The sequence below is a fragment of the Lolium perenne genome, chromosome 4, assembly GCF_019359855.2.
Source record: "Lolium perenne isolate Kyuss_39 chromosome 4, Kyuss_2.0, whole genome shotgun sequence".
NCBI lineage: Eukaryota > Viridiplantae > Streptophyta > Magnoliopsida > Poales > Poaceae > Lolium > Lolium perenne.
The window spans coordinates 288,421,281-288,565,459 of NC_067247.2; the positions used below are offsets into that span (position 1 = coordinate 288,421,281).

Genomic DNA, 144,179 nt, shown 5'->3' on the forward strand with positions numbered 1-144,179 from the left:
ACGAGGCAGAGCAATCGGAGGCTGCTGACGCAGAGGTTGCCTCTGCGGTAGTGGCCGTCGCAGCGGGTGAGGCTTCACCAGGCACCCAGGCCGCTCACAGCCTCTTCTCGTCTGGTTCTTCGGCCTCGGTCGAAACGGGCGTCCTGGCCATCAAGGAGAAGGTGGATAGCAACGCCGTTGCTCCAGCGGAACATCCGCACGGCGTTGCTGGTGACCATGGTGTCCTAGACCCGGTGCTGGACGCGGACCTCATCGCCGCAGCCATCGACCCCTTCAACGATCTCGGCCCAAACGTTCTTTTCGACGAGAATGTCGACGGTGATGGCGAGGAGGTACTGCGCTTTTACTGAAACTGTCTCGATCCTATTTGTTTCATTTACTATTGATATGGTTTGCCCGAGTTCTTGATTGATTTGATCTCCTACCTTGTTCTTGTAGACGTAATTGATTCTAGGATCCGTACGGTCGGATACTAGTTTACTTTCGCCTATTCTGCCATGTAGTTGTTTTAATTAGTCATATAATTAATTTATGGGTTCATACTTGTTGGACTTGCAATTGTTGTGGCTTATGTTAGTTCAAAGGGTTTTCTCGTGATTTAGTATGATTTGTTCTACCATTTACTTATTCTACAGATATTTGATTTTTAGGGTTTCTAAGGTTTGTTTATGATAGTGTAGTTTTTATTCGATCTATCATTAAACACCTGATTATGTACTTAATAATTCATAGGAGGATTCTGATGATATGGCGACGACAAGGAGCGCAGGGACCAAAAGAGCCGATACGTTCTGAAGCGGCTGAGGAGTGGTGAAATTCGTTTCTGCAGGCGCGGGGAGCTATTTTGCCCATTCTGTGGGAGAGTCATTCAGAAGGACATCCGCATCATGATCCATCATGCGTTGGGCGTAGGCCTAAATGTATCGAGGAAGCGCCGCCCTGCAACCAAGGCCAAACACGCAGCATATGGCCTCTTCCTCCAGAACTATGTCTTCCCTCGTATGTTCCCGGTCAACGCCCCTGCTGCTGGCCCTCCTGCTTCTGGTCCTGTTTAATGTTTATATGTGTAATCTTATTCCCCTTTGGATCTCAGTATTAAACTCTACTAGTACAATGTACGCGCTTTGCACGTGATGGTCTTGTAGTACGCTTTTGATTGTGATGTAGTACTTTTTTTTGAACTATTACTTGATGATATAGATGTATCTAGATACAATCATTTTAGCATCAAGTAATATGGATCGGAGGGAGTAAATTATACATGGTATCTAGTGCATGAAGCTTGACAGATTAATCTTTCTGGCTAGATCGCCTATACAAAGTTCCGTAGGCACATGCATGCCATATACGATAGTGTACATCCAGTAAATAAGTCTAAAACAATATTCATAAAAAAATATTACATTGGGGATGAGAGTCAATTGGGGCATCTATAGCACACAAAATCTTAGATAGTACACTTGTCACTTGACTCGTCTGCGAGCAAAACAAGTTTCAATTAAAGAAGAGAAAAGAAGAGGAAATTGTGGGCGAGGTCGAACAACTTTTTATGTGTTAAGCTGAGGCCTCGTTAACCTGATTTCGGCTTAGGCCTACCAGCTCATCACACCCACAAAGACAATCTCCTCGTGCGAGCCACTATCAGCAAAATTAACAAAATTATGACACAAGTTTAAGACCGAACTGAATTTAGAAGCACTGGGAAATAATGACCAACGTACTGTTCCGGAAGTCATATACTCCTAAACTATAGGAACCGCCATGGCCGTGCTTCGAGGTTTTTCTTTCGTGCAGTGTCACTAGAGTTTAATCTCATCGGCATTGTGAAACTTCAGTCACACTGCACGATACACTTTTAACAAGAAAAATGTGTTTTGCGCAGTGTTCCCAAGCATCACAACACCGATGGGGTAGAGTTGATGACTTCGTGGCGTAGTTCCATCCCTGGTCGTCTATGGATATCTGCATAGAATAAGTGACTTAGTGAGCTTTGCAATCAATATATATATATATATATATATATATATATATATATATATATATATATATATATATATATATATATATATATATATATATATAGAAAAAACACACATGTTCGACAGAAGGGGCGCACATCGCATGGATTCATACCTTGAGTCGACGCTGGGTCGCAGAATGGTGGCCGCACCTCAAGGACGCCGACGACGTCTCCACCAAAGTTGATCGGTGTCTGCTACTCGGCTGGCGGTGTGTCGCACCATGCATGTGGAAGATCTAGCGGAAGAGGAGAGGCCGATGACACCGCCGACGCCTCAACCTCGGTCGCACCGGCCTGCTGCTCCGCACCGAGATGCACCACGTGCAAGATTTAGCGGAAGGCGGGTTGCTTGCTCTCTCGCTTAGAGGATAGAGATGGAAGGAGGGCAAACGAGATAGGCGAATACGACCAGACTTGCTGGCAGAGGTGTTCTATATATAGAATAGGACTACTGCCGTGATAAAAGTTTAATTTTGGCTCCCTCCATATTTTAGTCCACATATCAGTGTCCCCATGTCAGGTTGCGGAGCATCAAACAAATCCGGCTCCGTCGAAAACGTAGGTATAATCTATCTAGCTTTCTAACATTTGTAATATTTTTGAATATGAATATAATGATATCCTATGGGAGATGCTCCAGGAGATTCATACTCTATCTAGTTTCCGATCATTTGAAATATTTTTTGAATACGAATATAATGATATAACTTTTGTATGGAGGGAGTAGACCCTTGGAAGTTCAGCCGTCTATTCCAATTCGTGATCTACGCTGACCTGTCCACTGAAATAGTGGCTTGTGTGAAGAGATGGTTGCTAGAGTATACATAGAGGATAAATACTTGGGTTGACACATACGACTTACATGTAGGTCTAGCCGAGTTGGTCCCATGTGTAATGCTCCAAAATGTGTCGAACGTTCCTCCACTGAACATCTGAAATGGAGACATTATTGTTTTTTTATAAAAAAATGCAGAGAGAGAGGCGGGGGTGCGGCTCGCCTGCTGTTTGGGGGAAGTCCCTCTTTGGGTGAAGCGGGAGACATGCATAAGCTTTTAAGGTGATGTTGACTATGGACCTGATGGCTTTGTCAGTGCAGGTTTCCACATGATAGAGTCTCGGCTTGTTCACGCAGGAAGCAAAGTCGTGAAAGGTCTGTAGCAGTCTTGTCTAAGTACAACTCTAACAACCGCTCTGCACCCCCGAGTGCAGAATATAAAATTCAAGCCCCTTCCGCACATTCGAAGTGCTGTTGGGAGGCGGCAGACTTGCATCGGTAGCACTTCGATTTTGTTAGATACGGTACTTACTTACTGCACATGTAAGAAAACTACTATACGTACGTACCTGCAAAAAAAAATACTATCCCCATTGCCATTTTTCCCTAAGTTCGCCCATGTGAATATTTCTATATTTCTCTGAATTATTTTTTATTCATTGAATTTCTACCATTTATATGATTTAATTCAAACACATTATTATCTTTTTCGACAAAAAAGCACATTATTATCTAGTATGTTTATAGCATTAGCGTATGAACTCTCGCAGGTTTGAAAATATTTCCACCATTAGATAAACGTCTTTCCTTTTTGTAAGGGTATATTGCCCCTATGTGTGGTTTTGGTAATTAATGACAACCCCTATGGACTAATGTTTTCATTGAGTTTATATGAAGGAATATTCCATAGGTACTACTTGTATTCCATGTGTTGGATTCAAGTATGGATGCCATGAAGATAAAGATACACCTTGTGTATTGGCATCAAGATCATCGATTTGAAGATATATATGTGATATAATCAAGAAGAAGAAATGAAGATGGAGTTCTTATGTGGAACTCAATATTAGCCATGCTCTATCTTATGTGATAAGCATTGAATGATCAAGATCTTGAGAGCTTGATTCCAAGTGAAGAATTCTTTATACACCTCAAGATATTATGATAAAGTATGAGAAGATACAAGGTTGAGTTGGGCAAGTTCAAGATGAGCATCTCAAGTGGATCACATGCTTGAAGCTTGCCGTCCATTTGGTGATAATGGACATGTGAAGTTGTGCATCAATGGAGCTTTCCCATCATGGTGTATGGGGGAGCATTTGTGAGTCTTCACTTAGCAACGATGATCAAGTGAGGCATTCCGGCTTGAGTGGAGCTTGAAGAGTTATCATCAAGATCAAGCGGGATGCGCAAGACAAAGGTATGTCCTTGATAGGTTTTCCTTTTACCGGTCTCAAGGTGGTTGATGGGAGACCGGATTATAGGATAGATAGCCGCACTATTAAGAGGGGCTTTCGGTTGGGTAACTTGATCACATCATCTTAGGGAGCTCAATCCTTTGCATACTTTGCATATCCCTATTTTTTCTTGGTGTTCCTCTATGTGAGGTTCTTGAGCTTGTTGCTAGCTTTACAACAAGCCCAAGTTCATCGAAAACGGAGTTCGTATGACTCTTCTATGGCATTTTCAAGGTTGGGTGATTTTACCGATTATTCATGATATAAGGTTCTACCTTTTATATTCATGATAAAATCCCCTCCTACAGATTCTTGTGTTTTCACTTTCTATAGGATAGCATTTGTTGTTATCTTTCAAACAAAATTGGTTTCATTCAATTCGGGGCTCGGGAGCATTTGTTATAAAAGAAAAAGGGAAAAGACTTTAAAGAAAAAAAAGGGGGCCCGAGAAATCCGGCCTGCAGCCCGACCGACCGGGCCTGCCACCGGCCTGCTCGGTTTATGCCGGCTGATGGGCCTATGGCAACCGGACCATGTACTGTAAGCATCCGGCCAGGGTCGGGCCCAGGTCCCGGCGGCTGCCGGCCTGCTCGGCGTGCGGCCCAGACCGACCGGCCTCCCTGCCGGCTTGGGCCTTCTCTCCCTGGCGCTGCCCGCTCGCCCCGCTGACCGGCCTGCCGGCACATGGCCCGGCTAACCGGTCGCCCTGCTGGGCCGCTTGGCCTATTCGGTGCCAGGTCCGGCTCAGCCGGCCTGCACGCCGACCCGTCCGGCTCCTGGTCCGGTCGGCCGGCTGGGCCGAATTTTATGCCCGTTTTCTGAACAGTTTTGCTGGACTTTTCCCCCAACGGTTATTTTTCCCCTTTAGCTATAAATAGCCTTCTTCTACCTTGAGCTGAAGTAGTTCTTCCCCTTCCTTCACCTCCATTGTTGCTATTCGAAGAACTACCTTCCCCTCTTGATTCCTCCCATGATTCTTGCCCATTCTTGAGGATTTGAGAGAGGAGATCTAGATTTACAATCCCCACCAATCAATTTCTCCTCTAAGTGAGGGGAAACCTTTGGATCTAGATCTTGGAGTCTTTTGTTGACTTTCCCCATTGTTCTTCCTCTCCAATCTCATCCTAGCATTTGTTGCTTGGGTGACATTTGAGAGTGAAGGACTTGAACACCTCTAGTGTTCTTGCTTTGCATCATTGCATAGTGTTGAGCTCTCCACCACGATTAGTTCGAGTGAGAGACCGTGAGCTTGTTACTCTTGGAGGGAGACCTCCTAGTTGGCTTGGTTGGTGTCCCAGTGATCTCTTCGCGGAAGATTGTGAAGGGGCCCGGGCTTCTCCTTCGTGGAGCTTGTGTAGTGGTTGTGGAGCTTGCCATCTCTGGAGTGGAGGAAAAGCTAACCATAAGGAAAGGGCCATTATCCTTCGTGGGTGTGGCTCGGAGAATAGGGCGAGCCTTCTTGGCGTTGGGGAATCCTTTGTGGGACCCCCACTCCTCCAAACATGATGTACCTTCTCGCAAAGGAAGGGAACACGGGAATACATCCTCGTCTCCGCGTGCCTAGGTTATTTCTATACCCGGGCTCTCTTTCCTTGTGATAGCCATCGTGCTTGAAGTACATATATCTTGCTATCACTTGTGCTACATATATCTTGTGCCTATCTTGCCTAGCTCTAGTTATTATTGTTACACTTAGTTGAGCTTAGCATATTTAGGGTTTGTGCTTTTAATCCAAACGTTAGTTTAATTCTGCATTCTTACAAGACAAATCCGTAAGAGTTTTTAATTGCCTATTCACCCCCCTCTAGGCGACATCTCAATCTTTCACTTTTTCCGAGTTTCGATGAGGGGCAACCACTAGGAAGAATAGATTAGGAGTAGCCGAGAAGCAGCTCCGTAGCCGCATCATAATATCTCACCACAGAGCGTCCCATATTGTCTCGTCGAATCAATGGCCGTGGCAGAATTTATGATCAAAGATACGTTCTACTTTTTCTGTACAATAAATATACGCGACCGACGGAGAGAGAGAGAGGAAGACCATATGTCCGGTCGCGTCCGTATGCAATGGACGTGCGGGTTTTTCAAGAGAGATTATCACGTGGAGAGACAATTGCATTGGGAAGATGCAAATGAACATCTCTCCTCTTTAATTTTTGCACCTCCAATGAGCTAATTGCATGTAGAAAATGAAGATAACATGTGCTCAATATAAGGATTTGATTTCCGTGCGATGAGAGAGAATCAGTTTTTGCTAATTTAAAGTGCTTTGGATTCATAGAATTACTACACCCTTTTATAGATAAAGTTTGAGGACAAACGTCCACCTATTTGAGGACAGAGGGAGTAGAGTAAAGTGATTTTGTTCACACTTTTTTGCGGTGGACTCGACTGTGAAAGAAGCGAGAGCCTGCCAGCGGGGAAAATGGCACATGCAGGGGTCCAGGTCTCCATGATGAAACCACGACTTTGATCTTAACGAGCTGCCGCCTGAGCATGTGCAGTCGCCCATGGAGCAGCCTTTGCTTTCATATTCGCAACGACTGGAGGCTGCTCAAACCCGCCGCTTTGAGCAAAAATATCTCTTGGCCAAAACCGTAGCTAGCCCTGTCAGAAATTCTCAAAAAATATCATAGAAAAATTTGTTTTTGCCACACAAGTTTTTGCCAATTTTTCTTTAGCAGTTAATTTTTTTGACATGTTGCCTTTATCCCATTTCCCTCCGTTATGGGTCTGTCAAAGGCAAGAAAAAGAAAACAAAAAAGGGTGAAATCAAAAAAGATTTTGATGTTTTCATTTTGTTGAGAGAAGTCCAATTTACCCCCCTAAACTTGTCTCAAAGTTTAGCTTACAACCCTGAACTTTACTTTGGTTCAACTTTCAACCCTGAATTCTAAAAAATGGTTCAGAATCACCCCTTGCATTGTCTTAAGCCGGGTTTTCTTGTCACCTAATGTATTGTATTAGTAAAATACTGCGTACATGGATTCTATGTCTATAACTCTTCACCTTCAAATCTATGCTTCATCTTCAACTCTTCACCCGCCGGAATAAAAATGTCTCCCCCGCGACTAGGTGCGCTGCGTGGTGGTTTCCCCATGCTGGCAGAAGGCTGGGCACGACATGTGATGTGTATAGAGCAGACGTCGGGTGTTATTGTCATATGGAGGCACCCCTCTGTGCTCGCCATGGCCTCGTTCCAGGGAGGAAGACGATCATGATGAGGCATGAGGTGATCATGCGATATGGATAGAGAGAGAGGAAGTACATGTACCGTGTATGATGTATGTTGATGAGTTGGCACAATATATAGGGAGAAAAACCGGTTCAAAACTTGTCGAAAAGGGTAGAAGGTTCAACTCCGAATGGTTTATAGAATTCAGGGTTGAAGATTGAACCAAAGTAAAGTTAAGGGTTGTAATCTAAACTTTGATACGAGTTTAGGGGGGTAAATTCAACTTCTCTCTTTTGTTTTTGCCCCACCACATAGGGAAAATCAACAACACAAAAAGACTACAATGGTGTTTCAGCAGAGAAAATTGCACAAAACACACAACCAAGATCAGTTTTGCGGGTAGTACCAGTTTGTTGCTTAGAGCATATCCAATAACGTTGCTATAAGCAATCCAAAATTTTGGAGAGAATTGCAGATTCCACCATATTTCGCTCTATGTGTCGCACAAAACACCACTTGGCCAGATTTTTTGCTGTTTCCAACACGTATAGCTCTAATCTATTGCGATTTCCACCACTTAGTCATCTAATCAACCAATAATTAGCCTAGTTGATGGCAAAACAGTAGTTGGACATCCCATGTCGTGCAAGAATAAATGTACAAAAGAGTTAAAATCTATATATATATATATATATAGATCTCTAGTCGTGTGTCACAAACGACATCCGACAAGAATAGACTCTTCACATTCAAATGGTATAGTTCAAAGTTCCAACTATCATCGCGTGAGCCGTCTCGAATATTCCAGAACCAGGAGTCTAGGACACAAACTAAATACAACTAGATGAACGCGTTGGGTCCCGATACATCTGACAAGTGTATTAGGTGTGTTGGGGACACAAGAGACTTCTTGCTTTGTGGTTGCACGGTTGCTTGAGAGGGATATCTTTGACCTCTTCCTCCCTGAGTTCGATAAACCTTGGGTGATCCACTTAAGGGAAACTTGCTGCTGTTCTACAAACCTCTGCTCTTGGAGGCCCAACACTGTCTACAAGAATAGAAGCACTCGTAGACATCAAGCACTTTTCTGGCGCCGTTGCCGGGGAGGAAAGGTAAAAGGCACTCACACTCCGGTCCCAGGTAACTAAGTTATTTTCTGGTGTCGTTGTAAGTACTCGAAGCTATTTCCTTTAGATCCTGCAATTGCATCTTTTTGTTTCTTGTTTTACACTAGTTTGGCATAATGGAAAGCAACATGGAGCTTTTTATTCTTTTTCCTGAGTTAAGACATGGATGGTTTGATGCGAAAATTAAAAAACCCATGGAACATATTAGTATGAACAGTTTGAATACCATTGTTGCTAATGATATGGAAAATTTTAAGCTTGGGGAAGCTGGTTTTGATGAGCATGATATTTTTAGTCCCCCAAGCATTGAGGAGAAAATTTTCTTTGATGATACTTTGCTTCCTATTTATGATGATTATAATGATAGTGGTCTTTTGGTGCCACCTACTATGGAGAGTAAATTTTATTATGATGATACTATACCTCCTACACTTGATGAGAATAATAATGATAGCTACTTTGTTGAATTTGCTCCCACTACAATTAATAAGAATGGCTATGCTTATATGGAGAGTAATAATTTTATGCATGGGACTCATGATAAGAATGCTTTATGTGATAGTTATATTGTTGAGTTTGCTCATGTTGCTACTGAAAGTTATTATGAGAGAGGAAAATATGGTTGTAGAAATTTTCATGTTACTAAAATGCCTCTCTATGTGCTGAAATTTTTGAAGCTACACTTGTTCTATCTTCCTATGCTTGTTACTTTTTTCTTCATGAACTTGTTTATTTACAAAACTCCTATGCATAGGAAGCATGTTAGACTTAAATTTGTTTTGAATTTGCCTCTTGATGCTCTCTTTTGCTTCAACTACTATTTCTTGCGAGTGCATCATTAAAACTGCTGAGCCCATCTTAATGGATATAAAGAAAGAACTTCTTGGGAGATAACCCATGTGTTTATTTTGCTACAGTACTTTTATTTTTTATTTGTGTCTTGAAAGTTGTTACTACTGTAGCAACCTCCCCTTATCTTATTTTTATTGCATTGTTGTGCCAAGTAAAGTCTTTGATAGAAAGGTTGATACTAGATTTGGATTACTGCGCAGAAACAGATTTCTTGCTGTCACGAATCTGGGCCTAATTCTCTGTAGGTAACTCAGAAAATTCTGCCAATTTACGTGAATGATCCTCAGATATGTACGCAACTTTCATTCAATTTGAGCATTTTCATTTGAGCAAGTCTGGTGCCTCTTAGAAATTCGTCTTTATGGACTGTTCTGTTTTGACAGATTCTGCCTTTTATTTCGCATTGCTTCTTTTACTATGTTGGATGGATTTCTTTGTTCCATTGACTTCCAGTAGCTTTGTGCAATGTCCAGAAGTGTTAAGAATGATTATGTCACCTCTGAACATGTGAATTTTGATTATGCACTAACCCTCTAATGAGTTTGTTTTGAGTTTGGTGTGGAGGAAGTTTTCAAGGGTCAAGAGAGGAAGATGATATACTATGATCAAGGAGAGTGAAAGATCTAAGCTTGGGGATGCCCCGGTGGTTCATCCCTGCATATTTCAAGAAGACTCAAGCATTTAAGCTTGGGGATGCCCAAGGCATCCCCTTCTTCATCGACAAATTATCAGGTTCCTCCCTTGAAACTATATTTTTATTCGGCCACATCTTATGTAATTTACTTGGAGCGTCTGTTTGTTTTTGTTTTTGTTTGAATAAATGCTTGTGTAGGAGAGAGACACGCTCCGCTGGTTCGTATGAACACATGTGTTCTTAGATTTTAATTTTCATGGCGAAGGTTGAAACTGCTTCGTTAATCGTTATATGGTTGGAAACGGGAAATGCTACATGTGGTAAATGTGTTATCACCAGAAGTTGACCAAGTCAGAGGTGGGCCGCGATCAAGATGGACTTGAAGATTATATATGGAAGAAATACGTGAATCGGCCTTATATGCAAAGTTTGGGCTAGTTTGCCCTTGTATCTGTAACATAGTAGATTACGTGTCGGTTAGTTAGAGTTTGTCTCGTGCACGGTGGGGATTATTCCCACGTTAGAAAGTCCCCTGGACTATAAATATGTATCTAGGGTTTATGAAATAAACAACAACCAACGTTCAACCACAAATCAATCTCGGCGCATCGCCAACTCCTTCGTCTCGAGGGTTTCTACCGGTAAGCATCATGCTGCCTAGATCGCATCTTGCGATCTAGGCAGCACAAGCCTATCTCGTTGTTCATGCGTTGCTCGTGCTGAAGCCTTTTTGATGGCGAGCAACGTAGTTATCTTAGATGTGTTAGGGTTAGCATTGTTCTTCGTATCATATGCTGTCGTAGTGCAACCCTTGCATATCTAGCCGCCCTTACACCTATCTTAGGTGTAGGGGCGGCACCCCGCTTGATCATTATTTAGTAGATCCTATCCGTTACGGTTGCTCCTTGTTCTTCAAGGATTAGTTTAATATCTGCAATAGTTAGGCCTTACAAAGGGTCGGAGGATCCAGCGGCGCGTAGGGTGTCGTTTGCTAGTCCTAGACAGGATGTTCCGGGGATCAACCTCATGTTGGTTTTTAGGCCTTGTCTAGGATCGGCTTACGATCACCGTGCGTGGCCGCGAGGCCCAATCGTGAGTAGGATGATCCGATTATGCGGTGAAAACCCTAAATCATCGTAGATCGTTTTAGCTTCATCTTGATCAAGCAGGACCACCATATATTCGTGCACCTCGTACGAATCATGGGTGGATCGGCTCCTTGAGCCGATTCACAGGATAACCTGAGAGCCGATCGAGGCTCGTATTTAATGTTTACGTGTATGCCATGCAGGAAACTAAGCGAGGCATCTCCATCACCTTCCTGACCAGGTATAGGTCAGGTGGCACGCCCTTGCATCAGCATCGGACGTGCGTACCAGAGGCTTTGCGGGCCGTCGCTCGGAGGGACCAGGGCCAGCCGCAGCCCTAAGTTGTTCCCGGCTCTACTGTGTTGCCCGTCGCTGCCCGCCGGTGGGTTTTGACTGCAACACATTCTGGCACGCCCGGTGGGACAAGCTTCGACATCAACCACATCGCCATCTACATCTGAGATGGCGGACGGCACTCCAGTCACGTACGAGGATCTGACCGACGAGCTCAAGAAGAAGTATCACGAGGTCAAAGCAATCCTCGAAGCCGACCTCATCGGCTCTTTTCACAGAACCCATTCACATGGCATCAGGTGGAAGGGGTTCTCGTCTGATGGTGCGCTCGATGGGATAGACCTCTCTGCCCCGTCGGAAGAACGCACCAGGTCCCTACGTCAGGAGATCAACTACATGGTGGCTCACTCGCTGCACCGCCACTCTGAGAACCTGGTGAACACTTTGGAGCGTGTTGCTCTCCGGGTGATCCAGGAGATCATGAGGCACCAGTACTCTCCGTCAGGACCAGCTCTCGGGACACACCAAGGAGAGATGCCACTCCAGTCCCGTCCACCGCTGCCATTTGCGTTGGCAGCACCAGAAGTGCCGAATTCATCGGCATTCGTCGTCTACAAGATCGGTGGTGACCCTAGTGACTGCCAATTCTTGCATGAGGCGCCTAAGGAGGTCCCTCACGGGTACATGTGCACATACGTGCCAGATTGTGGTAACTGGGCGCTCACAAACCAGGCCGCGACAGCAGGGACTTCCGGGAAAGTAGGAGGAACGTCAGCAACAGATCTTGAGAAGCAGACGTGGCTAACTAAATATGCCACCCCGACGAACCTCCAGAGCTCAGCTCCTGCAGTTGGCTCAGAGCTGGAAAAGCAAGCATGGCTGGCTAAGTACGCCACCCCGGCGAATCTTCAAAATTCGACTCCTGCAGCCAGCACCGCGGACCAGATCAGTACGATCCTGAGGGACCAGTTCGGCATGGTGCCGAAAAGGAGGACAATCGGCTATTCCAAGCCGTACCCCGATGATTACGAGTTGGTCCCACTACCACCCAATTATCGGCTCCCTGACTTCTCCAAGTTCAGTGGAGCAGATGGTTCCAGCTCCATCGAGCATGTGAGCCGATATTTGGCACAGCTAGGAACGGCCTCAGCATCGGATCCACTACGCGTGAGGTTCTTCGCACAGTCCCTCACGGGATCGGCTTTCGGGTGGTACACTTCGTTGCCACCAGACTCGATCCGGACTTGGAAGCAGTTGGAAGAACAGTTCCACATGCAGTTTCACTCAGAAGCTTCCGAGTCTGGCCTTGCCGATCTAGCACAGATACGTCAGAAGCGCGGAGAAACTGTGGCAGAATACATCCAGCGCTTCAGAAATCTGAGGAACCGATGTTATTCGGCTCGTGTGACTGAAAAAGAAGCAGTCGAGTTGGCAGTGGTGGGCCTTGCCTCACAAATCAAGGACATGGCCTCCCAAGCAGACTATCCTTCACTGGCGCACATGGTTCAGAAACTGTCAGCATATGAACAGCGCCACCCGGACCTGTACCAGGACAAATTCAAGCGTGCAGTAGTCCTGGTCGAGGCAGATGAAGACGAAGGCTCTGCGGGAGATCAAGAGGTAGCAGTGGCTGAATGGACTCGGGGGGCAACCCCCGTGTCCTGCAAATGGGTTAAGCCACCAGGTCCGCCCAGAGGGTTTGATTTTGACGTGACCAAAACCGAGCAAATCTTCGACCTCCTGCTCAAGGAGAAGCAGTTGAAGATACCCGAAGGTCTCAAATTCCCCACATACGGGTGAGCTGAACGGAAAGCCATACTGCAAATGGCATAACTCGCTCTCCCATGCCACCAACGACTGCAGGGTGTGGCGTCAGCAGATCCAAATGGCGATAGAACAAGGACGTCTGATTTTCAACCAGTACGCCATGAAGGTCGACACCCACCCCTTCCCCGCCGTTAACATGGTGGAGTGCACTTACCCTGAAGGTTGCCAGCCAGGATCCTCGTTCAGTATCAACATGGTAGGACCTGGGCACCACTCTGGCAAGGATGGAGACGAGGGCAGCTGCTCTCGTAGCAAGGACACAGAGGAGGCCGCTCCACGCGATCGGCTCCGTCACGATGGCAAGCGCTACGTCACAGAGGGAGAAGTGAAGAACATAAGATATCAGCGACCCCTCTCTGATCACCTCCTCAACAAGTATGTGAGTCAGTATGACCAACGCCGACGATCCAGCGATGATGATGAAAGAGATCGTCTGGCTAGAGAAGCCAGAAGACATCGTCGGCATGATCGCGATGAGGAGGAGTACGAGCGCCGTGCCAAAGAAAAATCAAGGGAGCAAGGCGACGAAGATAGGCATTGGGACTGCCCCTTCTTCAGACACTGCTGGGATTCAGGAATGAGCCGATTGCCTACGATCGGCAATTGCCCAGAATGCAACTAGAAGAAGAAGGAGGCAGCCAACGTGTCCGTGTTCAAACGTCTAGGGCCTCTCCCACCACAAAGCAAACGCGCTGAGTCCCCTCGGCTGGAAGATCTCGAGGATTCAGAAGACGAGGGAGAAGAAGAAGAAGACAGGTACCACCGTCCAAGGTGGTGCCCTGATGGACTCAGCCGTTCCCAAAAGCGTAGGGTTCAGCGATTGCGCGGCTTGGAGGAAGCCGAAAGGTTATACCTGCACACGCTAAGAAAGGCACGGCCTGATCTGGCCGCGAAAATTCAGCGAACCCTGGATGAAGAGGGTCGACCACGGAAAATGGAGTGGCGCCCCAAGCAAAGGAAAGCCGAGGATGATACATCGGCTGGCACAAACATGGTGCTCATCCTTCCAATGAAGTTTAGTGCTCCAGGATTAAACGATGCACTCAAGGTGGACGACAGCGAGCGCATCGACATGATAAAGGATGAGGTTGGGCTGGTCTTATCCACCGGCCTGACCGTGTAGCGAGAACAAACCGATGAGCAAACGTGGAGAGGCCGATCCTTGGGATCGGCCCCAAGGATCTATGAAGGAACATTACAGAACCTTCATTGAGCGCTTCGATCAATATGGAGGCCGATTCCAGCAATCGGCCAAAATTATCTTCACCACATGTTCTGCTTATATGCAACGTCGATCTACTGGGCAGTGGTTTACGTCGGCTGATGAGTCAGGGAAAATCAACATTGGTCCTACCAAAGCCGACGTGCAAATACGGTGCCTTGGCTAGACTACAGAGCCGATATCTTCAGTTACCTGACAAATTCGGCTCGGGGGGCACCTAGTTAGATGAACATGTGTGCAGTGTACAGTGATGAACATGTGTGCAGTGTACAGTGAACATTGGGGGCTGATTAGAAAAATCGGCCAGTAAAAAAAAATATTTATATACTCACGGCCGATGCACAGACATCGACTTTAGAATAAAAAGCCGATGCATGGCCATCGATTCAAGAGGTACAGCTGATATAAGCAGAAACCCGATGGAGCAGTTGTTGAGTTACAAGGAGAGGCTCTACTGGATGAATTCCTTCTCAAGACCTCCAACTCCTTCTGCAAGACTTCAAGTTCAGCAGTGCCAGTGTAAGCATGCAGATCAGGTTAAGGGTGAGTCCAACAAAGGGAGCATACCTATCCTAGAAGCATGAGCACAGCCGATAACGAATCAAGCGGCTATGGCATTTTTGCCTGGCATGGATTAAGGTGGCGGCTTGGTCGATGTCACTTTCAGAGGTTGTTGCGTCCAGAGTCTTGGAGGGTATCAGAAATTCAAAACATCCTCACCGGAAGTTGCATCAGTCTGCCAAAGATGAGGAGCCGAGCTGATCAGCAAGGCGCAAGGGATTGAACTAGGAGGAGTCGGAAAGCCATTATGTTAAGGCTTCTTGAGTTCAAGGTACGAATTTACTGATCTTTCCGAACCCTTTCGGTGCGTCGTTTCTTTGGGCGTAAGCTTCCCTGCCACATTTTGATGGGAGCTGGAGAGGCTCGGGGGACAGCTCGCCCTGAAAAATCTTTGCTCTGGAGAGCCGATTTTATTGGAATCGGCTGGTTCTGCACTATGACTTGGAGGCCGATGGTAACACATTTGGCTGATTCGTCATTATTCTCGCCTTGGATGAGGCTTGGGGGGCAACTCGCCCAAAAAGTTCTTGGCCCTGGAGAGCCAATTTGGTTGGAATCGGCTGGCTCTACATCGCAATTGTCCTGAAGAGTGGTGCTTTTGTTATAGAGTTATCAGTTTCAGCATCCAAGCTGATTCAGCGACAGTTCCAGGGTTCTCTTAAAGACGCCTGCTCAAGACCAAATCGCAGGCCTGCTGCGATCGGCTGTGCCAAATGCTGTCGTCATCGGCCTGTCTCGCAGATTATCATGAGAGACCGATGCGATTGCCATCAATCATTGAGCATTGATTAGGCTAACAGTCGACAAAGTCAGATGAGGAAAAGTCGGCTAAATCAGCATAGAGGACATCGGCAAAATCAAAGGAAGTTTTCATTAATAATAAGATTTCTTACAAAGAGAAGCCGATTGTTCAACAACAGGGAACAGATTACTACTGCTAACCCTATGCTAGTAGATCCCTACTCTAAGGGCTGTTGCTGTCTTCGCCGTCGCTGGGGTAGCTGCCGTCATTGCTGCTGTCGACGAGTTCCTCATTGCTGCTACTATGACCTTCAGCAGAGGCTTCTTCCTCGTCATCCTCATCGTCCTCGTCTGACCAAGCCCAGCCCCGGATGCGTTTTGGCGGCGGTTCGTCGGAGGAGGTGTCGTCCTCCTGTTCCTTCTTCATGTCGGAAGGGATGTCTTCGTCTTCGTCATCCTCTTCTTCTTCTTTGGTAACGGAGGTGAATTTACCCCGGAAGGGAGGGTCGTCGTCGTCGCTCTCCGCCTCCAGTGCTCCGTCAACCAGGTACCGGGGGTCATCTTCCCCGTCGGTTAGGGGCATGGCCCCATCTGACCAGACGAGGTCCTCGCCCTCTGGCACGAAATCGAAGTCCCATTCCTGCTTGTCCCAATGCTTGGGAGCGCGCCGGTTGTACGCCTCCATCTGGTCGTGCTCTGGAATCGACTCGCTTGAGGAAGAGGATTGGAGAGAAACGGAAGAGGAGGAAGAGGACGACATGGCTATGGAAGGAGAGGGTTTTTTGGCTGGCGGCTAGTCTGGAGCAGAGGGATGAAGAGGTGAACTGTTCGATGCTGTAAATAAAGGGGGATGGAATAGAGATTTATTGCTCGAGCAGTTTCCGAGGAGGTGGAGCCAAAGTTGTCAAATCGTGCAGAGAAGTTGAGAAGGCAGATCATCATGATGAAGAATACTGCGACGGTTCTGCTCTACCACGACATGACCCTTCGAAGGAAAAGCATAGTGGTTTTGAAATTATCATTACCAAAACCAGGGGGGCATGTGTTATCACCAGAAGTTGACCAAGTCAGAGGTGGGCCGCGATCAAGATGAACTTGAAGATTATATACGGAAGAAATACGTGAATCGGCCTTATATGCAAAGTTTGGGCTAGTTTGCCCTTGTATCTGTAACATAGTAGATTACGTGTCGGTTAGTTAGAGTTTGTCTCGTGCACGGTGGGGATTATTCCCACGTTAGAAAGTCCCCTGGACTATAAATATGTATCTAGGGTTTATGAAATAAACAACAACCAACGTTCAACCACAAATCAATCTCGGCGCATCGCCAACTCCTTCGTCTCGAGGGTTTCTACCGGTAAGCATCATGCTGCCTAGATCGCATCTTGCGATCTAGGCAGCACAAGCCTATCTCGTTGTTCATGCGTTGCTCGTGCTGAAGCCTTTTTGATGGCGAGCAACGTAGTTATCTTAGATGTGTTAGGGTTAGCATTGTTCTTCGTATCATATGCTGTCGTAGTGCAACCCTTGCATATCTAGCCGCCCTTACACCTATCTTAGGTGTAGGGGCGGCACCCCGCTTGATCATTATTTAGTAGATCCGATCCGTTACGGTTGCTCCTTGTTCTTCAAGGATTAGTTTAATATCTGCAATAGTTAGGCCTTACAAAGGGTTGGAGGATCCAGCGGCGCGTAGGGTGTCGTTTGCTAGTCCTAGACAGGATGTTCCGGGGATCAACCTCGTGTTGGTTTTTAGGCCTTGTCTAGGATCGGCTTACGATCACCGTGCGTGGCCGCGAGGCCCAATCGTGAGTAGGATGATCCGATTATGCGGTGAAAACCCTAAATCGTCGTAGATCGTTTTAGCTTCATCTTGATCAAGCAGGACCACCATATATTCGTGCACCTCGTACGAATCATGGGTGGATCGGCTCCTTGAGCCGATTCACAGGATAACCTGAGAGCCGATCGAGGCTCGTATTTAATGTTTACGTGTATGCCATGCAGGAAACTAAGCGAGGCATCTCCATCACCTTCCTGACCAGGTATAGGTCAGGTGGCACGCCCTTGCATCAGCATCGGACGTGCGTACCAGAGGCTTTGCGGGCAGTCGCTCGGAGGGACCAGGGCCAGCCGCAGCCCTAAGTTGTTCCCGGCTCTACTGTGTTGCCCGTCGGTGGGTTTTGACCGCAACAAAATGGTAGAATGTTTTGAATAATTTTATACTTGGCAATTGTTATAGATCATGTTTAAGCTCTTGCATCATATACTTTGCACCTATTAGTGAAGAAATACATAGAGCTTGTTGAAATTTGGTTTGCATGATTGGTCTCTCTAAAGTCTAGATATATTCTAGTAAGAGTTTGAGCAAAAAGGATGACAGTGTAGAGTCTTATTATGCTTGCAATATGTTTTTATGTGAGTTTTGCTGTACCGGTTCATACTTGTGTTTGCTTCAAATAACCTTGCTAGCCTAAGCCTTGTATTGAGAAGGATTACTTCTTGTGCATCCAAATCCTTGAGCCAATAACTATGCCATTTGTGTCCACCATACCTACCTACTACATGGTATTTCTCCGCCATTCCAAAGTAAATTGCTTGAGTGCTACCTTTAAATTTCTATCCTTAGTCTTTGCAATATATAGCTCATGGGACAAATAGCCTAAAAACTATTGTGGTATTGAATATGTACTTATGTATCTTATTTCTTATAAGTTGCTTGTTGTGCGATAACCATGTTCCTGGGGACGCCATCAATTACACTTTGTTGAATATCATGTGAGTTGCTATGCATGTCCGTCTTGTCTGAAGTAAGGGCGATTTACCATGAGTTGAATGGTTTGAGCATGCATATTGTTAGAGAAGAACATTGGGCCGCTAACTAAAGCCATGATCCATGGTGGAAGTTTCAGTTTTGGACAACAATCCTCAATCTCTTATGAGAATATTATTTGTTGTTGAATGCTTATGCATTAAAGAGGAGTCCATTATCTGTTGTCTATGTTGTCCCGGTATGGATGTCTAAGTTGAGAATAATCAAAAGCGAGAAATCCAATGCGAGCTTTCTCCTTAGACCTTTGTACAGGCGGCATAGAGGTACCCCTTTGTGATACTTGGTTAAAACATATGTACTGCAGTGATAATCCAGGTAATCCGAGCTAATTAGGACAAGGTGCGAGCACTATTGGTAATCTATGCATGAGGCTTGCAACTTGTAGGATATAATTTACATAACACATATGCTTTATTACTACTGTTGACAAAATTGTTTCTTGTTTTCAAAATAAAAGCTCTAGCACAAATATAGCAATCAATGCTTCCCTCTTCGAAGGGCCTTTCTTCTACTTTTATGTTGAGTCAGTTTACCCACTTCCTTCCATCTTAGAAGCAAACACTTGTGTTAACTGTGCATTGATTCTTACATACTTGCATATTTGCATTCATCATATTACTTTGCGTTGACAACTATCCATGAGATATACATGTTACAAGTTGAAAGCAACCGCTGAAACTTAATCTTCATTTGTGTTGCTTCAATGCCTTTACTATGAATTTATTGCTTTATGAGTTAACTCTTATGCAAGACTTATTGATGCTTGTCTTGAAAGTACTATTCATGAAAAGTCTTTGCTATATGATTCAGTTATTTAATCATTGTCTTTATCATTGCTTTGAATCACTTCATCTCATATGCTTTACAATAGTATGATTAAGATCATGTTGGTAGCATGTCACTTCAGAAATTATCTTTGTTATCGTTTACCTACTCGGGACGAGTAGGAACTAAGCTTGGGGATGCTGATACGTCTCCGACGTATCGATAATTTCTTATGTTCCATGCTTGTTTTATGACAATACCTACATGTTTTGTTCACACTTTATGATGATTTTATGTGTTTTCCGGAACTAACCTATTGACGAGATGCCGAAGTGCCAGTTCCTGTTTTCTGCTGTTTTTGGTTTCAGAAATCCTAGTAAGGAAATATTCTCGGAATTGGACGAAATCAACGCCCAGAGTCTTAGAATTGGACGAAGCTTCCAGAACACCCGAGAGCCGCCAGAGGGGAGCCCTGGTGGCCCCACACACCAGGCTGGCGCGGCCAGGGTGTGGGCCGCGCCGCCCTACTGTGTGGTGGCTCCGTACCCCCTCCGACTCCGCCTCTTCGCCTATATAAAGGTCCCTGACCTAAAACTTCGAGACGGAAAAGCCACGGTACGAGAAACCTTCCAGAGCCGCCGCCATCGCGAAGCCAAGATCTGCGGGATAGGAGTCTCTGTTCCGGCACGCCGCCGGGACGGGGAAGTGCCCCCGGAAGGCTTCTCCATCGACACCGCTGCCATCTTCATCACCGCTGCTGTCTCCCATGAGGAGGTAGTAGTTCTCCATCGAGGCTAAGGGCTGTACCGGTAGCTATGTGGTTAATCTCTCTCCCTATGTACTACAATACAATAATCTCATGAGCTGCCCTACATGATTGAGATTCATATGATGATGCTTGTAATCTAGATGTCATTATGCTAGTCAAGTGGATTTTACTTATGTGATCTCCGGAGACTCCTTGTCCCACGTGTGTAAAGGTGACAGTGTGTACACCGTGTGGGTCTCTTAGGCTATATTTCACAGAATACTTATTCACTGTTATGAATAGCATAGTGAAGTGCTTATTTATATCCCTTTATGATTGCAATGTGTTTTGTATCACTATTCATCTATGTGCTACTCTAGTGATGTTATTAAAGTACTCTATTCCTCCTGCACGGTGTAATGGTGACAGTGTGTGCATCGTGTAGTACTTGGCGTAGGTTATGATTGTGATCTCTTGTAGATTATGAAGTTAACTATTGCTATGATAGTATTGATGTGATCTATGCCTCCTTCATAGTGTGATGGTGACAGTGTGCATGCTATGTTAGTACTTGGTTTAGTTGTGTTGATCTATCGTGCACTCTAAGGTTATTTAAACATGAATATCGAATATTGTGGAGCTTGTTAACTCCGGCATTGAGGGTTCATGTAATCCTACACAATTAGTGGTGTTCATAATCCAACAAGAGAGTGTAGAGTATAGCATTTATCTATTTATTCTGTTATGTGATCAATGTTGAGAGTGTCCACTAGTGAAAGTATAATCCCTAGGCCTTGTTCCCAAATATTGCAATCATCGCTGCTTGTTTACTGTTCTACTGCATCTGTACTGCCTGCAATATTACCACCATCAACCACACGCCAGTTGTAGCATCAAGCTATTTCCTGGTGCCGTTACTACTGCTCATATTCATTCATACCACTTGTATTTCACTATCTCTTCGCCGAATTAGTGCACCTATACATCTGACAAGTGTATTAGGTGTGTTGGGGACACATGAGACTTCTTGCTTTGTGGTTGCAGGGTTGCTTGAGAGGGATATCTTTGACCTCTTCCTCCCTGAGTTCGATAAACCTTGGGTGATCCACTTAAGGGAAACTTGTTGCTGTTCTACAAACCTCTGCTCTTGGAGGCCCAACACTGTCTACAAGAATAGAAGCACCCGTAGACATCACGCATCAACAACAACGCCTACGTCATCGACATACCAACGTCCAAGTACTTGGTGAGCAACACATTCAATGTGTCCGACCTCTCACCATACCATGAAGATGAAGAGACCATAGAGTCGAGGACGAGTCTTTCCCAAGGGGGGGAGATGATGTAGCCCTACCTAAGGTCGACACTACATCAAGACCGACAAGCCCTCCTCGTGGCCCAATGACACGAGCTCGATCCCAAGCCATACACCAGGAGGTGAATTCGCTCCTTTCCACGTATACATTTGATACCTCTTTGGAACTTCCGGCCAGATGCCTTCCAGATGCCTTCTAGTGCCCAGGAAAAAGCATCCAGCCGGAACTTCCGCCTCGAGGGACCGGAACTTCCGGCCACCGGAACTTCCGCCCTAGTTCCGAAATTGCACCAAAACAACACTGGATAGTGCCGCAAGGAAATCGAACATTTCCGGACCTAGGCCGGAAGTTGGCCGGAACTTCCGGCCCGACCGTAACTTCCGGCCCTCCGGACCGGAACTTCGCCCAGATGCCGCCAAGATGCTGTCTACAGGGAATCCTGCCGGAACTTCCGCACAAGACGACCGGAACTTCCACCCGACCAGAACTTCCGCCCCCTGAGGCCGGAACTTCCCCTGCAAGCGTTTCAGCACCAAAACTGGCCGATTCAGCATGTAACTTACCCCTTCGCCCCATCCACTATAAATAGCCTTGTTGGCTCAGATTTGAGATTAGACTTGATGTGAAATTAAACCCGAGCTTTGCTCACCCTTGTGGGAACCCTACCTAGATCTTGGATCTTGTACCCACCCGGGCTCCTTATCGACTCGTGAAGATCTCTTTGGTGACTTCTACCGTTTGTTGATCTTTTGCTTGCACTTCTACCTATTTGGTCTTTTGCTTGCACTTCTATCAACCTTCCGATCTTTTCGCCCTTCTAGATCTCTCGGGATTCGATTCGTCGATCTCTTTGCGGGACTTCTACCGGAAGGTCTTTTCTTGCAACCTCTATCGAGTTGGTGGTTCGGGCCAACGAGGGAAAACCGATTTGTGTGTGTGTGTGTTGTATCCCCACGATTCCCCTCCGCGTTCTTCGTGTTCATAGCGTTCCTCCACCTCCCCCACGAATTCCACCCAAATCCGTGAAGATCGGGCACATCCTTGGGCTTAGCCCTCATCAGCTCTCCTTCCTCTTCTCGTTGGTGTCGGTCTCATCGGGGGCGTACCTTGTCAGAGTGAGGAATCTGTCGCGGTATTCCACCACCGACATCCTTCCTTGCTTGAGTTCTCGGAACTCGTCTCTCATCTTCTCGATCAGTCCTTGGGGTACATGGTATTTGCTGGACTTGAGTTTAAAGTCTTCCCAAGTCATCATCTGTCCCGCATTCATTGCACGGGCACTTGTCCACCAGGATCTGGCAGGTCCTGACAGGTAGTGGGTGGCAAACAGTACTTTTCGACGAGGGATGACGGCGATCGCGGCAACAGATGGGCACATGCATGACGGCGGAGACGGCCGGCGCGCCGACGGCAGATCCCTCCTGAGAGGAAGATCAACCCTACCCCCACCAGCTCATTCATGCGTCGGCTCGCGCTAAGGTTTCCGACGAGGGAGGAGTACAACGTCTCCTCATGACGATCGCGGCAAAACAAGGCACATGCACGACGATCGGTGATTTTTAGACGGATTAGATCTTAACTGCTCACGTGATTTCCTTTTTTTCAAACATGACATACATATACCGTATCCATACATACAGGTATACACGGGCTCGATATGGGTTCGGGCAGGCCCAACGCTGTAAAAACACTCAATATGACCCCTCAACTTCACTTAGGGGGGAGCACCGGAGCAACCCTCTCCCTGTAAAATGGGGAAGTCTCCAGCGGTCTCATGGTCCTCAGCCACTTCTCGCGGCGATGGTTCGAATTCGATCGTATTCATATATCTCCAATTGTCCACGTACCTGATACTATGGTTAGTGATCCTCATCTCCCACGCTATCTCGATTATAGAGGCTGGACTTTGCGGAAATTCAATTTGGCTCCCGGGTGCATATGCTCCCTCTACCAAAAAAATCATATTTTAAAATGTCGAAAATTTGTTTACATGTACATATTCATAATATATGTTCATTCGTTAAGTTTCACGAAAAACCAATATTTTTTGTGGTCTATGTAAAAAAGAGAAAACTTATCTTGTGAAGCATTATTTTTAGCACTGAGTTTTATTTTTTTACACACGTCACATGACAAGTCGATTTTTTATGAAACAACTTTGTAAGCGCGTAGCACGAGAAGATGTACATGCCAATTTTTTGTTTCAATTTTTTAAAATTTAAAATATATGTAAAATTGCATTTCAAAATAGAGGAAGCATATGCTCTCATGTTTCAAAACACCACTCCCCTGAACCTTTTCACTAATTTATCAGTTTATGATCTATAGTTATACATGGGAGCAAAGGGCTCTGCCATCAGGCAGATAGCAAAAGGAAACAATCATCCGATCTCAGCAAGGGAAGTACAGTAAGAATATATTTCCTTTATTTGTTATTTTCTCTCTCTTCTCTCATCCTCTTTTAATTAAGGCTCAGTGTCAAGTTTATATGGCGTTGACAGGTATTGGTAGCCGCAGGTCAGATGCCGTAGTAGTACATGTTACTTTTATTATTAGACTTCAGCATAAGCATGTAAGCATATAGATTGTTTTTTCCTTGCCTATTTGCTTTGCTAATGTATATCATTTTTAAATGCGCACGTAATCTATTTGCTCAATTTCCTAGGGGCAAACATATTTATTTTTTGACTCCTTCCTACAACAAAACATTAGTTTCTAGAAAAAATCTCTGAACTTAAATGATTTTTGCAGCCGCTAAGGAAGCTCTTTTTTTCTATTATAATAATATAATATAGAAAGTTACCAAATTGTTGGTATAAGTTATTATATGGCAGAGATTTGCGTGTCAACCTACAGGATTCTATAATTGTTTAGTCATTTTCCCCTTCAGTTTCTATGGGATTCTATAACTATCGAGAGTTTAGTCATTTTATCCTTCAGAGTCTATGGGATATCAAGTAAGAAGTGGATTGTCGCTTGAGTTTTAGCGCAAGCTGTCTCAACCATGGCAATGGTAAGTGCACTTTCGATACATATCTTCTAGGCCTTGGGAGTGAATTGGGGATTATGATGGCCTGGGCCGAACCCTAACCCGCCGCGTCCCTCTTCCCGCCCCTCCCGGGCGACGGCGGAGGCTCCTCCTCCCCCCGCACCCCACAGCCACCCGTCGCCCTCAGCCGCTGCCGGCCGCGGCCCCGACCTTGGCGCTGGCCTCGACCCTGGCCCCCGTGCCTCGGCCCCGGTCATGGCCCCGGTCCTGGCCTGGCTATGGCGGTGGTGGCGGCACCCCCTCCGTCGAATCGACGAGGGGGAGAAGAGGGTTTCCGCGGCGGCGTTCCATGGGAGGTGATGTAGCGCTGGTGGAGGAAGCCGGGCGGCACGGCTACTTGGCCGGAGCCTGAGGCTCTCCGTCGGTAGCCTTGGAGGATTCGGTGGAGCGGTGGCGGCCTCCGCCCCCGATAACGGTTCGTCGGCGGTACGCATGATCCGCGTCGTTGTCCTCTTCCTTGGTGATCCGGCAGGAGGGATTGGCGGCGTGGGGGTTGCTGATCTTGCTTTGTTTTTGGTGGCGGTCCTCGGGTTTCTCGCATGCGAGGATGAACATCTTCCGGAGGTTAGTTTGCTTTGATCTGGCTGGAGAGATGAGTTCCGGAAAGCTCCGCTGGCGAATGGAACATTGCATCTTTTGCCTGCATTTTGCTGGATCGGGTGGTATTCGGTCGCGCGCACCCATGTTTTTATTCCGACCGTTTGGTTCCAGAGGGAGCGGCGCGAAGCTCTATTCTGTGTTGACATCAAGTGACTTTTTGGTCCATGGTGAAGTCAGAAGAAGGAATATCATGAATGTCGGATTGGTGGACTGGCTAAAGGAGGTTCGAGTCTCCGTGATGCTGAGGGATCTGCAGCAGTTGTATGCATGTGGGGGTGGCAGCACAGGAGAAGTTCAGAGTCTTACCTCTCAGGGTGAAAACCCAAGGTCTGACCTTAACTGGTTGTGTATGGCAATGTTCTTGCTGGAGCATTGTTTTGAGAGTAGGGACTATCTTCAGGGTGAAAACCTAAAACCTTTGGTCGGACGACGACGGCGCTGGTGCACTGTTCCCTTCTTGGAGGCATCGTTTTCGGAAAATATGTACTTCAGGTGTTGTCATGGTGGTGGTTGTATTGATGTTGCTAGGTCTAGAATGCTGTAGCGGGACTTTTATTTCTTAGTTTTCTTTACTTTTTTTTGGCTGAGTGCATCCGTACTACCATTAGGGTGGGACTTTTTTGCAGAGGCTGGGTGTAATTGGTATCTTTTGATATTAATATATTCTCTTTATCTAAAAAATGATGCTTGTTAAAACACAGGAATGTATTTCTAAGTTGTATTAGCTCATGTATGCTTTCCTCGCACGATTAGCTTCTGATATTATCTGATATTATAAGTGTACTTTTTTACTCGCATTTTACCAAGTTCAGTTGTAAGTCGTAATTCATCGAAACATCTTCCTAATTTTTTTTGGATGTTGGATTTTTTTCTACATTATATCGACTCCTAGAGGAGGAAAGAGAAGCTAGGTATGATTTGTTGACATGGATATTTTCGCAACTTCAAACCCTGAAACCTGCTTAACTAATTTCTAACACACCAACTATACTTTTTTTTTAGTTTAGTTTAGCTTGCGAGTAAATAATCAATCTGGAGCAATCTGATACCAAATTGGTAGACGCTAGGGTTCTACCAGGTATAGGGTGGAGGTTGTATGGGTGGAAGGGAGGGTGGAGAGGCTAGAAGCGCGGACGTCGGTGACTCGGCGTCGTGGCCGCGCGTGAGGAGGAAGGCCACGGTGCGCTGGAGGCGGCAGCTAGGGTTTAGGGATCCCGTTTATTTATTGTTATAAAACGAAGGGGTACATATGTTTATAGGGAAATACATTTGTACACCCAAGAACGTGATGGAGGAGAAGGGGGTGAGAGAAGAAATGGAGGACGTACAAGAACGTGATGTACCTGCGCGCCGGCGACACGGTGGGGAGGACATGAGTTGGAGTAGCTGCACCACCGAGCAGCCACGCCAGGCAGGTGGTGCAAATCGCGTAAGGTGGGGCGCGGAGAAAAATATCTGGATTTTCACCAGCGACGAGAAGGTGATTCCGGCTGGAGGAACTAGAGAAGAAAGGGCACGACGATTCCGGTGTCTCTCGGTTCTAGATGGGGCGAGAAATCTGCGCTCGTCCGCGGGTCATGCGGAGGAAAGGAAGGGGAATAAAAAGTGATGTGACAGATTAAATGGGCTGCAACAGAATGGGTGAGAGAAAATGTTGAGCCGGTCCTAGCCAGCGAGAATCTCTAGAAAACAATCAACGGCACATGATGCACCCACACCCATGGTTGGGTGTACAAAATCCACTCTCTTTTGTGTAGGTCACACATAATAGTATTTTTCCGTGAAAACACACACGAGTAAGTATCAACATAATATTTACACGTAAAAAAATACTTCACATTTTTTAGAAACTTTTAAAATACATTTTTTAAATTTTTCGTAAATGGGTACGCGTGCACCCCAGGTTCCATTCACCATTTCCACAAATAAAACCCGCACATCTACGCGGTCGCGTACGCACCAAATTCCAAAACATTCTCATGGCAGAAGAAAAGTCCAAGATTCTAGAAGAACATCCGCCGATATTTCAAAAACTCCGGTCAGAATCGTAGATTCGTCCTGCACTCGCTTGGCCACCGTCTCACCGAGCCGCCAACCCCAAAGCGGAAACCCGGCTCAGCCATTCATCCTGGCTCCGGTCGCCGGTCGGAGACCAGCCGTCGCCTTCCGCCGCCACGCCGTTCACCCAAACCGTCGAGCCACTCGCCTCCGCCCCGCCCCGCCCACCATAAAAGCTCACCCTCGGCCCCCGCTCTCCCTCCTCCGACCACCCAGCACCCGCGCCGGCGAGCCGCGATGGGTGTCCCGTCGATCGACTGGGAGGCGGAGAGCTACCCCGCGCACGCCGACTTCGCGGTCCTCCCCTTCTTCGTCGCCTTCTTCCTCGCCGTCCGCTTCCTCCTCGACCGCTTCGTCTTCGAGGTCGTCACACGTACTGTACACGATTTCCCCCGCGCCGCTCAGTTTCGAATCATTTGTTTGTTGTCGTACGCCTCCATTTGTTACTAGGGAATACAGTAGTTTGTGAAGGCAATAGGGGTGCTTCGTGCCCACTGTTTGCTACAATTATCTGCTAGTGTCGTCATGATTAACAGAGGTCTGACAGAGTGAGGATGTTTAGCCATCACAGCACAATGTTAATGGCTGTGGTTATCCCTAGCTATTTTAGTTGGTACTGGTACATTTGGGAGAAAAACCCAAGTTAAGGATGAAGGGCCATAATGGGATTCATCAGTTTCTGCACCTACTCATTGCTGCACCCGAGTACCTGACCACTATTAGTCGTTCAAACAAATCTGAAGAACATATTGCTTGTGAATTAGTATTCGGCACCTTCCATTACAACTTACTCCCTTTCCATGAAACACTACGAGCTAGTCATATTTGAAGAAACCCGATAGCTAACTGTCAACCTGCATTCTGTCTACAGCGTCTAGGCAAGCGTATGATTTTTGGGAAGGGGGATGCAAAAAAGCTTGGTTCCGAGACATCAGCAGGGAGGGTAAAGATCAGAAAATTCAAGGAATCGGCTTGGAAAGGCGTTTATTTCCTCTCCGCGGAATTACTGGCATTGAGTGTGACGTACAACGAGCCATGGTTCACCAACACAATGAACTTCTGGGTTGGACCGGGAGATCAGATTTGGCCAGATCAAAGAATGAAGTAATATACACTTCTGATTCCCATGTTCATTAATATACTTCTTTTTCCCGGGTTCCTACTTACCAATTAATTCATGTCTTTTCTCCAGGTTTAAACTAAAGGCGGTTTACATGTATGGTGCCGGCTTTTATATGTACTCAATAATCGCCCTTCTGTTTTGGGAAACAAGGCGTTCTGACTTTGGTCTTTCGATGACTCATCATGTAGCATCTGTTTTTCTCATTGTAATGTCTTACATATTCAGGTATTCTAGGCTTTTGCTATCTGGATTTTTCTCAGGCTGGTTTAATTTAATTAAATTCTAGTGTTTTCTTCTACTTTGCCATCATCACACATACACTATTTAGCTTATCTGCTTCTTGTCATCTTTCAAGTGATGAGAGTGAGACTTGCTAGGGTGCAATAGCAAATGCGTGTGGATAGTAGTGTTTGGCTATTTGGCTATCTGCGCACTCATGTATACCTGCATAAGTTCATATTTGAAATGGAGATGGAAGGTAGATCCCTGTCGGTCTGTAATACATAGATATCAAGTTCAGACTCCACAATACATACTGTGTTTACATGTGGGTATTCTTTCTATTGGTTCATATATTAGTTAGCCTTGCCTGTACTACTGTTCTGTTACATTCCTCCCTAGGCCTAGGGGGAGTTTACCTTCCAGCATTGATTGAACCAATAGTTAGAACAGGGTGGAACAACTTTTCTTCTTCTAGAAGGGAAGGGAAGTATGCTGGATATAGTGATAGACAGAATGAAAGAAATATCTACGAATGTTGACTATTGTATCTTTGGTATTTTTTCTTGGTAAAGAACATTGTAGGTAATTTACTATGTTTCTGCCAGATTGGATTGTCATCTTATACCCAGCTGATGGCTGATAGCAAGTGCATAAGAATTAGACGTTTATTTTCCTTTTGTATGCTTCTGTGCTACTCGCAGTTGTTAGAACACCTTTTTCTTCGACAGTCCAAATTAATTTAATTTCCTTAAACAGATTTGCACGCGTGGGTTCAGTTGTCCTTGCCATTCATGATGCAAGTGATGTGTTCCTGGAGGTGGGAAAAATTTCCAAGTACAGTGGCCGCCAGGTGGTTGCTGATGTATCATTTCTTCTTTTCGTCATTTCTTGGGTAATCCTTCGCCTGATATATTTTCCATTCTGGGTTCTCCGGAGCACAAGGTACACAGGGTAACTTTGTTCATACATGTGATTTATAGTTTAAGGAACTCTAGAATGTCACTGAAATCTGTGGATTTCTTCTAAAAAAATTCAGCTATGAAGTTATTCTGGTTTTGGACAAGGAGGATCATAAATTTGATGGGCCCATATACTACTATGTTTTCAACTGCCTTCTCTTCTCCCTCCTTGTTCTGCACATATATTGGTGGGTTTTAATGTGTCGAATGCTTATGAGGCAAGTTCAGTCTAGAGGGCATGTTGGGGATGACATCAGATCAGGTATGTTCCTCTTTTCTTGATTGTTATAATATGAAGTGCCTTGCAGTAATTCTTGGTTATTTGAATACAGCATCGCTTCAGCCTTGGCCTTGTAGACACGTGTATTTAGGGTCATTTTGCTATATGACTCAGATTGGCTTCTGTATCATGATGTTCACTATTTCCCCCTTTTGTTAGATTCGGAATCTGAAGAGGAACATGCGGATTAATATTTTTCAAGAACATAACATGAGGATTGATCGAACCACGTAGATTCTGAAGATCAAGAGGAGCATGATGATTATCTGAACTGTTTCTGTTTTATCTGCTTCCTTATGTCATAGATCTGATATATTAGCATGCTGTGCCATCTGTCTGAATCATTGATCTGTCATGTTTGTCCTTCTCCGGGTAAAATTCACAGATAGATGTCATGAGAGCATTTTGCATTTGTGTAAACTTAGGGCAAACTGTATACTATCCTTATTAAAAAAAAAGTGTATAGTGTCACATTGATACAATATGTGACGGAAAGCACGACCTGTGTACACCGGCGGACCGTGGCTGCCACTCAAGGAGGGGCCGGTTGGGGTAGACTGGCCCGAACTGAGCCACTGGGCCAATAATAGTTCACAAATTAATATTTAATGGTTCTGATGGCTAAAAAAAAACCTTGCTAATATTGTTTTTCAGTTTGGAAAGACCGGGCCATGGCCTGGTTTGGTGCCCAAGAGGGTCTGCTTGTGTACATATCTGCCTGTATCCCCATTCAAACTTCAAATATATGCAATGTTTCTAATCAGTTTACTTGAGATAGCAGAGCAGTTTATTGAAATTTATGTGCCTTTCTTAAAGCAAGAATCCATGCACTTTTACCAAACATAGGAATGGAGCATAGTGCAAATACACTCCTTTCTCAAAGATAGATTTTGTAATCTTTACTGCACTGGTCAAGAAATCGCCGATAGTGGTAATTATTTTCCCATAAGTGTGTAGCCATGTTTTAGTGTATGTATCTGTTAATGGTAAGCCTTGATGTTTGTTGTTTAATGTCCTCATAGATGATAGATCACTGGTTAGTGGGACTGTGGGACCATGTTGTTCAAAATCCGGTATGTTACTATTCTCCATTTTTTTCCAACACAAAGTAGAGTTGTTATCTTCATGTGTACATGCTACTAACAGTAGAAGTCCCAATCTTTGTTTGTACTGTCGTGAGTTACTGAAACTATTCGTTAGAAAATTTCCTTTATGCCACACTTCACAATTATGTTGGACTACACACGGTTCGTCATCAAATGGTCTCAGAGCAAGTTATAATTATTTAAATCTTCCAAGTAAAGTTACAGGACAAACTGCAGTACTATGATAACCAAACCGCAGTACACAATAGTTAATGATACATAAGAGATTATGGGCCCTGCACTGAACCATATTACTGAGCCCATCATAGTGTCTGTCAACACAATTTTCTCATCTCATTGCATCAGATTTCAGAACCATAGAACAGTAGCATGACCACTATCTGGTAGGGCTGGTATTGTCAACATCTGGTCTAGTTCATGCTCTATATCTGATCTTTTAGCGAAGCGACCCTTGATCCGTGGTCGTGCTTCTGCATATGCTTTCCTTGTTGCATATCTTATGGTCTTCTGGAACGTCCTCGCCTGCTTCTTCTCCTTGTACCTGAGGACCCTGGCATCTCTATCCATTGAGCTGAAATGCACTGGCATCTGAAGTGAATGGCCCGCGAGTTCCATGGCTTCACTGGTTCTTTGGATGTTAGTATTTGAAACATCTGGTCTGGTGTTGTCTGGTACTATACCAACCTCCATTGACGAGAAAGGTATCTGAGACAGAATTAGGAAATGGTCAGTGAAATATGTCAATAATAGGGGAAGTGCCGACTTTAAGCACCTGCAATAATATGAAACTGAAACCCTAACCCCCAAAACTGTTAAACCTGAACATATATGTGGTAAATGAGTTTGAGATCCGCATGTAACGAGCAGTTCAAAGTTTAGATGCAGAGGAACAGATAGGCTAAGTTCTGTAGGAGTTATCTATGCATTTATATTTTAAAGTTGCTCCTTGCACTATATAAGGACAGAGAGAATAAAGAGGTGAAGTGGAAACATGCTGGTAGCCAGCTCCTTTTTGATGCAGTATGTGGGAAGAGAATTAAAACAAAATATCAGTCTAAAAGCCCTGATGCAGAAACATTGAAGAAACAGAGAAAAGAGGAAAAGAAGGCAATGGGCTGCATCTTGCATCCGAAGTGATGCGGTCAGTAATTGATTTAGTCAGTCTGTTTGATATATTGTTTTAATGTAAGAATGGACTAGCCCTAGCTTGAAGTGGTTCTAACTAAAAAGATAAATAGATCGCTGCATGGTAGTTTAAACAAAGTAATAGATTAACTCACGCCGTTGCTGATGGAAGCTGTGTAGGTACTAGTCCCAGCAGTCATGGAGGCATCCTGCTCTGCCCCAATCATTCCATAACTACTCTCTGGCTGCTCACTTGCAATGACAACTTGTGAAGGTACTGCAAACTGACACACCTCATTCTCTCTGTACATGTTCTGCACATCCTGTTCTTGCAGTCTGTATTCCTCACCTGGTCCTGGGTTGCAACTGAACTTGTCATAATACATGTCGTATCCAAAAAGGTTGAAGTATTGATCTATGTTGTTGGTACAATTGTTGTCATCAGAATCTCTTTCCAGCAGGAGCCAAGAGTCCACCTCCTCTCCCTCTTCCTTGTCACCGTAGACAGTGGTAGCAGCTTCCGCCTCTGCGAAAACAGAGGCTGCTGGAATGGCAACGGCTGGGAGTGGCAGCACAGGCACTCGTTGGTGTCTCTGAGCAATTGGGTTAGCAGAGTGCACCTGTGCATCACAGGTGGTACACAGTGCTGCAGAATCTGCGTGGCATTCAAGCACTGCGGCTGCACTCTCACAGGATACACAGACATGCACACGCTCATGGGACGATGCCAAACGATTAGCAGAATGAACCTGTGTGTCACATGATGCGCAGAGATATGCAGCATCAGCATGGCAGTATACTGCGCTTGGTGCTGCATGACATCCATCGCATGGCCTGGTCCATGGATAACTTCTCCTTTTGGCTTCCTGCTCGAAAAGGTCACAATTGAAATCACAATTCATTAACATATAAACCTTGCAACTCGTAGGTGGAGAGGTCCTAGTGAAGATTGTGGCTAGTATCTAGTGTGTCTATTCATCTGCGTATGCATCTCCTCCTGTTCTTCTGTCTCTTATGGCGTTTGTTCTTCTATTTGAACTTAATTGGGAGTGAGTGGGTGGGAGCAGTCAGTGTTGGAATTTCAGTGTGCAGTACTAATAGGAGGGTGGCAGCGGCATCCAGTGAATGAGAAGTGGCGTACTGGCGTCATTCGAGGGGGCGAGGAATGCTGCATGTGTATCTTGTGGTTGTCTGTGGATATTTGTGTTATGCTGGTCAATCCTCAAATGCTACATCATTTTTTTGATAAGCATTTGCTGCAATTTGTCACACCCATTATTTTTTTAAGAATAAAAGGCTTGGGTAACTGAATTAGTGTTAATACATTTATAAAAACCCATTATTTGGAGACTTATTAATTTTTACACATTATGTTGAAGTTGAGTTATGTTCCCATTAGTTTATAAACCCAAAGATAAGAAGAATTAGAAGGTACTTCGTATAAGAAAAGCAAACAAAGTGTGGAAGATGCTCCTTGGTCTCTTTCTGCATATCTTTTGCAAAAGAGAAATGAAGGAAGGGTCTACCGGATTCCAAAGTTTGAGGTTTTGGGCCATTCGTTGGCACATCCTTTAGATGTTCTACCTTTTGGAACCTTAGCAAGAGGAAGGAAGTGGAGATACATGAGAAAGGTTTTAAAGCACCCTGCCATGTCACTAGATAGTTTCTTTAGGACTGTATATATCTGCAAATATCTTAAGGTGATGTTCAGTGCAGGAAATGAATTTACTGGCATCTTTTACATTTTCTTAGATGGTGTTATTCATATGAATTTGGTTTTCAAATCTCTATCTGATCTCTTTCATGACTAAGCTATCTGTTATTTAAAATCCTGTTAACTTGCGCTACTGCAACGCTAGCCTTAAAATGACTGTTTTTTGTAGGTCGAAGTCTTGGAATAAATTGGCTGAGAGACTACCTATGATTCATAGTTTGATGTTGGGTGGTCGATACAGTTTAACTTTACAAATAGGGTCTTGTTGATTGTGGGACACTAATACTATGTTTCTATTTTGAGATAGGGTGGCCAAGGTGGGTATTTGCATAATCCCTTCATCATTGAGTAAATAACTATCTTGGGCGTTGTAGCTAAAAAGTCTGTCTACCTGAAGTTCTGATTTCTAAACAAAGCTCAAGTCTGCCGACAAACTTATATGGGACATACTGGAGAAGCTTACAGATTTATACTGTTCATTTATACGAACTATGCTTTTCACATACAGTTGTTAGTACTGTGATAATCTTTACCTATATGTAGTCCGTATGAATTCAGCTAAAAGAAACCAGTAACATTATTTTTCTGAATGACATAACTTTGAACTAATATATGTTTACCATAACCGTGCCTTCAGTGATATTGTAACTTGTAAGTCTATTCTCTATTTGCAATTTAGTGTATGAAAGAATATTATCAAGTTCTATTGTCTGTATAGATATATAGTTAGATGATTCTAGATGTATGATATGTGAAGTGTCATATGATGAACACTCTACTGAGTGTCCTTTTCTCCCCCAAATGCTTTTGCTGGATTGGAATTGGATTACAACGTGCGATGTGATGATGTGGCTCGCTCCTCTGCTTTGTGTTGCACCCACTTGTTTATAAGATTATATCAGGGTGATCTGACCCATTATCTACCCTTTGACAGGGGTTCTCTTAGCCTCTTCCGCTCATATTACCTCACTTATGTGGGTGTGAATGACATGGCTGCCAAGGATACATCACTGCAGAACATGTCCGAACCATGACTATGAATTTTATGATAGGTGTCAATAAGTTTAATGCATGTCCTTACAAAATAATATTTAGTACCATGCTACCTTTGAACAGATTTAGTTCCTTAGTTTTGGCCATAGGCAATACTGGACACAATCCCCAGTAATTTCAAGATGACATCCAGTTACAGCCCTTTTTCTGAGGCATACCTCGGCATCCTTGATGGTGGTGGCGACAACATCAGGGTCATGGAGGACTGCACGCCATCAACTTTGACGATACCTACCTTGATTCCCTCATAAGAGGTGAGCGCCTCTTGAACTTCGACCAGGAGATGTGGTTTCACAGATTCTAGCTTCCACATTCTGTGGTGGAGACTGATAAGATCACCGACCCTGCTGGTGGAACATAGTATGTGGTTGTTTTGTGCTTGTTCTTCTGTTTAGCCTGCTGTAGTTGATGCAGATATTTTTTTCCTTTTTGACGGAACTTTTACAGATCTTTGTCACCGAATTATGATGTTAGGTTGCATGGAGACAGCAGTTCACATAACATCTTCATTGCTCTCTCTCGAAAGATTTTCTATGTTCGACATATCAAATTGAAGTAAGTTGACAAGTGTTTTGGAGCTCTGTATCAATGTGAAGGCAATATGATGTTGGCAGTCAGGTCGTTGCAATCCAACAGCAACAGTTTTTACAAAATTAAAACCAATGAAAGTAGAGTAAAGAAAGTGGTAGGGGAAAAGAACCAAAACTTGCAGCTACAAAACTATTGCACCGTCACCTTTATTGTACAAACAGTTTACATAATCTGTTAATGTAATATACCAGCCCAGGTAGCTAGGTTGTGAACTTTTCTGATCTTTGTACAGTTAAAGTTAATCTGGGACCTGCTCCACTTCCTGACAGACTGCATCAGCAGATGCTAACTTCATTGTGTTATTTGCCATTTTATGCAGGTTCGTTTCTTCTGTACAGGTCCTTCTGGAAACAACTGACGATGTTTCTTGCCTTTCATGGCCTATCATGGTGTCATCTTGGTCCAGAGAGCTCAACTGCCTGTACCAGCAATGACGAATCGTCCGTCAGGTCGGAGTAGCAGCGCCCGAAGGTGAACTCGGGCACCTTGAAATTTTGTGAGTCGCTACGTTGCGATGCCTCCCACCGCTCTGCGAGCCCATCGCCTTCGAGCATCCTGACCACCTCTGACATCTTAGGCCTGTGACCCGGGAGATACTGGGTGCACAACAGCGCCACCTGCACCATCTCCTCTAGCTCAATGCGGTCGTTAACTGCTCCCAAGTCCCTTATCAACAAGCACGTTGAGATTCTTCTCCTGATGCATCTTTTTCACCTGCAGAAGCCAATGCCACATTAAGTCCCCAGGTAGGATAAGATCATATGCCTCAAATGATGCTCTTCCATTTGAGAATGAAAATGAGCTTACCCAGTCCAGCATGGCTCCCTTCTGATTTGTTGCCTTTCCAAATTCAAGTGCAGTCTGTCCAGTGATCAGCTCGAGCAACAGGATCCCGAAGCCGAAGACGTCGGTTTTCTCAGATGACTGGCCCGTGGAGAGGTACTCTGGGGCAATGTGGCCTACAGTGCCCCTCACGGCTGTGGTGACATGCGAGTCACGGTGGTCTAGAAGCTTAGCAAGCCCAAAATCTCCGACAATTGCTTCACAGAAGTCATCGAGCAATATGTTCGCTGCCTTTACATCCCTGTGGATGATCTTGGGGTCACAATGCTCGTGCAGGTATAGTAGGCCTCTAGCTGCCCCGAGTGCTATCCCCTTCCTGGTGATCCAGTTCAGTGGTGGCTTCCCTGTAATTGTTTATGTGAGAACAAAGTTAATATTTGGTCAAATGGGATTCATAAAGACCTCCCCAGAAGAGAATAAATATAAATGTGAGAATCAAATGCAGATATTTCTGTATTAATTTATTTGAGTTGAAGTTAGGAAACATAAATGTGAGAATCGATAGTCAAAGTGATGCGGCCTAAGGCGACGTGGGTTGCCCGATCTCACGAATTGACCGAGGGAAAGGCGGGGGAGAGGAAGAACACGAAGAACACGGCGATGAACACGATGAACACACGCAAACACACACCAACCCGATACAATTCCGGTTTACTCCCGATAGCCCGAATCACTATCCCGATAGAATCTCTCAAGGGAGAGACACGCGGTAGAATCCCCGAGAGGAAGATCGGTATACGATCGGTGGAATCACACAAGTGAGAGACCGGTGGTAGAATCACAAGTGTGAGAGACTAATCATATAAGGAGTGCCTTGATACAATAGATATGATAATCTAAGGAGGGGGTTTCCCTAATCCCAAAGGGATGGTGGAGGCATGAGCCAAATTCTAGTTCATCTACTCTACCCTAATGAAGGGGGAGGTGGGAGCCTATATATAGGGAGCCACTAAGGAGGGGTAGTTTAGGGAAACAAAAGGGTACATGGGCCTTGGCCCGAATTGACTTGTGGCATGCGTCTTCTCTCCTAGGCGACCTCGGACGCTCTTCTTCCTTCTTCTCTTCCATGCCTCCGTGACCTCGGCCTTGAGTGTGGTTCTTGACGTTGACGCACATGATGAAGCGAAGACCGTAGGTAGGTCTTCGTGAATGTGTAGAGGAGGTAGATGCCACCAACGCTTGAATGTTCCTTCACTTGTCGAGAGCCCTATCAATAGCACAAGAAAAGCGAAGGAGCAATCAAAGCGTAGCCAAAGTTCATTGGATTTAGCAAGAGAGCGCAAGTAGAAGGAGGTCACCTTAGCAAGATGTCGGTGTGCTCTCATTGAAAGATCTTGTGTAGTCGAAGTGTGCGAGCGAAACCATTCATTGGAGCTCACTTGTATCATGCTCTCAAGAGCTCTTTTTGTCAACTCGTGCTCAATCGAGGTTGACATTGGAGTTTGGGTACCTACACACATGTTAGACAACAAGAACAACGTGTGTGCATGGTATATGAACACATCATCCATCATGATGGTCCATTTCTTTTGCACATCACCATTAGCGTTAAGCAAAGCATTATAATAGATATGGTGAATATGCGGGTTAAACACATGAACATTCTCATCATGGATATAGGTAACGTCTCCAAAATTTGAGAGAGCTATGGGGGCAATCTCATTTACAAGCATATTAACACTATTGCAAGCCAAGCATTGGAAAGAGAAATTGTTCATCATTTTGGTTGCATTAATGGGAGAATATTGCAAGCATGTAGCACAAAACATGTTCAACATTTGATCATTATTGTCGATAAACCTAGGGAAAGAGCAATTGTTCGGCAAGGTTGTCACAACACAAGCATCATTATCAACATTGCAAGCAATACATGGGAAAGAGAAATTTTTCGACATATTGCAAGCAATAGGATAGAAATCGAAACACTCATAGCATGGCATGGTCATGTTATCACAAGCAATCAAGTCCACATGATCAACAATGTTGGTATCAAGCAAAGCATCACATGGGAAAATGAAAGAAGCATATGACATAGCATTTGTATCATCAAGATCATGCATGCACTCATCAATCTTCATGTGCACTAGTGGGATCATGGCATCATCAACACCCATATATGTACCTTTGTATTCCCGCTCATATGAGGTAGGTGTTGTGGAAGTGGTAGGCTCGATGTGGCCTCCATGTTCATCTTCAAGAAACAAGCATGGTGTGATATCATCATCTTCATGCACCATGTACATCTTCTCCATGATCGGCGTCTCGTCATCCATGGTACCTAATGAGACACAAGAGAACACACTAGAGGTAGAGGGTAAGTTGTTAGAACTTGAAATGGCCTCACATGACCTATCAACTACCACTCTCATCTCACTCGGTGTATCACTCATGTCCTCAAAGTGGTGTCTCTCGAGCTCACATATAGTGGAGTCGCTCATCTCACATATAGTGGAGTCGCTCATCTCACATATAGTGAAGTCCCTCATCTCCATGGCAATGGCGTTGTCGATGTCCGAGCAACCTAGCAAAGAGGAAGACAACACAAGCGGGGTAGAGGTTAAGTTGTTAGAAATCGAAACATCCTCACTCGACTCATGGTGTGTATCACTCTTGCTCTCAAGGTGTTTGAAGTAGGATATGCACTCGGCTTTGTCTTGGAGGGTCATTTTGGCCTCTCGAGCATCTAGCTCGGCGAAGTATGCTCTCATCTCGGCTTGCTCTTGAGGGGTCATCATGTATATATCTCACTAGGAAGGTGTATATGTATGTGGTGGAAGGAAAGCTACACAAGTATCTCACCTATCAAGAAAGTATCGGAAAATGGTTCAAGTCAAGAGCAAAGTCGAAATGTATCGGGGTTACTCACACACACACTCAAAGCACACGCAAAAGGCTAAGAAACACTATATGTGGTGGGTAAGGGGTGGATAGCAAACGAAAAAGATCAACGGAAAAGTCTATTGTCAAATGTGGGTAAGATCCAAAGTCAAATGTCAAAAGTGGTGATCTATGTCAAGGAAACACGGAAACACACACAAAGGAGAACAATGGGGTTAGCGCGACCAAGGAAGTGAGCAAGTGACAAAGATGGTCCTACGAAGACTATAAGCTCGGTGTCACGCCAACACAAGAGAGACGGTAGCTCGGTTGCATAAGAGGGAAGCAACAAGATTTGCACAAATGCCACTCTTCTCTTTTCTCTCTTAGTGCGCACAAACTTTGCACTTCTCGGTATCGGTGGACACACACTCTTTTCTATATTTCTCTTTTTTTCACTTTTTTTTTCTATGCTTAGAAGCTTTTTTTTCCTCTATGTATATGTCACACTTTTCTTGTTTTGTGTATCTTTCTCACCGAGCTTGCTTCGGAGCTTTGCTCAACACAACGCACACACACCCTCTCACGGTCGTGACACTTGTGCAATGCTTCGCAACGCTCAGAAAGCCACTCTCAATGGGATAGGTACACAAAGAAAGAAACGGGGCTACAAGGGGTAAGGGGTGCAAGTTATACCTAGATGAAAAGGTTAGGCGGTGTCAAGCACACGAACTTGAGATGACGAAGGGGTGTTGATGATGGTGGCGACGTTGCGCCGGAATCCGGGGTGCCAACGGTGTCGTCGCGGTATTGATGTAGGCGCGGAAGCGGAATAGACAACCGATGCACTCCAAATCGGAAACCAAGCAAATTAAGCCAATGCCCGAAAAGTTGGGTCAAAACGAGCGGTCAAAAGTTGGGCTCCAAAAATCGTCAAAAAGTAGAGATGGAATATGTGGAGTATTTGGGGGATGCTGTTAAAATTTGGAGTCAAACGGGCTCCGGAAAGTTGTCAAAATTTGGGGCAAAAAGTGAAGTCAAAATTGGATGAAAATTGGGTCAAAACTGGGAAATCCGGTCATGGGTCCGGTTTGACCGGGTCTGGGGCCGGACCATCCGGTTGCCGCTCGGTTGACGCCCGGTCCGAGGTGATTTTTCCCGGTTTGGATCCGGTTGGAGGCAATTTTTCCGGTTGCCCCCCAGTTTGAGGCGAGCTGGTGCGCGGTCAGCAGGGGAGAGCAGCGATGGCAAGCGGCGGCTCGGTGGGGCGGCCGGGAGCAGGGAGCGGCCAAGGTGAGCGATGCGGGGGCGCGAGGCAAGGCCGGATGCTGCTGGGCGGGCGCGCGTGGGGTGGAGCTCGAGCTGCTGGTGGCTGCCCGTGATTTGCCTGGGAGATTGGCGCGCGCGCGAGATGTGCAGCAGGCAGCGGGCGTGGTGGTTTTGGTCGGCCGGCGTGCGGTGATGGGCGCCGCGCGTGCGCTGTACGTGGTGGCCGGCGGCTTTGACTGGTGGTATGCGACAGGGTGCGAGCGGAATCTGGCTGGTGGTGCCTGATGCGCGGCGGCGCTGTGGGGCTCGTGCGGCCAGAAGCAGAGGCGTAGGCGCGTGCGTGGAGTCTGGCAGCGGAAGGTGGCGAGTAGGGGCGGAGCGGGCGCGGCGGTGGTTGAGCGAGGCCAGGACGCGGGCTCGGTCGTTGCGGGGTCGTGCGCCCGTGGCTGGTGCGGAGGGAGCGGGCGTGGGCCTGCTGCGGTGGAGGAAGCCGCTTGCTGGGCCAAGCGGAGCAAGCGCGGAGGCGTGGCCGGCGGCTGGGCGTGCTTGGCGAGGTGGGCGTGGCGGCCAAGGCGGGCGGAGGCGAGCAGCGCAGAGGCGAGGTGGATGGGGATCGAGCCCAGCGGAAGGAGAAGGACATCGTGCAGCGCGGGCGTATCGAGCGGAGGGAGTTGCTGCCCACGATGAACTGTTCGTCCGGCCACGAAGAACAGTGACGAAAACTGAACCAAAATCTTCAAATTACGGCCAAAATTGATGGAATTCGAAGGGGAAAAGATGGGGAAGTGTAGATCAACCACTATAACATCAGATCTGTGGATCAAAACCACAAAAAACGCAACAAATCCGGAGATCAATTTTCGAGCTATTTTTTTTGGGGGCAATTTTTTGAGAAAATTTTTGGGCGAAATTGGAGAGATTCGAGGGTCAAATTCGTGGCAACCTTTGCTCTGATACCATATGATGCGGCCTAAGGCGACGTGGGTTGCCCGATCTCACGAATTGACCGAGGGAAAGGCGGGGGAGAGGAAGAACACGAAGAACACGGCGATGAACACGATGAACACACGCAAACACACACCAACCCGATACAATTCCGGTTTACTCCCGATAGCCCGAACCACTATCCCGATAGAATCTCTCAAGGGAGAGACACGCGGTAGAATCTCCGAGAGGAAGATCGGAATACGATCGGTGGAATCACACAAGTGAGAGACCGGTGGTAGAATCACAAGTGTGAGAGACTAATCATATAAGGAGTGCCTTGATACAATAGATATGATAATCTAAGGAGGGGGTTTCCCTAATCCCAAAGGGATGGTGGAGGCATGAGCCAAATTCTAGTTCATCTACTCTACCCTAATGAAGGGGGAGGTGGGAGCCTATATATAGGGAGTCACTAAGGAGGGGTAGTTTAGGGAAACAAAGGGGTACATGGGCCTTGGCCCGAATTGACTTGTGGCATGCGTCTTCTCTCCTAGGCGACCTCGGACGCTCTTCTTCCTTCCTCTCTTCCATGCCTCCGTGACCTCGATCTTGAGTGTGGTTCTTGACGTTGACGCACATGATGAAGCGAAGACCGTAGGTCGGGCTACATCACAAAGTTTCAAACAAGCATTGCCAGTTAATACTAAAAAAAAGGAAGTTATGACCAACTTATATCTGACGAACATTCGCTATGCCGTTGCTTTTCTGATATTTTTTTAATAACAAAATCATTCTGAAATCTTGATGTGTTTTACCTTTCAGGAGTGATGCAACACTTCCATTTGACATGCACGGATAGACCAGTAGCCTCTCGGTGGCAGTCATGCAGAACCCACAAAGCCTTAGGAGATTCCGGTGCACCGCCAAGCTGATCATCTCGACTTCAGTCTGAAACTGCAACTCCCCGCCAGCGGCATTTCCATCTTTCAGCCTCTTCACAGCTACTATAGTTCCATCTGGGAGCTTCCCCTAATAAACATTTCCAAAACCGCCTTTTCCTACTAAGTTCTTGCTGCTGAAGTTCTCTGTTGCAGCCTGGAGCTCTCTGAACTGAAACCTCTTCAGGTTTTCAAGATTGACATTCTCTATGTGTTGGTTTGCAAATAAACCAACGCACTCAGTAAATGATTCTATCTAGTTCCACAAGCATTCTCACCGTTATAAAGCTCGACGAGTTAGCCTTTTATGTTACTTACCATCAACATCGAAAAGAATCTGCCGATTTTTCCTATGCCTCCACCAGAACAGCAATCCCGTAACAAGGAAGAGGACGCTGATGCAGCCTATTGTAGAACTGTTGCGGTCAAAACCCACCGGCGGGCAGCGACGGGCAACACAGTAGAGCCGGGAACAACTTAGGGCTGCGGCTGGCCCTGGTCCCTCCGAGCGACGGCCCGCAAAGCCTCTGGTACACACGTCCGATGCTGATGCAAGGGCGTGCCACCTGACCTATACCTGGTCAGGAAGGTGATGGAGATGCCTCGCTTAGTTTCCTGCATGGCATACACGTAAACATTAAATACGAGCCTCGATCGGCTCTCAGGTTATCCTGTGAATCGGCTCAAGGAGCCGATCCACCCATGATTCGTACGAGGTGCACGAATATATGGTGGTCCTGCTTGATCAAGATAAAGCTAATACGATCTACGACGATTTAGGGTTTTCACCGCATAATCGGATCATCCTACTCACGATTGGGCCTCGCGGCCACGCACGGTGATCGTAAGCCGATCCTAGATAGGGCCTAAAAACCAACACGAGGTTGATCCCCGGAACATCCTATCTAGGACTAGCAAACGACACCCTACGTGCCGCTGGATCCTCCAACCCTTTGTAAGGCCTAACTATTGCAGATATTAAACTAATCCTTGAAGAACAAGGAGCAACCGTAACGGATCGGATCTACTAAATAATGATCAAGCGGGGTGCCGCCCCTACACCTAAGATAGGTGTAAGGGCGGCTAGACATGCAAGGGTCGCACTACGATAGCATGTTATACGAAGAACTATGCTAACCCTAACACATCTATGATAACTACGTTGCTCGCCATCAAAAAGGCTTCAGTACGAGCAACGCATGAACAACATGAAGCTTATGCTGCCTAGATCGCAAGAGGCAGCATGATGCTTACCGGTAGAAACCCTCGAGACGAAGGAGTTGGCGATGCGCCGAGATTGATTTGTTGGTTGAACGTTGGTTGTTGTTTATTCCATAAACCCTAGATACATATTTATAGTCCAGCGGACTTTCTAACGTGGGAACAATCCCCACCGTGCACGAGACAAACTCTATCTAAACGACACGTATCCTACTATATTACAGATACACGGGCCAACTAGCCCAAACTTTGCGTAACAGGCCGATTCATGTATTTCTTTTATGTATTTTCTTTAAGCCCATCTTGATCGCGGCCCACCTCTGACTTGGTCAAATTCTGGTGATAACACATGCCCCCCTGGTTTTGGAATTGATAATTCCAAAATCACTCTGTTTTTCTTCGTCGGGTCATGTCATGGCAGAGCAGAACCGTCGCAGCATTCTTCATCATGATGCCCTGTCTTCTCAACTATTCCGCGTGATTTGATCGTTGTCTTTGGGCACCGCCTCCTCGGAAACTGCTGTGGCCTTGAATTTCTACTATAGCCCCTTTATTTAACCGCTCTGAGCAGTTTGCCACTTCATCACCTTGCTCTGTTCTGGCCATCGGCACCCAAAAAAACCCCAATCTCTCATAGCCAGGTCTTCCTCTTCTTCCTCTTCCACCTCGTCGATCTTCTCTGACTCCTCCTCATCCCGCGAGCCGACGCCGGAGTGGGGCTCGTTGGCGGCGCACGACATTCTCGCCCCAACGACGTGGGACAAGGAGGAACACGATTCCTCCATCTGGTCTGAAGATGACAAATCTCTGACCGATGGAGAGGGCGACCTTCAATTCCTCGTCGACGGGGAAGAGGAGGCGGAGAGCGAGGACGACCGCTTCTCCTGGGACGATTTCACCTCCTCCGAGGAGGAGGCGGAGGAGGACGACGATGACGACGACTCCCTCGAAGGTTACCCACCAGCGAAGCGCCTCCGCACCTGGTGGGACGACGACAGCGATGACGACGATGAGGAAGATGAAGCTCCCGTAGAAGGCTACGGAAGCTCTGATGAGGAGCCTCTCAGCAGCTGCGCCGGAGGCAGCGACGACGAGGGCAGCAACGGCCCCTAGATTAGGGATCAGTAGTAGTAGTTGGCTTTTGCCCTCTTCTTCCCTGAGCAATCGGCTCTTTCTTTGTAAGAAATCCCCTTATTAATGAAGAAAATATCCTTCAATTAATTTCGCTTCTTTGTCAACCTTGACGATCGTTGAATGGGGCTGTCGTACAGAGAGCCGATAGCAGAACATCGGCTCGCACTGCGATCTGAGGCCAAACTGTTGCCTAAACACGCAGTCCAACAAGCCTCAATAGGCCTAATTCTCGTCCAAACCATCAGATTGAACTCCTCAGCAACCACCAGGAGATTCGTCTCACACATCATGATTTCTGGTCTGAACCGATTCCGTTAACTTGCTAATTTGAGCTTATTCCTCTAGAGTCGATATCAGCGTATCGGCTTTGTTATTCTGAAGTCGATGCCCGTGCATCGGCTGTATTTGCATACTGTTATCTCCATACGTTTTCTCAAGTCGATGCCTGCGCATCGGCTGTGATTTTTTTTTTACTGGCCGATTTTAAATCGGCCCTCACATCTTACTGCCCGTCATCCCACATGCTTGGGAAATACTTCTTGAGGTGTTGACCATTGACAGCTACTGGGAACTTCTCGCCGTCCAACTCTTCCAACAAGTATGCATTGCCCTTCAAGGCCTGGACAACTTTATACGGACCGTGCCAATTAGGAGACCATTTGCCATATGCCTTGTCCCTGGTTCCTAATGGCAACACAGCTTCCCATACTAGATCACCAACTTGAAACTCCTTTGGTCTAACCTTTTTATTGTAGGCACGAGCCACCCTGGCTTTGTTCTCCTTAATCTTCTCCAACGACCAAAGCCTAAGCTCTGTTGCGTCCTCAATAGTGTCACTCATCAAGGCTGCATATTCTTCAGCTGTCAGATCATTCTGAAACGTGACACGTCTTGATCCAGCCGTAATTTCCCAAGGCAATACGGCTTCCTGTCCATAGACAAGCTGATACGGCGAAGTCTTTATAGCTCCATGGCACGACATGCGGTAAGCCCATAACGCTTCTGACAACTTCTCATGCCAATCCCTAGGGTTCTCGTCAATTTTCCTCTTGATCAGCTTGATTAGACTCTGATTGGACGCTTCAGCTTGCCCATTAGCTTGAGCATAGTACGGAGATGATCGGATCAGTTTAATCCCCATGTCATCGCAGAACTTCCTGAACTCTTTAGAAACAAAGACCGAACCTCCATCGGTCGTGATAGTTTGGGGAATCCCGAACCTATGAATGACGTGTTCTTTCACAAATTTGATCACATCTTCTGATTTCACCTTTTTCATAGGGACGGCTTCCACCCACTTGGTGAAGTAATCTGTGATAACCAAAATCCATTCATGTTTTTTGCTCGACGCCGGATGGATTTTGCCGATCATATCCATGCCCCACCCCCGAAACGGCCAAGGCTTGATGATAGGGTTCATCGCTGATGCTGGTACCATCTGAATCTTCCCGAACATCTGGCACGCTTGGCACCCCTTGTAATAATTAAAGCAATCTTCAAGCATGGTGGGCCAATAAAACCCTGATCGCCTGATTAACCACTTCATCTTATGAGCCTACTGATGAGTTCCACAGGCGCCTTCATGCACCTCATGTAAGAGCCGATTAGACTCAGTTGGCCCCAGGCACTTGAGTAGTAACCCTTCCAACGTCCTGTAGAACATATCTTCTCCTATGAGGACATACTTCATGGCTTTGTACCTTATCCGTTTAGGTGCCCCCCGAGCCGAATCTTTTAAATAATTGAAGATTTCGGCTCTCCAATCATCCTGTTCCAGGAATTGTACCTGAACCTCCGACCCGTCAGATATATCTATATAGCCTGACGCCATTTGTGCGAGATTGTTGGCCTCGGTATTTTGGGATCTTGGGACCCAATTAAAGTTGATGTACCGAAACTGTGTCATCAACTCACGGCATTCCACCCAATATGGGAAAAGCGATTCACTTTCGCACTTATATTCATCCGTGAGCTGGTTAATCACCAACTTGGAGTCTCCAAAAAGCTCTACCGCTTCTGCTCCGGCTTCCAGTAGCAACTCCATCCCCTTACGTATTGCCTCATATTCTGCTATGTTGTTGGTGCAAGGGGTAGATAATCTGATGGAGAAGGAGTATTCTGCCCCCCGAGGCGACACGAGCAGAATGCCGATGCCACAACCATCGTCACAAACCGATCCATCGAAGAACATAGCCCATGCACGTATAGATAGTGCTGCTATATTGGTACTGATCCGTTCAGCGATAAGATCGGCCAACGCTTGTCCCTTGACTGCTTTCGCAGGCTGATACCGGAGATCGAACTCTGACAACGCAAACATCCACTTACCAAGTCGGCCTTTCAAAACAGGGGCCGACAACAATGTGCTTGACAACATCTGACTTGCATATGACGATGATCTCTGCCGTCAAAAGGATGTGATGAAGCTTGGTGCAGGTAAAGAACAGGCAGAGGCAAAGTTTTTCGACCTCAGGATATCTTGTCTCCGCGTCCAGCATCCTTCTGCTGAGGTAGAAACGACCTTTTCAACGCCCTCGTAGAGTTGCACCACTACCGAAGCGATGGATGTGTCAGCTACTGACAAGTAGATGTAGAACGGCCTGTCTTGCTGGGGCGGAACTAGCACAGGCGGCGTCATCAGATACCGCTTAATCTCATCAAACGCCTGTTGCTGTTCTGCCCCCCCAGTGAAACTCGTCATCAGATTTAGTCTTCACCAGCGCCATGAACGGCTCGATTCGCCCTGACAGATTAGAGATGAATCGTCGGACAAAATTGATCTTGCCGATGAGACGTTGGAGCTCCTTCTTCGTGGTTGGCGGCTGCATGGTACGCACCGCCTCCTGACTTTTCAGGCCGATCTCAATTCCCCGTTCATGAACCAGAAAACCTAGGAATTGACCAGCCGTCACGCCAAAAGCACACTTCTTCGGATTCATTCTCAGTCCGAATTTCCGAGTTCGGTCTAGGACGCGCCGTAAATCATCCAAGTGTCCCCCCATGGAGACAGATTTGACTACCACGTCGTCGATATAGATCTCCACCAACTTACCGATCAGATCATGAAATATATAATTCATGGCTCGTTGGTACGTTGCACCAGCATTCTTCAACCCAAAGGTCATGACCACATATTCAAACAAACCTACTGCTCCTGGTACTCTGAATGCGGTCTTGTGTATATCTTCCGGAGCCATGAAGATCTGGTTATAGCCGGCGTTGCCATCCATGAAGCTCAACACCTTGTGGCCAGCAGCAGCATTTATCAACGTTTCTCCCACCGGCATCGGATATTCGTCCTTTGGAGTGGCTCTATTGAGATCTCGGAAATCGATGGCCACACGCCACCGGCCGTCCTTCTTCTCTACAGGAACGATACTGGAGATCCACTCAGCATACCTGCATGGCCTGATGAACCCGGCGGCCAACATCTTCTCGATCTCTTTCTTGACTTCTTCCAGAATTTCGGCCCTCATCTGACGTGCTCGTTGTTGGAACGACCGAAATCCTTTCTTAAGGGGGAGCCGGTGTTCAATGATGCTCTTGTCCAACCCAGGCATCTCCGTGTAATCCCATGCAAAGCAATCTGGGTATTCCTTCAACAGAGCTATCATCTGTCCCCTGAGCTGTGGATCTAACTTCTTGCTGATAAAAGTCAGTCGCGGCTTATCCCCAGGACCAATGTCGACTTCCTCTAGCTCATCAGCCGATGTAAACCCATACCCTAGCTTTCCGTCACCTGTGAGGTCGACGCCACATACTGGGAGAGCAGGTGGTATGGATAATACGGGCCGATCGCTAGAATCGGCTTCCATCTTGATCATCACCAGGATCTTTTGGCAGTGTCGGGGCCGATCGCGTGGAGCAGCTTCTTCCTTATCTTCGCTATGAGAGCAGCTGCCCTCGTCTCCACCCTCATCAGGGCGGTGCCCCAGTTCTACCATGTTGATGTTGAACGAGTATCTTGGCTGGCACCTCCTGGGGTAAGTGTCTTCAACCGTGTCAGCGGCGCATGACGGTGGATTAGGCACTTCTGGTGCCGCCAATGCGAATGACGACGGTGGACGGGGCTGAAGTGGCACTTCTCCTTGGTAGGTCCCGAGAGCTGGTCCTAATAGAAAGTGCTGATGCTTCATGACCTCCTGGATCATCCGAAAAGCAACATGCTCCAAAGTATTCACCAGGCTCTCAGAATGGCGATGCAGCGAGTGAGTCACCATGCAGCTAATCTCCTGGCGCAGGGACCTGGTACGTTCTTCTGACGGGACGGATAGGTCCACTCCATCGAGCGCGCCTTCCGGTGAGAACCCCTTCCACCGGATGCCATGTGAACGGGTTCTGTGAAAAGAGCCGATGAGGTCGGCTTCGAGGATGGTTTTGACCTCGTCATACTTCTTCTTGAGCTCGTCGGTCAGATCCTCGTACGTGACTGGAGTGCCGTCCGCCATCTCAGATGTAGATGGCGAGGTGGTTGATGTCGAAGCTTGTCCCACCGGGCGTGCCAGAATGTGTTGCGGTCAAAACCCACCGGCGGGCAGCGACGGGCAACACAGTAGAGCCGGGAACAACTTAGGGCTGCGGCTGGCCCTGGTCCCTCCGAGCGACGGCCCGCAAAGCCTCTGGTACACACGTCCGATGCTGATGCAAGGGCATGCCACCTGACCTATACCTGGTCAGGAAGGTGATGGAGATGACTCGCTTAGTTTCCTGCATGGCATACACGTAAACATTAAATACGAGCCTCGATCGGCTCTCAGGTTATCCTGTGAATCGGCTCAAGGAGCCGATCCACCCATGATTCGTACGAGGTGCACGAATATATGGTGGTCCTGCTTGATCAAGATAAAGCTAATACGATCTACGACGATTTAGGGTTTTCACCGCATAATCGGATCATCCTACTCACGATTGGGCCTCGCGGCCACGCACGGTGATCGTAAGCCGATCCTAGATAGGGCCTAAAAACCAACACGAGGTTGATCCCCGGAACATCCTGTCTAGGACTAGCAAACGACACCCTACGTGCCGCTGGATCCTCCAACCCTTTGTAAGGCCTAACTATTGCAGATATTAAACTAATCCTTGAAGAACAAGGAGCAACCGTAACGGATCGGATCTACTAAATAATGATCAAGCGGGGTGCCGCCCCTACACCTAAGATAGGTGTAAGGGCGGCTAGACATGCAAGGGTCGCACTACGATAGCATGTTATACGAAGAACTATGCTAACCCTAACACATCTATGATAACTACGTTGCTCGCCATCAAAAAGGCTTCAGTACGAGCAACGCATGAACAACATGAAGCTTATGCTGCCTAGATCGCAAGATGCGATCTAGGCAGCATGATGCTTACCGGTAGAAACCCTCGAGACGAAGGAGTTGGCGATGCGCCGAGATTGATTTGTTGGTTGAACGTTGGTTGTTGTTTATTCCATAAACCCTAGATACATATTTATAGTCCAGCGGACTTTCTAACGTGGGAACAATCCCCACCGTGCACGAGACAAACTCTATCTAAACGACACGTATCCTACTATATTACAGATACACGGGCCAACTAGCCCAAACTTTGCGTAACAGGCCGATTCATGTATTTCTTTTATGTATTTTCTTTAAGCCCATCTTGATCGCGGCCCACCTCTGACTTGGTCAAATTCTGGTGATAACAAGAACCAAATGCAATTGCAGCTCTGTGGCCCTTAGATTTCGCTGGAATTGGAGTACCTTTGGCAAAAAACAGAAGTTAGTACAACATTTGTCTTACTGGATTTATAGACCAGTTCATGACAGAATCGATCGGCGATGCACATGGTCGAGTAACTGGGCATACCTTGTGTATTATTCAGGCTGTAGGACATCGGCATCGGTAAAGTTCCATAACAATCTTGTTCCTTGGCTGCTCCACAGATCAGTGGATTCCCTACTATGCTGCAAGAAAATAAATTCAAAGTTTCTATGGTGAATATATTTCCTCCGGAGATGGTACTTTGGTCAAAGGCAGAATGACACGGGGCTGAAGCCTTACTTGAATGTCCTCGCCAAAGACCCTGGAACTGGACCGCTCAGGTTATTATAGGACAGATCCCTGAGATGGAAGTCCCACAGTGAGCAACATTGATCCAACACAGTACACAATCACATAACAGCAATAATACTCACAAGAAGACAAGGTGCGATAAATTAGCCGATGATGCAGGGAATGCGCCAGACAGCGTATTGTTGTTGAGCCTCCTAGTACAGTAGAGCAGTGACAAACAATCAGAGCAGCGGTTGGCATCATGGGTCTTCAGGAGCAGTCCATGAATGGAAAACCTCCATAATGCCATTCAAGGCGGGTACAGTAGAAGAGAAGTGCACTCACAAGTATTGGAGGTTTGTGAGGCGGCTCACAGAGCTGGGAATTTCACCAGATAACTGGTTGCTAGAGATATCAAGCGTCTTGAGCTTTGTTAACCTGCCAATCTCTGGGATTCGCCCATTTATGTTGTTGTTCTGCAGCAGGCTGTAAACAAAAAGAGGAAGAGCGAAAGGTAAGACCCAAAAGAGTAAAAGCAGCATATGCAGTGGTGGGTTTGTAAGGCTACTATCATGGCAAGGAAAACTCACACTATCACAAGATTGGTCAAATTCTCTATGCTTGGGGAGAGCGGGCCAGACAGGTTCTGGCTCGGAGCTTCTCTGCCAAATTGACACAGCCAGGTACGCAATATTAGAGGATAACCTGTGACATAAATGATTTGAAGGGAGTCGGTTCCTTACAGGCCAGTGACAAGGTTTTCCTGTGAGCAGGTGACCATGGTCCAGCTGCAAGGATCCACGGAGTCCTGGTCCCAGTTCTTGAGCACGCCATGGGGATCCTTGAGGCAGTTCTTGATCATCATGAGGGCTTGCACTGCAAGTGCAAACAGAACAGAGATTGTCACATACCAATGCAAGAGGAACAAACAGAGGAGGCCCAATAACCCGGTGTTCTTGATCTGGGAGAAGGATACAGACAAGGTAGCGAGCGAGCACCAATGCAAGAACAAGAAACAAAAACCAAGAGGGCTCTTGATTTGAGAGAGGAATATTAACTTAACTAACCTTCATAGTTTACACCTTTGGGGGAGAGGAGACCGTTGGCCGGCGCGGGAGGGAAGGAGAAGAGAAGCAGCACCAGGGAGGAAGCAGCAAGAACCGCCATTAATCCACCGGGGAAGAAGCAGGGGCTCTAGGACTAGGAGCTTCTTGTGTGTTCAAACATGGAAGCAAGCAAGGGTGAGGCCAAGGAAAAGAAGCACGCAGCCTTCTCTTCTCGCGCATTGGAACTTTACGTATGTGGAGGCGAGTTGCAAGGTTGCGCATATACATGAAGTTGTTATGGATACTCCTACTTTTGATGAATGCGCTTTGTGCATTGGAGACGAGATTATTCATGAGATGGGCTAGCCGGATAGCAATCATCTTGGCAATGATTTTTTTTGCTATGGCATGAATTAAGCTAATAGGTCTATAGGAGATGCTCATCTCGTCCCCTCTTTTTGGAAACACCACAATATTTTCATAATTGACCCATTGGACGCGTGCCATATGGAGGGTGTTGAATTGATGAATGGCACACATGCCATCGTCCTTGATGATATCCCAACACTTCTTGAAAAAGACACCGGTAAAGCCATCTGGAAAGGGCGCTTTGTCGGGTATTTGCCTAATTAGCTTAATCCATGGAGAAGGGGCCATCAATGCCCCATATCAACGCTCCAAAAATTAAGGCTCTCCCAGTTGTAGTCAAGGTTCCTTGTAGGTCCTATCCCCATCACCGAAGAAAAGTGATCATGGATGATCCCTTCCTTTTGCGAATGCTTGGTGACCCATCCATTATTATGCTTGAGGCGGTACAAATGGTTTTTCCTTCCTCGCACATTCAGCCTCAAGTGAAATAACTTTGTGTTGGTGTCTCCTTTGATGTTAGAAATTCTTGAACATTTCTTTTTTTTCCTGCATAATTATTGCCAAACTAATAATTTCTCCTTTTAAGGGAAGCTCGAAGATCATGCTCATGCGTTCAAAGAGGTCGGTTTTCTTCGACTATGTCAAGTTGGAGGATGACAAAGGGCTTCGTGGAGGATCACATTGGTCTTTGGCACAAAGCTTTTGCGGCTCCAAGTGGCAAGACATTTCCCCGTTTGCCTTAGCTTTTGGAATAGATTTTGATAAGGCTCTATGTGCCCGGTTGTTGGCTCATTCCAAGCTTGTTGGACCACATGTTGAAACCCCAGGAGGAAAATCTAAGAATTCTCGAATTTTAAACTCCTTGGTCTTCCAGGGGCACTACCATCGGCAAGAAGTAGGGGGCAATGATCGGAGAGGGCAGGACATGGGTGTCAAAGTGAATGTCCCATTTGGTGTTGACAAAAAAAAAAGAGTCAAGCTTGCACATAGTGGGGCTCTCCTTCATCGTGCCTATTTTGAAGGTGGACTTTGAGCTCACAACTTTGAAGAGCATTTTGGAACCTATAGATGCGGCTACATGTCAACACTTTTCTTATTCTTGTCTCTACCTCTAGATTTGGTTGAAGTCCCTAAAGGGCAAAAGCCGGTTTTTACCATTTGCGGGCTTTTGGTAGATCAACTCGGTAAAGAAGTCATGATCCCTAGAGTACACGTTTGGCCCATAGACAAAGGTAATCTTGAACATCTCATTTGTGTGGCAGTTGAGGATCGAGGCACATGCGATGACGTTGGAAACTTCTACGACATCCTCATCCCAAAGCTTAAGGATGCCTACCACGAGTGCCAATTGCGAGGCGCTAGGCAAAGCTCTTGAGGCAGCGACGAATTGTTTTGCGAATTGCTCCAGGGCTTCCGCACCTTCACGGATGAGCATGGCTGCCATCATGGGCACTATCCAGCAGTCTCATGCCCCCAATTGTACCAGTGCACCCTTGGCCCTTGAATTCATCTAGAGCCTTCTCACTTTCTCTTCTCACTTTCTCAGTGACCACCTGACCCTGCTGTACAAGGCCCAGATTTTTTGCACCATCTTGGTGTTCTTCTTACAAAAATGATGCACATTAACCACACCCCCTCTATTTGGTTGTGGAAGAGCAAGTGTACTTCGAAACACAAATTCTTTGCTTGGCTCATTCTTCATGATAGAATAAATACTAAGGACATGCTACTAAGGAGGCATTGGAATGTTTCTGATACTCAAAGTTGTGTGTTATGCCATGATGATTCCTATGAAGATTGGAGACACCTCTTCTTTAACTGCATGTACATCACACGAATTTGGAATTATTTGCAAATACCCTGGCAGCCGGGAGATACACTTGCATCACTCTATACTGCCAAAAGAAATTTCCAGGGACCATGTTTTGTTGAAGTTGTGGTAATTGCATGTTGGAACATTTGGAAGCAAAGAAATGCATGCATTTTTGAGCATATCAGGCCGACTTTCAGATGTTGGAAGGCAGGGTTCTTTCATGACATCACCATGCTTATGCATAGGGTGAAAGCTGTTGATGTAGATCTTTTGTCAATATGGCTAAAGTCTCTTCCTTAGGTTCCTTTTGTATATAGTCTGTTTCCTTTTTTACACCGTTTTGTATATATTGTAACTCTTCTGTTTTGGGTTTAATAAAGTGAGGCTGTGGGGGGCTCCCCCACAGTAGAAAGTTTCAAAAAAAAAAATGATGCACATTTAGATTTTTTTTTTTTTGCAGATTTAGATGTGTATTCGAGAAAAGAAAAACAGTTCAGGCCAGAACAAAAAAGGCCCAGACCAATCCCAAAACTGCTTCCCACCTCTCACAATTCTGACAAATAAATGGCTCCAGGCAACTTGTTGCCCGTCAAGTAATTTTTTTACTGTATATGCCTCGCGAAGAATTTTGAGTTCAAATTTTTTACGACAATCACTCTACCAGAAACGATTCATGGTTCAAGCGCTCAGACACCGCTTACTCACATATATGCATCATCACAGAATATGATTTGCTCACCAAAACCGTTAATAATACACTAATATCATCTAATCACCACTAGAACAGTACAGTAGCAGACTTGCGAAGCTTAAAAAGCTCCTTGAAAATCATTTAGATCACTAGCATGATAGGGTGACAGAATCTTGCTACATAATACAGACAGAAAGATGTTCATAGTGAGGTGCCTGATCCTTCAGGTTCACCATGGGAATGTTCTCAGAACATTTCAGATGTAACCTGAGCAACCTCAGTTACAACTTTGTTGTATTCCGTTTGCAGCTTCTCCTTCACCTCTTCACTGATCTCCCCCTTGGCTGGCTTGGTCATGACCAAGACGCAGCAAGTTGGCCTCTTAGTAGTCCCAGCAGTAGCAAGCTCCTGTGAATGGAGGCAACCATAGTACATCAGATTACCATACTGTCTATCTTAACCATGAAGACAACCATAGCATAGGAAGGCACAAGTATAAGATAAATGAGACAAAACCAAGCAAGGTGCTAACACATTGTAGCACAATGGAGAAAACAATAGAACAACAAATGACAGGACAACTATATGCTGCTCCTTAGTTGTTATGCACCCACAGAGGAAAACATGTTCTCCCTTGGTACATCACATGATTAGAAGGCGAGGAATATACAGAGGTGAATAAAGGTATATATATATTGACATATATTTTGCCATAAAAGTGGGTAAATATGTAAAGCCAGATATGTTGGCCTCTCAACAGGGCATGTGCATGTTTCATGTTGGCATGTGACATGGGGCTGCTATCTCAGACGATGAAGCATGCCAATGCAAACAGAGAAACAGGTGATGCAAACGATAAAAAAAATCAACTCAAAAGGTCCCAAACGCAAAACCTTCTACTTCGGACAGATAAGCTGGTAAAGTGACCATCTTAAGCCTGTTTTGACTCACAGAATGTAAGGTGCAAACATAGAATTAGGAAAATAAATGACTGCCTGATTCTGATGCAGCTATCGTAAAGTGGATACATAAAATGTCAAGATGTGTGTTTTTTCTCATTAGCTGCCAATTGAATAGAACATTTGAAAAGACACTATGTGGTGCTCCTTAGATGTACAGTAATGTTCCAGAAAGGGAAACACTTTAGTGTTAACAAAAGGAAAAAAAAAACAGTTCTCAACTCAAAAGAGTGGCATTATTGCTATCTACAAGAAAAATAAAAGAGTTCTTCTTTCCAGTGTTAACAAAAATAGTTCATGGTGCTGTTAAAGATCCAAATAATGAAATATGCCTAGGTTGCACACTTTGTAGACTTAGTCATCATAGCATGAATCAGCAACTAGTCAATGAACATAGATATTGGAGAGAAATATGTAGCCTACCTCTTTTGAGTTCACATATATGTATGGGACATTAGCTTCCTCACAAAGTATGGGAAGATGTGTAATCACGTCGATCGGAGAGATGTTTCCAGCAATTACGCACAACCTGCGTCGAACAAAACCACATGTCAATGACATTATGCAAGTCTAGCCAATGAATGGTATAGCAAAACAACAATATCAAACAACTAACCATCAGAATAACCTAACTCTAGAGATATTTTGAATAGTTAATAACTTCATAATAAAAAAAATGGACAAATTCTATCATCAGCAAAAACTGCACGCTGCAGTTTTAAGTAGGTATCTTAATGCCATACTGCATGTTTTGTGGGACACATGGTATGCACTATGATCAGGTCAGATAACTCCATGACATATTTGAGCTAAAGAAAATCTGCTTTTTGTTGATTGCTGTGATCAGGTATCACCGGCACAGACTCGGTGAGCTTCCCAAGAGTTGTCCAGGACTATCATACTACCGAGCAAACAATAAGCGTGAAGAGCTAGAGATGCTACCCTTTGTTCCCGCGACGGATGCTCTTGACCACCTCCTTGACCCCGCGCTTCAGGCACTTGGCCTCCGACGCTGCAAAAACCAAACCGCGTCATGATTAAACCGAGAGCTTGCCAACAGAGCCGAAGAAACTTGGATTTGCGCGAAAGAGGAAAAAAGGTAAACCCCACGGACCTCGGCGAACGAGCTTGAGGGTCCGCTTGGAGAGCTTGTCCTTGGCGAGAGGCTGCGCGATGGGCGCCAGCGCCAGCGCCATCTTCTTCTTCTTCTCCGTCTCCGTGTCGCTCCCCATCGCCGCCGCTGCCGCTGCCGCCGCCGCCTTGTGGGTTTAGGATGGTGGTGGAGGAGCTAGGGTTTTAGGACTCGAGACGCCGAGCCGCTCGCTATTAAAAGGGGTTTGGGCCTAGTCCCTGGACGTGGGCCCGCACACGCATTTCGGCCCACCTGGTAGAAGCTCCTGGGCAGATAAGCGGCCCAAACCCTACCTATCCCTCGCAACGCGCACCAGCTCGACCGCCGGCGCCTCCACCCCTCGCTGACCGCCGACGAGCCGATTCTCCACACTGAGTTGCTGATTTTTTCGCATGGGAAAATCCGAAGGTGACCGGAATTTTCCCCTTTCTGCACTGTGTAGCTTCCTGGACTGGTTGAAGTAGTAGTTCGAGTTGGGAGGCATGAGTATTTTTTTGCTGCTTTGTAGACAAGAAGGCGCCGCGGGAGGCGAAGGTTGATAGGAAGCTGGCGCTTGGGCTTGGAGTGAAGAAGAAGCAGCTGAAGAAGAAGAAGGACAGAGTTTTGGATGGTGCCGTTGAGAGCGAGGTCGCTGCCGGACATGGTATCCTAAAAGGTATTTGCACTGATTGTTTCGCTGCCATTTTGTTCTGGAGAATCAGTGGTTAATCTAGGCCTGGAGCTTAGTTTATGCGCTTATTAAAAAATGAATGTTACACTCATCGCCCCCGGACGCCCCGGCAAAGGGTAAAAGCACTGATGCAGTGGTACAGTTTGAATTAGGATGGGTAGATAAAGAAAGAGTGCATATTGATTTCTTGGTCCGACTGTTTGATCCTCCATTGTCACTTAAGTTCAAGTTTGAAGTAAAAACTTGCTCGGTAACTTTTCAGCATGCGTGGAGGCCTTTAATTTAGGGCCAGGATAGATTCCATCACTTCATGTTCATTCTGTCAATCTGATGCATTGCCTGTTTCATTCAGACTGAATCAGATCAGAGGCTCCACCACAGCAGGATTGCAAATTGTATTATTGATGTAGAATCACTCAGATGGTCTGTCAGTTTACGGCTGTAGAACGTAGAATGGTATGACAGAATCGATATTCTGAATACCTTTCTACTCTTCAGTGTCTCATGTGCACAAAACAAGTAACATGAGTACCATCTCATTTCTTTGGCGCCTGTTAATTTCTTGGTTCCAGCTCTTTGAGTTCTTTATCTGACCCTATATATTGTTGTCAATTTTTTTTTCCAAAGCGTGATAAGGAGCTATATCTTGGTAGTATAATGCTTTATCTTCTGTCTTTACTTGTTAGATAAAGAATTGGTAGGAAGCAAGAAAACTTTATTGATGAAGCAAAAGAAGAAAACTAAGCATGTCAAAGTAACAAAACGTCTTACCAAGGCCGGTAATTTGGTGTCTGTCGTTGAGGATGAGGCAACGCCTAAGCTGAAGAAGAAGAGCAAAAGGCAGCTAAAGGAAAGGAACAGTCCTGTTGAGGCAGAAAGTCCATTGGAAAGTAATGATGCTGACACACTTAGGCTCAAGAAGAAAAATAAGAAGGTGAAGGAAGGGAAGAGCTCTGTTGAGCCTGACACACTTAAGCTGAAGAAGAAGAAAAAGAAGGTGAAGGAAGGGAAGAGCTCTGTGGAGCCCAATGGTGCAGATGATATCCTGCATTATGAAAATCCAGATGAAGAATCTCTAAGCGGTAAGATTTGCTTCCAAGTTTACACTTTGACTGCTGAATTATGTTTGAACCATGATGTATGACGTTGTCCTTATCACATTTTTTCTTGACAAATGGTTTTTCATCCGTGCAAGAAGCTGGTTGATAGCCTTCATTTTGTCCCATATTTCCCACTCTTGTAATTCTTGAATCTTTCTTGTGACTAATAGTTGATGTGCATATATTTTATGCAGCTGATGTCAGCCAACTTGCTGATGAGAGTGAAGTTATGGGTATTGGGGAACCAGAAAAGGCAAAAAAACGAAAGAAAAATAAGAAAAGTAGGCCTTTGTACTTTTGTTCTAAACAAAGTTGTTCTTAATTATTATCTAACTGTTGCATAAATGGTTCTGTTTCCTGACACACTTTCTTTCCACTTGATGCAGAAAAAGTGAAGCAATCTGGGGAAGTCAACACAACAGATATGCAGGTATCAATTAGAGAGGACAATTTGGAGAGGCATGTTGAAGTTGATACTGCAGATGTTGTTGAAGTTGATACTGCAGATGTTGATGAAATTGCATCTGTCGATGAAGACTGTTCTAGAGGAATGAAAAGTAATGCTACACTTATAAAATTTTTTATCACCCATAAGTTATATTTTCCTCTAGTATATAAAAAAGATGCATTGTCCAGTTTCCACAATGAAAAATACATAATTTACTGTCACCAGTTACACTCTCAAGGAATGCCATTACATAGACTTCCTTAAATCAAAAGATTCGTGGGAGTCAATTTCATCGCGAAACTGACAGATCTATAAGTCTAGCTTGTTGGTTCTATCAGCCTAAATCATATGTGGTGTAGACTTTGAGGGTGCTCATTAGTTGGCAGTCTGCTCCAGTGAATTCCAATGTATTCCCATATCTTGCTTTGTTATCCTAGAACCTGCAAATGGACGCAGCAAAGTCCAAAATGGCAAAATACTGATGATGTGACTGATGTCTTGTCAGAATGGATCTTGGAGTACAGGCAGAAGCGGCCAGGCTTGAAAGTTTTGCAGCAACAAATAGATGAGTTTATAACTGCGCATGAAGAACAAATAGAGCAGGTGTGTATTTTCCATTTATTAAGCATTCAAGGACCAGCCAACTGACCTGATTTATAGCTAGCTTGTTCTGCAAACAATTATTGAATATCTCGAGTTAAAATGCAAGCTAGGACAAGTTATTTAAGCTTGGTAGAGTGTATTGCCAACGCACGAAAATCATGTGCTTTCTGTCATTTATTAGGGAAAAGAATTTTCCATATGTTTGTGTTGGTATGGCAACTGTTTGATTTGTTTGTCATCTGGTACCTGTTTGATTTATTCAGGAGAAGAAGGAACGAGAGGCAGCAGCTGCAGAAGATGGGTGGACAGTTGTAGTGCATCATAAGGGTAGGAAAAAGACTACAGATGCTGAAACTGGAACAGCGGTTGGCTCTGTATCTCTGGTTGCAATGCAAGAGAAAATGGCTCAAAAGAAACCTATGGAAGTTGGTCCGAACTTCTATAGACATCAGAAACGGGAAGCTCATATGACCGGTATGTCAAAAAATATTTATAGATTCCCACTATTATCCTTGATGCAGTTTCAGTTACTCCTAGTGGTCAGTACATGTATGATGCATTAGAACCTAGACTATGTTCAACGCTATAGTTTTAGGCAAAGAACGGATAGCTCGGACTTGCAGCGTTGTCCGGTTAAGGTGTTTGCCATGCCAGTCTTGTGACTTTCTGTTTAGTGTAGTCTGTTAGGGTTTTGCAAATATACAAGGCTTGGGTCATTATTCATTTCTTTTTGTTTTCAGTCGAGAGTCTAGGGATACATCTCATATGTTCCAGAAGTTATTTTGTGGTATCAAACAGAGTGACTTGGTTAGGTCAGCCATCGCAAATAAATGTTATTTTTGCATGTCAAGTTAATCCTTTCATGAAATATTGCAGTACGTGAAATTTGGTTTGGAAAAGAGGTGCTATGCGACTTTGATTGAGGAACTTATTTTCTCTATCTGCTACGAGCTGCAGCCTGCAGCATATTGCATTTTTTGTGCAGCTTGATCATGATTGTGGCTGCAGAAACTGCTTGGGGCTAACCTGTGTTTCTTTCTTGTGCAGAACTGGCGATGCTGCAGAGCAAGTTTGAGCAGGACAAGAAGAGGATACAGCAGCTACGGGCGCAAAGGAAGTTCAAGCCTTACTGATGCTGCACGGATTTTGAATAGGGTCCTTCAGGCCACGGAGGTGCAGGGTTCATTCTACATTATTCAGGAGCAGCCACCGGCACCGAGAGGCTTGGTTGCTATGTTGATCATGCGTACACTGCATTCCTTTTTTGACAGAAAATGTTGCATTGTTGGACAAGATGATGTATGCTTGATGACCGAAACCATTGACAGCTATGTACGGAGTACAATGGGGACAGAGATTTGGCGCACATGGGTAGCAGTGATCTCGTTTTTAAAATAAAATGAAAATCATATTTTTAAGTTTCAAAAAAATCTGAAAAAAATATATTCATACAGCCAATAATGTATCCCACAAACGTGTAAAATATCAATTTTAAATACTTTATATTTTAAGCTACACAAAAAAGACAAAAGTACAGATCTGAGTAGTCATTTTCAAATCTACAAAAGTATGTCAGATTGTTATTTTTGTCTAGCTCAAAGTAAAAAAGAATTTTGGGTTGAGATTTTCCATGATTGTGAGATGTATCGCTAGCAATGTACAGAATTATTTTTCCAGGCGAGAGCACTGGAGCTCGGGAGCCACATGTACTTTTCGGTACAATGGCTTAAACATTTGTAGCACAAATGTACTTCTTGGTTATTTGGCCCATTTTTTGTGGATCATTCTTGTGTTGTTCTTTGCCCCTCAGTAGCATGTTAGTCCACGAGGTGGCTGGATAGAGGCGACGGTGTTCTACAGCTGCCCTGCTGTCGACGAGATGGACGCGTTTTGGAGCTGCTCATATCAGTGAGCAGCTCCGTTCGGGGTTGGGGGTTTGTTGGGGGTTTCAGACCGTTCCGTTCGGACAGTTTGGCCCTGGGGTATGTTTGGTTGTTGCCCAAATGTGCCCTGCCAAGATTGTCGCAACCTGTGATATATTGTAGCCAAAATTTTGGTTGGCAAGAAATGGCATAAACCAAAGTACCAAACATATCGTAGTATCAGTAACCCCTCTCAACAGTAGGTGTACATCAACCATAAACCTCCTCACCGCAACACGTGGCACACAGAGGCAACCGCAGCCTTTTGTTAACTAGGACAGACACTGACTCAGACACTCAGTCTCACACACACCCAAGAGATACCAGAGAACGTCGACCGCGATGGTGAGCCTCTCGACCGGCGTCCTGGGCGCCCTGAGCATCGCGTCCCTCGTCCTCTCCATCCCGCTCATCGGCGTCGGCTCCTACCTCAACGACCACGCCGCCGGCGCCACCGAGTGCCAGCGCCTACTTCGGCTCCCGGTCCTCGTGCTGGGCGGCGGGATCCTGCTCCTCTCCCTCATGGCGCTCGCAGTGAACAACTGGTACCATAGATGTTTATATTATTTTCTATATTCTTGGTCAAACATATTATGGGCAGGAGGGACGAAAAGTGTTTTTAGCTCCCGAGCTCCAGTGCTCTCGCTATGTTAAAAAAAATTAAAAATATTTTTACAAGTTATAAAAATCATGAAAATAATTCTGAAGAATGGCATTGATACATCCCACAATCATGCAAAATCGCAATCCGAAATTCTTTTTATTTTGAGCTAGAGAAAAATGACAAAATCTGATATGTTTTTGAGATTTGAAAATGACTACTCAGATCTACAATTTTATCATTTTTGTGTAGCTCAAAATATTAAGTATTTGAAATTGATTTTTTGCACGTTTGTGGGGTACATCTTTGACTATGTGTGGATTTTTTTGCAGAATTTTTTGAAACTCAAAAATATGATTTTTATTTTTTAAAAAAAAACGAGATCACTGGTGCCCATGTGCACCAAATCTGGGACGAAAAGTGTTTTTAGCTCCCGAGCTCCAGTGCTCTCTCTGTCCAGGAGGGAGTACTACAACAATCACTAACTCCATGATTGGAAAGTATAAACATCACGTGCTCCCTCCTTTCAGTACGTTGGTTCGTTTATTTTGAACAAAAAAATGGTGTTACTTAATTCCATGGATAATCCTACGTTTAGTTTTTATTCTAAGTCAAACTATTTTAAAATTTGACCGAATTTATAAAAAATGTAACAATATTAATGACATGAAATTAATATATTGTGAAAATACATTCTAAGATGGATCTAATTATTAATTTGTGGTCATAAATGTTGCTACATTTTTTTTTTTTTGAAACATAAGCATATATTAACTCAAGACACATCAGAGGCTTTACATTCACACTTGGCCATTTCAACCACACACGGAGGAACTGCACCGATTAACACATGCCTATTAGCCTCCACTTTGACTAATCTAGCCATTTCATGAGCAACCTGGTTACTAGCTCTGTTTACTTTAGAGATCAAACTATCAGAAAAAGACCGAATAAGAGACTTCATGTCCTTAACAATATCAGCAATTGAAGATTTGTTGGGACCTATTGCACATAGTTCCGAAATCAGAGAAGCACAATCATTCTCCAGATGAACAAGTCCTGCATAATGTGGAATTATTGCTTTAATGACTTCCAAACCTGCTATGGCCTCAGCTGCATTTGGACAGTAAGGAATTCTGCCCCATGCTACAGCTCCCCAAGCTCCAATACCTTCAGCTTCTAAGAAACTTCCATCAAAGTTCAGTTTTGCCCAGCCTGTAGCTGGTCTTCTCCATGGAGCAACAACTTCTTTGCAGGTTTGGCCATTATTTGCAACCTGACTGACGATAGGGCATTTACCTTTCTCATCAATGATAAGCTCAATGTCTCTGGTGTCCTGCACAGAACTAAGGTCATAAATGTTGCTACATTATTCTATGAAGTTGGCCAAGTTCAATAAGACAAAACAAGAAGCACACTTATTCGTAGACAGAAATGGTAGGTCTGTTCTACTTAGGTATATATAGCGATTAAGGATATAGAAAAAATGCAAATCCTAATCTCCACATTTTTCTCCACATTTTTCTTTTATTCTCACAAATTTATTTCATCCGTCCCATAATAGAACTGAACCAGTCAAAACCTAAATGTTCGAGTATCATAGAAGCAAGGGCGATAAGTATTCATGAGTTTGAGCTATTGCTAATAACTCCGCCGCCTGAATACTTGATTCGTTAAGGTCGTCACCCTCTGTAATTCTCTATCGTTTTCTTTGTTTGTCTCTTAAGGTTCACAAGACTTAAATCAAACTCCAATCCCTACTACCACTCACGATGACATTCAACTTATCTTGTCTCGTGCCTCATACGGTCGATGTTCTAACCGCTACCCGATCCTATCTTGCCTTTTGTTCCGTGCTTCCTCCTCCGGGTCAGCTGTGATTCAAGTCACAAGAAATAACATAGTTTAGGAAGTAATTAATATCTTAGTTATATAATTAAATTAATGAGGGGCTAAATAGAAATGGCAAAAAATAGGGGTCAAACAGGAACAACATGGGCAAGAGTGTAGAAGGACTTGAATTTGGGTATAAGTTAGTAATGCCAATTTATTTGCTTTCAGCCGTTTTGTATTTGCTTAGTTCTTAGCCATGTTGTAGTTCTTCGAATCTTCGGTAGTCTGATCCTACTTGAAAATTAAAGCGGACCACCGCCAGTAACAGAAAACACGCTAACAAAAAAGTGTCTACTGTGTTTTCAGTCCGGCTGCTGCAAGCCGCCGGCGTACTGCGGGTACCGGCCGGTGAACGCGACGTGTTCTACGAGGCCCCGGCGAGCGGCCTGGACACGACGGACGCGGACTGCCAGGCGTGGAGCAACGAGCAGAGCCTGATGTGTTTCCGCTGCAACGCGTGTAAGAACGCCGCGCTGGCCACCGCCAAGAGCAACTGGCGGGCCGTGGCCGGCGCCAACGTCGCCGCCCTCGTGCTCCTCACTTTCGCCTACTCCCTCGGCTGCTGCGCCCTCCGCAACAACGACCGCCGCCGCCGTCACTACTACTGATCGCTTAGTTTGTTGTTCTTCTATGCATGCATGGTGGTTCCAGAATTCAGAGTAGATCGATTTTGTGTTTGGTTTTCTTCTTCTTCAGTTAGCAATGCAGTTAAGCACAGAGGTAACAGCAGACAGGATGTATAATTGTTTGGTATGATGCAGATTTTCTAAGAGGTTAGAAACACAAACACGGCGCTAGCTAGACCATCAGAATTGAAGGTGGCATGCATGTGAATGAATGAATGAAGCAGAGGCCTCTGAAGAGTCTGAACACCAGCACTTTTCAGAAGTCTTAGACGTTGGTTTCCACGGTCAAATTCTACAGCATAACCAGACGAGTACCCCTTACATGTAGGAAAACGCTACAATTGTCAATTACCTAGGGTTTAGGATTATGACGGCTCTTGCACAAGTTGTGCCGGCCTCCTTCTTATATATATACTAGATGACACCCCGCACGTTGCTGCAGAAATAGCCGATGCATTTGTAATATGCACAAAAGATGTATGAAGAAAAATTCAAAATAAATCGCGGATGAGTTCATAAGGAGCAAAAGATGTACAACCAAGAAATCATAATTTTGGGCGTATAATTCATGGGAAGTTGTGCAAATTGAAAATCGAAAAAATAAATAGTTGGTGAAGAAAAAGTGTAGTTACTCATTGCTCTTTACAGAAAAGAAGGCATGAGACTATGTTTTTTCTTTTGACGGTGAGAAATTAGCCTATCTTGCCAGTGGCTTGTAATGGAGGACGATGCTTTTATCTCTGATGAACGCCCTTCCTGCAAATGTGTTGCAAGCTGAAGTGATTAGACTTGCTATTAGCCCATAGATTAGAGTACATAAACAGGTGATGATGGATTTCGTGATTTCAGAGATGATAAAGAATAAAAGAGAGGAGCTAGAAAATGGTTTGGCGATGCACTCTTGGCATGACCTGACGCCATGTATCCAATTAAGGCTGGACATGCCCACGCTGCATCGTGCGACCGCCCCTTCCGGCCTTGATGATGTAGGCGATGCTCCGTCCAGCTTTCATTCCACCACCGGAGACCCACGAAGCTGGCCCTGCGCACGTGCCTGACGCGGACGACTGATAGAGACGGGTGCCGCTCACTTCCTCACCTCGACATGATCCTTGTTGGAAATAATCTTGTAGTTGCTTAGTAGTTAAGCTAGCAGCACTAGTTCAGTTTGGGTTTTGCTTGTAGCAGCAAAACGCCATCTAGACATTAGTTGTACTTGGTCGGCCACTGTAGCAGGTCGGTCATCGTAGCGAGGTTAATTCTTGTACTAGGTCGGTCACTGTAGCACCGACCTGAAAACCTCTATATAAGAGGCACCCTATGTGAAGCAATAGAGAGAGAAAAATGTAGCAGTCTAGAGCTGCACCAAGCTACTTGTGTCCACTTTCAATTTGAGTTGAGAGTGTGTGTGTCCAAGTGCAAAGAGTGAGTAGCAGCAACTCTTAATAGTAGCTTTCATTTGGTATCAGAGCCACGGCGATGGCGTTGGTTCCGCACGGTGGTGGCGCCGGGGGGAGCGCGATGCCGCTCTTCTGTCCGATACTCACCCGCGACAACTACACTGTCTGGGCGATCAAGGTCGAGGCCAACCTCGACGTGCAGGGCGTCTGGGAGGCGGTGGTTCCGGAAGACTCGACGGTGGCGGTCGATCCGGAGAAGAACAAGAGGGCGAGGGCATACCTGCTCGGCGCGCTCTCGGAGGACATTCTCCTGCAGGTGTCGTCGAAGAAGATGGCGGCGGCGATGCGGAGTGCCTCAAGGCGCGGTTCGTCGGCGCGGATCGCGTCAAGGCAGCTCGGCTGTCGACGCTCCGCGGCGAGTTCGATCGGCTGATCATGGCGGACGGCGAGGAGCTAGACATCTACGCTGGCAAGATCGGCTGCATGGCCACCAAGTTTGCAAGCCTCGGCGGGACGCTGAGCGACGCCCAGATGGTGAAGAAGCTGCTCGACACCGTTCCGGACTCGCTGTTCGCGGCAGTGGCCGGCATCGAGCAGTTCTGCGACGTCGAGACCATCTGCTTCGACGACGTGCTCGGGCGTCTCAAGGCGTTCCAGGAGCGGACGGAGCGGCGCAAGGCGGCTGTTGGCGGAGAGCGTCGTGGCGACCAGCTGCTGCTCACGGCCGCTCAATGGGAGGCACGACGACGTCAGCGCGGCCGTGGCCACGACCACAACGACATCGGGAGCAGCGTGGACTCAAGCGCGAGGGGACGGCGCGGCAAGTGCTGGAACTGTGGCGTTCGCGGCCACTTTTCCCGTGACTGCCCCGAGCCCAGGAAGGAGAAGGCGTTTCTCGCCAACGTCGACTGCGAGCCGTCGTTGTACTAGGTTGTGACTTCGTGCGGTGTCGACGACCAGCGTGTTCGTGCGCGTCTAGGTTGTGCGTGGCCGTGGCGGGAGTGCCCAGCTTGTCGTGCGTCAGAGAGCGTTGGTGATCTGTTGAAGGCCTGCGGCGTTGTGCGCGTTGGAGCGTGTTGTGCGTGCGGCCGGTATGTGCGGATCAAGCAGCCAAGTGCGCGTCTCAAGATGAAGACGAGGAAGAAGATGACAAGATTAGGGGGGTGATTGTTGGAAATAATCTTGTAGTTGCTTAGTAGTTAAGCTAGCAGCACTAGTTCAGTTTGGGTTTTGCTTGTAGCAGCAAAACGCCATCTAGACATTAGCTGTACTTGGTCGGCCACTGTAGCAGGTCGGTCACTGTAGCAGGTTAGTTACTGTACTAGGTCGGTCACTGTAGCACCGACCTGAAAACCTCTATATAAGAGGCACCCTATGTGAAGCAATAGAGAGAGAAAAATGTAGCAGTCTAGAGCTGCACCAAGCTACTTGTGTCCACTTTCAATTTGAGTTGAGAGTGTGTGTGTCCAAGTGCAAAGAGTGAGTAGCAGCAACTCTTAATAGTAGCTTTCAATCCTCACCTCAGAAAGGAAGAGCTGCATGCAAAACAATTTCAGCCGAGATAGAGATAAACGAAATCCACGTTACACCATGCAAACCAATTTCAATTATGTGGATTGGAGACGAACTGTATGTTGGGCCGCTGGCCATGCATGGCTGGATTCTGAAACTGGAGGGAGTCGAGGGGAGCGCAGTGCAAATAAGAACCATGTAATAGTAAAAGGCATGGGAGAGGAAACACATATATATAGAATAAAAAAGGCAGTAAGACCACCACCTCAATTAAGGCCTCGTGCGCAGCCGTTTGCAGCATTGGAGCTTGCTAATTAAGAAATTGAAGACGAAGGGAAAAAGTATTGGAAGACGTATCGAACCGACGGGCGAGTTGCTTGTGGCTGCACAACGGAATGTTGACACAATGCCAGTGCGGATACCGTTGAGACCACTACTAATCTGAATCACTGATTTGCAATCCAATGTTCAGGGATAATTAAGATGATGTGGCTGCACCAAAATTGAGCTTGCAAACATTAAATGCCTCTAAGTGGGGATGAACTTTATAGATATTATAGATAGGCACAACGTTACATCAAAATAAGAGGACACAGGGGGCTTTCTACAACTAGTACATACATGCTATAATTAACAGCCCCCCTCAATCACAACTACGAGTGATCATGTTGAGATTGAACCTAAGACGTGTAAAAACATCAACGGATAAGGGCTTTGTAAATATATCCGCAAGCTGATCTCTGGACTGAATGAACCGGATCTGCAATGCCTTCTGAGCCACCCTCTCACGGACAAAGTGAAAATCGACCTCAATATGCTTGGTACGAGCATGAAACACAGGGTTAGCTGAGAGATATGTTGCACCAAGATTATCACACCACAAGGATGGGGCTCTTGGCTGTGGAACTCCCAATTCGCGTAAAACAGACTGAACCCATACCAATTCAGTTGTGGCATTAGCAAGTGCCTTGTACTCGGACTCGGTACTAGATCTCGAAACTGTTGGTTATTTTCTTGCACTCCACGATATAAGATTGGCACCAAGAAAAACAGCAAAACCGCCAGTAGAACGCCGATCATCAGCACACCCTACCCAATCGGCATCCGAGAAGGCACTCAACAAAAGAGATCGAGACCGGTGTATACGAAGACCATCTGCTGCACTGGACTTTAAGAATCTGAGAATTCTCTTGACTGCTCCCCAATGAAAATCAGTAGGCTGCTGCATGTACTGACACACTCGATTTACTGAATACGAGATATCAGGTCGTGTGATACACAAATACTGCAAAGCACCAACTGTGCTACGATATTTAGTAACATCTTCTGGGGACAATGGTGTACCTGTGTGCTTTGTCAACTTCTCAGTGCTAGACATAGGAGTAGAAACAGGACGACACTCCTCCATGTTAGTGCGACGAAGAAGATCCTTCACATATTTGCGCTGAGACAGAGTGATCCCCCCGGGATCTGTGGTGACCTCAATGCCCAAGAAATAATTAAGGGGGCCCAGATCCTTAATGGCGAAAGTGCTATGAAGTTGTCGAAGAAGATTGTTAATTGCCGTGGATGACGAACCTGTCAGAATAAGGTCATCAACATACACCAGCACATAAAGAGTCACCTCGGAGTTCTGAAGAACAAACAATGAAGTATCCGCAGATGATGAGCGGAAACCCAGCTCATACAACTTAGAGCTGAGACGGGCAAACCACGCACGAGGAGCCTGCTTTAAGCCATAAATGGCCTTCTCCAACTTGCACACCATGTCACGCTGTTGAGGGTTCTCAAAACCAGGTGGTTGTGTCATATAAACTGTCTCCTGCAACACACCATGAAGGAAAGCATTTTTCACATCAGCCTGTCGAATGTGCCATCCCCTGGAAACAGCCACAGAAAGAACTAGACGAACAGTTGCCGGTTTCACAACAGGGGAAAATGTGTCGTCATAATCAATTCCTTGACGCTGACGAAAACCTTTGGCCACAAGACGCGCTTTGTGACGCTCCACTGTACCATCTGCACGACGTTTGAGTTTGAACACCCAGCGAAAGTCAACCACATTTATTCCAGGACTGCGAGGAACCAACCGCCACGGGTTTGATTCTGACGAAGAGCATCAAGTTCTTCTTTCATGGCAAGGCACCACTCAGGCCGCACAAGGGCCTCTTAATAATTAGCAGGTTCATCACAAGAGTCCACGCTCACAGCAAAAGAACGTTTGCGAGAATCGTAAACAATGGTGCCATCGGTAGGAATACGCGGTACGCGTATGTTCCGTTGAAGCCGCGTCACTGGCCGATCACGGCTTGGAGAAACACTCGAACCATCCAGACCTGCCGCCTGCACATCAAGATCCTGAGAGACACAATCAGTAGCATCAAGTGTAGTGTTAGCCTGTTCCCGTAATTGGCAGTTCTCGACTGGAACAGAGGATGAAGTGGGTTGAGCCAGTGAAGGTTGATTGACGTGGGGAGCAGCATGCATCACGGGTGCAGGGTCTGCATGCAGGGTGGGCTGCGGGTCAAGCGCAGGAGCAGCGTGTGGTGGAGCTAGGGATGATGTAGAGGAAACAAGATCAGTTTCAGAGAAAATACGAGGAGATGGCGACAACTGATCAGTAGCAAATGGAAAAAGTTGTTCATCAAACGTGATATCCCGTGATATATAAACACGACCGGTCGAGACAAGAAGACACTTGTAACCATGATGCATATCACTATACCCAATGAATACACACCGTTGAGACCGAAAAGAGAGTTTAGCTTGATTGTAAGGGCGCAAATTTGGCCAACACGCACATCCAAAAACACGAAGAAAATCATAATCAGGTTTTCGATGAAACAACAATTCAAGTGGAGTTTGATTGTGGAGATTTGGAGAAGGGAGGCGATTAATAAGATAACACGCGGTGAGAAAAGCCTCATCCCACAATTTCAGTGGAAGTGATGAATGTGCTAAAAGTGAAAGACCCGTATCTACAATGTGACGATGTTTACGCTCAGCGGTGCCATTTTGCTGGTGAGTATGGGGACATGACACTCTGTGGTGAATACCACAAGAACGAAGATGCGAATTAAGACCTTCAAACTCACCCCCCCAATCACTATGAAAATTTATGATCTTGCGCCCAAGGGCGCGCTCTATTTTATTTTGAAACTGAACAAAAGCACGAGTGACTTGCGATTTATGTTTCAACATAAAAATCCAAGTAAATTTACTGAAGGAGTCAATAAAAGAGACATAGTACTTATAACCACCGGCTGAAGTGATAGCCGGCCCCCACACATCTGAATGTATAATATCAAGAGGGGCTGAAGCCACATTATTTGACAAATAAAAGGGAAATTGATGAGTTTTGCCCATTTGGCATGCATCACACACTGAATTATCTTGACCAGAAACAAAAGATAAACCATAATCACGAATGACACGATGAACTACTGTCGAGGAGGGATGACCAAGTCGCCGGTGCCAATGAGCTGAAGATAGCTTGGCTACTTGAAGAGCTTCTGAAGATAACGCACACCGGGATGGATTTATTGGATAAAGGCCTCCTCTACATGTGCCGTGAAGAAGAACCCTCTTCGTTGCACGATCCTTAATGAAAAAGTAATACGGGTGAAACTCAAAGAAAACATTATTATCCCGAGTAAAACGATGTACGGAAAGAAGGTGTTTCGAGGCTTGTGGTGCATGAAGGACATTGGTGAGTTTTAGATTTTTGTGAGAGGTTACCAATTGAGAATTGCCAATATGGAGAATGGGCATACACGTACCATTTGCTGTCTGGATGTGCTCCTTTCCTGGGTATCTTTCTCTGAAGTGCAGCCGATCTAGATCATGGGTAATATGATCGGTTGCTCCTGTGTCGCTGTACCACTGAGGATCAATGTTGTACCCCTGGTTGTTGTTGGTATAGTTGGCAACACGTGGATCTTCAGCCTGATAAGAATGATCAAAACAATCATAGCAACGGAGTGCCGTGTGACCGGGGCGGTCACAGATTTGACAGACCGGACGAGACCCATTGGAACCACCATTGTTGTTGTAGTATTGCCGGCTGCCACCGCCATTGTTGCCGTGACTATTGTTGTTGTACCCACGGTTGCCGCCGCCACCGTGAGTGTTCTGTCCACCACCACGGTTTCCTCCATTACCGCTGTTTGGACCATGGCCGCCACCACGACCACGACGACCACTGACGTTGTTATAGCCGTGGTTAGCAACACCACGACCGCCGCCACCACCACGGTTTCCACGGCCGCCTCCACGGCCGCCGCGAGACGAAAAATTCGCGGAGGAGTCAAGATTCAGTTGTGCTGCACTGCTACGCATCTGAACGCGAGTGTCCTTGCTGACACACAGTTCATACACTTCACTGAGAGTAGGCGGCGTCGTCCTTGCCGCAATGGAATCAACAAGTGAATCATATTCCTCACCAAGCCCACACAGGAGGTATGCGATGATCTCTTCATCACCAAGTGGCTTCCCAATTGCCGACATACTGTCAGTCAAGTTCTTTACTTTCTGGAAGTAAACTGCAGCAGACGAATCACCCTTAGACAGATTGTTTAGCTGCATACGAATTTTCATCACCTTGGACGTTGTAGCTGCAGAGAAGAGCTGCTCAATCGTGGTCCACACGCCACGCGAGGTGTCGATCAGGGTCACGGATCCAAGGACATCAGGAGTGAGAGTTGACAGCAGGCCAGACATGAGAGACTGGTCGACCTGCACCCACCGGAGATACTCTGGATTGGGCTTTTGCACCGTGGCGCCTTCAACAGTTTCAGAGATCAGCTTCTCCGGGCATGGAGTGGTTCCGTCAAGGAAACCCATCAGAAGAGCACCGCGCAGGATTGGGACAATCTGCGTCTTCCACAACACGTAGTTCTCGCGGGAGAGTTTGGTGGTGACGATCTGTGCAAGGTTTGGCACACAACTGAACGCCGGCGATGACGAGACAAGGTGTCCAGCCATCAGACTCGTCATCGGCGAGGAAGTCGCACCGGCTGCAGTGCTCACGGTAAGAGCTGAGGACGACATGGTTGTGGGCAAGGAACGAGAAGAAGAAGAAGAAGAGGCGGCGGTAGATTGGATCTAATGGACAAGCTCTGATACCATGTCAATTACCTAGGGTTTAGGATTATGACGGCTCTTGCACAAGTTGTGCCGGCCTCCTTCTTATATATATATAGGCACAACGTTACATCAAAATAAGAGGACACAGGGGGCTTTCTACAACTAGTACATACATGCTATAATTAACAACAATAACCCTGGAGGATCCCGGGTCTCTCTCACACACAAACGAGTCTTGGTGTCTTCTTACAAACTTATCTCTTACACCCTCACATGGTCGACATGCTTCAAACTCGTGTGTTTTGCATTGACAAAAAAAAAACTCGTGTGTTTTGCTGCGATCAAACGAGTGTGGTGCTTCTGTGATTCTCTCTCTGTGTGTGTGTATGCTGCAAATGTTTCTGTGGGCGGCTGGGAACATTGTCCTCTCATGCTGCATACATGCGTTAACTTTTTTCCGTGGATTTAGTACGACGGTTGGAGTTCTGCTGCATACCCAACTTTTTTTTGTTACATTGATGTTTTCGAAAGGTTGCTATGCTTTTTTGTACTTTTTAACCTACTACGGGAAATATGATACAATGATGCTACAATACGTGGGCTGGATATGACCCAATGATCAAATTGGCGAGATTTCGCGTTTTGGCAATATCCGATGATCGGGAAGACGGAAGATGTAATCCTCAGATCCGGGGGACGCTCATCATCACCCTTACATGTATGCAGATCCTGATCCCTGAAATGTAATGACACTGCGTGTCATTTTTCATCTTATTCTGTGTTCAAGGTGCAACATCAAGATCCCGTATCTTCAATTAAGGGAAACATTTTCTTCCTGGAAAATAAGTCTATAAAATTGCAGAACTGTCTGCATGCAACATCTTAGGAAACAAATCATGTCAATCATAAATTAGTTTCATCTAATTAACATTGGAAATGACTCCTGATTTATTTTCATGCCATTCTTGAGGGTGCACGGTAGCAGCGGCTGCCTTGGAGAGAGAAAGAGATACGCAAAGGCATTGCCCCCAGTTTCAGCCAAAGATCTCTACTGCTAAAATTGTATTTCTTGGGGCACAGATGGTGCGATATGTTGGGATCAGAAGAAACACAAAATACGAGTACAAACTACCAAGATGCATGGAAGCGTGCAGCGTATGAGGAAATCAGGGGGCATCTAGCACTTCTTGATGCAGAAGCAGCCGTGATCGTGAACACGAACGCACTTGCCTCCGATGAAAGCCCCTGGGCGCCCTGGCTCGGTCACGCAGACGTTTCCACAGTAGGAGTCGCGCACGCACGGCCCCTGGAACTTGTGGCTCTGCGTCAGGCACTCCTTCGCCAATGCTACCTGTACTGGCCCCTGGCCATCTGCATTGACAGAATACATCAAAATCGATTCTCTCATATGATTTCAACAGTATTACCAGTTGGTATCTAAGAGAGTTTCATTCGGTAGGTAATGTTACCTGAGGTCACGAGAAGCAGGACGACGAGCATACAGATCTTGAGAGACAGATCCATTGCGATTTTTTGTGGAATATCAAGAGGGTTCGCTGGAATGTATTGGCTCATGAAAGCAGAGCAGGGGTTCTTGTTATATATACTAGCAACTGCATACAGATTTCCTTGTTTATGTTATCCCATTCTTAGTAGGTCATTAACTCATCCATGAAAACAGTAGGAATCGTCCTATGCCTGGCAAGTTTAGTGTCATGGGAGCTCCATCCATGGTATGTATTTAACCCTTTTATGTCTTAGTTAATACTAATATTTGAGCTAGGAAACATTTACAAGCTACCAAAGGGTAGTATCTGTTTCTACAAACCTGATTTTTTTTCCGAATTGTGCCCCGCACACATATCTTTTGACAATTACTTTTGTACAACAGGTTGTGTTACGAGCTACTACATATGATGTTGTATATTTTTGTTTTCATGCTACTTCCTCCTATCCAAATTAATTAACTCAACTTTATCTAGATATGGGTATATCTAGACGCGTAATAAGAATCGGAGGGAGAACTATTTTCCTAGTATGAAAAAAAAAAAGCTTCTCTTGGATTGATTTGAGTCACTGATTTTGTCATGCACATCCAGCCACGCCGGCATCATCCTCTTTTTTCGAGAAACTGGTGTTATCCTCTTATTCATTGTTTTCCTGTTGTACGGTAAACAAGTATATAATTTTGTGTGCCTGGAAATATGAAGAGTTGTTTAAAGATGCTCCCACTTACCTTAAAAAAACTCACTAGATGTATGACGCATATTTTATGGGACTTGCTGGTCGTCGGGTGACCGACTAATCTTGGATCAGTCGTCCACCTAGCCCCCTGGTCGCCTTACCGAGAAAGATTTGGATTGTCCAGATTCACAATCAAAAAAATCCACCCCATGTAGCAAAAGTATATATTATTGCAACAAATCGCCTCAATTTTTTTTAGCAAGATGTAAACTCATAGATCTCAAGCAATACTTTCGGAGAAATGCAATATTCTTTTGCAACATTTTCTGCCTGATTTTTTAGGAAAGATGTTAACTTACGGATTTCGTGATATTTGCACAAAGCAAAATATGGTGTTGGCACCGGGTGGCAATTTCCCCTCGCTAGCTGCCGTCCGATCCCGTCCGATCCGGCTTAGAGATTCTTACTGCATGCAAATAAACTATCACTTGTCATGCCCCTAATTACTACACAACCTGCAAACCCGCTGCCCGAACTGCAGCTATGGAAGCGTTAACCTCTGCCCCAAGCGGGAAATGATCAGACAATGCAGCTTTGTCCAGAGATGGACTGCTTAGTCAGAGCATCTCCACCGGCAGCTTTCAAATAGGCGTCGGCAGGGGCGCCGGCACTGCCGGATGGGGTGCCCGCAAACCGACGGCCCCAAACCGACGGCCCCGATATATTTAGAAAATTAAATTCAAATGTTGAAAACGATATTCATACGAAGTTCAAATGAAATTTGTACAAATTTAACGCGAATTCAAACTAAAAAACTAAAAAAAACATCTAGCGGCGCTGGGAGTCGAAAGCGCTGAAGTCCAGGTCGTCGCCACTGGATGATCCGAAGAACCAGCTGTCGACGTCATCGGCCTTCTCCTCCTTTGGCGCCGGCATCTCGGATGGTCCGGCGAGGTCGACGTAGTTGGCGCCGTGGTCCCTGGACCACACCGCCGCCTGCCGCGGGTCGATCGCGATGTGACGGTAGTCTTCATCGACAGAGCGACCGAGGATGAAGTTTAGGGCGGGGAACTCCTCCTCGTCGCCGTCGCCACGGAGGGCCGCCTGCGCCTCGGCCTCCTTCTCCCACCATTGCTTCTCCGCCGGCGGAAGTGGTGGCGAGGCGTCCTCCTCCTTGACGGGGGAGCGGCGGCCCGACCCGTCGTCCGACAAGCTGGAGCAGAGGACGCGCGCCTCGCCTCGTCGCGGATGACGACGCCTCCGGAAGGAGGTGCGGGCGCGGCCGAGCGTGTGCGCGCAACGATAGACGACGATCCGGTGCGTGAGCTTCTGGACGCCGCGGTCCTTTCCGGCGCCCTCTGCAGGGTAGGCGGCGGTGCCATGTTCGCCGCCTGCAGGAAGTATAGCGGCTCCTGTTGCCCGTGGACGCGCGGACGGAAGCCGTACTGGCGGAGCGTGTCGTCGACGAAGCGGACGTACCACCAGGCACGACGGTTGACGTTGTTAAAGCGGTCGCCCGAGAGGTTGTCCGTCCGCGCGAGCTTGATGGCGCGCTCGTGTTCGAAGCGTCGTGGCCCAGGCCGGGCTTTCGAGGGCGTTCTCCTGCAGGTTCCTCTCCTCCGGCGTCATCTCAGCTCCCATCTTTGATCCGTATCAGACGTGCATGCGGAACTATGGTGCGATGCGTATCAGACGTGCATGCAGCACTCAGCAGTGTAGTAGAGCGGGCATGCATGCAAGGATTAGTGCAACGCGCCATGCATGCATTTTGTCTGACACAATGTGGCATGTGCAAGAGCTGATAAAAGGGGTCAACTAGTCGGGTCGTGCGCTCCATTGCTCTACTGTTTCTGACACATGCACGTAAAATTAGGTTCTAACAGTTATCAATGGGATCCATCGAGTCTTCTTAATTGAAATGTGGTGGACATCTGGCAGTACGAAACGAATCTCCACCAAGTCATCGAACGGCAACCACCGGGGGTGGGCATTGCCCCCGGGTGGCAGAAAATCCACTCTCTTTGCACAAAATAACATTTTTCAAAACAAAATTTCCCAAATATGTAAAACATGCAACAAATCTCCATTTGTCCCAAACCATTTTAGCATCTAGTGTGTGCTTTCGCAACAAAATTAAAAGGACATGAAGCCCCCATGTGTAGTTTTGGTAATTGATGACAATTCCTATGTACTAATGGTTGTATTGAGATTATCTCTTAGGTCCTGTCCATAGGCAATACTTGAGACATATGTTGGTCTCAAGGTTGCAAGATGAAGAAGATCGAGTACAATGAAGAAGACGGTGTCGAAGAGAGATGAAGACGGTGTAGAAGATGAATAGGGATGAAGACCGTGAAGAAGATCTGAAGACGGTGGCGTGCATGTTGAAAGAAGATGGTGGCATGTACAATGATGAAGAGGGTGAAGATGAAGCTTGCCGGCTCGAGTGGAACGCGCAAGATCAAGGTTTGTGCTCGGTAGGATAGTTGGTCGCATCATCAGAGAGAGCTCAAACCTTGCATGCATTGCATCTTGTTTCTTGGTTGTTATTGATTCTTATCCATGAGATGTTTTAGAGCTTGTGTTAATTCTCATGACAAGCTCTAACTCATCGGAAACGGATTCCGGATGCATCACATGTTGCATGTTCGAGTTGGATGATTTTCCCGGTTTACCGTGTTGAGAGGTTGCACCTCTAATTTCATAAGAAAATCATCTTCCACTATTTTCCATGTTTTCACCTTGTATGGAGGTAGCTCTTGTCGTCCTCTTTCTAGCAAAACTGATTTTTCTACATTCCAAGTTTCCTAGCTAGAGTTATTGCATTCCCGTATCTCCCATTTGTTTATAAAAGAAAAAAGAGAAAAGATTATTAGGCCGGCCGCTAGTACCGCTTGTGGTACCGGCCCACTACCAGCAAGTTTACTTTGAGCCCGGCAACCTATGCCGGTAGCGGGCGGAACTATCGGCCCACCCGGTTCTTTCCCTCAGCGCACCATCTCCTCCCTCTCCTCCCGCAGTGAGCCGCCACCCAGCATCCGGCCGGCCCACCTCGCGCCCGAGCCAGGCCGCTGCCCTGGACGGCCCAGCACCCGCTTCACCCCACGTCAGCCTTGGGTCGCGCCGCCCCCGCCGGCCCAGCCGTGCTATGCTCGCCTCGCCCCGCACACGCTCGCTGCGCCCGCACCACTTCCCGCGCGATGGCCGCTCCGCTCGGATCAATCGCTGCTGCTGCTTCGTTCCCACGCTCGCGTTGACCCGCACCACTGCTGGCTGTCGTGCCAGCACAGGCCGACCCATCTTACTCCGGCCCAGCACGCCTCCACCCAGCTCGCGCAACCCCAAATCCGTTCCAGGCTAGTTTCTTTTCTATTTTTCTGCACTGTTTTGCATGGGCGGTACTACCGGCCCAGAAGGCGGTAGTACCGGTCCAAGATGCTTTTTTTACTGTTTTATGTTGTCTTTTCTGCGCGAGAGGTAGGGGAGCTGCTTTTTACCGACCTGGTCGGTGGGTGCAACATACCGCACAGCTCCCACGATCCGGGTGGCTCAGTGGACCGCGGCCCATCGCATCAGGTGAGTTTTTTTTTCTTTTTTCGTCCTTCTTTTCTGTTTTTATTTTCTGTTTATATTTTCATTTTTTAAAATCTAAATTTTTTAAAAAAAATCGAGAAAATTATTTCGCAAAAATTTGAACAATTTTCTTAAAATGAACAATTTTTAAATTTGAACATTTTTTAAGTGAACAATTTTAAATTTGAACCGTTTTAACTTTTGAACAGTTTTTAAATCTAAACAATTTTGAAATTTGAACATTTCCTGATTTTTTTTTGAACATGAACAATTTTTTAGCTCAAACAATTTTCGAAAATTGAACATTTTTTGACTATGAACAAATTTCAAATTTGAACGGATTTCAAATTTGAACATTTTTTGAACGATTTTTAGATTTGAACATTTTTCAAATTTGAACAAATTTTAGATTGAACTTTTTAAGTTCGAACAAAAATAAAAATAAATAGAAAAGAAACAAAAACAAAAAAAGAAACAGAAAAGAAAATAAAAAGGAAAAGAAAAGAAAACGAAAAAACAAAAATGAAACAGAAAACGAAAATAAAAGCGAAATGGGCCTACCAGGCCGGCCCATACCGCGCGAGTGGGGTGTCCGGCGCGCGGTAACGACCGACCTGGTCGGTGTATAGGAATTGCCGAGAGGTAGTACCGGTTGCACTTGCGGTAGTATCGGTTGGGCGCGTTTTCTGGCCATTTTTTATCCCCAAAAGCTATATTTTGGAGTTCCCTATTTATACCATTCTTCCACCTCTTCTCCATAGCTCTTCCCATCTATTCTCTCTCCTCCATTGTTGATCTTGAAAAGCTTGATCCCCCTCTTGATCCCCCCACTATTTGTTGAATCTTTTTTAGGAAAGGAGAGAGGAGATCTAGATCTAGTGCTGCACCAACTGAACCCCTCTCCAAGTGAGGGGATCTTGCTAGATCTAGATCTTGGAATAATTTGGTGTTCCTCCTCCTATTTGTTCTTCCTTCCTTATTCTCCCAATAGCTTTTGTAGCTTTATTGGAATTTGGGAGAGAAGGACTTGGACATCTTAGTGGTGTTCTTAGCCATTGCATTAGGTGCATCAGTTTGGGTTCTCTCCGAGGTTCGGTCTCGTGTGAGTTCGTGTGAGTTTTTGGAACCCTAGAGGGCTTGTTGACCTTAGTGGTGTTTTTGCATTCATGGCCTTGTGGCCTTTGTGGCATGGTAGCCTTTGTGGCCTTGTCGCGTTTGTGGCGTAGTACCTTTTGTGGCGTTGTTGCCTTTGTGCCGCGTTGTAGCCTTTGTGGCTTCGGAGCCGCCTTGTGGCCGTGTGTGACGTGTTGTAGCCTTTGTGGCATTGTACTTGAGAGCCTCCGGTGTTGTGGAGTTTGCCTCAAACTTGATACTTGGGTGTTTGCCTCAAGCTTGTACGGGTTCGATGACCACCCTCAAGGGTCCCTTAGTGGATCAAGGCTTTCCCTTTGGTGGAAAGACTCGAGGAGAATACGGTGGCCCTAGCGGCTCATTGGAGTGCCTCGTGCCTCCACACCGCTACAACGGAGATGTAGCACCTAAGCGTGTGAACTGCGGGATAAATCGTCGTGTCCTCGTGCACCAGTTAGTTCTCAACCTGAGCTCCTTTATCTATGCGATTTACATTGTGATAGCCTTCGTGCTTGATATTCTATATCTAGTTTGCTATCACCTTGTTGCTCATCATGCTTAGCATAGGTTGTTGGTCCACATAGGAAAACCCTAGTTGATAGGCTTTGTGCTTAACAAGTAAACTGTAGTTTTATTCCGCCTTATTAAGCCCTCAAGTATAAGTTTTTACAACCTACCTATTCAACCCCTCTAGGCGACATCCTTGTACATTAAAAATGTATATGATTTTATAGCAATTTGATATCATGTACGAAAACATAAAAACATTTGTTGAATAACTTATAGATACGTAATGAAGGCATGATATCGCCATCGCCGATGCCTCCAAGTTGTTGTTGAAGCACACTTTCATGGAAATATTCTCTTAGATGTATATCATTCGAATAAAGAGCTTTAGAGAGTGTCTTTGCGAGTGTTTCTGTAGCATCCAACGTGAAAAAATTGTAAAAAAAGTGTAGAAGTGATTTGTTTGGTGAAAGATACAAAAGAGACTATGTATTGACCAAGATTAAACAAGTTTAAAACAAGAAAATGAAAAGGTAAGCATGAATCCTTCTTAATTAGTCACTCTAAAATGAAGCTTTTGGAAGGTTTTTAAAATTTCCATAATTGAAACTCAAAACCACTTCTCTTCATGCTTGACTTCACAAGACGGAGTTTAGGGTCGTTAGGGGGTAGATACATGATTTGTCTGATTTGAATATGTCTAGACCTTGTTTATCAATTTGAATGCTTATTATATGACATAAGAAGACTATGTATGCTTATTATATGACATAAGAAGACTATGTGCATTGGTATTTCATTTTTTGACTTTTTTTGAATTTTTATGCTCATTTGAATCTTGCTCAAATCCTAGGTTTGAGCAAGATTTTAACAAGTTTAACACGTGAAAATGGAGAAGTAAGTCTGGATCCTTTTTAGTCACTCCAAAATGTACCAATTTGTTCGGGGGATGACCCCCGGTATGCCAAAGGCATGCCAAACCGGATGGTTTGAGCCATCGAGATACCGGTTTAATATTCTTACCGGAACACAAAGGTAAGAATTTGGCTAAGTGAAGCCAAGCCGGTATCCCCAAGAGGGGTATACCGGAACCTGGTAAAGAAGATGCCGGAAAGAAGGGCCTGTCGGCAGGACTGGTCAAAGATTCTCTTCAGAGCTAGAAGACAAGGATGAGCTAAGCAAAGTGGCTTTAATCAGAGCCCTGGCGCCAAAGAGAGAGGTGACGCTGAAAGAAGCCGGAGGACGTCAGCGTCCCTGATTAAAGAAGACCCCGGTGTCATCCATGATTAAAGTAGCTTTGTAAAGTAGTTTGTCCAGTCAAAGATGCCATTAGGGTTTCTTGTTCTGTAAGCCACCCTCTCCCCTATATAAGGAGAGGGGGCATAGCCTCTTACGGGCGCGTGTTCACAGAGGAGATTAGACGACAGACCTTGTATCCAAGACCCTGTAACCATGTTAAGATCAATGAAGCTAGAGATCTAGTAAAGAGTTCTTCCTCTTGTCTCTCTTCTTGCGTACCGGCCTTCGGCTGAGTTCTTGAGGAAAGCATCCGGAAGTTCATCCCATCTAGTCGCAAACCCTCCCCCGAATCCTCTAGCGCCCATTCGGCCCCAAGTTAAGCCATCCCATGGCATCTGCTCGTTCGCCACGACGACAGTTGGCGCCCACCGTGGGGCATGAAGTGGCGCTTGCTGGAGTTCACATTCGGGCGGGCATCCTCGACGTCGCCGGCCAGCGTACGGTTTCCGCATTGGTGCAGCGCATCTACGCCATGGATTTCATCAACGACAACGCGGGCTGCTTCGCCAACAGCGGCATCTTCCCCAAGAACGGCCGCATCATCGAGTTCGGCAGCCACCGCATCTACTTTGGCACCGTTCCTGTGCGCCAGTGCCTCTCGCCGGTACTGGTGGCGCCGAATCCGCCAAGGTGGCTACATGCTGGCCGTGCTCCAGGCAGCGTGGAGGTGATGATGGCAGACGCGGTCGACGCCGGCAAAGAAGCTGCGGAAGAAGGCGCTGGGCGTGCGGTCTCGACCCGTGCGGCCAAGCCACCGCTGGAACGAGGCGCAGGCGCTGCGGGAGCATCATCCGCGCCACCGGAAACACCGCTCCAAGCGGCGATGAACGTCCTCGCCACCCCCATCGCGCAGAACATCGACCCGGCAGCGGCTCAGGCGGAGCTGGAAGCGCAGCGCCAGAAGATGCTCGAGAGCGGCAAGGACATCGCCAGGGCGCAGCGCGAGCTGAACCTACCCCTACGTGAGTACAACGCTGCCCATGGCTTTGCTTCTGTTAGCGCTCATGCTGCTAGGATACCGGAAAACCGGCTTAAGGCTCGCAATCTAGATCAGGATCTGCGCAAAGAAATTGCTGCCGGCAAAAGCACATCTGCATCTGTGAGCATTGTAGAGAAACCTAAGTACAGTAGTCCGGATAAAACAATAAAAGCTGCTAAAGCTGCCGTAGCGCTATGTGACTCGCTTTCCGGGGACGCTCTGGCAAAACAACAAGAGCGTGTCCGGGAACTTCTTGAAACTATCGAGCAGCAAAACGATGAACAGCTTGATAGGCTAAACAAGGCCGTGGCTTCAAAATCCGCGCGTTCGACAAGGAATGCCGGTAGCAAGTCCCATGGGCAGGCTTCGTCCCCCCATCCGGACAGAAGAAGAGAAAAAGAAGTGAATGCGCAGCAGATGACTGTGTATGATCCGGTTCTTGCTGGAAAGCAACAAGCCGGGCAATATGATGCCGGCAGAAAAGGCCAAGGGGCAAACAGAGGCTACGCCAAAGAGGGCTATGCCGGAAACAATCATGCCGGTAGACAAGAAACCGGGCAAAATTATCGAGCTGCAAGGGCGGCGTACGATGAGGAGGAAATAGATCCCCCAAGGTACCGGCAGGCAAGGGCCGCGGTACCAGAATGCTATGATGAAGCTGACTCCGCAAGACCGGCAGCATACCGGAATCCATTAGGAGAACGCTTGGGAGAAAGATACTTGCCGGAACGGGATGCGAGGCACCGTCTGGATAGAGTGTACTTGTCAGAAATGATCGAGGAGGAAGGTCCCCCGGGCCCAAAGTGTTTTGGTCCAAGGATCATGAAAGAAAAACCACCAGTTCGCAACTTTATGTTGCCCCGTGACACAAAAACATATGATGGCACCACGAAGCCGGAAGATTGGCTCGCGGACTATGTAACCGCGGTATACGTCGCAGGCGGCGGAGGAACCGTAGCTGGAGGAGGAAACCGGCGATGGGCCGTGAGAATTATACCATCGTTTTTGGTTGGACCGGCAAGAATCTGGCTAAACAACTTGCCGGCAGGAAGCATAAATGGCTGGCTAGATTTTGAGGAGGCTTTCGTGAGCAATTTCAGCAGCACCTATCAAAGGCCAAACAGGCCGCAGCAGCTCGCTCTGTGCATACAGTGCGCGAACGAAACAGACCGGGATTATCTGGCCCGGTGGAACACTACAAGGAACTCCTATGAAGGGGTAATCGAGGAACAGGCCATTGCTTGGTTTAGCAGTGGGTGCAGAAGAGGTTCACCGTTGTGGCAAAAGCTACAGCGGAACATGCCGACAACGTTGGCAGAAATGATACGTGTGGCGGATAGCTATGCGCTGGGAGACCCAACGCAGCCGGCAGTGCAACCTGAGCCGGAACAGCAGCGCCAAGAGCAACACCGGGATAACCGGAATAACAAAAGAAGAGAAGATTTTCCGGATCGAAGGTACGGTCCGCAGCAAGTTGCTGCTGTACAAGAAAACTCTGAGGCCAGCGGCAGTCAGAGGCAAAGAACCGGATCGCAGCCGTGGGCGGGTCCTAAGAAACAATGGGTAGAAAAGAAACCCTGGGTCCAGAAAAGGAACTGGCAAGAACCCGCGAAGTACACCATGGAAGCTGCCATGGACCAACCTTGCCGGTGGCACACACCGAACCCGGCACACCCGTCAAACCATCTGACAAAGGATTGTACTTGGACCAAGTACTTGATGCAAAAGGGAACGGTAAAAGATGCACAACCACCACAAGACATGCCGCGGCAACAACAGCTACCACCACCACCACCGCTTACCGGGGCAAACGCCTTACCGGTGCAGCCAAACCGGCAGCAGTACCAGCAAGTTAATCAGGTGATGGAGGGCAATGACCAACCACCTCCACCGGCACCTTTGGGCCGGAATGTTTACAAAGATCCGGATATGTGCTGCGTTGTATTCGTAACTGAGCCAACCGACAAACAAAGCCTGTATCGCCGTTCTATGGAAGTGAACGCGGTGATGCCGGCAATACCAAAATATATATTGTGGTCTGATCAAGAGATCTCGTGGTCATTCAAGGATCACCCTAAGGTCATGCCGAACCCGGGTGGCTATGCTCTCGTCTTGGACCCAATCATGCAAGGGCCAAATGCTCGAGTCAAGTTCAGCAAGGTGCTGATAGACAATGGGAGCAGCATAAACATCATGTACAGGCACACCATGAACATGCTGGGCATAACAGAAAACATGCTTCAGCCAACGCGCACAACGTTCCATGGGATCGTTCGGATCATCTGCGCACCGGTTGGAAAAGTCCGGGTGGATGTGTCGTTTGGAGGACGTGACAATTGCCGGGTTGAAAACCTTGAGTTTGAGGTGGTGGACTTAGATAGTCCTTATCATGCTTTGCTGGGGAGACCAGCGTTGGCTGCTTTCATGGCCTCAACTCATACGGCGTATCTCAAGATGAAGATGCCGGCACCTCGTGGACCCTTGACTGTGGTGGGAAATTACAAAGTCTCGCTGGAAACAGCTTCTGCCGGATCGAATTTGGTAGAATCACTGGTGATTGCTGAAGAAAAGAGGAGGATGCAAACTGCGGTTGCGCTGGCTCAGTCCTCACAGCTGAGCTTAGCGGCAATGAGTGCAAACCTGGGCACACCGGCGTTCAAGCCAACGAAAGAGACAAAGGACATTGTGCTGGATCCAGCTTACCCTGAGCGCACCGTTCGTATTGGTGCCGGTATGAATGAGGCATAGGAAAGCGCGCTCGTCAGCTTCCTCCGTGAGAATCGGAATATCTTTGCCTGGTCTACTGATGACTTGGTAGGTGTTCTGAGGGAGCTGGCTGAGCACTCATTAAATGTCCGGAAAGATGCAAAGCCGGTAAGGCAGCCGTTGCGCCGGTTTGCTGAAGACAGGAGAAAGATCATTGGAGAAGAGGTGACAAAATTACTGGTTGCCGGTTTCATTGTGGAAGTACTGCACACTGAGTGGCTAGCCAATCTGGTGCTGGTCGAGAAGAAGAAAGAAGAGAACATGGAAGCAAAAGCTCCAAAGGTGTGGCGCATGTGCATCGACTACACCAACTTGAACAAAGCTTGCCCAAAAGACCCTTTCCCCTTACCCAGGATCGATCAAGTGATTGACTCCACTGCAGGGTGTGAGCTGTTGTCTTTCTTGGATGCTTATTCCGGTTTCCACCAAATCCCCTTGAAAAAGGAAGATCAAATAAAAACTGCGTTCATTACCCCGCACGGGGCTTATTGCTATGTCACTATGCCTTTTGGTTTGCGCAACGCTGGTGCAACGTACCAGCGCTGTATGCAAAAATGCTTGTTTGATCAAATTGGAAAAAATGTGCAAGTCTACGTGGACGATGTCGTGGTGAAAACTAAGGTAAAAGAAACCTTAATCGATGACCTCCGGCAAACATTTGATAACCTGAGAAGATTCCGGATGAAACTCAATCCGGCGAAATGTACCTTTGGTGTCCCTGCCGGCAAGTTGCTTGGCTTTCTCGTATCAAGCCGAGGCATTGAGGTCAATCCGGTAAAAATCCGGGCAATCGAAAGAATGACTATACCACGCGATCTAAAAGACGTGCAAAAGTTTACCGGAAGCTTGGCATCGCTAAGCCGGTTCATAAGCAGGTTGGGAGAGAAAGCTCTGCCGCTCTATGCTCTCATGAAAAAATCTGACACGTTCGTCTGGACCCCTCAGGCAGACGCAGCGTTTAAAGAGCTGAAAACTATGTTGGCCACATTGTCAACACCCGGATTTTTAAGTCCAGATGCCTATTATGCCATTCATCGCAATCCCAGGAATATCGTTTTTGCGAGACATAATAGATTAATATCACAACACATCATTCATTACAACGCATAATTGTCTTACAACACGGGATCACATGATCCATTCTCATTACAATACTAGTTGATCTATTGATCAATTACAAAACACATAGCGGAAGCGAAGTAGCGTAGTAGTAGTCCATCTATTCCACAGGCAACTGTTGACGTCAGGAGTGATCCTAGTTGTCGTAGACGTCCTGCTGTCCTTCTTCCGGGTTCCGGTACTCCTCTTCATAGTCTGGCCATTTGAATAGCCAGGGACAAAGCCATGAGTACTTTAAAGTACTCGCAAACTAATACTAAGGTAAACACTATCAACTATAGAAGGGGATGCTAAGCTCTAGTTTCATTTGCAGAAAGCCAGTTTTATTTCATAAACATTTTAATAATCAAAAACCTTCATTTGCTCAACTAACTCACGTGGGAACATTAGTGTCATTCCCACAACTCAGTTGTGATTCAAAGTCAAAGTCACCTTTCAGTTCAAATCACAAGTCACCATTCACCTTTTCAAATTCAAGTCACCCTTCACATGTCACATTTTGAAAATGGTCTGATGACGGAAGAGTATGGCCTTTCCAACCGTCCATAACCGTGGACGCGGCTATTCGAATAGATCTACACTCTGCAGAGGTCGTACACTTGTGCCACAACATTTGCAATAATCCGTCAGGGTTAACTGGCCCTGATTTACCACACTCCGTGTGCGGACTACCAACCATAACCTTTCACTTACATATCCTAGTATAGGCATCTCTCCCCATGAGCTTGGCCTCCCGGTGAAGACAAAGCTGTCGGCACAGGAGCGCACAGGGCTTGGGCCGGACATTCACCTCATTTCACGTCATATCACATCACTTCACTTTTGTAGAGGCAGCCTCCAAAGATAACCCCGATGACGCTTGTTTAGAGGGAACCCATACTAAGATACATAAACTTCTAGTTAAGCCCTACCCATATCAGGTATTGTGGGGGTACTTGCAAAATTGGAATGGTATCGCATCCAAACTCAACCATCAGTTTTTGTAAAATTCACCAAGTCATTCACCGATCATATTCACCTTCAAAATCTTTCGATAGAATGACTCATCATTCCAAGGTTTTCAAAGTCTTTTCATTTCACAAGTTCCCATCTAGAGTAGTCAATTCTGATATTGAGCACTAGCAACTAGTCCTGAGGGGTGCTAACTAGCTCATAGCCTTCTAGGCTAAGTTTGATACTCTTGTAGTATTCTATCTCTAGACCAAGGTTAACTATAAAAGCAAGTTATAAATAATCAAAAACAAAAGCTTGTAAGAATAAAACTTGGGATGGGATCATGAAGCATAAAGTACAAAGTAGTGGTGGGTGTGCCTTGCTCTAGTAGAGCTTTGCACTTTGCAAGACTATTAGCTTGCAAGGGTGTTAGCTTGCATTGGTAATAGCTTTCAAAATAACATAGCTTGCATTGGTAATAGCATGCAAGAATACTAGCTTGCAATAGTCTAGCTTGTATTGGTAATAGCTTGCAAGAATACTAGCTTGCAAGGGTAATAGCATGCAAGAATACTAGCTTGCCTTGAGTGGTGTACTGATCAAAGTGGTCTTCCTCTTCCTGGAAGTAGACTTCCTCCTCCTCTTGATACTCCTCGGTACTAGTGTCTAAAATACGAATACGAGGATACAATCACCAAACAATTCATTGGCTCTTCCCAACATCACATATATTCACACAAACTATTCTATTCACATAATTAATACAATTTGGTGCATTGGTGGTATTGCTTTGAGGAAGAATAATTTCCTCTCATTTTATATGTAAATGATAGTTTCCATATAGTTCTCGAGGAATAATTTCCTCTCATTGAATCTTCTTTAAGATTTAATTTCTCAAATCATCACACCTGAATTTATGTTGACCTAAGTCAACCATTCATCATCATCATTTGAGAAAATGATTTAAATGAGGTAGGGATACCTCATACCATTTAATAATGCCTATTATGATTTAATATCTCCAAGTATTTAGAGTGAGAGTATTGGACCAGGGGTTCAAACTTCATATGAAAATACTTGGGACAAGATTTAAATGAAGTAAAACACCTCATATAATTTACACAAGTAAACTAGCATCACTTATTACTATTAAGTGGGTAAAAGTGTTGTTATCTTATTTAGGAAAAATAATTTCCTCTCATACTAAGTGAGGTGTTACTTTTAATTACTTAGAGAAATAATTTCCTCTCATTATCTTATTAAGATTTAATTTCTCTCATGAACAATATATGACCTAGGTTGACCAAAGTCAACCCCTTCATACTTATCATTGGAGAAAAATATTTAAATGAGGTGAACACCTCATACCTTTTAATCCTAACAAGGTAAAGATTTAATATCATCAACAATTCATATGAGACCTAAATGACCAGAGTCTCTACCTCATTTTGAATTGTTCGTGACAAGATTTAAATGAGAGAAACACTCCCATAAGATTTAATAATTTGTTGGAACAATTTAAAAAGCTACTATGGCAAATATTTAATATTCTTAAATGAGCAAAAAAATGAGACCAAGCAACCAGGGTCATCACATTACTTCATACAACTTGAGAGGATGATTTACATGAGGTGCTACACCTCATACTATTTAAATACTATTTTTGAAAAAGTTTAAATGAGCTAGAAATGGCCAGGTAGCCATTATTTGAGTTTAGCCCAAGATCATATGAAACAACTATAGTATTTTATTACATAATAAATTAGACAACATCAAATGTGATTTTTGAGAGGTGGAACCACCTCAAAATAGTTTATGGTTGATTTTTAAGATTTATTTGAAGTTTGAAAAGTTACTGATTTGTTATTTTTACTATTCAAATTCTACCACATATTTTGATTTGAATCCAGTGGCATTGGATAGAGTTTTTGATGAGCTTTCCAAATATATAAAATTTGTTGAAATTGGCTCAGTAGATTTGGATCTATTAAATTTTGAATCTAGCATCAGATTGTAAAATAAATGAAAAAGATTTAAACCCTTTTGAATTTAAACGGGGGCGGGAACTTAATTGGGCCGGCCCAGCTATGCTTTGGCGATGCGGGCGGGCCGCTGACGGTGGGGTCCACTGTCGGGCGTTTAAAACGCCGACGGTAAGCTGTGTTGTGGACCGTAGGATTAAAAGAGGATCTAACGACGCAGGATCGTCGTCGACGTCGACGAGCGGCGGCACCGGCACGGCGAGGGTTTGGTGCTGGCGGCTTACCGGAGCTCCGGCGAGGCACAGCGAGGGTTCGCGGCGACGTTGTCGAGGACGAGGAGGCAGAGGGTGGTCGCGGCAGAGCTTGGGGTGGAGGAATTCAACGGCGGCGCTGAGCTTCCGTGGCGGCGGACTCCGTCCAAATTCCGGCGACCTCGGGCTTAATTGGAGAGGGGAAGGAGTCAGGGAGATTCAGGGGAGGTAGTGGAGCGAGGTGGTGTGAGAAATTGAGGCAAGGGCGCCCTCCTTTTATAGCGGGCGGTCGAGGCCGAGGGGTGCGGGGCAGGTCGACGGTGTGGGGATGGCTACGGTGGGCTAGCGTCATCGGCGAGGGTTCGGACGTGTTGGCGATGTCACCGCGGACACGACAGGCGTCCTGGCGTTGAAAATGGAGCACTGGAGCGTCGGCGTCATCACCATGTACCCGCGCACGGTGGCGGACAGTCGTCGTCGTGGGCGTCGTGCGCGGCTCGTCCGCGGCCAACTGGCGGTGTCCGTGAGGTTGAGGGGACCGGGGTGAGTCGACGTGCGCATGGGTAGAGCGAGGGGACGAGTGAGGCGATGGGGCACAGCGGCGTCCGGTCGCGTCCAGGGTTGCCAGCGTGCGCGTCCTGGCGCGCGTGGACGTCCCTGGGCGTGGTCTGGGCGCGCGGCTGCTGGCGTGTGCAAGCGTCGGTTTGACCACGGGATGGCAAGGGCTGGTCCAGGAGAGGTAGAGGGAAGTCCAGGACATGGAGGTGCAGCGTTGAAACGACCAGAGGGGGAAGTGACAAGGTGATGGCATGGGGGCCGGCATGGTTTGGGTTTTGGTCAAAGATGGTCCAAGGCAAGTGGTGGCAATGCTTGACACTGGTCCTGAGGGGTGAGGTGAAGTGCCAATGCAGCAGAGAGGGGCAGAGATGGACTTGGTCCAAGCAAAAAGGCAGCATGGGCACAAACATAGGGGCTGCCCACAAGGTGTTTGTAAAAATGGCCGAAAGAGAAAAGTTTTCAAAATTTTGAAATTCCTTTGGTGGATCTCAAACATATATTCATAGAGATGGAATGGTGGTGGTGGGGTTCATTTTGGTGAAGGTTTGCAAGAATTCAAAAAGTGGCTCATCTTCTCTTTAATTCAAAGTCTCCACTTGGCAATTCTCTACTGGTCAACCTGGTCAACTTCAGCAGGGATGGTCAACATGGAAGTTGTTGACCTTGACATGTTCTTGGATGACATGGTCATAGTTGACCAAGTTTGGTTGAAGAAAAGTCAAAACCAGGGGTGCAAAGTGGGGAAGAAAATATAAAAGTGACATATGACCATTATCACATGTATGTGAGTTTTAAATTTTCCTTTGATTTGATTCTTGTTTCTTTGATGCAAATGTGTTTGTTTATCATATATAAGTATTCTATAAGCAAGAGATCAAGCAATGGTGGCCTTGGTTGAAGATTTGCAAATTTGGCTCTATGTGTAATTGAGTGAAAATGGGATTTTCTCACCAATTGATTTCTCTCCATTTGTTTTGACTTTTGTTGACTCTAAAGTGATTCTTATTAGTTTAGAAACATATTCAAACCATTGAAACTAATTAAAAGGGTCTTGGTCAAAGATTTGCAAAAATGGCCATAACACATAAGAGGTGATGTGTTAAGTTTTATTATTTTTGAAAAGGGTTCACCTTGCTTCACTTGGGCATGGGTTAGGGTCAATTTAGTGTTATATTAGGTTGAGAGATGGTTTCACACCATTTGGTCAAGGTTTAAAGCCATAGGTCAAAGTTTGGTGAAATGGCTATGTGGCACATATGCTTCTATGCATATGTTCAATTTGATTTTTGATTTGAGTGTTCTTGGCCCATTTGATGTTGTTGAGTGTTGAAATGGTATATGGAAGTGATCCATCCATTCACAACAAGTCTTAGGGTCAAACTTCTCAAATTCACAAATTTGCACTTTTCTTACATATGCCTCTATGGCATTTTTAGTTTCTTTTTATTTTCTTTGGAAACCACTTGGATTTGGTTTGATAGGTACTAGGTAAGGTGTAAGAAGGTTTTCCAAACCTCTAAGCAAAGTAGAAAGGCTTAGGGTAAAATTTTAGAAAAATAGCCATAGGCACATATACCTTTTTCTTATTTAATTCTCTTTTTTATTTCATTTTAACTAGGGTGGTGAGAAGAGGGGTGAGGTTTAGGGTTTTGTGGGGTTCTCAAAGGTTCACCACCATTTAGCATAATTAATAAAGATAGGGTTCAAGATTTACCTATTAGGGCTATATGTCCCCATAGGTCTTTTATTTTATTTTGTGTTTCTCAAAATATATCCAAAATGAATTTTGGAGAAGATTAGGGTTTAAGGTTTTTCTTATTTGAATTATTTTTCTTGTATTTTATTTGATTGGTGATCTTCACTTGATCACTTTGGGGTTTTAGGGTTTAGCACATAAGCATAATAACACTCATCATGGCAAAACACAAGATTTAAACAAGGTCTATATGTATCAATCTTATTTTAATAAAAGTTTTTGTTGGTTCCAAAATTTGGAACTAGGGAAAATTCAATTTGTTTGTTTTGAAATTTTTGGGTTGTTACAAACCCTTCCCCCTTAAACAAATCTCGTCCCGAGATTTTAAGAAAAGTTAGGTTCCTAAGAGAGATTGAGCATTTTAATAACAGGAGGACATACTTGGCATGGTCTGGGGTGCTTCCTGAACTTCAGTGGCAGTCATGTGGTAGAAACGTCCGTTGTTGTTGTTCTGGTTCCTTCTTCCAGCAAAGCGGCGCTGTTGTTGAGCAGGTGCTGCGGTATTGGCGGCAATCCTGGCAAGCTTCTTGGGGCACTCCTTGGAGAAGTGACCCACAACTCCACATTCATAGCAGTTGACGGTGGACTTGTCTTTGGGGTTGACGGGGGTAGCATTGCTTCCAGTCCTCGGGGCGGTATTGGGGTTGTTGTTGTTGTTGTTGTTGTTCCCTCCAGGCTTCGGGGGTCCTCCGTTGTTGTTGGTGTAGTTGGGGTGATAATTCTGGGCAGGGGGCTTGTTGTATCTTGGGGTGAATCCTCCAGAGGAGTTATTGCGGTGCTTCTGGTTATGGTAGGGTCCACTCTGGTTCATCATTCTGCGCTTGCGGTTTTCGTTGGCCTGATGCAGCTTTCCTTCCATCTGTATGGCTGAGTCTACCAGGGCTTCTAAGTCAGCGAACGGAATGTTCACTAACACAGTTTGCATCTCGTCGTGCAGTTCGTTCAGAAATCTTTCCTTTCGCTTCTCATTGGTGTCGGTCTCATCCGGGGCGTACCTTGACAGCGTAAGAAACCTGTCGCGGTATTCCACCACGGACATTCTTCCTTGCTTGAGTTCACGGAACTCGTCTCTCATCTTTTTGATCAGTCCTTGGGGCACATGGTATTTGCTAAACTTAATCTTGAAGTCTTCCCAGGTCATCATCTGTCCTGCATTCATGGCACGGGTGCTGGTCCACCAAGCTCTGGCTGGTCCTGCCAGATAATGGGTGGCAAACAGCACTTTCTCTGCGGCTTCAACTTGGGCAACTTCGAGGTTATTTTCCATGGTCTGGAGCCAGTCATCAGCATCGAGGGGCTCTTCAGTCTTGTTGAATATCGGAGGGTTGGTGTGCTGAAAGTTCTTCAGCTTCGATCCAGGGAGATCGTGATGGCCTTGATTGTTCTGAGCTATCTGTTGCAGTGCCGCAAGGTTGGCTTGGCGTTCAGCTCTTTCGACTTCTCGGTCTGCCATCATTGTCTGCAGCAGTTGCATCATCGCGTCGTTGGTGCGATTGGGAGGGGCCATCTGAACATGGATGTAGATGATAAGATAAGAGGGAATTTTCTATGGTTTGTTTTGTTAAGTTTAAAAGTTCATAAAATTGAAAACTTGAGTAGTGTTGCGGGGGTAAAAACCAACAACACTTTTTCATTCATACCAAGCATCATACATTACAAATCTAACACACCGTTGGTTTGAAGAACCATTCATCGCTCTACGATACAAGGGGGATCCTGATACAAACTCACACTAGTGCTCTCTCGCGTAGGTGTAAGTTCAACTAAAGTGATCAAGTGTGCAAGGTTTTATTTAGGGGTATCAAGAAAAGTAGAGCATGGATTTCTCTTTTTGAAAAGAATCTCAAGGATAAGAGTGAGAATAAGTTTTCATAAATATTCAATTCATTTGTTTTGAAACTAAGTTTTTCAGACGTCCATTCTAACTAGGGTCTCCTAAGGTCAAGCAATGGCTCTGATACCAACTTGTCAACACCCGGATTTTTAAGTCCAGATGCCTATTATGCCATTCATCGCAATCCCAGGAATATCGTTTTTGCGAGACATAATAGATTAATATCACAACACATCATTCATTACAACGCATAATTGTCTTACAACACGGGATCACATGATCCATTCTCATTACAATACTAGTTGATCTATTGATCAATTACAAAACACATAGCGGAAGCGAAGTAGCGTAGTAGTAGTCCATCTATTCCACAGGCAACTGTTGACGTCAGGAGTGATCCTAGTTGTCGTAGACGTCCTGCTGTCCTTCTTCCGGGTTCCGGTACTCCTCTTCATAGTCTGGCCATTTGAATAGCCAGGGACAAAGCCATGAGTACTTTAAAGTACTCGCAAACTAATACTAAGGTAAACACTATCAACTATAGAAGGGGATGCTAAGCTCTAGTTTCATTTGCAGAAAGCCAGTTTTATTTCATAAACATTTTAATAATCAAAAACCTTCATTTGCTCAACTAACTCACGTGGGAACATTAGTGTCATTCCCACAACTCAGTTGTGATTCAAAGTCAAAGTCACCTTTCAGTTCAAATCACAAGTCACCATTCACCTTTTCAAATTCAAGTCACCCTTCACATGTCACATTTTGAAAATGGTCTGATGACGGAACAGTATGGCCTTTCCAACCGTCCATAACCGTGGACGCGGCTATTCGAATAGATCTACACTCTGCAGAGGTCGTACACTTGTGCCACAACATTTGCAATAATCCGTCAGGGTTAACTGGCCCTGATTTACCACACTCCGTGTGCGGACTACCAACCATAACCTTTCACTTACATATCCTAGTATAGGCATCTCTCCCCATGAGCTTGGCCTCCCAGTGAAGACAAACTGTCAGCCTGGGAACTGCACAGGGCTTGGGCCGGACATTCACCTCATTTCACGTCATATCACATCACTTCACTTTTGTAGAGGCAGCCTCCAGCATAACCCCGATGACGCTTGTTTAGAGGGAACCCATACTAAGATACATAAACTTCTAGTTAAGCCCTACCCATATCAGGTATTGTGGGGGTACTTGCAAAATTGGAATGGTATCGCATCCAAACTCAACCATCAGTTTTTGTAAAATTCACCAAGTCATTCACCAGTCATATTCACCTTCAAAATCTTTCGATAGAATGACTCATCATTCCAAGGTTTTCAAAGTCTTTTCATTTCACAAGTTCCCATCTAGAGTAGTCAATTCTGATATTGAGCACTAGCAACTAGTCCTGAGGGGTGCTAACTAGCTCATAGCCTTCTAGGCTAAGTTTGATACTCTTGTAGTATTCTATCTCTAGACCAAGGTTAACTATAAAAGCAAGTTATAAATAATCAAAAACAAAAGCTTGTAAGAATAAAACTTGGGATGGGATCATGAAGCATAAAGTACAAAGTAGTGGTGGGTGTGCCTTGCTCTAGTAGAGCTTTGCACTTTGCAAGACTATTAGCTTGCAAGGGTGTTAGCTTGCATTGGTAATAGCTTTCAAAATAACATAGCTTGCATTGGTAATAGCATGCAAGAATACTAGCTTGCAATAGTCTAGCTTGTATTGGTAATAGCTTGCAAGAATACTAGCTTGCAAGGGTAATAGCATGCAAGAATACTAGCTTGCCTTGAGTGGTGTACTGATCAAAGTGGTCTTCCTCTTCCTGGAAGTAGACTTCCTCCTCCTCTTGATACTCCTCGGTACTAGTGTCTAAAATACGAATACGAGGATACAATCACCAAACAATTCATTGGCTCTTCCCAACATCACATATATTCACACAAACTATTCTATTCACATAATTAATACAATTTGGTGCATTGGTGGTATTGCTTTGAGGAAGAATAATTTCCTCTCATTTTATATGTAAATGATAGTTTCCATATAGTTCTCGAGGAATAATTTCCTCTCATTGAATCTTCTTTAAGATTTAATTTCTCAAATCATCACACCTGAATTTATGTTGACCTAAGTCAACCATTCATCATCATCATTTGAGAAAATGATTTAAATGAGGTAGGGATACCTCATACCATTTAATAATGCCTATTATGATTTAATATCTCCAAGTATTTAGAGTGAGAGTATTGGACCAGGGGTTCAAACTTCATATGAAAATACTTGGGACAAGATTTAAATGAAGTAAAACACCTCATATAATTTACACAAGTAAACTAGCATCACTTATTACTATTAAGTGGGTAAAAGTGTTGTTATCTTATTTAGGAAAAATAATTTCCTCTCATACTAAGTGAGGTGTTACTTTTAATTACTTAGAGAAATAATTTCCTCTCATTATCTTATTAAGATTTAATTTCTCTCATGAACAATATATGACCTAGGTTGACCAAAGTCAACCCCTTCATACTTATCATTGGAGAAAAATATTTAAATGAGGTGAACACCTCATACCTTTTAATCCTAACAAGGTAAAGATTTAATATCATCAACAATTCATATGAGACCTAAATGACCAGAGTCTCTACCTCATTTTGAATTGTTCGTGACAAGATTTAAATGAGAGAAACACTCCCATAAGATTTAATAATTTGTTGGAACAATTTAAAAAGCTACTATGGCAAATATTTAATATTCTTAAATGAGCAAAAAAATGAGACCAAGCAACCAGGGTCATCACATTACTTCATACAACTTGAGAGGATGATTTACATGAGGTGCTACACCTCATACTATTTAAATACTATTTTTGAAAAAGTTTAAATGAGCTAGAAATGGCCAGGTAGCCATTATTTGAGTTTAGCCCAAGATCATATGAAACAACTATAGTATTTTATTACATAATAAATTAGACAACATCAAATGTGATTTTTGAGAGGTGGAACCACCTCAAAATAGTTTATGGTTGATTTTTAAGATTTATTTGAAGTTTGAAAAGTTACTGATTTGTTATTTTTACTATTCAAATTCTACCACATATTTTGATTTGAATCCAGTGGCATTGGATAGAGTTTTTGATGAGCTTTCCAAATATATAAAATTTGTTGAAATTGGCTCAGTAGATTTGGATCTATTAAATTTTGAATCTAGCATCAGATTGTAAAATAAATGAAAAAGATTTAAACCCTTTTGAATTTAAACGGGGGCGGGAACTTAATTGGGCCGGCCCAGCTATGCTGGCGATGCGGGCGGGCCGCCTGACAGTGGGGTCCACTGTCAGGGCGTTTAAAACGCCGAAGCGGTAAGCTGTGTTGTGGACCGTAGGATTAAAAGAGGATCTAACGACGCAGGATCGTCGTCGACGTCGACGAGCGGCGGCACCGGCACGGCGAGGGTTTGGTGCTGGCGGCTTACCGGAGCTCCGGCGAGGCACAGCGAGGGTTCGCGGCGACGTTGTCGAGGACGAGGAGGCAGAGGGTGGTCGCGGCAGAGCTTGGGGTGGAGGAATTCAACGGCGGCGCTGAGCTTCCGTGGCGGCGGACTCCGTCCAAATTCCGGCGACCTCGGGCTTAATTGGAGAGGGGAAGGAGTCAGGGAGATTCAGGGGAGGTAGTGGAGCGAGGTGGTGTGAGAAATTGAGGCAAGGGCGCCCTCCTTTTATAGCGGGCGGTCGAGGCCGAGGGGTGCGGGGCAGGTCGACGGTGTGGGGATGGCTACGGTGGGCTAGCGTCATCGGCGAGGGTTCGGACGTGTTGGCGATGTCACCGCGGACACGACAGGCGTCCTGGCGTTGAAAATGGAGCACTGGAGCGTCGGCGTCATCACCATGTACCCGCGCACGGTGGCGGACAGTCGTCGTCGTGGGCGTCGTCTGCAGCTCGTCCGCGGCCAACTGGCGGTGTCCGTGAGGTTGAGGGGACCGGGGTGAGTCGACGTGCGCATGGGTAGAGCGAGGGGACGAGTGAGGCGATGGGGCACAGCGGCGTCCGGTCGCGTCCAGGGTTGCCAGCGTGCGCGTCCTGGCGCGCGTGGACGTCCCTGGGCGTGGTCTGGGCGCGCGGCTGCTGGCGTGTGCAAGCGTCGGTTTGACCACGGGATGGCAAGGGCTGGTCCAGGAGAGGTAGAGGGAAGTCCAGGACATGGAGGTGCAGCGTTGAAACGACCAGAGGGGGAAGTGACAAGGTGATGGCATGGGGGCCGGCATGGTTTGGGTTTTGGTCAAAGATGGTCCAAGGCAAGTGGTGGCAATGCTTGACACTGGTCCTGAGGGGTGAGGTGAAGTGCCAATGCAGCAGAGAGGGGCAGAGATGGACTTGGTCCAAGCAAAAAGGCAGCATGGGCACAAACATAGGGGCTGCCCACAAGGTGTTTGTAAAAATGGCCGAAAGAGAAAAGTTTTCAAAATTTTGAAATTCCTTTGGTGGATCTCAAACATATATTCATAGAGATGGAATGGTGGTGGTGGGGTTCATTTTGGTGAAGGTTTGCAAGAATTCAAAAAGTGGCTCATCTTCTCTTTAATTCAAAGTCTCCACTTGGCAATTCTCTACTGGTCAACCTGGTCAACTTCAGCAGGGATGGTCAACATGGAAGTTGTTGACCTTGACATGTTCTTGGATGACATGGTCATAGTTGACCAAGTTTGGTTGAAGAAAAGTCAAAACCAGGGGTGCAAAGTGGGGAAGAAAATATAAAAGTGACATATGACCATTATCACATGTATGTGAGTTTTAAATTTTCCTTTGATTTGATTCTTGTTTCTTTGATGCAAATGTGTTTGTTTATCATATATAAGTATTCTATAAGCAAGAGATCAAGCAATGGTGGCCTTGGTTGAAGATTTGCAAATTTGGCTCTATGTGTAATTGAGTGAAAATGGGATTTTCTCACCAATTGATTTCTCTCCATTTGTTTTGACTTTTGTTGACTCTAAAGTGATTCTTATTAGTTTAGAAACATATTCAAACCATTGAAACTAATTAAAAGGGTCTTGGTCAAAGATTTGCAAAAATGGCCATAACACATAAGAGGTGATGTGTTAAGTTTTATTATTTTTGAAAAGGGTTCACCTTGCTTCACTTGGGCATGGGTTAGGGTCAATTTAGTGTTATATTAGGTTGAGAGATGGTTTCACACCATTTGGTCAAGGTTTAAAGCCATAGGTCAAAGTTTGGTGAAATGGCTATGTGGCACATATGCTTCTATGCATATGTTCAATTTGATTTTTGATTTGAGTGTTCTTGGCCCATTTGATGTTGTTGAGTGTTGAAATGGTATATGGAAGTGATCCATCCATTCACAACAAGTCTTAGGGTCAAACTTCTCAAATTCACAAATTTGCACTTTTCTTACATATGCCTCTATGGCATTTTTAGTTTCTTTTTATTTTCTTTGGAAACCACTTGGATTTGGTTTGATAGGTACTAGGTAAGGTGTAAGAAGGTTTTCCAAACCTCTAAGCAAAGTAGAAAGGCTTAGGGTAAAATTTTAGAAAAATAGCCATAGGCACATATACCTTTTTCTTATTTAATTCTCTTTTTATTTCATTTTAACTAGGGTGGTGAGAAGAGGGGTGAGGTTTAGGGTTTTGTGGGGTTCTCAAAGGTTCACCACCATTTAGCATAATTAATAAAGATAGGGTTCAAGATTTACCTATTAGGGCTATATGTCCCCATAGGTCTTTTATTTTATTTTGTGTTTCTCAAAATATATCCAAAATGAATTTTGGAGAAGATTAGGGTTTAAGGTTTTTCTTATTTGAATTATTTTTCTTGTATTTTATTTGATTGGTGATCTTCACTTGATCACTTTGGGGTTTTAGGGTTTAGCACATAAGCATAATAACACTCATCATGGCAAAACACAAGATTTAAACAAGGTCTATATGTATCAATCTTATTTTAATAAAAGTTTTTGTTGGTTCCAAAATTTGGAACTAGGGAAAATTCAATTTGTTTGTTTTGAAATTTTTGGGTTGTTACACACATCGCCTATACTGGCTTCACCTCTAGAAAGGGAGCCTATGCTGTTGTATATAGCAGCAACAAACCGGGTTGTGAGCGTAGTGGTTGTGGTTGAAAGAGAAGAGGAAGGAAAAACCGTCCAGAGGCCGGTATACTACCTGAGCGAGGTGCTCTCCCTCTCAAAGCAAAATACCCTCATTTCCAAAAGATGACCTATGGTGTGTACATGGCCGCCACAAAGCTCAAGCATTACTTTGAAGAACATCCTATGAAAGTGGTGAGCGAGGCACCCATTTCCGATATCATGTGCAACAAAGACGCTAGCGGTAGGATTGCAAAATGGGCAATCCAGATATCACCGTATGTGCCTGTGTATGAAAGGAGAGATGCCATAAAGTCACAAGCTTTGGCTGATTTCCTCGTTGATTGGGCGGAAATGCAATACAAACCGCCAGATCAGAGAATAGAGTACTGGAAAATGCACTTCGACGGATCCAAATTGAAAGAGGGTCTAGGTGCTGGTGTGGTGCTTACCTCGCCCAAGGGAGATCATCTCCGGTATGTTCTGCAAGTACATTTCAGGGCATCAAATAATGTCGCTGAGTATGAGGCTCTGATCCATGGGCTCAAGGTAGCAAAAGAAATCAGTGTGCACCGGATCATTTGCTATGGAGATTCAGATCTTGTGGTGCAGCAATGTTCCGGAGATTGGGATGCAAAAGATGCTAACATGGCTTTGTACCGGTTTCACGTGCAAAAGATTGCCGGCTTCTTTGAAGGCTGTGAGTTTCACCACGTACCGCGAGCGGAAAACGAAGCCGCAGATGCTTTGTCCAAACTGGGCTCGTCTAGGCAGGAAATTCCTCCCGGAATAGCCTTGGAACACTTAAGAGTACCATCAATCAAACCAAGCCCGGAATCGGAATCAATTTTCGTACCGGAATCACACATAGTACCCATGGACATTGATGAAGGGAACCCGGGGACTGCTCCGGTAAACCCGGGGACTGCTCCGGTAAACTCGGGGACTGCACCGGCAAGCTCAGGGACTGCAGTAGCTGTACCGGAAGAAACAATGCTAGTGGATAGCATGGAGATAGATGCACCGGTGTTTTTGGTTCGAGAGACACCGTCGTGGGTTAAACCTATTAAGGAATTCCTGATTAACGGCACCTTGCCGGATGACGAAAATGAATCAAGAAGAATCCAAAGAAGGTCCAAGCCATACACATTCATCAATGGTGAGGTGTACAAGAGAAGCGTTACCGGTGTCCTTCAAAGATGTGTGGAACCGGAAGAAGGAAAAGAAATGCTTGAGGAGATTCACCAAGGAGAATGTGGGCATCATGCTTCATCAAGGGCGCTGGTAGCAAAAGTGTTCCGGCATGGGTTCTATTGGCCCACTGCTTTGGAAAACGCTGAGGATTTGGTAAGAAAATGCAACGGGTGCCAGAGGTACGCCAAGCAAAATCATACCCCAGCATCCGGTTTAAAAACAATACCGCTAACATGGCCGTTTGCTGTTTGGTGCCTTGATATGGTTGGCCCATTCAAAACTGCAAGGAGCAGCATGACTCACATCTTGGTTATGGTGGATAAATTCACCAAATGGCTAGAAGTGAAACCCATCTCAAAGTGTGATGGGCACATAGCTGTGAAGTTCTTAAAGGATGTCATTTTGCGGTATGGATACCCGCATAGCATCATCACTGACAATGGAACCAACTTTTCTCAAGGTGAGTTCAAAAGGTTTTGTGAGGACAACAACATCCGGTTGGATTTGTGCTCAGTGGCACACCCACAAGGCAATGGCCAAGTGGAAAGAATGAATGATTTGGTGCTTTCCGGTATCAAACCAAGGCTCATTGAAGCGGTAGAAAAGTCACCGGGGTGTTGGCTTGATGAGCTACCGTCAGTGTTATGGAGCATAAGAACAACTCCAAACCGGTCCACCGGATACACTCCATTCTTCATGGTATATGGAGCAGAAGCGGTCATCCCAACTGATATCATCCATGACTGTAATATCCCAGGCTTAGAGGTTACAAAATGAGAGAACACCGAAGTGTGCATTGCATTCATGCATAGAAAATCCGGGGAATTTTCGCGCTTTCAAATAAAACTTACCACAGTAACTGAAGTTTCACTTGACTTGCTGGAATTGAAGTAGATCATCAAGTCAAGCGCTATAAACTTCACTGTGATCTTTGTTAAAACCTTGTTTTGGGTAGAGATGATTTGATCTATGGATTAGATCAAATGGAATTATATTTACAACAACACACTCTTTAAGAATCAAACCCTAACTTATTAAACACTTAAAAGTTAGCAACTACCTTTGTGTGTAAATTAATTCACTTCTAAACTTATTACCAAATAAGGTAAACCACAGGGTCTAAAGTGCATAAAAGCCACACATTCTTATTTAAATCATAACTTATTAAGTATATGGAATATCATAAAACTAAATCCATTTACATTACGATTTATAGTTCAAACTATTTGAATCAAACTGACTATGAGTATTTTGAAACTCATATGATCATGCCTTGGTGAAATCAAACACCAACTATCCAAATTTGAGGAATAACCTTCAACCTTGACCTTTGGACCAATATTATAATATAAATCCAATCAAATGTGATATAGTGACTCATCAACAATAATGAAACCATCCACAAGATATTTAGTAACAAATGCCACTTGGCTATCCAAAAATAAATCATATGAGAGGATAATGATCTTGCCACATAGGATGAAAATATCTACATGACTTGCTTTCCAAGCTATGCCACCTCATGATCAAAGGATTGCTATGGATGAGGGCATGACAACCAAGAACCTTACTCATCAAACCAACACAAGAGTCACCACCTATGTGTCATGATGCTAGAGCTTGCCCAAGCCTATAAATAGAGCCACACCCTTCATTCCTTTGCTCATCTTGTAGCATGATACATGGGAACAAAAACACTTGAGACCTTCCATGTGAATTAGATAGGATCAAGATGAAGAAGCTAGGAGGTGGAGGCATACCACAAGATGCAGGTTTATCAGATTTCATGAAGAACAAGCTACAGAAGATTCCAAGGTAGTATTCCTAGGTAAACCATATATTTAGAGGATCATATCATCATCTCTTGAGTAGGACCTTAGGATATTCCAAGACATTGAGAAGTGAGAGAAGTTATAGTACTAACCATAGCCATGTTCATACAAGAATATTAGAGAAGTACTAATCCTAGTTGTTCAAGTCAATATTGGATCTTGGAAGTGAGAACCCTATTCCAATAGCAATACCTTAGGAGACCAATTCCATAATCATCACAACTTGGTATTAATTGTAAACCCTAAGAATCTAGGACGAGTGTGATGAGAGGAATATTAAAGAGAGATTAGTGAGGAATGAGTGAATATTGTCTAATACATGATCATACCTTGTAGATATAAATGATAAGTTAACCCCATATGATTAATAGATCTCATCTATCACATAAAATAATAAGTATATCACTAGTAGTTAACCCCAAACCAATCCTTATACCTTGTATGGAGGAGTAATGGCATTAAACCTAAACCTTACTTATCCAAACACTTGAGACAACTTAGCATTGCCTTGATACAAGAATTCTGCCTAAGTGAGGAAGAGTAACACTAGTCAAATAAACATAACCCTAACTATTACTCATATTCTAATCCTAGTTGTGTATCACATTTGGAATCACTACTTAAACCCTAAATTACATTTGAATTCCAACCCATGCATTACTTTGGATTATAAGTAGAACCCTGCCATGCCTCATGCCTATTTTATACTTCAATTAATGAAGCATCATCAAATTCTTAAACCCTAAGAACCATTATTCACATAAAATCATGAACCAATCACATTTCCTTTACCATTTGCTAAACCCTAGCCATAATTAAAATAAATATGAACAATCAATGTTATCAAGCACATTAGCAAACCTAAACATGTGTTCACTTGCACATGTTATTAATTTTCAAACCATTTGAATATATTTGGTTTCTAAATGAAAGTATTTGAGACAAACACTTAACCCATATCTACTTGAAATTTAGAATACTTCTCACAACAACACAAATTTGATCTAAGGTTAAATATTTGTTTGAACACAACAACACAGTGAGTATTATTATCAAATTGTTTTGATGTTCACATAAATTAGGACCTGCAAAAACAAACAGAAATCAATTTGAATTCAAATATCAAATTCAAACCAGAAAATAGAAAACAGAAAATTAAAATAGAAAGAGAGAGAAGCTTACCTGGTGGACCGCAGCAGCCCACGGTGCAGCCCAGAACTAGCCCAGCCCACGAACGAAGTCGACCCACGACCACCATACCGCTTCGTTTGCTTTAAAACTCGTGCGTGGTCATTCGTCGTCGTCGTCTTCTTCTACGGCGTCGACAGCGCAGAGAAGAGCCAGTAGGCCACGACCTCGTCGACGATAAGCTTGTCCCGGACGCTGCAGGCACACCCAGAGCTTCGCTGAACCTCTCTCGCGTCCGTCCTATCCACTTGCGCTAAGATTCACGCTCGAATCATGCTGGTAACCAATCTACCATCTGCGCCGGTCATCGTTGTCGTGTCGCCATTGCCGACCATCTCCGAGCCTATAAAAGCACGCGGAGGACCGCCGAAGAACCCTGATCCTCCGAGGCCTTTTCAATTTCCTTTTCGCTTCCTAAAAATCCCCCAATCATCTGAGAGCTATCGCCGGTGACCACCACGGTGCCGTCGACTGGAGTCACCCCGGAGGCTGTCGCTTGGTCGTGGAGGTGCGCATCGTCGAGGAGAGCATCTGGGAGGAGCCCAGCATCAAGGGGAGGTCCCTATCGCCGGAATCAAGCCATTCCCTTTCACTCGAGTTCGCCGGGAAATCGCCAATCGCCATCGTCTCCGTCAAGAATCATCGTCGCCGACTTCACCAGCATACTGAGGGTGAGTTTGCGCGTCTGTAGAGCCAGCTCTTGCTTCCTATCGTGCATTCTAGCCCTACTTTGCATATTGGTCGAGCCGCGCCGCCGCAGTCGAGTTCACCGGAGTAGCTCCGGCGACCTTTAGGTGGTGGTGTTCACGCTCAAGTACTCCGTATCGAGTCGCGGTTCGAACCCACTTCAAACCATCGTCTATAGTGCCCTGTAGCGCCGTCGCCGTCGTTCACCGGCGTGTTCTCCGGCGAGGGTGACGTGTCCCTGCCCCGTCAGCATCTTTGACTTGGTCTTCTGTCTGCGTGGCAGTTGACTGGTCAAAGGACCCACTCGTCAGTCTCTGTGGCTAGAACTGTCTCGGTACATTTAGCATTTTCGATTTAATTCAAATTCCAGAAAATCACTTAAACTTTGAAAAATTATATCAAATCCATTTCAACTCAGAAAATTATGAATAATATATCAAAATGCTCACAAAAATAAACTCTACCCAAATAAAATATAAAACAAAAATGTGTGTCAAAATAAAAATTCACTTATTTTTATCTTTATTAATTATGTCTTTCTAATTGTTTAAAATGCAAATTGAATTCAATAATTAGTGAAGTTTCAAATTTAAATTTTAACTATTCAGTAACTAATTAAAATGTTAAGATTAATTTTCTTTATCATATTTGCATTAACTTAAATATTAGTGGTAATTCATAAACCCTAACTAGTAATTATTTTAAATCCTTAAACCCTCTAAAAATTAATAGCATGTTAAAATTATTAATATCTATATTTCAAGTACTTAATCACATTAATTCTAGTACCAAGTATTACTTTAAGAATTGGATCATAATTTAGAAACCCTAGTTTTATTATAAGTTAGAATCTGGATCCCATTATTTTATGTGATCATTTGAAAATACTTTAACCCTAAAACCCTAGTTGCTTATCACATGTGATCATGTGAATTTCACCTTACATAGAGAACCATACTATGTGACCAATGAATGCATGCTTATGATCCACTAGCATAAACCAAGTCACATGAGATTATCATTTCATGTTCCTATTCTTAATTAAAACCTATATGATTCACTAGTATCACCTAGATATAAACCCTAACTTGTTAATTGAATTAGTACCATTAATCCCTATTACTATATACCATACCATTAGGACCAATCTCAATCATCAAACCCTAGTAGAATCATAATGATAAACCCTAGTACCAACCTTGTGTAGCAATTCACATCACAGGCTCCTATTCAACTAAACCCTACTTAGGAAATGATAATTCACTTAGCTTAGAAACCATTAGAGATTATTTAGGAAAGCAAATGTGAAGCCATAGTAAACCTAATAGCAAACCTATGGAACCATCTTAATAACCATCCTTTGATATGATGTATATGAGAAACCATAGCAATAAACCTACCAATACTTGCTATATAGAAACCATTTCAAGTTAGGAACCAACTATTTCCTATTAGTGAAACTAAATGAACTCAATGGTAAACCCTAGAGTTACATAGCTCCTATGTATAGTAGTTCATATTCTTATTTTAACCTGTTCTTCAAAAAGTTATTCTTTTGAAATACAAATGTCAATCAAACCTTAGAAACCCTAATCCTTCTTTGAAATACTCATTGATTCTTAATTAACATGTTCTTCAAGAGTTATTCTTTTGAAGTATAGTATAAGTAATCATCAACCATGTTCTGTAGAACCTAAAATTGACAACTGTTCTTTATATATTATTCCATCACTACTCTTTATGTGTATGATTGTTATGATGTCTTATATCACTTGATTATGATGCTAATATAACCAAACCCTAATAAGAATCTTGTTTGAGAACCATTCTAAAAGTGCAACCAACCCTAAAGAAATCTTTACAACTCATACATCCTAAATCATCGAGGTTAGGTTATGCTCAGGACGATTGCATCTCATACTATGCATTATAGCATCTTTGCCAGTTCTTTAAACATTGTCCTTACCGGACGATGATGGTATTTCAGAATTTGGGGTTATCACGTATCGAAGCTTTTGCCTGCATAATCTTGCAGTCAAGAAAGGCAAGTTCATCGCTTGCTCATGTCATTTGATTATTTGTATCAAACTATATGCAAAGTATTATTTTACAATTATGAATATGACTATGTGGTGGGCAATGGAACCATGGTATGTGTTGATATGGTGGAGGTTCCATTGCATGGGTTATATCACCCTAGGATTAAATGACCAATGCCGTCCAGTGATTCTAGCGCCGTACATATCGCGTTATCCATAAGATCTATAATGGCTCTGGGGAAGTCAGCTGTATCTTTTCCCTTCTGCACGCCAACGGATCGGAGAGCCAGTGGGGTGCTAGAGGCACTGCCGCAATAGGTTGGGATATCCTTTTAAATCCCCATCCAGTAGTGATGATAAGCTCTTCGATCTATGATGGATTGTCCGGAGTACACCATGAGTAAAGCCGTATTATCGGGGGAAGTCTACTGGAGGTGTACGGTTGGACAAAAGGGTGGGTTTGCAGGGTCGCGGAGAAGGCAGTGATTGGCTTGGATCTTATGCTGGGCCTCACACCAAAGGAAGTGTGGATGGGGACATACTCTCGGCCGGCAACAAAGTTAAGATCTCTTGTGGGGTAAAGTAACACACCTCTGCAGAGGGTATCAAGAATTGTGACTGTCACTCCCTGTTCCGGGAAGGGAACTGCGAACGCGGCAGGAAAGGAACTCCACGAAGTTCTAGTCAACCTGTGAAGACTGACGGGCATAGTTTTCAGAATAAAATAAACCTTTTGAAGAAATGATTATGAAAACTTGCATTGGCCTATGACTTTCTGGTCTATGGCTATAGCTAGTGCATGATACACCTATTTCCTAATATGAACTTGTTGAGTACGCTCGTACTCATTCTATCCCATTTGAACCCCCTTCTTAGATCAAGGCACCGAAGGAGAAACTACCGTGGAACTCGAAGACAAAGGAGTCAACTGCAACAAGATGAAGAATCCAATCAAAGAAGTCAATGGAGTCAACTTCTGCATCAGCTATAATGGAAACCTAGACTAGTAATAGAAGGGAACCTTTCCCTAATCCTAGCACCTAAGTAGCTAGATTTCTATAGCAAGCCAAGTAGCTCATAAGCTTGAGTTAGCAACAAGTTAGACTACGAGTCGTTCTTCTGGAGCTTTATTTGAAATTTTACCTCACTGTAAAGTAGGAGGCTATGTTGATCTTATGTAAACAGTTCGTGTGTACTTCTATAGACATACCTTGGACTCGCATATGTTTCTGTTGTACCACTCTGAGAGATGTAATATAAGTGGAACGGTGTTTCACTTGTGTTATGTCAACGACTTGTGTACTACACCATGCAGTGGTACGCTGGGTCACCGCAGCTGGTATCAGAGCAAATGCTTTGACCCTAGGATTAAAACCCTTTAAAGGAGACCTATAGGTTTGGTAGTGTCTATAGGAAGTGTTTTAGCTAAGCTAACGATGCTAAACCAACTATTCTTTTGACTTGAGATGGGTATTCACTTGAGAATAATCCTGACACACTCGAGTCAATCTTTCTTATCTATATTTCTTAAGTAAAGTTAGTTAATTATCTTGCTTCATTCCAAATAACTAGAACACATTGAAGCTTAAGATAATGGGTGGTAGTAGACCACATTTGGTATACAATATATGGTAGTCCAAAGAGAGGATACAACCATAAGGAAGGTATCCTATTGGAAGAAGTATACCAACACAAGTTATGGTTAAGTAAGAGTCATTTAAAATGCCAAATGACTGATGTTAAGTAATGTAGATAAGGAATATGAGGTAGTATGTACCTATGATGAGTCAATCATAGGAGGTAAGGAAGAGAGATAGGAGTATTTAAGTCTACTTTTCATGGTAGAGTTGGTAATCATATATGATTCACTTGAGAATCATGATGTGAGGGAGTAGAACATCATAAGTGAATTAACAGAAGTATGATGAGGAGTAGGATTTAAGGAATAGTTCGAAAGCTTCGGCCTTAAAATCCTAATAGCTGTACCAAGTAGGTTAGAACCATAGTCCTTAATTTAAAGAAGGCTTATTTAGAGCATATCACATAGAGAAATCCTAGAGTTATAGGTGGTATATTCTAAACAATCATGTGTTTAGAGCAGACATGTTAGAACTAATTGTATTATAGGAAGTAGTCCTCAATAGCACATATATATGGTATACTATTTTGTTAGTACTTCCAAAGAAAACTAGGTTAACTCCAACTATCCCAGGCCATTTTGTTTCAAGTTTGTCTTATTGCAAATGTGCAATTAAGATAAATGTTGAGACAAATAGTAGAAATTCACGTATTGTGCTAAGTATCACAACCTAAACCTATCTTATGTGGTGTTATATACTACACATCTGATCCTGATGTTTAGGGATGTCTTACCCAACTTATATATTCAGGCATATAAGGATGTGTATTATAAACACAAAGCTGAATCTTCTTGGATTTTACTGGATTTTCATTGATTGACTAGATCCATACATGAAGTTTGACTTTGATATGCAAATGCATGTTGCAATATCAAGCTCTTACTTGATGTTATAGGTCTAGAGGGTAAAGGTATTCGTGTGAGGAAGTGACAAATTATGAAGATTTTGGAAGACAAGATAAAGGTTCACTGGAAGAAAAAGTCAAATTGTGGGAAGCAACCACAATACTCTAAAGGAAGGACCAATCAAACTCACTTTTATCCTTAATCAAGGAGTACTTCAACATGGAAGTACCATGGAAGTGAGAAAAATAGTGAATATGGAGCAGTAGAAGTAGAGCTGTATTCATTATGGAAGAAGGAATGCAAGTGAAGTCACTTACAATACTATTTTCATGGTGTCAACAAGTGGTTTTGTTGCAAAACAAACCCTGGAAGAAGGAAAATAGATAAGTGAAGTCGCAACTGATATAATAAGACCGCAGCTGATATAGGATAATTATGAAGAGAAAATATGTGAAGTGAGGTATATCTTAACTAAAACTATGTAAGTAGCCACAGCTGGTAGGTAGATGTTGACTAGAACCATAATTTAGCCACAGCTGGTATCCAATAAGCCACATCTAGTACTAGATAGTCTACAGCTGGTAACAGATAGTCCACAGCTTAATCGTTCTTTCACTCTAAAGGAAAGAGGGATTCCACAGCTGGTATCCCGTAGCTGGTAAATATTTAGTTGGAGGATTCACAATGGATATCCACAATTGTGTGGATACACCACAAAGAATTCTTCGTGAGACTCTAGAAAAGTACAAACCTAAACCAGACTTAGACCAATCTTCTAACCTTGGAGTTTAATGATTAGAAGAAAGGAATTTTGAAGATCATTAGTAAACTCCAAGGGGGGGAGGAAGGCTGAAGGAGAAGTATTAAGATATTATTGGTAGTGTGATAGATGGAGAAAAAGGTCTGAACTGAAAGGAAGTCCGATCTTATTTTGATAAGGTTGTTGGGAAGTACCCATATAAAATTACTCTCAGGAGGTTGTCAGACCAGAAGCCGAGATTCATATCTCGAGGAAGTAAGGGTTAGACCTTAACTTGAGTGGGTAATTGTAATTAGTCGAAACCAAGAGAACTTAAGTAAGCTTAAGATAATGAAGTTGGATGAAGAAGATGTCGGAGGACAATCAAAGCTTAAGAAGGCTTAAGACCGAAGGAGTTTGACCATACCAAAACTAATGATTATTAGAAAGATTCCTTTCATGGAACCTAAAGAAATCAAAAGGAAGATAACTAGTACAAACTAGAAGCCATGATTGGATGGACTAAATGAGTCTAATCCATTCGTAGGACTAAACTACCAGGACCATGCCTATTGTAAATACCTTACTAAGTACCATTACTTTCGTTATGGTAGTAAGGGAAAACAATACCTTACTTTAAACAAATCCTTTAGACTTAAGGTTTGGACACCGCAGCTGGTACACCATAGTGGCATATTACACCGCAGCTGGATTACCGCAGCTGGTAGAACCAAGCTTTGAGTACCCAAATAAGAAGATGTCACCACAACCATTAGTAAAGTTCATTAACGCAATAAGATGTCCTAATCCAAGAATCTTTGGAGAGTAAGCCTATAAGCTTAGAGTGTTGGAAGAAATCATAGAATAGAAGAAAGTATCAGTGCCAGACATCAGAAGACTCCAGGAAGGATCTGGACAAAAGATATATTCAACTATATCTAGTGTGATCACCATGGAGTTGAAGGATGGTGATCTGTTCAAGACATTTCAACATTCCGAAACATGAGAGCGTTCGAACTTCGGGACGAAGTTCAGTTTAAGGGGGAGAGGCTGTAATATCCCAGGTTTAGAGGTTACAAAATGAGAGAACACCGAAGTGTGCATTGCATTCATGCATAGAAAATCCGGGGAATTTTCGCGCTTTCAAATAAAACTTACCACAGTAACTGAAGTTTCACTTGACTTGCTGGAATTGAAGTAGATCATCAAGTCAAGCGCTATAAACTTCACTGTGATCTTTGTTAAAACCTTGTTTTGGGTAGAGATGATTTGATCTATGGATTAGATCAAATGGAATTATATTTACAACAACACACTCTTTAAGAATCAAACCCTAACTTATTAAACACTTAAAAGTTAGCAACTACCTTTGTGTGTAAATTAATTCACTTCTGAACTTATTACCAAATAAGGTAAACCACAGGGTCTAAAGTGCATAAAAGCCACACATTCTTATTTAAATCATAACTTATTAAGTATATGGAATATCATAAAACTAAATCCATTTACATTACGATTTATAGTTCAAACTATTTGAATCAAACTGACTATGAGTATTTTGAAACTCATATGATCATGCCTTGGTGAAATCAAACACCAACTATCCAAATTTGAGGAATAACCTTCAACCTTGACCTTTGGACCAATATTATAATATAAATCCAATCAAATGTGATATAGTGACTCATCAACAATAATGAAACCATCCACAAGATATTTAGTAACAAATGCCACTTGGCTATCCAAAAATAAATCATATGAGAGGATAATGATCTTGCCACATAGGATGAAAATATCTACATGACTTGCTTTCCAAGCTATGCCACCTCATGATAAAAGGATTGCTATGGATGAGGGCATGACAACCAAGCACCTTACTCATCAAACCAACACAAGAGTCACCACCTATGTGTCATGATGCTAGAGCTTGCCCAAGCCTATAAATAGAGCCACACCCTTCATTCCTTTGCTCATCTTGTAGCATGATACATGGGAACAAAAACACTTGAGACCTTCCATGTGAATTAGATAGGATCAAGATGAAGAAGCTAGGAGGTGGAGGCATACCACAAGATGCAGGTTTATCAGATTTCATGAAGAACAAGCTACAGAAGATACCAAGGTAGTATTCCTAGGTAAACCATATATTTAGAGGATCATATCATCATCTCTTGAGTAGGACCTTAGGATATTCCAAGACATTGAGAAGTGAGAGAAGTTATAGTACTAACCATAGCCATGTTCATACAAGAATATTAGAGAAGTACTAATCCTAGTTGTTCAAGTCAATATTGGATCTTGGAAGTGAGAACCCTATTCCAATAGCAATACCTTAGGAGACCAATTCCATAATCATCACAACTTGGTATTAATTGTAAACCCTAAGAATCTAGGACGAGTGTGATGAGAGGAATATTAAAGAGAGATTAGTGAGGAATGAGTGAATCTTGTCTAATACATGATCATACCTTGTAGATATAAATGATAAGTTAACCCCATATGATTAATAGATCTCATCTATCACATAAAATAATAAGTATATCACTAGTAGTTAACCCCAAACCAATCCTTATACCTTGTATGGAGGAGTAATGGCATTAAACCTAAACCTTACTTATCCAAACACTTGAGACAACTTAGCATTGCCTTGATACAAGAATTCTGCCTAAGTGAGGAAGAGTAACACTAGTCAAATAAACATAACCCTAACTATTACTCATATTCTAATCCTAGTTGTGTATCACATTTGGAATCACTACTTAAACCCTAAATTACATTTGAATTCCAACCCATGCATTACTTTGGATTATAAGTAGAACCCTGCCATGCCTCATGCCTATTTTATACTTCAATTAATGAAGCATCATCAAATTCTTAAACCCTAAGAACCATTATTCACATAAAATCATGAACCAATCACATTTCCTTTACCATTTGCTAAACCCTAGCCATAATTAAAATAAATATGAACAATCAATGTTATCAAGCACATTAGCAAACCTAAACATGTGTTCACTTGCACATGTTATTAATTTTCAAACCATTTGAATATATTTGGTTTCTAAATGAAAGTATTTGAGACAAACACTTAACCCATATCTACTTGAAATTTAGAATACTTCTCACAACAACACAAATTTGATCTAAGGTTAAATATTTGTTTGAACACAACAACACAGTGAGTATTATTATCAAATTGTTTTGATGTTCACATAAATTAGGACCTGCAAAAACAAACAGAAATCAATTTGAATTCAAATATCAAATTCAAACCAGAAAATAGAAAACAGAAAATTAAAATAGAAAGAGAGAGAAGCTTACCTGGTGGACCGCAGCAGCCCACGGTGCAGCCCAGAACTAGCCCAGCCCACGAACGAAGTCGACCCACGACCACCATACCGCTTCGTTTGCTTTAAAACTCGTGCGTGGTCATTCGTCGTCATCGTCTTCTTCTACGGCGTCGACAGCGCAGAGAAGAGCCAGTAGGCCACGACCTCGTCGACGATAAGCTTGTCCCGGACGCTGCAGGCACACCCAGAGCTTCGCTGAACCTCTCTCGCGTCCGTCCTATCCACTTGCGCTAAGATTCGCGCTCGAATCATGCTGGTAACCAATCTACCATCTGCGCCGGTCATCGTCGTCGTGTCGCCATTGCCGACCATCTCCGAGCCTATAAAAGCACGCGGAGGACCGCCGAAGAACCCTGATCCTCCGAGGCCTTTTCAATTTCCTTTTCGCTTCCTAAAAATCCCCCAATCATCTGAGAGCTATCGCCGGTGACCACCACGGTGCCGTCGACTGGAGTCACCCCGGAGGCTGTCGCTTGGTCATGGAGGTGCGCATCGTCGAGGAGAGCATCTGGGAGGAGCCCAGCATCAAGGGGAGGTCCCTATCGCCGGAATCAAGCCATTCCCTTTCACTCGAGTTCGCCGGGAAATCGCCAATCGCCATCGTCTCCGTCAAGAATCATCGTCGCCGACTTCACCAGCATACTGAGGGTGAGTTTGCGCGTCTGTAGAGCCAGCTCTTGCTTCCTATCGTGCATTCTAGCCCTACTTTGCATATTGGTCGAGCCGCGCCGCCACAGTCGAGTTCACCGGAGTAGCTCCGGCGACCTTTAGGTGGTGGTGTTCACGCTCAAGTACTCCGTATCGAGTCGCGGTTCGAACCCACTTCAAACCATCGTCTATAGTGCCCTGTAGCGCCATCGCCGTCGTTCACCGGCGTGTTCTCCGGCGAGGGTGACGTGTCCCTGCCCCGTCAGCATCTTTGACTTGGTCTTCTGTCCGCGTGGCAGTTGACTGGTCAAAGGACCCACTCGTCAGTCTCTGTGGCTAGAACTGTCTCGGTACATTTAGCATTTTCGATTTAATTCAAATTCCAGAAAATCACTTAAACTTTGAAAAATTATATCAAATCCATTTCAACTCAGAAAATTATGAATAATATATCAAAATGCTCACAAAAATAAACTCTACCCAAATAAAATATAAAACAAAAATGTGTGTCAAAATAAAAATTCACTTATTTTTATCTTTATTAATTATGTCTTTCTAATTGTTTAAAATGCAAATTGAATTCAATAATTAGTGAAGTTTCAAATTTAAATTTTAACTATTCAGTAACTAATTAAAATGTTAAGATTAATTTTCTTTATCATATTTGCATTAACTTAAATATTAGTGGTAATTCATAAACCCTAACTAGTAATTATTTTAAATCCTTAAACCCTCTAAAAATTAATAGCATGTTAAAATTATTAATATCTATATTTCAAGTACTTAATCACATTAATTCTAGTACCAAGTATTACTTTAAGAATTGGATCTTAATTTAGAAACCCTAGTTTTATTATAAGTTAGAATCTGGATCCCATTATTTTATGTGATCATTTGAAAATACTTTAACCCTAAAACCCTAGTTGCTTATCACATGTGATCATGTGAATTTCACCTTACATAGAGAACCATACTATGTGACCAATGAATGCATGCTTATGATCCACTAGCATAAACCAAGTCACATGAGATTATCATTTCATGTTCCTATTCTTAATTAAAACCTATATGATTCACTAGTATCACCTAGATATAAACCCTAACTTGTTAATTGAATTAGTACCATTAATCCCTATTACTATATACCATACCATTAGGACCAATCTCAATCATCAAACCCTAGTAGAATCATAATGATAAACCCTAGTACCAACCTTGTGTAGCAATTCACATCACAGGCTCCTATTCAACTAAACCCTACTTAGGAAATGATAATTCACTTAGCTTAGAAACCATTAGAGATTATTTAGGAAAGCAAATGTGAAGCCATAGTAAACCTAATAGCAAACCTATGGAACCATCTTAATAACCATCCTTTGATATGATGTATATGAGAAACCATAGCAATAAACCTACCAATACTTGCTATATAGAAACCATTTCAAGTTAGGAACCAACTAATTCCTATTAGTGAAACTAAATGAACTCAATGGTAAACCCTAGAGTTACATAGCTCCTATGTATAGTAGTTCATATTCTTATTTTAACCTGTTCTTCAAAAAGTTATTCTTTTGAAATACAAATGTCAATCAAACCTTAGAAACCCTAATCCTTCTTTGAAATACTCATTGATTCTTAATTAGCATGTTCTTCAAGAGTTATTCTTTTGAAGTATAGTATAAGTAATCATCAACCATGTTCTGTAGAACCTAAAATTGACAACTGTTCTTTATATATTATTCCATCACTACTCTTTATGTGTATGATTGTTATGATGTCTTATATCACTTGATTATGATGCTAATATAACCAAACCCTAATAAGAACCTTGTTTGAGAACCATTCTAAAAGTGCAACCAACCCTAAAGAAATCTTTACAACTCATACATCCTAAATCATCGAGGTTAGGTTATGCTCGGGACGATTGCATCTCATACTATGCATTATAGCATCTTTGCCAGTTCTTTAAACATTGTCCTTACCGGACGATGATGGTATTTCAGAATTTGGGGTTATCACGTATCGAAGCTTTTGCCTGCATAATCTTGCAGTCAAGAAAGGAAAGTTCATCGCTTGCTCATGTCATTTGATTATTTGTATCAAACTATATGCAAAGTACTATACTTATCACTCATGCATTGAAAAGCAAAGTATTATTTTACAATTATGAATATGACTATGTGGTGGGCAATGGAACCATGGTATGTGTTGATATGGTGGAGGTTCCATTGCATGGGTTATATCACCCTAGGATTAAATGACCAATGCCGTCCAGTGATTCTAGCGCCGTACATATCGCGTTATCCATAAGATCTATAATGGCTCTAGGGAAGTCAGCTGTATCTTTTCCCTTCTGCACGCCAACGGATCGGAGAGCCGGTGGGGTGCTGGAGGCACTGCCGCAATAGGTTGGGATATCCTTTTAAATCCCCATCCAGTAGTGATGATAAGCTCTTCGATCTATGATGGATTGTCCGGAGTACACCATGAGTAAAGCCGTATTATCGGGGGAAGTCTACTGGAGGTGTACGGTTGGACAAAAGGGTGGGTTTGCAGGGTCGCGGAGAAGGCAGTGATTGGCTTGGATCTTATGCTGGGCCTCACACCAAAGGAAGTGTGGACGGGGACATACTCTCGGCCGGCAACAAAGTTAAGATCTCTTGTGGGGTAAAGTAACGCACCTCTGCAGAGGGTATCAAGAATTGTGACTGTCACTCCCTGTTCCGGGAAGGGAACTGCGAACGCGGCAGGAAAGGAACTCCACGAAGTTCTAGTCAACCTGTGAAGACTGACGGGCATAGTTTTCAGAATAAAATAAACCTTTTGAAGAAATGATTATGAAAACTTGCATTGGCCTATGACTTTCTGGTCTATGGCTGTAGCTAGTGCATGATACACCTATTTCCTAATATGAACTTGCTGAGTACGCTCGTACTCATTCTATCCCATTTGAACCCCCTTCTTAGATCAAGGCACCGAAGGAGAAACTACCGTGGAACTCGAAGACAAAGGAGTCAACTGCAACAAGATGAAGAATCCAATCAAAGAAGTCAATGGAGTCAACTTCTGCATCAGCTATAATGGAAACCTAGACTAGTAATAGAAGGGAACCTTTCCCTAATCCTAGCACCTAAGTAGCTAGATTTCTATAGCAAGCCAAGTAGCTCATAAGCTTGAGTTAGCAACAAGTTAGACTACGAGTCGTTCTTCTGGAGCTTTATTTGAAATTTTACCTCACTGTAAAGTAGGAGGCTATGTTGATCTTATGTAAACAGTTCGTGTGTACTTCTATAGACATACCTTGGACTCGCATATGTTTCTGTTGTACCACTCTGAGAGATGTAATATAAGTGGAACGGTGTTTCACTTGTGTTATGTCAACGACTTGTGTACTACACCATGCAGTGGTACGCTGGGTCACCGCAATGACTCACCAAGGGTACAGCTCTATACTGAGCAAGAGGTCAAAGAGGCCAGAGAAAATGATGTGGACTTGCTAGAAGAAGCAAGAGAGTTGGCTTTGGCAAGAACAGCCATTTACCAGCAAAACCTCAGACGCTATCATAGCCGGAAGGTTAACCCGAGAGTTTTCCGGGAAGGAGATCTGGTGCTACGCCTATTGCAGCGCACTGAAGGCCGGCATAAGCTCTCACCACCATGGGAAGGTCCCTTCATTGTGAGCAAAGCTCTTCACAATGACTCCTATTACTTGATCGATGCACAGGAGTGGAAAAAAGGAAAGGCGGACAGGTCCGGAGAGGAGAGCAAGCGTCCATGGAACGTAGCTCTGTTGCGTCCTTTCTACTCTTGAAGTTGTGGAGTAAGAAGTTCCTTTTTGTACCTTATATGCTATAAATAAAAAGATGTCGGAACCTCAAATGAATCTCGGGGACTACCTCAACCTAAGTTGCATGCAACATGTTTATTTTTTCAGTCCACCGGTTGCTTGGTGAACATTTTTTCTTTCCGGTTTAGTAGCGTGCTAAACCTACCGGAGTCTTCGACTCTGCTACTGTCCGCAAACCGGCTTCATGGCAAGCAAGATAAACCGGTAGCAACTAAGCACGCGAACTGCGAAAAGAGAGAGTGGGAACAAACAATCCGGAAAATCTAGCTAACCCCGGTCAAACCGGTTTTTTGCAAAATTTCGAAATTATTTCTAAGTTCAAGAAAATGCTTGTTTGGTGAAAGAACCTTGTGCTCATACGCCAAAGAACGCCCAGAGAAGGCAGGCAGAGCCAAGGCAAAAGAACCAAGTGTGCATCGAATTGGATGCGGAAACAATTTGGAAATCTTTGCAGTGCAGGATAAAATCAAAACCATGAGCAAATATGCTAAGGAAAACTTAAGATAATTAACTACCGATATAACTTACCGGCATAAAATGTTGTGCAGCAACCAAAAGCAAACTTAGAGTTTTACATCATAAACCCCGGCATACCGGGGTAGAATTTAACGGGACATTGTTTTGAGACAAACAGGACCGAAGGGCATATCACAGGCAAACATTAAACAGTAGATGATCAGGCAGCGGGGGCTTCTGGAGGAGCATCGCCAGCACCAGCATCGCCCAGAGGCTCCTCCTCGACTTCATCCTCCTCCTCGTCGAGATAGTCTTGGACGTCAGGAGGGGGAGGGATGAAGGTGGGCATATCGGCGTACTCCGCGATGTGGTACGCGCGATCCTGCCGCTTAGCGGTGAGGATCGGGTCCAAATCGGTTTCCGCTCCTTCGCGCACTCCGGTGAGGGCGTCCAAGTTTAGCTCCGGATACCATGAACAGGTGACACGGAGTGCAGAGTCTGCTCCAGCGCGGGCAGCGGAGCACTGCCACTCACGGATCCTCCTGCCGGCACCCTTGAGGCGGTCGCTGATCAGCGAGAAAGTATCCGGCACCTCCTCGCCAGGCCACAGAGTCCTGAAGAGCTGGGTAGCTACATCAGGAATATCAGAGAGGTTACGATCTATGGCGCGCATCTGAGACACCCGCACGTTCAGCGCAACCAGATGGTCATAGGGGGTCCACGGCACGCCAAGATTCTCCTGGGCCTGGGCAACGCGGTGCTCATCAACCCTCTTGATGGCAAACCTTTGTGAGTCTGGGAAGAGGCCTGTGCAAAGAAAGAAAGAGGCTAAGGAAAGGCATCCGGAAGAAAATGCAACCGGAAAGAAAGATAATGGAAAGAAAATGCGATCGGAAGAAAAAGGCTTATAAGCAGAAATCGGAAAAGGGAAAAGGAAGAAACTTACGGTAGGCATGTGCATCAGTTTGCACGACCAGCCGGTCGTACTCCTTCTGCTCCGCCTCGAGCCGCGCAACCTTTTCCTCGGCAGCTTTCCGCACCTTGGCTAGCTCCTCCAGCTCTGCCTGCAACACCATGTTGGAGTTGCCGGCATCCTCAAGAGCCTCATGCATCTTGGCCACTGCGTCAGCTTCAGCAGCTTTCAGAGCCTTAGCATGGTCAAGGCCCAGCTGGATGAACTGGGACTTGAGCTCCTGGTAGCTGGTCTTTTGGGCGCTCAGCTCCTCCTGATGCTGCCGGATGAGCTGGTCCTTCTCCCCTGAAACCCGGAAAAGAAGGTGTTAACAAAGTTGTACTATTAAGATGAAAAGAAAACCAAGCCAACAGGAAAGAGGGAAAGTTGTACGTTGGGCGGCGGCGAGCTGCTCCTTGAGAGCCTCAATGGAAGCCTCCGGGATCACTGTTAAACAAAAGTCATGAGTGTTAGGAGGAAGAAAGGTTTCCGGTAAAAAGATGCCGGTGGTACAAAAACTTACCTTGGCACTTGTCATGTGCCTCAGCGAGGTCCCGATGCTCCCATAGAAGCTCCTCAAAGAGGACCTTCCGAGCGTCAGCCGTGAGCTGTTCAAGAAAAAGAGATTAGTTAAAGTTTTGCACTAAGAACAAGGTTCTTAACCCGAAACTCGGGGACTGGCAGTGCTAGTTTCGCGCGTTTTTAAGCTAAGTTTTGCGCTAAGAACAAGGTTCTTAACCCGAAACTCGGGGACTGGCAGTGCTAGTTTCGCGCGTTTCTAGCCAAGTTTTGCACTAAGAACAAGGTTCTTAACCCCAAACTCGGGGACTGGCAGTGCCGGTTTCGCGCTAAGTTTTTTAAGTTAAGTTTTGTGCTAAGAGCTACGCTCTCACCACAAAACTCGGGGACTGGGAAGATAGACAAGAGAGAAACCGGCATGAAACTGAAGAAAAGATAGAAAAAATCCGGAAGTAAGGGAACCGGCAAAAGTTGAAAAGAGTTGCTGGAAACTTACCCTCAGATTGTTCGTGGAGTCAAACCACGCATTGTCGAGCTCCTTCACGGCTCGGCGGAGCCGCATGAAATGCTCCTCGGAGCATCGGTCCCCAGCGAGATCTGGTGCCGGCTACCTGTCCTTGCCCACGCCGCGGGTCGCCGGGGTCACATCCGCGGCGTTCCACTTTTGGGCATAGGGCAGCAGATGCCCCAGCTCCCGGCCCTTGCGCCGGAACTCAGTGATGCTGCCGAGCAAGCCGGTGGCCTTCTCGCCGGCAGCGCTAGCAGCCTTGGAGACGTGCAGCACCAGAGACTGCTGACCCTCAGAGGGGGCCTTGGAGGCCGTCGCCTTCCCCTTGATAAGCTTGGAGAGCTTGGGCGGCGGCGCAGTTGGAGCGGCCCCGGCAGGCTTGGTGCGAGGCGCATCCGGCGGCGGCGGCGGAGCAGTTCTTGGAGAAGGGGGTGCGCTAGGAGCACCACCCAAGTTAGAACTTTCCGGCACGGAAGTTTCCGGCGCGGAAGTTGTCTTCTTTTCAAGGACGGGAGGAACCAAAGGTTCCGCCCGCCCGGCAGCTTCTTCCTCGGCGCCGATGTTGCTGGCGCCGGTATCCTGGTTCTCTGGAGGGAAGAAAAAATCCTCCTCCGTGCGGTGTTCTGGCGGTGTGGGGGCCGCACGCCCCGAACTTGTAGTGCCCCCCAGAGGGGAGGCAGAGGTGTTGCCGGCACCAGAAGGTGCCGGGCTTGAGCGAGGAGGAGGGGTTGAGGTCCTTGCGGAACCTTCAGAGCCCGCTGGCCTTGAGCCAAGCTTGAGCGCAGGGCTGAGGAAAAGAAAGAAAATCAGTTGGAAAAGAGAAACCGGCAAAAGAACTTGGCAAAAAGAGGCAAGCAAGAAAACGAGAAACTTACCCGGAGGCGGTCGGCATCTGCTTGCGCCCGTAGCGCCGCATGCCCACTTCCTTCTCCCCCAAAGGCTCCGTCCGGAAGCGATTAGAGGGAGGGGCCTGGCTGGAACCGGCATCAGATGCCTGCGCCTTGTGCTTCTGGCCCTGGGCCATGAGCTTGTCCACAAACTCATGACCGGCCTCGGCGCGCAAGGGCGGCGCGTGCTCGTGGATCTATGAGTTAAAGATAGCTAAGAAAAGATTCGCAAAAAAGCGATAATGAAAGAAGTATAAGAAACCGGAAAAGAAAAGTACCTCAAGCATGGTCAGATCATCAGAAGAGCCGGTTGGCTTCGGCGGAGATCTGCCAAGGCGCGAAGCCGGAGTCTTGCCCATCTTCAGATCCTTCCAACGGATGTAAGGATCCGGGTCGAAGGAATCAAGTGCGCGCTTCACACAGATCCCACGCCGCTCTGCGTGAATGGTGGGGAAGCGGTCCTTGGCCTGAAACAAGAAAAAAGAAGGTTATTAAGAGTAAAAAGTTACCGGCAAACCGACCCTAATTGCGTAATCTCTTACTTCTTGGGTCGGAGGGTTAGTAGTGCTGAGGGGAAGGAGGCCCCATTCCCAGTCAAACGGCATGGCAGTTTGGCAGATCTGCCTTGCCTTGCGGACGACGTCCTTCTTGCTAAGAGGGCAGCCGGTGATCTTGGTGGGATCGCCAGGACCATACATCTCGCTCATCCTATGCTGCCGGCGCTTGAGAGGAAGCACCCGGCGCGAAATAAAAGTGCAGATGATATCATCCGAGCAGATGTTAGTCTCCTTCTTCAAAGTTGCCATGAAGCGCACCACCCGGTTGGTTTCGATGTGATCCGTCTTCTGGTGGTAGCTCCAACTGGCTCTGCTGGGCGGCGCCGCGTTGAAGGGCGGCAGATCGATGAGGTTCGCGGGGCCGTTGTTCTTCACGTAGAAGAAGGTCCCTTGCCAAGCGCGGCAGGACTCGAGACCGGTGAATTTGAAGAAAGTGCTCCCTTAGCGGGAGCCGACGATGCAAGACCCGCACTGCACGGGCGGTTTGGGCTTAGGAATCTCCTTGCCCTGAACGGAATTAATCCGCAGAGCAAAGAAGCAGGCAAACGTCTCACGAGTGGGACGAATGCCAATATAGGCCTCCATGAAGGTGGCAAAACAGGAAAGATAAAAAATGGCGTTGCCAGGGAGGTGATGAGGTTGGAGTTCATAGAAATTCAGGAACTCCCGGAAAAAAGGCGAAGCAGGAAGGCCGAAGCCACGCTCAAAATGAGCAAGGAAAACAACATGTTCACCGGGCTGGAGCTCCGGTTCGATTTCGTCACCGGGAAGCCGGCAGGTTACTCCTTCCGGAATCCTGCGGGACCGGTATAGCCAATCGATCTCGTATTTGGTAACATTGGAGCCCATCCAGGCTCCACGAGTGATAGGGGAAGGCTCTACGCCAGAAGCTTGGCTAGAGCTACCGGATTCTAGGTGGCTACCGGATTCTTGGTGGCTACCGGATTCTTGCTAGCTGCCGGAATCGGTATCCATCGGATCTGAAGCCGTAGATCCACCGGAAGATTGTCTACGCCGGCTACCGGAGGAGGAAGAAGAAGAAGAAGCAGAGGAAGATTCCTCGCTAGACATTGGATTGGAGGCGGAAAAACAGAAATCCCACAGTTGAACCTCGCGTGAAGATCTACGAGTAAGAAGAAAATCGAAGAGAAAGAGAAAATAAGAACACTGTCGACCCAAGATCTAGAAAACAAGCAAATGGCAAGCAAAGTGAGATTGGTACTAACCTGAGGCGGCGCGGTCGCTGGGGAGGACGTTCACCGGCGAAGGAGCGGGCCTACGGTCGCCGACGAGCGCCGTCGACGGCGGAGCGGAGAAAGGCGCGAAGAAGCTTGAATGCAGCACTCGCAGCGAGGGCACTGCGACGAATCTCCGCACGAGGAAGTCCGGCGGAGAAGCGGCGTGAGTTCGCTGGGCGGTGGAGCTCGAGCGAACGGCGGCGAGCGGAGAACGGCAGAGGCGCAGCGAGCGAAGAACACTATGCGCGAAGGATGGAGAATGCAAGAAGAGGAAGAAGAAGGGGCAGTTCTCCTTATAAAGAAGAGAGAAGGTGGGCCGAAAACCGTCGGGCCGCGGCGGTTCGCTTCGCGGGCCGCGACGGTTCGCACCACGGGCCGCCACGTGGCAAGGAGGTACACGCGAAAAAACAAGAAGACACACGGAGGCACACACAGATCCGAAGTGGCTAGTGGGATCCGCAGTGCTGCATTTAATGTACGCGCGGGAGTCGAAGCGAAATGACAACTGACACTGGCGCGCCAGTTAACAGTGCGCATGTCACTGACAGGCATGGGGCCCGAGATATTCTCTACTTCGCCGAGGAAGGAGTAAATGCGAAAGATACCGGGGAAAGAGATGCCGGGGAATACCTTGCAAAGAGAGAAATGTACGTCAGGCCGGAGATGCCGGATCCAAGCTCAAAGTCGGAGAAATTAAACCGGTATCCTAAAAACAGGAAACCCTGGCATGGTCTGTGGGATAGAATCCGCCAGACTATACCAGCTTCGGGGACTAATGTTGGGGGGATGACCCCCGGTATGCCAAAGGCGTGCCAAACCGGATGGTTTGAGCCATCGAGATACCTGTTTAATATTCTTACCGGAACACAAAGGTAAGAATTTGGCTAAGTGAAGCCAAGCCGGTATCCCCAAGAGGGGTATACCGGAACCTGGTAAAGAAGATACCGGAAAGAAGGGCCTGTCGGCAGGACTGGTCAAAGATTCTCTTCAGAGCTAGAAGACAAGGATGAGCTAAGCAAAGTGGCTTTAATCAGAGCCCTGGCGCCAAAGAGAGAGGTGACGCTGAAAGAAGCCGGAGGACGTCAGCGTCCCTGATTAAAGAAGACCCCGACGTCATCCATGATTAAAATAGCTTTGTAAAGTAGTTTGTCCAGTCAAAGATGCCATTAGGGTTTCTTGTTCTGTAAGCCACCCTCTCCCCTATATAAGGAGAGGGGGCATAGCCTCTTATGGGCGCGTGTTCACAGAGGAGATTAGACGACAGACCTTGTATCCAAGACCCTGTAACCATGTTAAGATCAATGAAGCTAGCGATCTAGTAAAGAGTTCTTCCTCTTGTCTCTCTTCTTGCGTACCGGCCTTCGGCTGAGTTCTTGAGGAAAGCATCCGGAAGTTCATCCCATCTAGTCGCAAACCCTCCCCCGAATCCTCTAGCGCCCATTCGGCCCCAAGTTAAGCCATCCCATGGCATCTGCTCGTTCGCCACGACAACACAATTGATAGATGAGTTAACTTTGCTTCATGGAAAAAATAATATCACGTAAATGAGTAAACTTGGCTTTCCTACCCTTGAATTCATATGAAACTTTGTACTAATGCACTATAATAATCAATCGTAACCTTACCCAAAACAAGGTTTTAATAAGGTCACATTGAGGTTTATAGCGCTTGACTTGATGAGCTGCTTCAATTCCATCAACTCAAGTGAAACTTTATTTACTGTGACATGTTTTACTTGAAAGCGTAAAAAATTCCCGGATTTTCTATGCATGAATGCAATGCACATATTTATTTTCTCTCTTTTTGTAACCCCAAATCCTGAAATATTACACCATCCAATCTCAGGTTGGTTCTCACATATACAGTACTAGGATTTAGCGTAAACCAAATTGAGCTACTACCTCCGGCCTTAAATACCTAAACGCAGATTTAGATAAAAATAAGGACTGAATATTGCGTACATTTGTATAATGATTGAAACTCGTAGAACTGCAATTTATCATTTTTACCGTCCAAGCAACATTTGTCATTGAACTTCAATATTTAGTCAGATTCCAAATATCTAACACATCCGAACAGAAATATTGACATTCGCTCTCAATATCAATATCTTATATATTAGATATTCAACACAATACAATGCCAAGTCTGCCAGTTGCCAATCCTGAAGCTTAAACAATGTCTGCGCTGGGAAGTTGAAGCCCATCACTGCCAGCCTGTGTGAGATGGAGGCGCTTTGCTTCCAGGGAAATGCAAGACACGATTCTTTCCTGGAAAAGAGCATGAAAGAAATATAGATGGCGAGATGGCGAGAAGATGATCTTAGGGCATCTCCAGCAGCGCGACGTATTTCGGACGTCCAAATTGTTCGCGGGCATCCATTTGCGTCGCCTGGCGGACGCGGAAATGGTCGTGCGTCCGTTTGCGTCTGGGGTTGGCTCCAGCGGGGCGACGCATTTTCGGCGCAGGCCAGAATTCAAAAAAGACGAAATAGCATCGACTTTGCACGAAAATACATCCACAAATTGAGGGCTGAAACAAGTTCATCACATTTTGCAGCTCGTACGGCGCAAAGTGGAGAAAAAGGGGCACAACAAAGCCTGAACAGCAATAAAAAAAAGTCCAAAAGTAGGCGAAGATGTTGGGCGCATGGCGCTGGCGATCAGGCGTCTCGCGCGCGGATTTCGGTGCGCCTCTTCATGAACCATGCCCTGGTGTCGTCGTCGACGCCGCTCAAGTCGACAAGCATGATCCTTGTGTCTTCTGCACGCAATTTGGCCTCGGCGTCTGCCTTTTTTGCCTCGATGTCCAGCCTTTGGACATCGAGGACCTCCTTGGCGAGGTTCTGGTAGATGGCAGCTGCGGCCTCTTTTTTTAGACGCCTCTTCTCGTCCCTAGCAGCCATGGCGGCACGGTTATCGGCCATTATCTTCTCCATGATCTGCGTGAACACAATATCCTGCGCCTCCCGGACAAGATCGGCCTTGGTAGCCTTATGGCCTCGTGGACGAGGTGGAAGGGCTGGACGGCCTTGATCGTCGTCTTCGCCGTCGAGGGTGACCGCTGTCCCATTCTTCACAGCTTCTTGGTAGGCTGCAAAGCTTATCATCCACTTTTTGTTGTCTTTGAGCAGCTCCCAACAATGGACCATATGGAAGCCCTTCTTATGCGTCGCCCTGAACTTCTCCAAGGCGCGGGATACCTGCAATCATAGCCGCCAATGATGTACATACAATGATGCAAATTGTGTAGAATGATGATGGTTGTATCGTGTTTACCACTGTCATGACGCCAGTACCGCTTACGGGGTTGTTAATAGCATGTTCGACCGCCGAGCAGAACTTGCTTGTCTCTTGTTTGATGTAGTTCCATCTTTTACGTACGGAGGGACTCTTCCGTCCGAGGGCCTGTGATATGGTAGGGCGGGTGCATCCTCGTCTTGTTGTACTGCTGCAAGACCTTGGCCCAATAGATCTTGCCCTTTTGTTGGGCGCCATTGATACAATCATGGGTCGTTGCCAGCCACCCTTCACACAAACACTTATCCTCGCCGTCGATGAAGCCTTGTGTCCTCAAGCTCTTGCCCTTCTTCTTCGTCGCAATGTTCGTGGGGATAGGCTGTGTTGGCGCGTCGTCGAAGTCGTCGACGGACACGGGTGTTGGCTGCGTTTGCTGGGTGGCGAACAGCCATGCGGTGTCGATGTCCTCCGCATCTTGCGTTGGTGGTTGATACGCGTGAAGCACACGTCCGTTGGGAACCCCAAGAGGAAGGTGTGATGCGTACAACAGCAAGTTTTCCCTCAGTAAGAAACCAATGTTATCGAACTAGTAGGAGTCAAGGAGCCCGTGAAGGTTATTGGTGGTGATGTCTACTCACGCTTCTTTTCCTGTAGACAGTGTTGGGCCCCAAGAGCAGAGGTTTGTAGAACAGTAGCAAGTTTTCCCTTAAGTGGATCATCCAAGGTTTATCGAACTCAGGGAGGAAGAGGTCAAAGATATCCCTCTCAAGCAACCCTGCAATCACGATACAAGAAGTCTCTTGTGTCCCCAACACACCTAATACACTTGTCAGATGTATAGGTGCACTAGTTCGGCGAAGAGATAGTGAAATACCAGTAGTATGAATGAATATGAGCAGTAGTAACGGCGCCAGAAAATACTTGCTGGCGTGCAGTTGACGTGGGAGATATTGCAGGAAGTAGAGATGCAGTAAAACAGTAAACAAGCGATGATTGCAGTATTTGGAAACAAGGCCTAGGGATCATACTTTCACTAGTGGACACTCTCAACATTGATCACATAATAAAACCACTCTACACTCTCTTGTTGGATGATGAACACCACTAATTGTGTAGGGCTACAAGAGCACCTCAATGCCAGAGTTAACAAGCTCCACAACATTCGATGTTCATATTTAAATAACCTTAGAGTGCATGATAGATCATTGCAATTATACCAAGTACTAACATAGCATGCACACTGTCACCAACAGACTATGAAAGGAGGAATAGATCACATCAATACTATCATAGTAATAGTTAACTTCATAATCTACAAGAGATCACAATCATAAACTACGCCAAGTACTACATGATGCACACACTGTCACCATTACATCATGGAGGAGGAATAGACTACTTTAATAACATCACTAGAGTAGCACATAAATGATATTCAACTAGATCACAAAGAGAAAGATGAACCACATAGCTACGGTAGAGCCCTCAGCCCCGGGGGAGAACTACTCCCTCCTCATCATGGGAGACAGTGATGGCGATGAAGATGGCGGTGATGTCGATGGAGATGACTCCGGGGGCAATTCCCCGTCCCGGCGGCGTGCCGGAATAGAGACTTCTGTCCCCCGAATCTTGGCTTCGCGATGGCGGCGGCTCTGGAAGGTTTCTCGTACCGTGGCTTATTCGTATCGAAGATTTAGGTCAGGGAGGCTTATATAGGCAAAGAGTCGAAGTCGGAAGGCTGACGGGGGCGCCACACAATAGGGGCGCCCCCCTTGGGCCGCGCCGGCCACCTGTGTGGTGGGCCTGTGGCTCTCCTCTGGTCCCTCTCGGGTGTTCTGGAAGCTTCGTAGAATTATAAGATGCTGGGTGTTGATTTCGTCTAATTCTGAGAATATTTCCTTACTAGGATTTCTGAAACAAAAAACAGCAGAAAACAGGAACTGGCACTTCGGCATCTCGTCAATAGGTTAGTTCCGGAAAACGCAGAAAATCATCATAAAGTGTGAACAAAACATGTAGGTATTGTCATAAAACAAGCATGGAACATCAGAAATTATAGATACGTTGGAGACGTATCAGCATCCCCAAGCTTAGTTCCTACTCGTCCTCGAGTAGGTAAACGATAAAAGAATAATTTCTAAAGTGACATGCTACCAACATAATCTTGATCATACTATTGTAAAGCATATGAGATGAATAAAGTGATTCAAAGCAATGGTAAAGACAATGGTTAAACAACTGAATCATATAGCAAAGACTTTTCATGAATAGTACTTTCAAGACAAGCATCAATAAGTCTTGCATAAGAGTTAACTCATAAAGCAATAAATTCTTAGTAAAGGCATTGAAGCAACACAAAGGAAGATTAAGTTTCAGCGGTTGCTTTCAACTTTCAACATGCATATCTCATGGATAATTTTCAACATAAAGTAAAATAATAAGTGCAATACACAAGTATGTAGGAATCAATGCACAGTTAACACAAGTGTTTGCTTCTAAGATAGAAAGAAGTGGGTAAACTGACTCAACATAAAAGTAAAAGAATGGCCCTTCGCAGAGGGAAGCAGGGATTGCTATATTTGTGCTAGAGCTTTTATTTTGAAAACATAAAGAGAGCATAAAAGTAAAGTTTTGAGAGGTGTTTGTTGTTGTCAACGAATGTTAGTGGGCACTCTAACCCCCTTGCCAGACAGACTTTCAAAGAGCGGCTCCCGTGAAAGATTTTTTTATTTTTGGGTGGCACTCCTTCCAACCTTTGCTTTCACAAACCATGGCTAACCGAATCCTCGGGTGCCTGCCAACAATCTCATACCATGAAGGAGTGCCTTTTATTTTAGTTTTATTTAGATGACACTCCTCCCCACCTTTGCTTTCTCAAGCCATGACTAACCGAATCCTCGGGTGCCGTCCAACAATCACATACCATGGAGGAGTGTCTATTTGTAAAATTATGAAAGTTAATTAATTTGGGACTGGGAACCCCATTGCCAGCTCTTTTTGCAAAATTAGTGGATAAGCGGATGAAGCCACTAGTCCATTGGTGAAAGTTGCCCAACAAGATTGAAAGATAAACACCACATACTTCCTCATGAGCTATAAAACATTGACACAAATAAGAGGTAATAACTTTTGAAGGGTTTAAAGATAGCGCTCAAGCAATTTACTTTGGAATGGCAGAGAAATACCATGTAGTAGGTAGGTATGGTGGACACAAATGGCATAGTTTTGGCTCAAGGATTTGGATGCACGAGAAGTAATCCCTCTCAGTACAAGGCTCAGGCTAGCAAGGTTGTTTGAAGCAAACACAAGTATGAACCGGTACAGCAAAACTCACATAAGAACATATTGCAAGCATTATAAGACTCTACACTGTCTTCCTTGTTGTTCAAATCCTTGCTAGAAAATATCTAGACCCTAGAGAAACCAATCATGCAAACCAAATTTTAGCAAGCTCTATGTATTTCTTCCCTAATAGGTGCAAAGTATATGATGCAATAGCTTAAACATGAGCACAACAATTGCCAAGTATCAAATTATTCAAGACATTATACCAATTACCACATGTAGCATTTCCCGTTTCCAACCATATAACAATTAACGAAGCAGTTTCAACCTTCGCCATGAACATTAAAAGCTAAGAACACATGTGTTCATATGAACCAGCGGAGCGTGTCTCTCTCCCACACAAGCATTTATTCAGAGAATGAAAATAACAAAACTAAAATAAAACACACAGACGCTCCAAGTAAAGTACATAAGATGTGACCGAATAAAAATATAGTTTCAAGAGAAGAAACCTGATAAATTGTTGATGAACAAGGGGATGGCTTGGGCATCCCCAAGATTAGACGCTTGAGTCTTCTTGAAATATGCAGGGATGATCTACCGGGGCATCCCCAAGCTTAGACTTTTCACTCTTCTTAATCATATATCATCCTCCTCTCTTGACCCTTGAAAACTTCCTCCACACCAAACTCAAAACAAACTCATTAGAGGGTTAGTGCATAATCAAAAATTCACATATTCAGAGGTGACACAATCATTCTTAACACTTCTGGACATTGCACAAAGCTTCTGAAAGTTAATGGAACAAAGAAATCCATCCAACATAGCAAAAGAAGCAATGCGAAATAAAAGGCAGAATCTGTCAAAACAGAACAGTCCGTAAAGACGATTTTTTTAGAGGAACCAGACTTGCTCAGATGAAAATGCACAAATTGAATGAAAGTTGCGTACATATCTGAGGATCACGCACGTAAATTGGCAGATTTTTCTGAGTTACCTACAGAGTACCCTGCCCAAATTCGTGACAGACAGAAATCTGTTTCTGCGCAGAAATCCAAATCTAGTATCAACCTTGCTATCAAAGACTTTACTTGGCACAAAAATGCGATAAAATAAAGATAAGGAGAGGTTGCTACAGTAGTAACAACTTCCAAGACACAAATATAAAACAAAATTGTTGTAGTAAAATAAAAACATGGGTTATCTCCCAAGAAGTGCTTTCTTTATAGCCATTAAGATGGGCTCAGTAATTTTAATGATGCACCCCCAAGAAATAAGAGTTGAAGCAAAAGAGAGCATCAAGAAGCAAATTCAAAACACATTTAAGTCTAACCCACTTGCTATGCATAGGAATCTTGTAAATAAACAAATTCATGAAGCATAATGCAACAAGCATAGAAAGATAAAACAAGTGCAACTTCAAGATTTTAAGCATATAGAGAGGTGTTTTAGTAACATGAAAATTTATACAACCATATTTTCCTCTCTCATAAACATTTTCAGTAGCATCATGAACAAACTCAACAATATAACTATCAAATGAAACATTCTTATCATGAGTCTCATGCATAAAATTATTACTCTCCACATAAGCATAATCAATTTTATTAGTTGTAGTGGGAGCAAATTCAACAAAGTAGCTATCATCATTATTCTCATCAAGTGTAGGAGGCATAGTATAATCATCATAAAATTTACTCTCCATAGTAGGCGGCACCAAAAGACCACTATCATTATAATCATCATAAATAGGAGGTAAAGTATCATCAAAGTAAATTTTCTCCCCAATGCTTGGGGGACTAAAAATATCGTGCTCATCAAAACCAGCTTCCCCAAGCTTAGAATTTTCCATAGCATTAGTAGTGATTGCGTTCATACTAATAACATTGCTACTAGCATGCAAATAAGGTTCCATAGGTTTTTTAAATTTTCGCATCACACAATTCATGTCTTAACTTAGGAAATAAATTAAAAAGCTCATAGTTGCTTTCCATTATGCCTAACTAGTGATAAACAAGAAACAAAAAGATGCAATTGCAGGATCTAAAGGAAATAGCTTCGAGCACTTACAACGGCGCCAGAAAATAACTTAGTTACCTGGGACCAGCGTGTGAGTGCCTTTTACCTTTCCTCCCCGGCAACGGCGCCAGAAAATAGCTTGATGTCTACTCACGCTTCTTTTCCTGTAGACAGTGTTGGGCCTCCAAGAGCAGAGGTTTGTAGAACAGCAGCAAGTTTTCCCTTAAGTGGATCACCCAAGGTTTATCGAACTCAGGGAGGAAGAGGTCAAAGATATCCCTCTCAAGCAACCCTCCAATCACGATATAAGAAGTCTCTTGTGTCCCCAACACACCTCATACACTTGTTAGATGTATAGGTGCACTAGTTCGGCGAAGAGATAGTGAAATACCAGTAGTATGAATGAATATGAGCAGTAGTAACGGCGCCAGAAAATACTTGCTAGCGTGCAGTTGACGTGGGAGATATTGCAGGAAGTAGAGATGCAGTAAAACAGTAAACAAGCGATGATTGCAGTATTTGGAAACAAGGCCTAGGGATCATATTTTCACTAGTGGACACTCTCAACATTGATCACATAATAAAACCACTCTACACTCTCTTGTTGGATGATGAACACCACTAATTGTGTAGGGCTACAAGAGCACCTCAATGCCGGAGTTAACAAGCTCCACAACATTCGATGTTCATATTTAAATAACCTTAGAGTGCATGATAGATCATTGCAATTATACCAAGTACTAACATAGCATGCACACTGTCACCAACAGACTATGAAAGGAGGAATAGATCACATCAATACTATCATAGTAATAGTTAAGTTCATAATCTACAAGAGATCACAATCATAAACTACACCAAGTACTACATGATGCACACACTGTCACCATTACATCATGGAGGAGGAATAGACTACTTTAATAACATCACTAGAGTAGCACATAGATGATATTCAACTAGATCACAAAGAGAGAGATGAACCACATAGCTACGGTAGAGCCCTCAGCCCCGGGGGAGAACTACTCCCTCCTCATCATGGGAGACAGCGATGGCGATGAAGATGGCGGTGATGTCGATGGAGATGACTCCGGGGGCAATTCCCCGTCCCGGCGGCGTGCCGGAACAGAGACTTATGTCCCCCGAATCTTGGCTTCGCGATGGCGGCGGCTTTGGAAGGTTTCTCGTACCGTGGCTTATTCGTATCGAAGATTTAGGTCAGGGAGGCTTATATAGGCGAAGAGTCGGAGTCGGAAGGCTGACGGGGGCGCCACACAATAGGGGCGCCCCCCCTTGGGCCGCGCCGGCCACCTGTGTGGTGGGCCTGTGGCTCTCCTCTGGTCCCTCTCGGGTGTTCTGGAAGCTTCGTAGAATTATAAGATGCTGGGCGTTGATTTCTTCCAATTCCGAGAATATTTCCTTACTAGGATTTCTGAAACCAAAAACAGCAGAAAACAGGAACTGGCACTTCGGCATCTCGTCAATAGGTTAGTTCCGGAAAACGCATAAAATCATCATAAAGTGTGAACAAAACATGTAGGTATTGTCATAAAACAAGCATGGAACATCAGAAATTATAGATACGTTGGAGACGTATCAGCATCCCCAAGCTTAGTTCCTACTCGTCCTCGAGTAGGTAAACGATAAAAGAATATTTTCTGAAGTGACATGCTACCAACATAATCTTAATCATACTATTGTAAAGCATATGAGATGAATAACGTGATTCAAAGCAATGGTAAAGACAATGGTTAAACAACTGAATCATATAGCAAAGACTTTTCATGAATAGTACTTTCAGGACAAGCATCAATAAGTCTTGCATAAGAGTTAACTCATAAAGCAATAAATTCTTAGTAAAGGCATTGAAGCAACACAAAGGAAGATTAAGTTTCAGCGGTTGCTTTCAACTTTCAACATGCATATCTCATGGATAATTGTCAACATAAAGTAAAATAATAAGTGCAATACACAAGTATGTAGGAATCAATGCACAGTTAACACAAGTGTTTGCTTCTAAGATAGAAAGAAGTGGGTAAACTGACTCAACATAAAAGTAAAAGAATGGCCCTTCGCAGAGGGAAGCAGGGATTGCTATATTTGTGCTAGAGCTTTTATTTTGAAAACATAAAGAGAGCATAAAAGTAAAGTTTTGAGAGGTGTTTGTTGTTGTCAACGAATGTTAGTGTGCACTCTAACCCCCTTGCCAGACAGACTTTCAAAGAGCGGCTCCCATGAAAGATTTTTTTATTTTTGGGTGGCACTCCTTCCAACCTTTGCTTTCACAAACCATGGCTAACCGAATCCTCGGGTGCCTGCCAACAATCTCATACCATGAAGGAGTGCCTTTTTATTTTAGTTTTATTTAGATGACACTCCTCCCCACCTTTGCTTTCTCAAGCCATGGCTAACCGAATCCTCGGGTGCCGTCCAACAATCACATACCATGGAGGAGTGTCTATTTGTAAAATTATGAAAGTTAATTAATTTGGGACTGGGAACCCCATTGCCAGCTCTTTTTGCAAAATTAGTGGATAAGCGGATGAAGCCACTAGTCCATTGGTGAAAGTTGCCCAACAAGATTGAAAGATAAACACCACATACTTCCTCATGAGCTATAAAACATTGACACAAATAAGAGGTAATAACTTTTGAAGGGTTTAAAGATAGCACTCAAGAAATTTACTTTGGAATGGTAGAGAAATACCATGTAGTAGGTAGGTATGGTGGACACAAATGGCATAGTTTTGGCTCAAGGATTTGGATGCATGAGAAGTAATCCCTCTCAGTACAAGGCTCAGGCTAGCAAGGTTGTTTGAAGCAAACACAAGTATGAACCGGTACAGCAAAACTCACATAAGAACATATTGCAAGCATTATAAGACTCTACACTGTCTTCCTTGTTGTTCAAATCCTTGCTAGAAAATATCTAGACCCTAGAGAAACCAATCATGCAAACCAAATTTTAGCAAGCTCTATGTATTTCTTCCCTAATAGGTGCAAAGTATATGATGCAATAGCTTAAACATGAGCACAACAATTGCCAAGTATCAAATTATTCAAGACATTATACCAATTACCACATGTAGCATTTCCCGTTTCCAACCATATAACAATTAACGAAGCAGTTTCAACCTTCGCCATGAACATTAAAAGCTAAGAACACATGTGTTCATATGAACCAGCGAAGCGTGTCTCTCTCCCACACAAGCATTTATTCAGAGAATGAAAATAACAAAACTAAAATAAAACACACAGACGCTCCAAGTAAAGTACATAAGATGTGACCGAATAAAAATATAGTTTCAAGAGAAGAAACCTAATAAATTGTTGATGAAGAAGGGGATGCCTTGGGCATCCCCAAGCTTAGACGCTTGAGTCTTCTTGAAATATGCAGGGATGATCCACCGGGGCATCCCCAAGCTTAGACTTTTCACTCTTCTTAATCATATATTGTCAACACCCGGATTTTTAAGTCCGAATGCCTATTATGTCATACATCGCAATCCCAGGAATATTGTTGTTGCGAGGCATAATAGTTAAGTATCACAGTCATCATTCATTACAAACCATAAGTCTTACAAATTTGGAATCACATGATCCATATTACACGAATAGTTGATCTATTGATCAACGAACAATCACAAGTTCATAGTTCAACATAGCGGAAGCGTAAGATACAAGGACTCTCTAGTCCACAGGCCAACGCTTGACGTCAGAAGACTCCTAGTTGTCGTAGGCGTCCTGCTGGTCGTCTCCTTGTTCATCTTCATACTCTGGCCATTTGAATAGCCAGGGACAAAGCCGTGAGTACTTTAAGTACTCGCAAACTAATACTAATGTAAGTGCTAGACATTCTAGTATGGTTCGCTAAGCTCTAGTTTATTTGCATAAAACTAGTTTTAGTTCACAATATTTGAGAAAAGCTTATTCAAGTGCTAACTAACTCAAGTGGGAACATTAGTGTCATTCCCACCATTCAAGTGGTGATTTCAATTCAATTCACCACAAGTCATTTCACCATCACCTTTCAACATCATTTTCAAAGATATGACATCGGAAGTTGTATGGCCTTTCCAACCGTCCGTAACCGTGGACGCGGCTATTCGAATAGGTTTACACTCTGCAGAGGTTGCACACTTGTGCCACAACATTTGATTTCATCCGTCGGGATTACCCCGAATCATCGTAACACAGTACACGGATCATCAACCATAACCTTTCACTTACGAATCCTAGTATGAGCACCTCTCCCCATGAGCTTGGCCTCCCAGTGAAGACCAACTGTCAACCTGGGAACTGCACAGGGCTTGGCCGTACAATTCACCTCAATTTCACATCATTTCTCAACAACGGAGGCAGCCTCAAGCGTAACCCCTATGACGTGTGTTCAGAGGGAACCCATACTAAGATGCATAAACTTCCAGTTAAGCCCTACCCATAATCAGGTATTGTGGGTGTACTTAATAATTGGAAAGGTATCGCATTCAAACCAACATCATTGTTTATCAAAAATCACCATCTTCTCTTGGTCATATTCACCTTCAAAAATCATTCAATGGAATGCATCTTCATTCCAAGGTTTCAAATTCATTTCAAATTCACATTGTTCCCATCTAGAGTAGTCAAGTTTTATTTCATTAGCACTAGCTCTAAATCATGAGGGGTGCTATCTTGCTTTGCTTGGAAGAGACTAACTCCACTACTCTAGTAACCAACTTGTACTTTGACCAAAGTTAACTATAGAAGTAACTCATTTAGAAAACAAGTAAAACTTGTAAAAGTAAAAACTTGGGATAGGCTCATGTAAGAAAAGGTAAGAATCATGGTGCCTTGCCCCAAGGGGCTTTGCACTTTGCAAGAATATTAGCTTGCCTTGGTAGTTCTCAAACTGTTCCTCCTCCTCCTCTTGGTAGCAACCTTCTTCTTCGGCGTACTCTCCGGTGCTACCGTCTAAATTTGAATATGAGTATAATTACTCACTAATTCCATGGCTATTCCATACATCACATATAAACACACAAACTATTCTATGCACACAAAATAATCTACTTAGGTGCATGGGTTGTGTTGTTTAAATAGAATTCACTTCTTTGTATTTAATATGTAAATGATAGTTTCCATAGGGTTCTTTGAGAAATAATTTCCTCTCATTGAAATCTTCTTAAGATTTAATTTCTCAAACAATCATGTATGAACTCATATTGACCTAAGTCAAATGTTCATCATCATCATTTGGGAAAATGATTTAAATGAGGTAGATCACCTCATATCATTTAATATCACTACATATGATTTAAATCTCAAGTAATTCATATAAGAGAGTTTGGGACCAATGGTCCAAACATCCCATGAATTCATGTGAGACCAGTTTAAATGAAGTATAAGACTCCACATAATTTACTTTAATAGTTTTGGACAATATCAACTAGTTAAACTAGTCAAATGATCCATTAATTAAACCAGGGCATGATCATGCAAAGTGACCACACCATTTTATTGCAGAAACAATTAGTGTAAGTCAAATGTGAGCTATTAGAGTTGGAATTAACTTAATATCTATTTTGGTTGATTTTTAATAATTATTTGAATAGGTAAAAGTCCCTGCCTTGTTATTTTTATCACATTAATTCTACAAGGAATCTGGTCATGGGACCAGTGGTATGTTGTAGATAATTTCTCTAGCTTTCCAACAATATAAAGTTCATCAAATTTTGTTTAGCCAATTTAAATCTATTGAATTTCAAAGTGGCAGCAGTATTGAAATTCATTTGTAATTATTTAAACTGGATTTGAATTAACAAGCCGGCGGGAAAACTAATTGGGCTGAAAGATTTAAAAATGGCCCAAACCAACCCAGTCCAGCCCAACCACGGTCCACAGACGTGCGGCGCGCTGACAGGGTGGGGTCCGCGCGTCTGTGACTCACTAAACCCGAATCGGTATGGGCGAGTGTGGTGCGTTGGATTAGATCGAAATCTAACGGCCGTGGTTCATCGTCCCGCCGGCGAGAGAGGAGTTCACCGGCGGCTCAGGTAGGGTGTCGGAGGGCTTACGGTGGCTCCAGCTAGGGTTGGCAATATGCTCGGGGAAGTGGTGGACGACGGCGAAGCGGCTGGTAGCAGTGGCGGAGCTCGAGGTGGTCTGGTTCGCTGTCGATTTCTGCAGGGCTTCCGCGGCGGCGATCTTGCAATTGGCCCTTCTCCGGCGTGAATCAGATGAACGGTGGGGTGGTTGAGTGGTTGTGAGAGGTGGGGAGTCTGGTGGTGTGCTTGGATCAGCAAGGGGAGATATCCTTTTATAGCGTTGCTTGAGTGCTGCGGGGCAGAGTGGCGGTCGACCATGGCGCGGTGCTTCCGGTGGCTGGTCGAGCTAGGCGAGGGTGTAGCGGTGTTCTACGTGTCCAGGCGAGGCGAATGGCGGCGACAGCTCGGTCGGGGAGGGCCTGGTTGTGTCGCATTGTTTCCAGGTCTGTCGCGCCCGCGGCGGAGCAGGGTCTCCTTCTCCGGCGGCGGTGGGCGCGGGTCGTGGTCTGGCGGGTGTCTGGCGGCGTCCAGGTGTCGTGGTGATGCTCAAGGCGTCGAGAGCGGGTCCAGGGCGAGAGCGAGGTGGCGGCGTGGCGCGTGTACTGTGACGTCCGCGCGCATGTCCATGCGCGACGTCATCGGCATGGTGAGCGCTTCCAGGGCGCGCGTCGTCTGGCGTGTGTCGTCGTCCTCCTCGACAACGGCGAATGTAGGCGGCGCTAGGGTGGCGTGCTGGTGCGGTTTGGCAAGGTGGCCACGGCCAGGGAAGAAGAAAGGGAGGGGAGAGCTCGACGTGTGTGGCATGGCCGGCATGACCATGCCCTAGCTTGCCCTCTCTCTCCCTAGCATGCTATTTGACATTAATTGGGTTTAAGGGGACCAGGGGACCATGTAGATTGTATTTGGAGTAGATTAGGTTGTGTAGATCACTATTTGCAATAGTTGCAAATAGTGCCCGATTTTGCAATTTGCAAAAATATCCAAATTTGAAATAATTCAAAAGGTGAATCTTTTTGAAATGTGAGTGTTGATATAAGTTGTATTTGACCAGAGGTTGTTAGAGGTGGTGGTGGAAAGTTAGAATTCAAGAATTGGCAAAAATGGCTAAGTGGAGAATGTTCCATATGTTAAAAAGTTGTGACTTTGGATGAGCATGGCTCATGATCCAAGATGATTTTGGCATGATGATCTTTACCAAAGTTGTTCACCTTGATGTTGACTTTGAAATGGTGCAAAGAGTTAGCAAGATTTGGTTTGGAAAAAATTGAATGGCAATGGCTCAAAATAGTTATCAGACTATAATTGTCAATTTTGACCATTATCATATGTGAGCTAGTTTTGTGTTTGAATTTCATTTGAATTGTGATTCTTTGATTCCAAAAGTTGTAATAAGTGTTTAATAACATTATTCAACCATTGGTGAAGACCAAATAGGTCTAGGGTCAAAATTTATAAAAATGCCATAGGGCATATGTGAGGGTTTTTAGGGTTTTTCATTTAATGGATTTTCTCCTTCTTTGCTTTATTTGGTTGGTGATCTTAATATGATCACATTAGGGTTTTAGAGCATATCAAATACAAGTAATAACAATCATCATGGCATATCACTCAAATGCACAAGTCCTATGCATGGTACTATATGCAAATTAAAAAGTTTTTGTTGGTTTGAAATTTTGCTTTCTGGAATTTTCTAACTTTCTTTTTATTGAAATTTGGGGTGTTACAAACCCTTCCCCCTTACAAAAGATCTCGTCCCGAGATCGAAAAGAAAGTTAGGTACTAAAGAGATCTGGGTACTCCTTCTTCATGAAGTCTTCGCGTTCCCATGTGGCTTCATCCTCGGTATGATTGCTCCATTGGATCTTCAGAAACTTGATGCTTCGGGTGCAGGTGGTTCGGTAAGCTTCTTCCAGAATGCGAATCGGCACTTCGCGGTAAGTCAGATCCTTGTTGATATCCACCGATCGGTGATCGATGTTCTTGAACCCTTCGGTCTTCTCCGGGACTTCAAGGCACTTCCAGAGGAGTGAGATATGAAACACGTCGTGCACAGCCGACATCTCTTCAGGCAACTCCAGTGGATAAGATACTTCTCCTCGGCGGCTGAGGACTTTGAAAGGTTCGACATATCGGGGTGCGAGCTTTCCTTTCAGTTGGAATCTCTGCATTGCATTCAAGGGGGATACCTTGAGATAGACGAAGTCTCCGATCTCGAAGGTCATCTCCCGACGTCTCTTGTCGGCGTAGCTCTTCTGTCTCGATTGCGCCGTCTTGAGGTACTCTCGGATCTTGTGGACTTTCTCTTCGGCTTCACGAAGAACATCTGGGCCAAAAACTTGGCTCTCTCCGACTTCCGACCAGTTTAGGGGTGTGCGGCATTTCCTTCCGTACAAGGCTTCGAAGGGGCCATCTGTAGGCTGGCTTGATAGCTATTGTTGTAAGAGAATTCTGCGTAAGGTAAGCAGTCTTCCCATTTGGATCCGTATTCCAGTACGCATGCTCTAAGCATGTCTTCCAGTATCTAGTTTACTCTCTCAGTCTGCCCGTCGGTCTGAGGGTGATAGGCGGTGCTGAAATTCAGGCGGGTGCCTAGTCCTTCATGCACTTTCTGCCAGAACCTTGAGGTGAACTGTGATCCTCGATCTGACACTATCGATTTGGGGGTTCCGTGCAGGGCGACTATTCTGGAGATGTAAAGTTCAGCTAACTTTGGGCCTTGATAGGTGGTTTTGACGGCGATGAAATGGGCGACTTTGGTCAATCTATCGACCACTACCCATATTGAATCATTGCCTTTGCTGGATTTGGGCAGTCCGGTGATAAAGTCCATTCCTACGGAGTCCCATTTCCATTCTGGAATCTGGAGGGGTTGTAACAGTCCGGCGGGTCGTTGATGTTCTGCCTTGACTCTCTGACAGATGTCACACTTGGCGATATAGCTACCGATTTCTCTCTTCATTCCGTGCCACCAAAATTGTTCCTTCAAGTCTTGGTACATCTTGGTACCTCCGGGGTGGATTGAATAAAGGGTGTCATGGGCTTCTGATAACCCACAAGTATAGGGGATCGCAGCAGTCTTCGAGGGTAGTATAACCCAATTTATTGATTCGACACAAGGGGAGACAAAGAACACTTGGAAGCCTTAACAGCGGAGTTGTCAATTCAGCTGCACCTGGAAACAGACTTGCTCGCAAGAGTTTATCAGTAGTAACAGTTTTATAGTAGTAGCAGTAGTGAAATAACAGCAGCAGAGTAACAAAGACAGCAGTAGTGATTATAGTAAACAGCAGGATTAAAATACTGTAGGTACGGGGATGGATGACGGGCGTTGCATGGATGAGAGAAACTCATGTAACAATCATAGCAGGGCATTTGCAGATAATAATAAAACGGTGTCCAAGTACAAAGCAATCAATAGGCATGTGTTCCAATTATAGTCGTACGTGCTCGCAATGAGAAACTTGCACAACATCTTTTGTCCTACCAGCCGGTGGCAGCCGGGCCTCAAGGGAAACTACTGGATATTAAGGTACTCCTTTTAATAGAGTACCGGAGCAAAGCATTAACACTCCGTGAACACATGTGATCCTCACGTCACTACCATTCCCTCCGGTTGTCCCGATTTACTGTCACTAGGGCCATCGGTTCCGGACAGCGACATGTGTATACAACTTGCAGGTAAGATCAATAAACAATGAATATCATGATGAAACAATAACATGTTCAGATCTGAGATCATGGCACTCGGGCCCTAGTGACAAGCATTAAGCATAACAAGTTGCAACAATATCATCAAAGTACCAATTACGGACACTAGGCACTATGCCCTAACAATCTTATGCTATTACATGACCAATCTCATCCAATCCCTACCATCCCCTTCGGCCTACAGCGGGGGAATTACTCACACATGGATGGGGGAAACATGGCTGGTTGATGGAGAGGCGTTGGCGGTGATGATGGCGATGATCTCCTCCACTGCCCCGGCCCGGCGGAGTGCCAGAACGGAGACTTCTGGCTCCCGCGACGGAGTTTCGCGATGTGGCGGCGTTCTGGAGGCTTTCTGGCGACTTCGACTTCTCCCCGTGCGTTTTTAGGTCGAAGGCATTATATAGTCCGAAGGAGGGCGTCGGAGACCGGCCGAGGGGGCCACACCATAGGGCCGCGCGGGCCCCCCTAGGCAGCGCCGCCTTATGGTGTGGGGCCCTCGGGCCTCCACCTTACTTGTCCTTCTGGCTCCGTCAGTATTCTGGGAAAATAGGGCCTTCTGCATAAATTCCGAGGATTTTCCCGAAAGTTGGATTTCTGCACAAAAACGAGACACCAGAACAGTTCTGCTGAAAACAGCGCTAATCCGTGTTAGTTGTATCCAAAATACACAAATTAGAGGCAAAACAATAGCAAAAGTGTTCGGGAAAGTAGATACGTTTTGGACGTATCAACTCCCCCCAAGCTTAGCTTATTGCTTGTCCTCAAGCAATTCAGTTAACAACTGAGCGATAAAAGAACTTTCACGAACACATTTGCTCATATGATGTATATATTCTCATGCTATGGCTAATACTTAAGCAGTTCATAATGAGATACATGCAAATAAGATCACCAAACAGCTATGTCAATCATGGAGAGGTACCAACAATTAATAATAAGCATCATGAATCATGTATATAAGCAGGATTGCAATGTTCATAAGAGAGTATGATAAAGTGGTATCTCGCTTGCCTGTATTTGATTGGCAAAACATAAATGCCCGGGCACCTCTGGAGTTCATAGAAAGACTAGAACTAGTGATTGTCAAAGATAAAAGCATCAAAGTTATACCACAATCAATCATATTTTGGGACAAGCATATTATACTAAGAATGACAGTTGTGCTCTCAAGATAGTGCTCAAAGAAATAACGGAGACACAACATAAAAGTAAAAGATTGACCCTTCGCAGAGGGAAGCAGGGATTAACATGCGCTAGAGCTTTTCATTTTTAAAACAGGAGTAAAATTATTTTGAGAGGTGTTTGTTGTTGTCAACGAATGGTAATGGGTACACCAACTACCTCGCCAACCGGACTCCCAAGAGCGGCTCCCATGAATTATTTGCATATTTATGTGGCACTCCTTCCAACCTTTCTTTCACAAACCATGGCTACCCGAATCCTCGGGTGCCTGCCAACAATCACATGCCATGAAGGAGTGCCTTTTTATTTTAGTTTTATTATGATGATGACACTCCCCCCAACCTTTGCTTACACAAGCCATGGCTAACCGAATCCTTCGGGTGCCGTCCAACAATCACAAACCATGGAGGAGTGTCTATTTAAGTTAATTAATTCGGGACTGGGAATCCCATTGCCAGCTCTTTTTGCAAAATTATTGGATAAGCGGATGTGCCACTAGTCCATATGAGAGTCCGTCAAAAGTAAATGACAAGGTTGAAAGCTAAACACCACATACTTCCTCATGAGCTATGAAACATAAACACAAATTGAGAAATATTTTGAAGGTTTTAAAGGTAGCGCATGAGAATTTACTTGGAATGGTTTGAAATGCCATCCATAGGTATTTATGGTGGACACTTTGGAACAACTTGGTTTTCAGGTGTTTGGAAGCACGAGCAGCGTTCCCGCTCAGTACAAGTGAAGGCTAGCAAAAGACTAGGGAGCGACAAATCAAGAGAGCAAGATGCTTGTCATAATCATGCTTGTGGCAAAATAAATTAACGGAGGCATAAAAGTGATACAAGAACTCTGAAGCAATATAGATCATCGAGGCTTAATTGACTTTTGTTTAGTCATATGCATGCGTGAGCATGTGCCAAGTCGATATAAATGAATTATTCAGAGGAGGATACCACAATGCCATACTTACTTATGAATAAAACAATGCAAGCAAACATCCATGACATGCTACTCATATTAATAGATTGGAGCTAAACATGAGAGATCATAAACTACTAGACTTTCTCAAATAACATATACCTCACATGAACCAACTAAGCATGCTCACATGGATGAGTATATGTACAAAAATGAAAACAAATAGAGTTCATACCAGCCTCTCACCACAATCCAATTGTCGTAGATCGTCATTATTGCCTTTCACTTGTGTAGCTTGGATAATATGAAATGAAAACCACGCTCCAGCCACCGAAGACCATTGAACTCATGATGAACTTTACAAACCAAAGAAGAACAGCAAATATTTTTGGTGTTTTCGAATTGGAAACAAGAACAAAAGGAAACAAGCAAACAAAGCAAAATCTTTTTGGGTTTTCTTGTAGCAAACTAGCAATAGCAAATAAAATGAAACAAATGCAAGAAACCAAAGCAAACAAATGGTGAAGAGAAACAACAGAAATATTTTTGGTCTTTTTGTGTTTTGGGAAAGAAACAAAGCAAAAACAAGAAATAGCAAACTAGAAAAGTCACATAAACACAAAGCAGCAGAAATTCGTCAAACTTGACAGCAGTACAGTACTAGATTTTTAATAAATTCTTCCACTGCTCAAATCGAAAAGTGTTCAACTAATGAAAGTTAGATAACAACTTGGGGAACATGCAAAAAAATTGGCTTCACAAAATACCGTTCTGTCTATTTTTGAGAATTTTTACGGTAACAGTCCAGAATCTGTTTTCAGGCAGCACTTCCCCAAATATCATCTTCCTCTCATTAGAAAACCACTCAAACAAACAAAACAAGTATATACAAGTATCCAGCAATCATAATATGCAAAGAATGAGTGATGCCGGTATACCTCCCCCCAAGCTTAGGCTTTTGGCCTAAGTGGAGTTCAATTCCATCGAGACCATGAGGTAGTATCTCCGTAGTACGACGAAGATGGATCATATTCCGGGCATGTGCTAGAAGAAGCACCCGGATACGTGAAGGCGTAGTCGTAGGAGGGCTCGGCGTCCTCGGAGTCATGCTGTTGGTGGAAGTCTTGTATCTTCATATGTTCCTCCACCTCCTCCTTAGTCCGCGACCATGGTTCCGTGTCAATACTGAACAAACCCGGCTGGGGAAGAGGGATTTCCTTCTCATCCCCGTCAGCAAACAACATTCTATAGACCATGTTATCTAAAGTGAAGTCAGTGGTAACAAAATGATGGCTTTTCATAGCAGCAATATCAAGCCTCCTAGGGGTTAATGGCACATCATTAGGATCAAGAGGAAG

The 144,179-nt window shown here is 44.8% G+C and overlaps 5 protein-coding genes, 1 long non-coding RNA gene, 1 other non-coding gene and 3 pseudogenes across 8 annotated transcripts; 5 read left to right on the forward strand and 5 right to left on the reverse strand.

Moving 5' to 3' along the window:
* Positions 1 to 27,146: 27,146 nt before the first annotated feature.
* LOC127295695 (ASC1-like protein 2) lies at positions 27,147 to 30,499 on the forward strand. Its single transcript, XM_051325689.1, has 6 exons — positions 27,147 to 27,505; positions 28,014 to 28,246; positions 28,335 to 28,490; positions 29,244 to 29,429; positions 29,524 to 29,708; positions 29,886 to 30,499. Exons 1-6 carry the CDS (start codon positions 27,380 to 27,382, stop codon positions 29,915 to 29,917), a joined length of 918 nt encoding a protein of 305 aa, XP_051181649.1. The 5' UTR covers positions 27,147 to 27,379; the 3' UTR covers positions 29,918 to 30,499.
* A 637-nt stretch (positions 30,500 to 31,136) lies between these two features.
* Positions 31,137 to 32,865, reverse strand: LOC127295694 (zinc finger protein HD1-like). Its single transcript, XM_051325688.2, has 2 exons — positions 32,113 to 32,865; positions 31,137 to 31,537 (listed from the first exon to the last, which is right to left on the reverse strand). Exons 1-2 carry the CDS (start codon positions 32,863 to 32,865, stop codon positions 31,181 to 31,183), a joined length of 1,110 nt encoding a protein of 369 aa, XP_051181648.1. The 3' UTR covers positions 31,137 to 31,180.
* On the forward strand, positions 31,531 to 35,773 carry LOC127295698 (uncharacterized). Of its 2 annotated transcripts, none has more exons than XR_011743689.1 (3): positions 31,531 to 31,973; positions 32,138 to 35,279; positions 35,635 to 35,773. It is a non-coding gene; the product is annotated as an uncharacterized lncRNA (long non-coding RNA). The 2 variants fall into 2 exon arrangements; XR_011743690.1 differs by lacking the exon at positions 31,531 to 31,973 and having other exon boundaries at positions 32,138 to 32,231; positions 32,403 to 35,279.
* On the reverse strand, positions 35,285 to 42,322 carry LOC127295696 (protein NSP-INTERACTING KINASE 1-like; annotated as a pseudogene).
* Positions 42,323 to 50,823: 8,501 nt separating this feature from the next.
* On the reverse strand, positions 50,824 to 51,761 carry LOC127295699 (protein NSP-INTERACTING KINASE 1-like). Its single transcript, XM_071818182.1, has 4 exons — positions 51,550 to 51,761; positions 51,226 to 51,358; positions 51,073 to 51,144; positions 50,824 to 50,968 (listed from the first exon to the last, which is right to left on the reverse strand). The coding sequence occupies exons 1-4, from the start codon at positions 51,647 to 51,649 to the stop codon at positions 50,824 to 50,826; spliced, it is 450 nt and encodes a 149-aa protein (XP_071674283.1). The 5' UTR covers positions 51,650 to 51,761.
* A 2,679-nt stretch (positions 51,762 to 54,440) lies between these two features.
* On the reverse strand, positions 54,441 to 56,662 carry LOC127295697 (H/ACA ribonucleoprotein complex subunit 2-like protein). Its single transcript, XM_051325690.2, has 4 exons — positions 56,475 to 56,662; positions 56,303 to 56,372; positions 55,784 to 55,889; positions 54,441 to 54,809 (listed from the first exon to the last, which is right to left on the reverse strand). The coding sequence occupies exons 1-4, from the start codon at positions 56,590 to 56,592 to the stop codon at positions 54,648 to 54,650; spliced, it is 456 nt and encodes a 151-aa protein (XP_051181650.1). The 5' UTR covers positions 56,593 to 56,662; the 3' UTR covers positions 54,441 to 54,647.
* Positions 56,663 to 56,743: 81 nt separating this feature from the next.
* Positions 56,744 to 60,679, forward strand: LOC127295693 (uncharacterized). The gene is made up of 8 exons (XM_051325687.1): positions 56,744 to 56,900; positions 57,001 to 57,147; positions 57,849 to 58,244; positions 58,457 to 58,543; positions 58,649 to 58,819; positions 59,216 to 59,313; positions 59,577 to 59,787; positions 60,361 to 60,679. Exons 1-8 carry the CDS (start codon positions 56,885 to 56,887, stop codon positions 60,444 to 60,446), a joined length of 1,212 nt encoding a protein of 403 aa, XP_051181647.1. The 5' UTR covers positions 56,744 to 56,884; the 3' UTR covers positions 60,447 to 60,679.
* An 898-nt stretch (positions 60,680 to 61,577) lies between these two features.
* Positions 61,578 to 64,460, forward strand: LOC139830184 (tetraspanin-8-like; annotated as a pseudogene).
* A 1,168-nt stretch (positions 64,461 to 65,628) lies between these two features.
* Positions 65,629 to 67,225, forward strand: LOC139830662 (uncharacterized; annotated as a pseudogene).
* Positions 67,226 to 73,362: 6,137 nt separating this feature from the next.
* LOC127348959 (uncharacterized) lies at positions 73,363 to 73,913 on the reverse strand. Its single transcript, XR_011756843.1, has 2 exons — positions 73,822 to 73,913; positions 73,363 to 73,723 (listed from the first exon to the last, which is right to left on the reverse strand). It is a non-coding gene; the product is annotated as an uncharacterized protein (transcript).
* Between the last annotated feature and the right edge of the window lie 70,266 nt (positions 73,914 to 144,179).

Excerpts from the sequence above, each read along its gene's own strand:
- LOC127295697 (XM_051325690.2), bottom strand. The coding sequence starts at position 56,592 with ATGGGGAGCGACACGGAGACGGAGAAGAAGAAGAAGATGGCGCTGGCG. Across the intron at positions 56,373-56,474 it reads CCTCAAGCTCGTTCGCCGAG|CGTCGGAGGCCAAGTGCCTG; the intron begins GTCCGTGGGGTT and ends TGGTTTTTGCAG. Across the intron at positions 55,890-56,302 it reads ATCCGTCGCGGGAACAAAGG|GTTGTGCGTAATTGCTGGAA; the intron begins GTAGCATCTCTA and ends TGTTCGACGCAG.
- LOC127295693 (XM_051325687.1), top strand. Across the intron at positions 57,148-57,848 it reads CGGACATGGTATCCTAAAAG|ATAAAGAATTGGTAGGAAGC; the intron begins GTATTTGCACTG and ends TTTACTTGTTAG. Across the intron at positions 58,245-58,456 it reads AGATGAAGAATCTCTAAGCG|CTGATGTCAGCCAACTTGCT; the intron begins GTAAGATTTGCT and ends TATTTTATGCAG.
- LOC127295699 (XM_071818182.1), bottom strand. The coding sequence starts at position 51,649 with ATGGCGGTTCTTGCTGCTTCCTCCCTGGTGCTGCTTCTCTTCTCCTTC. Across the intron at positions 51,359-51,549 it reads CAAAGGTGTAAACTATGAAG|TGCAAGCCCTCATGATGATC; the intron begins GTTAGTTAAGTT and ends TTGCACTTGCAG. Across the intron at positions 50,969-51,072 it reads TTGACCAATCTTGTGATAGT|CCTGCTGCAGAACAACAACA; the intron begins GTGAGTTTTCCT and ends TTTTGTTTACAG.
- LOC127295695 (XM_051325689.1), top strand. The coding sequence starts at position 27,380 with ATGGGTGTCCCGTCGATCGACTGGGAGGCGGAGAGCTACCCCGCGCAC. Across the intron at positions 28,247-28,334 it reads TGGCCAGATCAAAGAATGAA|GTTTAAACTAAAGGCGGTTT; the intron begins GTAATATACACT and ends TCTTTTCTCCAG. Across the intron at positions 29,709-29,885 it reads TGGGGATGACATCAGATCAG|ATTCGGAATCTGAAGAGGAA; the intron begins GTATGTTCCTCT and ends CCCTTTTGTTAG.
- LOC127295694 (XM_051325688.2), bottom strand. The coding sequence starts at position 32,865 with ATGTTAATGAATTGTGATTTCAATTGTGACCTTTTCGAGCAGGAAGCC. Across the intron at positions 31,538-32,112 it reads CAGCTTCCATCAGCAACGGC|ATACCTTTCTCGTCAATGGA; the intron begins GTGAGTTAATCT and ends ATTCTGTCTCAG.